The sequence below is a fragment of the Protopterus annectens genome, chromosome 3.part0 (genome assembly GCF_019279795.1).
Source record: "Protopterus annectens isolate FY-2018-M chromosome 3.part0, PAN1.0, whole genome shotgun sequence".
Classification (NCBI taxonomy): domain Eukaryota; kingdom Metazoa; phylum Chordata; order Ceratodontiformes; family Protopteridae; genus Protopterus; species Protopterus annectens.
In genome coordinates, this window is record NC_056731.1 from 497,683,054 (window position 1) to 497,827,232 (window position 144,179).

Genomic DNA, 144,179 nt, shown 5'->3' on the forward strand with positions numbered 1-144,179 from the left:
ACGCCGGAGGCTTCATGTATCATGGCCTAGTTTTGATGTGTGTATGTCTATTTGTGCTGTGTGCATGTCTCTGGGTATGTCCCACTATCATCATTTGTAAAGGTGACAGCCCTATAGGTTCTTCATGTAGACTGCTGTGTCATTTGACATGTCAGCACATACCTGCGGACAGTACTGCACATCCTACTGCAGCGCATTTTATACCTTCTGCGTTATCTTGCAGTCGATATTGCTGTTTCCTCACACATGGATCTGTTTCTGTTCATACCACTCCACCTCCTAGAGCAAGTTGCTGGACAAGGCCTTATCTGATAGTGGGACACATAGGGGCAGTATTGACATGTTGCTCTTACAAACGTAGATAGTTGACACAATAATAGGTTTTGCATTAGTATGGCTTTTCGGTTGAATTTGGTGTCTTACTCACATGTTTGTCATTATTTCGTGTCTTCAGTTATCATGAAAGTGCCAGAATGTTACTGTTGTTACATGGAACACACCAAACATATGAGGCAGTACTCTGCACATTCTGCGTAAATCTGTACAGTTGCTGAGTATGTGTCTGTAACAAAATATCAACTTTCTGACACCAATACACACACTGTATGGCGGCATCACAGGCCACATGCCATTACATTTATATTGCAGGACACACCCGAAAGGTCAAATGGAACAGTGGTTAAGGTGTATGCCTTTCAAACAGAAAGTGCACAGTTTGATTCTCACCACGGGAAAGAGTTTTGGGGTTGGGAGGGTGGCCTAATGCTTAAGGTGTTTGCCTTACAAACACAAGGTGCAGGGTTTGAGTCTCACAAGGGATAATTGGCTAGGCTTAAAAATGGCTCACAAGGGCATTTAGCCTAGTACAAATCTATGAACCTATGAACCCACCCAGACAGTTGTATTTCTCACACAGGCCAACAGCTGCTTATCCACACTAATTGGTCTATCATGTACCGTATGTGTGCGCCGGTATTTGTGCCTTCCGTCAGTGGCAGAGCTCATGTACGTGTCTGGGGGACTGTACATTGTTACGGTGACACTGCATGACACCCTGAGGGACACATTACTTTTGTGTCTATTAACCTTCCACATTGACATTCACAGGGCATACGTTGTCATTCACATTTGTCAGAGTACATGCATGTGTCTTGTACATGTTTTCTCATTTGTCCTGATGTCTTTCTTCTCACCTGTCCACCTAGTATCACTAGTTCTGTACATGTATTTTGGACAGGTTACCTTCATACCCCTAACCTGTACACATTATGGGTAAACGCCCTGACGTTTGACCTTGTTACATTTGTCATAGTGATGTGCCTTTCTGGTAAATTGCTGGCAAGGCATTACAGACTGTGCGGTAGATAATAGTGACTGACATTTCCATTACATGATTAGTAACACTCATAACATCCATATTCATGGGTACGCCAGTATTCTCACAACGTTCTGACTTTGTCTGGGGTATATCTAATATAGTCCCTATTTGTATTTCATGTACTATGCCTTAGTGCAGCTGCGTTATTCTGACAGTTTGCCAGTTATGGGTACCATCTTGGTCGTACGCATGTCCATCCATGATAATCGCCTACATGACACTGATATAGGGCCCTACATATTGCCAAAATGGTTTCCACAATATCCAGTGGATGGTTTGCCCCATTATTGAGAATATAGGCGTGTGCTATACCCACATCACTCCCACGGGGCAGGCCTACGAAATCCCTGCCAAACAACACCTAGGCCCATTTCTGCATACCCATGATTCCCATACCTGACAACCCTCTACAGTACCCATTACACATGGTTAATGTTAGCGGTACTGACGTGTAGAGACACTTATATGCACTCCCCACTCTCCGGATATCAGTTCGTATGTCATACATTCTATCGACACATGTGTCGTCACCCTTGCACCTGATACTGTTGCATGTACAGCTATTTCGTATTTGCTGCGGTCACTTCTTTTGCGCCAATGTGGGTTGACCCTACGAAAGTTCCAATTTTGGAGTCCTGCAATGGACACCTATCTGCATGTTTAAAGTGTAGAACTTGCTGGACTGTCACTTTCTGGCCAATGGTTTGGAATGCTGTGGTTTATTCACCTTTCCTGCATGTCTGTTTGTCTACCCATATTAGATATAATGTCACCTATTTATGTACATATGTCATATCTACGGGACATAAGTCTGTTGTGTATACATATATACATGTACAATCCTCATTTCATAACTTGCTTTGGTTTACGTCTGTGGATTATGTGTATACACATATATCTATATCCATACCATACCTTTCCACTATACAGATTGTCGCAGAGTGTACAGCTGCTTGCCCCTTTATCTTCGCTGTGTTTTAAATAAACCTGTGTCTATCTGGCAATGTCGTGGCATTTCATTTGAGACTTACAGTGGGGATTTCTGGCAAGCAGTTCAGGTTACGACTGCATACCCTTCAAAGAATCCATGCTACTGACACACCCGTTATTCTATCCACTTTCTATGTTTGTTCTGGCACATATCTGATGTTTGTCCCTATTTGTACCGGTAGTTTGCATGGCTTTGTCTGGTTTCATACTTTACGAGGTTAACAGGTTTGAGCCATGTATAACTAACATGGGGGAAACAGCAATCATTTACTTTGCTGTGAGTGGATCACACACGCACAGGCGCACTTGCATTTCCTTATTGTGGGTTACGCGCAGGCATGCATGCATATCCTTATTGTGGGTTACATATGTTTACTAAGTCTTTGTGCTTACGTGGGCTTTATTACTTGTGACAGTACCAGTAATTATCTGTAATACGGTTAACGGACGTTTGCGAAACACACGTTCACCTTTACATATTTAACTGTCTGTACAGCACAGACGCATTCATTACACTTTCACATTATATGTGCTGTAGTCGTTGTTCAACCGGGACTGCATTCACGTTGGCCGGATGCTGTAACCACTATACGTTTGGTGTTCTGACTCATTTATATGCATACCCATAGTACATAGCTACATTAACATATGCCTCACCACTTCACTTACGTCACAGGCATCCATTCTCCTGCTGGGAAAAATGCGGTACTATATGTCACACATTCCCTGTTCCCTACTGCTCTGGACCCACGCTGCATATTTCATCACTGCAGGGATATTCAGAACCCAAAGGCTTATAGTCCTGACACATACAGGTCTTTAATTGTCAGGGTGTTCATGTGGTGATCTGGGTTTAGGCTTGTCCGCCTGGTGAACGGAACTGCCCTGACCATGTTCAAATGTCAGACAAAGCACATGGACAGGGTTTGTCCATTTTAAACATTTAATCTGTGTTTACAGACACAGGTGTTTGGGCACCTGTCAGCAGCTTATGATGTTGGCAATACATAATATGGGTGGGGGCGGTTACGATACATAATCCAAAGTGAGTGGTGTTCCCATTCACATTTGACTATTTCCTATATTCATTCTTACGAGGGTTATTATTTTGCACATGACTTACCTATGAATTAACTACGGGTATGCAGTAGTACAGTCAACATATGTGACGGCTTGTTACAGTATATATGTACGGACCTCTGTAATACTGGGGACTACCCCACATCCTTCACAACATTTCCTGCTTATGTACATACTATTATTCCATGAACGTTTGAAGCTTGTGAGAGCAGTAATTACATCTGTCCCTATTTGTCCACCCGTCCTTTTAGGCTTTGTCCAGATTTTGTTGCTGTGATAGGTTGAGAGGTGGTGTCAGTATGTGATTGAGTTGAATATATACTGTCGATAATTCAGTGGGGAGTAGGGTTACCACTTGTTCCTCTTTGCGAGGGGAGGTCCCACTTTGGACAGTTGTGTCCTGCGACGACACCTAAGACATGGCAAATGTCCTGTGATTTTAAGACAATAATATATTTCTTCATTTCTGTACTAGTTGCATGATACAGGTATTTTGTATTTGGTACACATAACTATTATTTGGGATAGCATAAGCTATTCAAATGCTATGGCATTAGCTTTTATCTTGGCATACACATGTAATTCTGTACTTTGCACAGGCCGGGGGTATGTTTTATCCAGCAAATTCTCACATTTCTACAAGAGATGTCCCACCTTGGCCATCTGAACAGGTGGCAACCCTAGTGGGGTGACCAGCATGGTGGACAGCTGTTCCATCTTGCGTAGTATGAATTGCATGTCTGTGTAGAAACTGAACAGTACCATGACTACACATACATGTTTTGTCCAGATGTGTACAGTAATGGACACCATGGCGTGTAAACAACTCTGAGGTTTCAACAGGTTACTTATCCCACGCGGGATGTACACACATTTTGCCATAACATTAACGCGCGGGCATTTGGATTTACGTACCTGTGATGGGATGTTTACAAACGTGGGATACATATTTGCAATCCGGACACTGCCTAGGACTATACTTCCTACTACATATGGGGAATACCCGCTATGTGTAGGCGTACGGATGCGCAAGGCTGGTAGCTGGATTTGGTGGACATTCGGACATGGGTGCGGGTTATGTGCTATACAGGTGTTGTTGTGTATTGCATTTGCATGCATGGGTTCTACTTTTGGATATCTCGGTTCCGCATATAGCATCCTATGTGCATGTGACGGTTACGTTCCTGTTCATGTGTATAGCACATTTTAATATACATATGTTTATGTGTGTTTGGTATACAATATGAACTGTCAGGTTTCTTTACGGTTGTTATATAGCCACAATTGCCCTGCTGTGTACTATCACTACCACTGTGGGACTGCTGGTGACCATACCCATGGGGCTAGACGTGTGTATTGGCGGCGCGCTGACATGATGCGCTTCACTTCCACTGGGTATAACTTCTGACAGTACAGTACATTACGGACACACGATTTTAAATGTCATTTGTTCCATGGACAGAAACTCATATTATGTTGCGTGCATTTCTGCTTGGTTCTCCATTTTGTGTGGCCGGGAACTGTCTTGCATGCTTTGCATACGTTTCATTATCCACGGACACTGATAGGTGCGATTACTATTGCAGGCAGGCTATAATATTCAGCAGTTTAGGTTGCTCATCGCCAGCCGACATTGACACGCCTCCGGGTGCAGCTTAGTAACGCCCCATGCACTCGGGCACGAGTTCTATGCACGTGGATGTGGTAGCGGCGCACCTTCATTAATATGCATATGGTGCTACTACACCATTTATACGCCGCACGGCCAGCGCAGGCCTTACACCGGCCTTGCGCCGAGCTTCATGAATCCGGGGGCACATTTCCACTTGTTTACCATCTTTCCTGTAACTAACCTACTGGAAAGCACTAGAAAGCCTTAAACTGATACAAGCCTTCTAGCTTAAAAGAGAGAGTTTGGAGTGATTATCAGTTTTCTGTATTTTCTTGCTGTACTTAACAGTTTTCTGCCTAAACATTGATTTTTCCAGCACTTATTGTGATTTATAAGCTTGTTTTTTTTTTTTCACATATTGCATTTATTTGCTTGCATGTTAAAAAAGTTGTTTTTTGTTTAAATAAATTGTTTAACTGTTGTAGGCTACACACTAAAGTGTAATAGCCTTTTCTGATCTCTTGTAGTTGTTTAAGCTGTTTTAAATGTACTTTTTACTGTTTTTGCCTTATCTTTTCAAAAAAAAATTCTTTCTAAGCTAGTATAGTCCAGTTTTCAGGCTAGTGCTGAATTCAGGGCTGTGTTACAAGTTTCTGAGTTGCCCATACCTTACTTGGATAGAGGGAAGTTTCTCTGTTCACCTGTGAGACAGAGGAACTTTGAGCAGCCATCTGTCCCTGGAGGAGTGGTTCCAGCCCAGAAGTTAGTAGTTTAAAAAATGCGTTTGCACGGTTTGTGCACCAGTCAGCACTGGTTAGCTAGGGTTAAATTATTCCTGACTCCACTAAGTCTCCTCTTCAGTTTTTCACTTGAAACTAGTCTCACTCTCAACCTAAGCACTCAAAAAGCATCCTACAGTCCAGCACTTGCTCAGACCTAATAGAAAGCACTAATATACCTCGACAATTGACTGCCCAGCAGGGCAAGGCTCTTTATCCACCCCTCACCAACCAAGCGACTAAGCAGCTCACCCTACTATTCAGGCATGACCAAAGGGCAACCTCAGGTGTACTCTCCAGTCCAGCTGGTGAATCTGGGTATCCTGAGGAATGTTACAACTTTCTCATGTACAAAGACAGCCCTCTCCTCCTACCACAAAATACTAACATATGCAAGAGATGCAATTATACAGCCAAACTGGAGGCTAAGTTCTCTCCACCCAAGACTGGAACAGACAGTCATAAGGAGAAGGTTAACACTTGCACCACACCTCCAGCCTCACTTAGTCTTACTAAACCAGCACTGGCAAAAAATACACATAAATACACAAAATCATACTTGGAGGCTCTAAACAAAAACCTGCAAAAGTATCAGATATCTCCAAAGCAGACACCCACAAAACCTGCACCTCCCGTTACAAACCAGACAACTCATAAAACACAAAATCAATGTGCCACACAATCACAGCCCTTAAGGCAAAATAACATACCTAACACACTAGTAATAGGTGACTGTATAGTCAGGCACACTGAACCCACTCACTAGGCTGGACGAGGAGAAGGTTACTGTCAGCTGCCTATCAGGAGCCAGAATCTGCCACATAACACAAGCACTCAGGTCACTCCCGAACAAGTACAAATATGACTCTGTCATTGTTCATGTTGGTATGAATGACCTGAAATGTACCTCCTGGACTATATGAAAAGATACATGGAAGAACTCTCTGATCATGTAGCCCAGGCAGGTATGACCCTGACCCTGAGTAGCATCCTACCCTCACCAAGAATGATACCTCAGTATAAAGAACAAAATGATCAATTTCAACAATTGGCCAAGCTTCTGGTGTCATTCAAAGGGGATCCAGTGTCTGTCAGCCTGGGATGACATGCTCAACAAGCCACGTTGCTTCACAAGAGATGGCTTGCACCTGTCACCCCTTGGCTTTCCAATACTGGCCAAGGCTCTTGCTGCCCCCATAGTGCCTGTTTTAGGCAAGGCTCAAAATTCAAACCCACCTCTGTAAACAGCCCAAATAAAAAAAATGAGGGTTATGCTACTCAACGCCAGGAGTTTAAATCTCAAAATGCAGGCGCTCGAAGCACTCCTCAGTATGGAGAACGTCGACATCTGTGCAGTAACTGAAACCTGGTTCAAGGCTCCAGAGAGAACTCCAGCACTACTGGGCTACAACTCATACCACACATTTCGGCCACAGAACATGGACCGAAACACAAAAGGAGGGGGTGTATCCATATTCATCAAGGATACCTACACCTCCAGGTTAGTGGCACAGCATGATACCTCTGAGATCATCCATGTGCAACTAACATCGGACAAATCTGCAATGCAAATTGTGGCCTGCTACAGATCACCCTTCATGACCCAGGACCACCACTCCGCCTTTCTGGAGACACTGGAAAACATGAAGGTCCTACCGAACACCCTGATATTGGGCAATTTCAATTACCCTACCATTAACTTGGAAAACTACTTGAGTACAAACTCCCAGGCTCAGCACTTCCTGGAATTTATCAACTCAAATGCCCTGGATCAGCTGGTAAACTCCCCTACCAGAAGCCGCAACATATTGGACCTGGTCATCACTAACATGGGCGACAGGTGTTCCGTACTGGTGGTCAGCCCATCACTGGTTAGATCAAACCATAAACTTATCACCCTGGATGTCCACACCCCACCACAAACCCCAACCAAAGAAACCACAGTGAAAAACTTTTCTAGAGCAAACTTCACCTTACTTAAGGCAGAGGTGGTAAGTTTCACAGCCCCCATGCTAAAGGATAGCACTGCCCAAGATGCAGAATCCTTTACAATTGCACTCTATGAGCACCTACAAGGATGTATGGATCATGTTATCCCTAGCAAGACCAAGACTCACTCCCCTAAGAGAAGGAAACCAGTCTGGTGGACCCCTGCCATAAACAGGTTATACAACAGAAGGAGGAAACTAGTTCAGAAAAAAAGCAAATCCCAAGAAGGAAAGACATCCCTGATCAGTATCAGTAAGAAACTAAGGTCCCTCATAAAATCATCCAAGGCTAACTTTAAAAGAAAAATAGCCAAGGATTCGAAAGATAACCACAAAGCCTTCTTTAGCTATGTCAAGAATCTAAGTGGCAACTCACAGATATGCTCTGAGCTAGTGCAAAATAGCACAAAATATACTGAACCCACTGATATTGCCAACATCCTGGCAGACAGATTCAGTGCAAACTTCACCTCCCTCTCACATTCAAAAGGGGCCCACAACAATACTGGAAAAGTGTAGTGTCCCGGAAATCACAGAAGCACAGGTGAAAACAGCCCTTTCAAAAGCCAAAAACACAACATCAGTGGGGCCAGATGGTGTCCCAGGCTGTGTCTTGCATGAACTACAGAATAAACTAACCCCCCACCTAAACACACTGTTCAACCTCAACCTTTCCACAGGCTACATGCCCGTAGAATGGCACACAGCAATGGTTATTCCGCTTCACAAAGGAGGGGCCACAACTGACCCTGGTAACTATCACCCCATAAGCCTGACTAGCCTGGTCTGCAAGGCTATGGAGCACATTATCATGGAACTCATTAACAAAGACATTGGGAACCTCCAAACACTTGACCCAACCAAGTTTGGCTTTGTTAAGGGCAGATCATGCCTACTAAACCTGGTTGACTTCTTCAAGACAGTCACCAAGGCCATAGACAAGGGAAAGGTGGTTCACACAGCCTACCTTGATCTCGCCAAGGTGTTCGACACCATTCCTTACTCAGGTATTATAGAAAAACTCACCAGCCTGAACATAAACCCCTATGTCACAAGATGGGTTGCAAACTGGCTTACAGACAGAACTCACACGGTAAGAATAGCGAGCTCCAGGTCCAACTCTAAAAGTGGTGTCCCGTAAGGCTCGGTTCTGGAACCCCTACTATTCGGCATATATTTCTCAGAAGTACAGGCAAACACAGGTGGACTATGGCTAACCAAGTTCGCCGATGACTGCAAACTGGGAGCCATAAATGACTCTCTGGCTGACATGGACATCCTTCAAAAAGGCCTTACTGAGACAGACACCTGGTGTCAAAGTCATGGCCTCAAGCTAAATACAAAAAAATGCATAGTCATCCCATTTGGGAATAACAAAACACCCATGAATTACCACATAGGTGGCAGCCCCCTTAATACAGAAGAGGTAATAAGAGATCTGCGGACCCAGGTAGATAGTAATCTCTCCTTTGACAATCATATTGCCAAAGTAGTTAGGAAATCCTTCTATGTGGCCCATCTAATTACTAAGTGGTTCACATCTAGAAATAAAGAGGTTATAGTGCCCCTTTACTCTTCACTCATCAGACCCATCATAGAGTACAATGCCCCATTTGGGATGTACCTCACAAGAAACTTCCAACAGCTGGAAAGACCGCAAAAGCACCTCACCAAGAGGATTACTGTCCTCAAACATATGTCCTATGCAGCCCAACTGAAAAAACTCCAGCTGTACTCAGTGGCATATTGCTTACTCAGAGGTGATCTCTGCCTGACTTACAAAGCCATGTCCAACTCAGAATTGATGGAAGTGCTCCACCTAAAGAAATCCAAGTCACTATGAGCCATGTGTTCTAGTGAGCTAAACCTCGCCACAACAATAAATAGAACATGATGGAGGGATAGATTCCTGTCACAGAGACTCCCCATGCTTTGGAACAAAATTCCTAACTACATTAGGCAGAGCCCCTCACTAACACTCTTCAAGAGAAGCCTTGACAAGTGGATGGGTAACAGAAAATACACCCCTAGGATCACTTCATTTGCTCTGCTTGACAGAGGCTCCATTAATTAATCAATGGAGAGGCAAAAGCAGACACACTCTGGCTAGGCTTAAAAATGCCCTCAGGCAGATAGCCTAGTACCTACCTATGAACCTATGTAAATATTGACAGATGGCAGACCCGATATTTAAGACATTTTAAGATAAATGATCCTCACTGTTATGAAAGTACTAAATAAAGTGGGGTTTTGCAATTATATTTTGAAAATCCATAGGATATAATTTGAAAAATCACAAAATAATCGAAACATAAATAATTTGGTGAGAATAAGTTTGCATTCGGAAGCACCCAAGTAAAAATGTATAGCATTTACAACTTTTGGAATGTCTAAGGCAGCTAAGGCTTTTAAGGAGGTGTAACTCCCATAACTGCAGGAAAGCAAACTGAAGATTTGTGCAGTAAGTAGTGTATACTTAAATATAAATGTTAAATAAATGAGAGGAAGGGAACTTTGATGAGTGCCATTTTACTGTAAATGGGTTTGGATAAACAAACATTAATAGACAATTAACATACAAATATGTAAAAAAAGGGGTCAGGGTCAAATCATGCAACACACAGTCCAAGCGAAACTCAGTCACTAGTCAAGTCTTATTCAGACCTTGCATTGAATAAAAGCTCCAAAAAGGTAATCAGAACCAAAAAGAAACATGAAAATGTCTATTCAAACCTTTAGGCAATCTTCCAAGAAGAAAAGTAATTCCAAGTAATTCCAACTCAGAGAATAAAGTTGATAAAACCTTTATTTGAATAAGATACTGCAAGCGCTTTTGCTATACAGCTTTTTCAAACCTTAACAAACCAGTATCAAACATGCCTATTTTATAGGTCTTTCTAAATACCCTAATAAAACAATTAACTAGCTAATTAACCAGATAAAGTAATACACATACATATTGCATAAAATAGCAAAACGACTTTAAATTGATAATATTGCTTTTTTGGATGTCTCTATTCAGCACTTAGAAAATGGTAAACTCAACACAGGTGTACATAGAAAAATTTGCTATAAAAATACGCTGCTACATAGGGAGAGTATGCACCCTAGGCATGTTTTTACAAACATTGTTAAAGGACAAGCAATTAGAGCGTCAAGGCTGAATCCTATGCAAAGGAATTATGAAGCAGAATTGAGTGAATTGGGTGAAAAACTGCTTGCAAGGAAATATAAAACAATAGAAATAGAAAAAGGATTCTCTTACACCCATAATATCAGAATAGATAGAGCAAGTCCTAGTTTCTCTGAAAGAGGGAACGAGATTTATAGGACTGACAAAATTAATACTTGTGCGTCAAGGCTGAATCCTATGCAAAGGAATTATAAAGCAGAATTGTGTGAATTGGGTGAAAAACTGCTTGCAAGGAAATATAAAACAATAGAAATAGAAAAAGGATTCTCTTACACCCATAATATCAGAATAGATAGAGCAAGTCCTAGTTTCTCTGAAAGAGGGAACGAGATTTATAGGACTGACAAAATTAATACTTCTAAGATTTTAGGTAGACAACAAAAAGTCGCTATGTACTACACACAGGATGTACAATCGATTAAAGAAATAATAGCAAAACATTGGGACATACTGACAGTTGATCCAGAGATCAGGAACCTAGTAGGCAATCATCCACAGTTTGTCTTTAAAAATAAGAAGAATTTGCATAGGTTACTGTGTTTCCCAAGTCAAGTGCCCCGATCTGCAACTGTCTTTTATAATGGCACAAAGCCATGCCACAGATGCAACTTCTGTTCTTATATATCTGATACGAACATGTTTGTACATCCTGTCACTTCTCAGGTGTTCACTTTTAATGTCAATGCTAATTGCAATATGGAGCATGTTGTGTATATTGCTACCTGCATGGCCTGTAGCAAATTTTACGTCAGTAAAACTGACAGAAAATGAAAAAAAAGAATTAGAGAACACCTATATCAAATTCGTATTAAGTCCCAGATTAATGCTCTTTCTAAGCATGTTTTAGAAAACAGCGCTAGTCATTGAGCAGGATTCACGAAGGCTTGCACGGAGTGTAAGAGACGTGTAACACTCCATGCAAGCCTCGCGATCCAGGAACAGCCCGAAACTCCATGTAAAAGACCAGCTAAAACGTCTCTTACACGGACTGGGCGTGGATATGCTAAATACCTCACTTGTAGCTGAAAGGTATGCAAATGAGGTATATTAGCGATTCACGAAGCAGAAACCAGCCCATGTAAGAGACGTTTTAGCTGCAGAAATGTACTCAGTTGACAACTGAGTACGTTTCTGCAAAAATCACAACGGAGCCATGTCAGCTCCAAATAAAGGGTGCATATGTGTCAGGCAGCATGCCAATGGCCAAATATGTGGCCATTGGCAAGGTAACCCGATGCAAATATTAAAAAAATATAATTTGTTTAAACGAAGCGCAGCCCCGCGCAAATGGGCTGCGCTGTATAAAACATAAAAATGAAGGTTATAAACCCACAAATGTGGGTTTTATGCAATACATGGAATGACAATGCAGGGACCAGCAGACCAAAAACAACATGGCCACCATGTAGTGGTGGCTAAGGGGAGAAGCTGAGTCTAAGACATGTAACTAAGCATTAGTAGGCAATCTCATGTAAATGAGGGTTAGGATACTGAATCCCACAGTCACATAGCAAATGAGCACAGTCTGAGTAGTGTAAGAGTAGTGTAAGAGATACATAAGTGGGAGGAATAGAGTAGGAGATAGGTGACATCACAGGGGGGAATGGTAGAAAGAAATGCAGTTCATTGGAGGTCAGTGTAACATGACAGATGACAAACACAGATCAAGGAAAGAGGAGTGCCACAAGATAAGCATGGGAAAGTCAAGAAATGGAAGGCGTACACTGTTACTTACATCAAAGTTTCTTGCTGGTCATGCATGCGCACGTGTGCACACCATGAAACATGAGTAGGGCAGTGTGCGCGCATGTAAGGCAGACTGAGCATGTGGGAGCGTGTTGATAGACTTCGATGACTGTTTGCGCTAGTGCGCGCGCGTTTTAACTCAAATAGGCAGATCCTGAACCGTGTAAGCATGTGTGTGCAAGTGTAAGCCACTGTGAGCGCGTTTCTGCTGGTATGCACGCTGCTCCCCCCTGAGGAAACAGAACGGAAAAAGGAAGCAACAGAATTAGTAAGAAGCTAGCAGGGAATACTGCTGGAGCTAGCAGGTGAAAACAATTAGAAGCAGGCAATTACACAGGCAGAATAGTAGCCCAGCCCAGCACTTAAAACTCTGCAAACAGCAGTGCAGGATGTTTCTCTCAAGAGACACTGCAAGACAGGAGTAAGCTATTAGAAGTGAAAACTGAAAAAGCTGAACTCAGAGCAGAAATGTTAGGGGCTGCCATAGCTGTCATAATGAGACATAGGCAACTTGCTGAGGGTGGTGACAATGCAGATAGTGCCAGACAACCCACAGTGAGGAGACAGAGAAGACTGTACACGCCCAGGGTCACCTACCACGGGTTACATGAGCTGGAGATAGTAGAGCGCTATAGAGTGGACATAGAGCTCCTGCAGCAAATAGTCGAGCTGTGCAGGCCACGCCTCACACACAGAACCAACAGAGGGGAACCCATCCCAGTGGAAACCAAGGTATGTGTTGGCCTAAGAATACTAGCAACAGGTACCTTCCAAAGACCAACTGGTGATATGATGGGGATATCACAGGCATCAGCCTCCAGGGTACTGCACCAGTTCCTGGATGCCATGTCAGCACATGTCAGTGATCATGTATATTTCCCCAATGCCCGTGAGGTATTGGCCAGCAATATGTGTCTCTTCCAGCAAATAGCGGAATACCCTGAGGTAGTGGATACAATAGACTGCACGCACATATGCATCAAAGCACCAGCCGGTGAGCTGGGTAGGGCCTACATTAACCACAAGGGCTTCCCCTCCATCAACTGCCAGGTCATGTGTGATGCCCAGGGCATAATAATGAATGTGTGTGCTGGCTGCCCTGGGAGCTACCATGATTCCCACATCTGGCATTTGACACAGCTGTACCAGACATTTGCCAATGGGGACATCCCACATGGACACCTAGTGGGGGATGCAGGTTATTCACTGGAGCAGTGGCTGATGACACCCATCAGAAATGCACACACACCTGAACAGGAACGCCATAATGAGGCACATGCACAAACACGTAATGCAATAGAGCGTGTGTTTGGGCTGCTCAAGTCACGGTTCCGGTGTCTGGACACATCTGGTGGAACCTTGCAGTACTCACCAACTACATGTACCCATATTGTCATGGTATGTGCTATGCTACATAATATGATCTTGCGAAAACAGCTGCAGCAGGACCAGCATAGAGCTGGGTCAAACAGCCCCCCACCATTGCCAAGGCGATCACAGGCAGAGCGTGACTCGGAGGAGGAACAACCTGAGCCTGCCCCAGTAGGCAGAAGGAGGTGTGGCCTTGGCAAAGAGGCAACGCATAGCACATACACTGGCTCAGTAGGAACCCTGGGAATGATACCCCCTCTGACTTACTCAAATAATAACAGGGATGCCTAAAATGACATGACCTGCTCACAAACATGTACAGGGAGTGTAATATGTGCATCCGACAGAGGCAGCCCTGCAGCACCACCTGAGGCACGAATGCCATGTGTTAAGTAATGTAACACCATGTACTATATGCACACCTGAGGACCCTGACTAACATCCACCCTCACCAAGCTTGAAGCCACAAAATGACGATGGGATGATCAATTGCAATAACTGGCTGAAGTAATGCATTTAGTCAAAGGGGAGCCAATGTGTTTCAACCTGGGAAGACATGCTGAGCATGACATGATGCACCACCTGCTAGGGGTGGCATGCACCTATCAGTCCAGGCCCCATGGATACTGTCAAAGGCTGTCAGTACCCACAGCATGACCTGAATAGGTAAGTCTCAAAACACAAACCCACCTTCATAGGTACCACAAGGGATAGGAACCTAGATGTAATGCTACCCAATGCCAGAAGTCTAAACAGCAAGATGCGTGCAGTGTAAACGCACACAGTATGGAGAATGTTGATATCAGTCCTGTAATAGAAAACTGGGTCAAGGCTCACATCAGCACCCTAACACTACCAGGTTACACCTCATACTGTGCTGTACAGCTGCAAAACATGGAACAAGCTACAAAAGGAGGGTGACTAGCAATAAATGTCAAGGATAACCACACCCCCATGTTGGTACCACAACAAGAAATAGCATGGATTAGCCATGATAAAATACCAATGGCTAAAACCACCTCCCAGTATATAGCCTGCTGCAGACTACTGTCCTAATACCAGGAACTGCACCTGGCCTATGTTGGAATACATGAATATATCAAGCCCCCCAAACCACATTATATTACTTGACTGAAAATACCCAGACATACACTGGGAGCATTATACTAGCACCAACACAGTAGGAGAAAAGTTCCCAGAATCCATAAACCAAAATGCCCAGGAACAACGCACCACTCCCACAAGAGGGGTAAGCATACTGGATGTGATAATCAGCAACATGTGTACTGGATGGCAAGATGAGAAGTGTATCCCTCACTGGTAAGACCAGACCATAGAGTAATCACACTGGATATACACATCCTGACCACAGTCCCTGGCCAGAAAACCACAGTGAAAAACATGTGTAAAGCATAGGTTGCACCTCTCCAAACCGATGTGGAATACACAAAAGGCCCTGTGCAAGTGCAGAATATGGGACACACCTCAGAACATGTTATACAGGCATTCCATGAACACAGCCAGGAATGCTTGGATTATGCAATCACAAATAACAACAAGACACAAGAGAATGAGGAAGCTACTACATGATAGAGCAAACATAAAAAGGGAAGTAATCACTGATCAGTAGTATGGCAATAAAATATGTCCACACATATAATCCACTAAGGCCAGCCACAACAAGTAGAATCTGTGAATCCAGAGGCAATGTGACACTTGCCCCAAGTACACAGACAACCCACAACTCCCCCCAATAAATACAAATATATGTGAGAGATGCAACCATGTATCCAAACCAGAGGCTGAGCTCCCCCTACTCAGTACTATCAAAACTAGTCAGGAGGAGAAGGTAACCACATACACCACAAACCCAGTCCCACATAGACCTATCACAACTGTAAACCAAACAAATAAACACAGAAAAACCTTTCCGGAGGCCCTAATTACAAACACACCACACTAACAGAGGCCACCAAAGCAGATCCCAAGCAACCACAACCTCCAAACATAGCACATGCAACACATAGTACACAAAGCTGGTGTTCCAAACAGCTACAGGCCAGAAGGAGAAACAGCATGCCTGATACAGTTGTAATAGGTGTCTGTATAGGCAGACACACTGCTGTCCCACTCACCAGACTGAACAAGGGAAAGGGTACAGTAAACTGCCTGTAGGCTGCCACAATATGCCACATAACACAAGTACGCAGGTCACCCCAAAGCAAGCAGAAATATGATGCACTCATTGTCCATGCTGGTGTGAATGACCTGAGATGTACCTCCCTGGACTACATGAAAAGAGACATAGATGAGCTCTCTGAGTATGTACTCCAGGCCGGTATGACACTGGCCGTTTGCAGCGTCCAACCCTCACCAAGAATGATGCCACAGTACAAACACAGAATGATCAGCTTAAACAGGTGGCACAGTTACAGTTGTCAGTCCAAGAGGGTCTAATGTCTGTCTGCTTGAGATGTCATGCATGACAAGCCATGCTGCTGTTCCAGGGATGGCTTGCACCTGTTACCCCTGGGTGTTTGGATACTGGATAAGGCCTTTGCCACCTCCATAGAGCCGTACGTAGGCAAGGCTAAAAAGACTAACCCACCACCCTAGAAAACATGAGTGGTAAGAAACATAAGGGTAATGCTGACCAATGCCAGATGTGTAAACTGCAATATGCATGCACCTGAGGCACTTCCCAGTATGAAGAACATTGATGTCTGTGCAGTGACAGAAGCCTGCTACAAGCCTACTGATAGCACACCAGCACTACCAGGTTATACCACATATTATGCGTTATGGCCCCAACACCTGGACCAAAACATCAAAGGAGGGGGAGTATCCATATGCAGCACAGACACACATACGGCCAGGTAACTGACAATGCACGAAGCAGCGGAGACAACCCATGTGCACCTAAGTGTAGTCAAAACTGCTGTACAGTCTGTAGCATGCAACAGACCACACTCTCACACACAGGAACCCCACTCAGACATCCTGAAGACACTGGACAGTATGAATGTCCCACCAAATACCAGACAAGGTACTCACATAGGTGGTAAACCATTATGTATGCAAGGAGTAATCAGGGACCTAGGGACACAAGTCGACAGTAACCTGTCATGTGACACTCACAATGCCAATGTGGCTAGGAAGACTGTCTATAATGGACACCGTATCATGAAAGGATTCACATCTACATCAACAGAGGTCACTGTGCCCCAGACCCATAATCTAGTACAATGACCCATATGGGATGTACCGTACCTGACACCTGCAGCGGTTAGGAAGACCTCAAAGGTACCCCACCAAGAGGATAAAGGGTGTCAAATATATGTCATATGCTGCCTGGCTGTAGACACCCCATCTGAATGCAGTCACAGACTGCCTACACAGAGGCTTTGTATGTCTGTTGTACAAGGCCATGTCCAACACAGGAGTAATGGACATGCTCCACCACAGAAAATCAAAGCCATTGGAGCTGTGAGAGTGACAGATGTCATCCTCAACAAATAATGAAATAGGATGTGCTGGAGGGACAGATACATAACCCAGAGGCTCCCCACACCCAGAAACAGGATCCCAATCCATGTTAGGCAGAGCCCCTCACTGACACCCCTCAACAGGAATATTGCCAAGTGGAGTGATGATCGTACATGTACACTGGGGGTCTTCACTGTGTCATGTCCAGACAGAGGCACAGTAAAGAAAATCATAAATGGCCATAATAGTCACATAGCAAGGGGCGGCGAAAGACGCACACACTCTGGCTAGGCTTACTAATGCCCTAGGGTGGATAGCCTAGTATGATCCTATGAACCTATGAAGATACAAATTGTACAGGACACTAAGGATAATCACAAGGCTTACTTAACTGATGGTAGGAACCATGTTGGGAATTCACAGATATGCTCTGAATCACACAGATATTACAAACAACATACCAAAAGCACACACATATTGCCAACATACAACCTGACAGGTTCAGTGCAAACCCCCCCCCCCCAGAATGCAAAATATCTATCCCAGCAGACTGCTGGTCCCCTGACAGTGCAGATGCTGAGGTAACAGCCATCATCTGCAAAGCAAAACACACAGCAGCAAAGGTATGTGATGGTGTCCTGGGCTGAGGCCAACATGGACTCCAAGAATAATGGAATGCCAAATCACACTACTGCCCAATGTCAGCCTTACCACAGGATATGTACCCAAAGACCAGTGTACAACAACAGTGTTCCTTCACAACAAAGGTGTTGCCTGAATGGATACTGCAAACTACCACCCCAGGATCCTGACAAGCTTGGTCTGCACAGCTATGGAAAGGATCAGTATGTACCGCAGACATAAAGCTATCGTGGACCTACTGACACTGGACCCTACCCAGTGTGGCTGTCGTAACTGCAGATCCTGCCCCTAAACATGTTTGACCCATTTGAAACAGTCATTAATGTCATTGATGAGGGCAATGTGGTCCACACAGCGTAGCTGGACTGTGCATATGCTTCCAGACAATACCCTACGAGTTCAGTATGGATATGTTCACCAGCTTAAATATAAACCCCTATGTCAGTAGAGGGGTTGCAAACCAGACCAAGGACAGGACTGACATGGTCAGACATGCTGCATCCATGTCAGACTACAAAGCAGATATGAGTGGCATCCCACAAGGCTTGGTCCTGGGACCTCCCCCGTTCCGTATATATGTCCCATAGGTACAGGCCAAGATGGAAGGACTATGACTGAACATGTATGCAGAGGAGTACAAACTGACCATCATATCTGACCCCCAGCTGACACAAGCAACCCACAAAAGGGCCACATAGAAACAGACAACTGGAGCCATAGCCATGTCAGCAAGCTAATTGCAGAACTGTGTATAGACAACCACCATGGATATACAGTAAGTGCCCACAAATTACCACACAGGTGTTAACCCATTAAGTACCTAACATGTAATGAGAGACCTGGGGGACACAAGGTGATAGATATCCTGCATTGGACAAACATGTGGCTGTAGTGTTCGGAGAAACATACCATATACCCACCCAATCATGAAGGTTGTCAGATGTAGATAAGGGAGGTCACTGTGGCTCTGCAGTCATCCTTCATCAGTGTCACAATTGACTACAATAGCCCCTGTGGGATATACCTCAGCAGACACCGCCATCAACTGTAAAGTCCACAACAGTACCCCACCAGGAGTAGCAAAGAGCATGAACAGATGCCATGTGTTGCCTGAGTAAACAAACTGCAGCTCCACACACTGCCATACTGCCCACCCAGAGGCAAGCTGTGCCTGATGTATGAAGCCATGTCCAAGCTGGAATCAATGAACATGCTGCACCTTGTACAATCTGAATGGCAGTGAGCTATGCACATGAGAGACCTGAACCCCAGCACTGACATACATAGGACAAGCTGTACAGAATGATCCATAACACAGAAGGCACCCCACTCTTGAGTAAACTCCCAGTACAGGTTAGCCAGAGAGTCACCTATCGACACCCCTCAAGAGGAATCCTGATGAGTGGATGGGAGATGGTAGGTTAACCCTGGGTATCACTGTTATGTCAGAGGTAGACGGAGGCACAGTATACTAACCATGACATATGTCATGGAAACTCCAGTTACAATGTGTGTCGAAGGACAAACACACTCTGTGACTAGCATCAGAAATGGCCTAGGGAACATCGCTAGTGTTTGCCAATGTCCACCTATGTTGTGGAATACACTGCCAATGTTGGACAAGCCTGGTGTAGGTAGTCCATATCTGAACATAATGCAACATGGTCATATGTGCTCAACTGGCCCCTACACAGTCTGTTGTGCTCACTATGAAGATGTCAAGCAGTGATAGGACTAAAGCCCAGGATACTGTCCACCACAGTGAAAGTACTGAACCAGTACACTATACGGTACTACACTGTTAGGTCATTATGAAAGGATGTTGACAACTGTATGCAAAGTATCCCTTGCAATCCCTGCAGGCACAGTATAATCCCGGTTGTGGCAGACATGAAGCAGTTGGCCAGCTAGTACACAACATGACACCCAACACACAACCATAAACGTGAGATATTGTTGAAGTTCACACACACCCAAATATGTGGTGGACTGCAGAGTTCAACATATGGAAAGCTCACACTGGGCATGCTTGCACACTTTGATAAATGAGGCATATGTCAGACAACATGCCATGGAAAGGCTGAACTGGGCATGCTCACACACTTAGGCCATATCTCCGTTTAGCAGTTGGCCACACATATCTGGTATTTGTATGTGTCATTCCTGGAATCAACCACAACACAGCAATCTGCCCAGTGCACACAGTAAATTACTACAGAGATATAAGTGATATAGTGGATCGCCCTCATATTCAAACATCTTCCACAGATACACAAGTTGTTCATAGGAACAGGGAATGCTATGGCAATAAAGACCTGCAAACAGTCTAACAGCACAACAAATATTGTGCATCTGACAATTGAACATATGGGTGTAGAGGTCAATACTAGGCTTGTTGCCCTAGGGAATGACAGCTTAGCCAGAGTGTGCTTGGCATCTGCATCCCCAGTACAGTAGGCTACTGTGCCATGGTAAAGTAGGTCACATAAGCAATGTTTGAGGCTAGTGATCTGTGCCTCTGTCAAGCAGGGGCACAGTGGAGATCCCAGGGTTTGAATGTGCTAAGCCACAGCCATGTTGTTGGTGTGTGCTGGAAGAGGGTTGCTGAGGACCTCTAACAGAAACTGGGTGTCAATAACAGACTGAGGGGAGCCCTATCTGCATTGTCTGGACAATTCCACTGTCAACACTGTGTTGTGATGATTATGTGGGAATGAAGTGTCGTGCCGGTACTGTTCACAGATGTCCTCCCTCTGTGGGCTACAGCTCTGCAATGTATTAGCTCACTCTGTCTGTTGGACGGCTCATATATGGCTGGTGTACACCTGACAGGTGTCTTGTTGTGGAGTAGTCATGGATATATATGGGATAGCATGATCAATGCAAACCTTACACATGCTCATAGAATGCAATTGTCAAGGATTATGCAGAGTGGCCAGTATAGTCCCCCAGCATGGGTCCTTTGAAGTCGTCCACCCCAGTCTTCACAAGTGTAGAGTCTGCTTGTGCTAAATACAGTTTATTTGCAGTGACAACCTTGCCTGGGGTGGGGATGGGATATGGAAGTCCAGGGAAAGGTGGGTATGGTCAGATATCAACAATGGTGGTCTACCTCTGGTGTGGAACAGTGAGTACCCATGGTGCAGATGGACAGGTGCAATATGTATTCCCCCATGTGGCTGTGGTGAGTGGTTCTGCCATAGCACATGGACCCACAAATTGTAGTGGCTGTAGGGTAAAGTGGTAGAGGCCTGAGTAGTTCCCACACACAATATGCCTGTACCTGATGTTAACAACTGGAATGGTGTATGTGAACACCTGCATATCCCAGCACTGTTCCCAGGGAAGCAAAGTGTGTGTCCTGGATGTGGGAGTGGTGTTCTGGACTGGTTGTGTTGTGTGTTACAGGTCCTGTGGTCACGAAGCATGGTATAGAACATAACCTGCCAGTGCGATGTGCATATCTGACCCTGACGTAGGTGGCTGCAAATGCATATATATGCTATCCCCCACCTGACAGGTAGTACTAGATGTAAATACCGCTGTAGAAATAAAGATGTCAGCACCCTATAAATACTGCAGGTCCAGACCAGATGCCCAGTAATTCGGTTAGCACACTCCGCTAATGCGTCTCTCTCAAGTGTCATAATATAAATAGGTAGGAGTTCGAACCATGCAAATGTTTAGTGTGTGTGTGTGTGTGTGTGTGTGTGTGTGTGTGTGTGTGTGTGTGTGTGTGTGTGTGTGTGTGTGGGTGAGCAGGGTTGATGTGTGTGCAAGTCTGTGGGAGGGAGATGTCCCTTTTGGCAACTGTGAAAGCACTCTACAGGATGCACATTCCCCTATCTAAGCACGGATGATGTCAGCACCCTATAAGTACAGCAGGAGAAGGGAACCCTCCCAGTAATGCGAATAGCGCGCTCTGCTAATGTGTCTGTCACGAGTATCATAACATAGTTAAGTAGGGGTTTGAATCGAGCAACTGCCCAGTGTGTGTAGAGGTGGGTTAGTGTGTGTGCAAGTCTGTGTGAGGGAAATGTCCCTTTTGGCAACTGTGAAAATACTCTACAGGATGCACATTCCCCTATCTAAGCACTGATGATGTCAGCACCCTATAAGTACAGCAGGAGAAGGGAACTCTCCCAATAATGCAAATAGCACGCTCTGCTAATGCGTCTGTCACGACTGTCATAACATAGGTAGGTAGGGGTTTGAATCCTGCAACTGCCCAGTACGTATGGAGGGGGGTTAGTGTGTGTGAAAGTTTGTGTGAGAGAGAAGTCCCTTTTGGCAACTGTGAAAACACTCTACAGGATGCACATTCCCCTATCTAAGCACTGATGATGTAAGCACCCTATAAGTACAGCAGGAGAAGAAAACCCTCCCAGTAATGCGAATAGCCCGCTCTGCTAATGCGCCTGTCACGAGTGTCATAACATAGCTAGGTAGGGATTTGAATACTGCAAATACCCAGTGTGTGTGGAGGGGGGTTAGTGTGTGTGCAAGTCTGTGTGAGGGAAATGTCCCTTTTGGCAACTGTGAAAACACTCTACAGGATGCGCATTCCCCTATCTCAGCACTGATGATGTCAGCACCCTATAAGTAAAGCAGGAGAAGGAAACCTTCCCAGTAATGCGAATAGCGTGCTCCACTAATGTGTCTATCACAAGTGTCATAACATAGTTAGGTAGGGGTTTGAATCCTACAACTGTCCAGTGTGTGTAGAGGAGGGTTAGTGTGTGTGCAAGTCTGTGTGAAGAAGATGTCCCTTTTGGCAACTGTGAAAGCACTCTACAGGATGCACATTCCCCTATCTAAGCACGGATGATGGCAGCACCCTATAAGTACAGCAGGAGAAGGGAAACCTCCCAGTAATTCAAATAGCGCACTCTGCTAATGCGCCTCTCTCAAGTATCATAACATAGTTAGGTAGGAGTTTGAAACCTGCAAGTGTGTGTGTTTGGATGTGGGGAGTTTGTGTGTGTGCAATTCTGTCTGAAAAACATGTGCTTTTTGGCAATCAGGAGATCACAATACATGATGCACATTACCCTTTCCAAACACTGATGATGTCAGCACCCTATAAGTACAGCCGGAGAAGAGGAACCTCCTAGTAATCTGAATAGTGCGCTTTACTAATGCGTCTCTATCACGTGTTGTGACATACTTGAATGAATCCTGCAAATGGCAAGTGTGTGTGTGTGTGGGGATAGTAGGGTGTGTGTAATTGCAAGTGTGAAAAAACAGATCCTTTTGGCAAATACTACAATACACCAGATGCTGCATATTCCCCCAGTAAACACAGGGGATGTCACCACACTATCAGCACAGCCAAACAGGGCTACTTGGCCAGTAATGCCAATAGTGCGCTCCGCTACTGGGTCTATTACCATTGTCAGAGCACAGATAGGTATGTTTTGGAAACCCACAAATGCCACGTGTGGTTGTGTCACACAATATGACCTTGTGTGGGTCTTTGTGCATAACAATGCATGCCATTGCCTAAACCAGCAATGGCAATGCACACATGATGTATGTGTGTGACACATACACATAAATACCTGTGACCTGCTGTAGTTACCATGTCTGACATGTGCCTCGAGTGGATAAATGGTATTCGCAATGCATAACAATATGACTGTGTCTTACTGTGCAGGGGCCGCACGTGGTATGTGTCTATACAGTGTGGGTTGTATATGGTAAAATACCTACAGCAGGGGATACACATCTGGTCTGGGCCATATAGTCTACATGTAGTCGATGAACAGGTGCTGCATGTTCCCACCTGTTGTGGGAGTGGTAACATGTTATTCCACTGCAATTCAGTGACCACATGCTGGGAACCTTTCAGCTAGTGTGTTGTAGCTACAGTAATGCCCATGCACAATGTTTGGCTGGATGCAGTCCAGCCATATAAAGACATTTCATGACACTGTCATATTGCCAGTGTTGTTATGGAGGATAGGTGGGTTTCCTGTGTATGGGAGGGTTGTGTGTGCCAGGCTATGAACCAGAAGGCAGTCCAACACACTGTTAGCTGCATATGAATAGGCCCTGATGCTCTGTGCTGTGCCAACAACCTGGAGGTGTGTGTATCTGTGGTGCCTTGGGATACCACCCCCCTGTCCATGTGTGTTACATGTGAAGGGGATGACAGGCATGGTATGAGGTATAACCTGGCAGTGATGGGTTGCACCTGTAAGCCATGAATCAGGAATCTGGTACTGCACAGACATTGCAGTTCACCGTGCTGAGGACAGTGCCCAGTGCATGCATCTTGCGGTGTACACTGCTGGTGTTGTGTAGCATCACTGTTAGTGTCCTATCCTGTGTGATACCCACGGAGGTGGCTATGTAATCCGTGTCCTGCAGCAAAAGGCACTATGTGTGTATCAAGGGGCTTTGCCAATATACAATGGCCCATGGGTGTTACGTGCAAGCTGCCCCTCGCAAATCATTGTGGCTTCCCTAGCATGTAAGCACACATTGACAGCCAGTGGATACCCTATGAATGACATTGGAGATTGAGCAGAATGTAGACATAGAACACCCTTTCTACATATAGTGGTAGCATACCTGGTGAGGGTATGATGGCAACCAAGATCAGGCTCATACTGGCCGATGCCACATGCTGAGAGATCCCTTCTATGTTCCCTATCATGCAGTCCAGGGAGGTATGTCTCAGGTCATCCATAGTGGCATGGTCAATGACTGAGTCATATGTGTCCATGCCTCTGACTGACCTGTATGCATGTGTTTTGTGGTGGACCATAGTGCCCCACAGGCATATCACTGTGACCTTCACCATGTACAGCCTGTTGAGCGGGACCCCACTGCAGTGGCCAAGAGAGGTACCTGACACATCTGTAGCAGGTGTGTTGTGTAGCCCTACAGGCTGTGAGTGTGTGGCACATGGGATGTGTGTGCCATGTGCAGCATGTGCTCTGTTCCGACGTAACGTATGCCTGTGTGCCAGCTGCGGAGGTGTGTGATGCTCAGGCAGGATGCTATTCTGAGTCTCCAAGTATGCCCCAGTGTGTTCAGATTGCTGTCAGTGCGGGTCTATGTCAGACTGGTATTGTAGTCACTGTAGTATGTCATGCCACCTGACAGGGTATGGCATTACTGGGTTCAGAGTGCTCAGTCCCCAGATTGGTATGTGGTGGCATCCCACGCATGTGTTGTACGTTCCTGGCCATGGGTGAGGGTTGACTGCATACATGTGGCAGCTGTGACATTGCCACATGAGTCACATAAACCACAACTGGACCATAGAGGTGATTCACAGGTTACCTTTGCACATGCTACCATAGTAGTCTGTTGCCATGGTGATTACCAACACATAGGGCCAATGGGGAACAACATACTGAAGGTGTGTATGTGTGGGTGTACTGCTACTGATTTCATAGCACTGGCATATATGACTGCACACGTGGGTAAATGCCAGGTAAGACATGTGTAATGTGTCACAGGCAACGTACATGCGAACAGGACAGACAGTGACGTTCTGTCATGTGTAAACTTGACATACGTATAGTACGCTATGCAGATGTCACTAGGAGTCCACAGAAGCACTGTAACTCTGCATTGCAGGTGGAAGCAGTGTTCCAGGGAACCCCAAGCACATGCAAACAAAGCTACAGTAAGCAGGGCTGGAAGTAGTCCATTGTACAACAAAGAAGGGGTAACACTAACAGTAGGTAACAGTGCAAATATGTAGGCACTATCAACATGTACCCAGGAATGCACAGCTCAGATGTCCATGGTAGAACTGATATTATGTCATAGTTAATTGTGATTTAGATTACATTGGTACTGCACACATATCAACATGCGCAAACATCCACATTGCATAGTCATTGTGGGCAACTTGTCACCATTACTGTACATGTCCATCATTGCATATCACTACTTGCATTAGCTTCCCCCCTGTGATACCCATGTATGTGGCTATCTGTTGACATCCTTACCACCGGTATGCAATAATGTGCAGCTGTTACACTTTGGTACGTACTATGGGTGTAGATAACAATTCAGGACAGTCATACGGTTACTGCATCAGGCATGCTGGAATATACACAAAGTCATATCAGCACACTGTACTGTTACCAACATGATACTACTAATACACAACTATGTAGTCACCCTGTGCATCAGCAATGTGTTTACCTGTTCCTGCACTGATGTTGGAGATTGCAGGAGGTGGCACAGTTTCATCATATGCACAGGGTGTGAACTAGGTATGCCTGAGTCTGTCACTGATACCACCAATTGACATGTGTGTGTATGTGTGTTGGTGAGGGACAGCAGTACAGGGTGGGGCACTGTTGGGGCAGTGTGTGCATGTATGTGGTAGCCCTAGGTGTTAACATTTCGCATGTGTGTATGCACGCACACAGTTCCACCTCATGGCTGCCATATACAGGAGTTTGTGGACAGCCACAGACTGCACCTGGCAGGTCATACAGATCAGTGTCTGTGGGCACGGACACGGTACCTGTGCCTGGCAGGGGTGCTACGGAATGTATCTGGTACTAAGCCAGACTGGGTACTGTCATCAAAAGCGGGAGTGTGTTGACTGGACACAGGTCCCTGTTGGGACTGTCCAGAGCCATGTGCACATGGTCTCCTGGGGCATTCCGATGACAGCACAGACCCAGCATTGCTGGGGCTGCTGCTGGCACTATGGGGGCATCCGCGGGCTTGTTGTCATCCGCGCCGACTGCCAGCTGCTGATGTTGCTGGCATACGGCCACGTTGATGCCGCAACCGCCCACCATTGCCCTGGCTCATGGACATGTGGTTGTGGAACTGCTGTAATATGTCCCCACAACATCTGTCTATGACATTGGTGAAATTACGGATAGCATCCGCAATGTCACGCATAATGTCAGTCATGGCTGTGCGACATGCTCTCAGCTCCCTCAGACCCTGTCTGGTGTACCTTTCCATATGCGACTGTGACTGCATGACAGCTCGAAACATAGCTGAGGTTGACAGACCTCTTTGGGCACATCTGCCAGAGGCAATCTGCCCACGGATGCTCCCACGAGAACCCATGGCCAACTGTCTGTGTGGTACCATCGCAGGACCCTGCCCATGGCTGCTTTGTGGGGAAGCATGTGCCACAGATACCACATTACCCTGGTCAATGCCCACTGTATCCTGTCCATCACCTAGGGACAATGGTGACATAGGATGTACTGGCAGGATGACTGTGCACAATAATGGGGTTGACAGCTGACACACCTTCCTGTGCCATTACACAGATATCATCATTATCAGTACCTGTGGCACCAGATGAAGGTTTCCTGCTGCAGGACACCAGAGCAGCACCAGAACCTGTGGGAGGAAGACAGGAAACACAGTTTACAATGTCTACACAATGTTACCAGTGATGCACTTACGCACACATGCACACATACACACGTGGACACATGCACACATGCACACATGCACACATGGACACAGGCACACATGCACACATGCACACTTGCACACATGCACACATGCACATGTGGACACAGGCACACATGCACACATGCACACATGCACACGTGGACATGTGCACACATGGACATGTGTACACATGCACACATGCACACGTGGACACATGCACACATGCGCATGTGGACACAGGCACACATGCACACATGCACACATGCACACGTGGACACAGGCACACATGCACACATGCACACATGCACACGTGGACACAGGCACACATGCCCACATGCACACCCCGCAGTATACACACAGAGCACTACTGAGTTACACTAGTATTACTAGCACTATCAGGACTATTATAGGTATTGTTAAAACACACTCACCAGCATGGATGGGCTGCCTTGCTGTAACACCAGAGGGACCTGCAGAAATGAGGAGATTAATGTCAGTGGGCACAACTGTGCCATTGATATTGCATATGATACAGTGCAATAGTACACCAATAGCCTTTCACACATCAGCTGCTGATATTGGCAATATCACACCTGCACAATTACATACTATGTTGACAGCTACATACCACGGACACACCTTACACATGCATAAACTAACAGTGTACAGAACAGTCAAGTGTACATATGGCATATTACCTGCACGCTCCATGTCGTGCTGCTGTGTGGATCCAGCCTCCATCATGATGCAGGTGTATTGCTGTTGCTGTTCCGGGGCTGGAGCCACAACACTTAGGGGTAGCCCCTCCAGTCTGGTGAGGGGGGGATGTGTGGCCACCCCACCTCCTGTGGCAACCTGTTGCCTGTGGATATCCGACGCACGCTGATGGACATTTCTGATTAAATCACCGCAGTGATGTCATACCTGCTCATATGTCATATTAGGTGTGCCAGTGTCATTTACCCTATGGACAAGGTTTTGCCACAGTGCAGCCCTCTCCTGCTGATTCTGGCTGGTGCGGGAAAACAGTTTGTCATAATCCCGCAGCAGGCTCTAGTGTTCATCTTCTGCTGCAGAGTAGGCAAGATTACGCTGACGCGCCATGTCCCTGGAAGAGAACACAAACAAGATATCAGCAGACTATGTCAGCAAAATATGGCACACATACTATACATGATACTCAACTGTAGTGATATACTACTACTCCCATATGTAGCATGTGTGTGTCTCTTGGTGGATACACAAGTACATGGCCAGATATCAGTGCTCAGCCAACACCTGTGCAACAATACCTGCCACATTCCATACAACATAGTAGCATGCCCCATCGGTCAGCACACTGCGACGGGTCCAATGCACAACCTCACTCTGGGGGTTCATACCATGGTACTGTATGTGGAACGCCATCCACTAGTGTGATCTGGACACAAGTTACTCATTCTGGATATACATATCCCACCACCACCACCACCAGCACAGTAGACTACTTTGATATGTATGTGATTAGACAGTTATTCACTTGTTAGGACTGAGATGGTATCCATGCAGTCCACTGGGCAAGTGGAAGCCACAACCCACACTGCTGACCCCTTTGCGAATGCTTCCCATGGACATCCCAAAGATTGCTTGGAACATGCACACACATTTCTAACCCAGACCCTATGCACACAGGTTAGGCATCCTGTCCAGTGGACCCCAGCCAAAGGCAGATTGTATAACGATAGAAGGAGGCTACTGCAGGACAGAGCAGATTCACATTAAGGGAAGGCATCTGTGGTCAGCACTGGTAATAAGCTACGGTCTCTGATAACAACATCCACGGCCTACTCTGGGAGGGAAATGGCCACGAACACTATAGATAACCACAAGGCCTTCTTCAGTTATGTTACACATATGGACCAAACGCCTCAGATATGCTCTGAGTTACTACACACCTACTTAACATTCATCGAATACACAGATATTGGCAACATTCTTGCAGACAGGTTCGGTGCACGTATCCCCCCTCCTTCTCCCCCACACTTAGAAATACTTATCACAGCTGAATGTAACCTCCCTATCATCTCACATGTCCAGGTGAGGGCCGCCCTCAGCAAAGCAGAACACACAGCATCAATGTGACCTGATGGTATCTCTGGATGTGTGCTACGTGAACTCCAAGAGGACATAAAACCGCATATAAGTCTGATATTTAACCTTGGCTGTACTACGGGATATGTACCTGAACATTGGCATACAACAACAGTGGTCCCACTCCACTAAGGAGGCACCTCTACTGACCCTGGGAACTACCGCACCATAAGCTTAACCAGCCTGGTCTGCAAAGCGATGGAATGATTCAGTATGGGACGCATATACAGTGATATTGGGTACAAGCAGACACTTGTTCCCGGCCAGTTTGCCTTTGTGATGGGCTGATTCTGCCTGTTGATCCTGGTTGACCTTTCAAAACAGTCACTACAGCCATTGATGAGGGCAACGCAATCCATACAGCCTACCTGGACTTGCCTAAGGCCTTCAACACAGTACTCCACTCAGGCATCATAGACAAGCTCATTAGCTTACATGTTACTACATATGTCACATGATGGGTTGCACACTGGTTGACATACAGAATCCATAATATCGATATTGTAGGAGCCATATCAGACTCAATGCCAGTCACATGTGGTATCCCACAGGCCTCTGTCCTAGGACCCCTCTTGTTTGGCATTTATTTCTCAGATATAAAAGCAAACATGTGCGGGTTGTGGATGACAAAGTTCCGAGATGACTGCTAACTAAGCGCCATAGTCGTTACACCAGCTGACACACACATCCTACAGACAGGCCTCACTGCAACGGAAAACTGCTGGCAGGATCATGGCCTAACACTGAATGACATCTAATGTATAGTCATCTCCTTTGGGTGGAACTACGTGCACACAACATATCACATAGACATACCTATAGATACAGACCTATGACACATATGGAGGGTTCACAGTATGCAGACTATTAACCTGTTACTTTACATTACCTGTGTTTGTCGCAGCTGGTTGTGCATCGCTACTACAGCTTCCTGCTGCTGCTGGCATGGCTTGGTACTGTCACTGCTGACAGCTTCAACTCAGTTTGTGTACCGTGTGTTGTTGTTTGTGTTGTTATTTATTTATTTTTTTCTCTCTCTCTCTCTCTCTCTTTCTCTCTCTCTCTCTCTCTCTGTCTGCCTCCAGACAGTGCAATGAACATATGAATGAACTACCAACTAGCATGGCTGTTTCTGTTCACACACTACTATTATGGAAATCCACTAGTTTTGACAGTAAGTATGAATGACATGCTTTGTGTATATCCTATATTCCCTTTACATTCATTCCTACTATTACATGATATATTTATTTTAGCACAATGTTCTTGTATAAACATCATGGCTTAGTGGTAGGTCATACAAACTACTGTTTCTAAGGTCCTGGGTTCGGAACTGGCAGTGGGATTTTATTTTGCTTTTGAACTGACTACAGGACCTGTCAATCAGAGTGACTAAGGCACTTTTAAGCAGTTGTAACCAGGTTAGCGCTGGTTTGCACAGAGCTCCCGCATGCACACTGGCGTTCAGCTCCGCGCGCACCCGCTTACAACCGCTTAACAGTGCTTACTCTGGCGCATACCCGCACTATTTTCTTTGAAAGAAATGAAAATGTGGAGACAGGAAAGTGGTGAAAAAGGGGTCACAAAGAGGGTAAGACAGTAGGGAAACAAGCTTGGGTTTTGCAGGAGGGATGTAGGTAAGGCCCATAGCTGCCCATTTCTTCATCAGCAACAGCTGTGCATATGTATGTAATTTGGTGTGACATTTGAAACCTTCCACCCCTGAGATAGGTGTCAGGACAACAATAATACTTTTTGTACAGCCAATTGTAATTGATAGTTTCCATGTCCAGCAGACATGTGTGCAGAATGGGCAGCTATGTATGGGGCGTAATTTTTTTGTGGGTACAGAGTGCCCTTTTTTTTTTTTTTCAGGTGAGAGTGGTATGTCAGGTGAAGGAAGTCAGTATAGCTGGGGAGGTAGGTTGGGTAGGTCAACAGACAAGACAAACAAGACGCATACAGGAGCGGTGTATGACACGTGTGGGGGGTTACACAATTGACGGGGATGGATGTTTGGATATCCAGAGCCCATGAGCCCACAGATGGCAACAGTGGAACTGATATCCCCACCCATGGGCATTTGCCACTGTTCCTTCACTGCCCAGGATGGGGCTGTGCTGGGGGCTGTGTAGGCCGGGCAACAGGCATGCCCATAAGTTGTGCCACCTGTGCCTCAAGCTGGTGTAGGGGCCCAAGAACAGAGTCCCGGATCTCCCTACGCACCACAGTCCGGACGCTACGGAGGGTGAGTGGTGGTTCTCCTCCATCCACACTTGCAGAGGGGGGATGGGCCCCATCCCCTGCAGCGCTTCCACCCGCAGGTGGCACAGGGCCACCGGAGGAGGGTCCAGACTGGGCACTAGTGCCAGGTGCACTTGCCAGCTGAGGTGGGAGAGGTGGGTCTGCTGGAACCCGCCTTCCCTGTCGTCCTATGTTTTGCATTATGTCATGACAGTTTGGGTTAGTAACATACAATACCATTCGCAATTAGTTGTAACAGCATGCATTAGTATTCCCATTAACCAAACACCCAGATATTCACACCATTGAACAGCGAGCATAACACATGCATAATTTGAACAGCAATACACAGTCCAACAAAATGCAGGGTCGATTGATGGCAACAGGCCATCAGGTTTGGATGTATGAAGAGGGCAGATGCATCAACGTACATGCAAATATTTATGACCCAACAGGACAAATGTCCAGGGGTGTTAATTGTGATTGCACATACCAATTTCACGTAGAATGGATTATATGTGGTTATAGGGTGGGGTGAAGAAAATAATATTAACACCTTTGAATACCAATACATATGCTGTACATTTCTAATAGCTGCAGATATATACACACTACTGTTCTAACTACAGTTTCCTATATGATAACTACTTCAATTTGGTGATAGGACTGTTACTGCTACATCAATATACATTTTATTGTTCTTCATACACGTTCATATCTGGCTTTGTTCAGCTACATCATCCTGCTACATTTGCTTTATATGGCTATAGACAACTGTGGATGTTTGGTATTTCAGACAATCATACTATCTGCATATTGCAGACTGAGAGCAACATATCCAGATTTTGGGATACACATTCCAGCTGCAGCAACACTTTGAACACATTTCGTAGTTTGGTTCTACTTGTCACATTCATTTAATTCTGTACTGCCTGCAGTATACTTTATTCAGGGGTTATTACTACTTTATTGGTGGATTCATAACTCTTTCTCACACTCTCTCACTTGTTTTAATTTTACTATTCAGGGTGGTACTTACTTCTAGGCTTTATTGACATGTTTTACCTGTAGTTATTACAATCCTTTCCAGCAGTCTCACTTCTGTCATGTTTCAGTATTTCAACAGGGATATATTTCACACGTGATTTGCTCATCTTCTGCAGCTGTACTTTTCAGCCTGCTGCAGGTTGTGTACTATTATATTACAGGTGGGGCATCTTTATTTCAGACTTTATTTCAGACATTTTCATTTTTCTGTTTGGATTACAGACTGCAACACACTTTTGTAATCAAGCAATACTTGCAAACACTCTTACACTGTTACTTGCACATTTTATTACTTAGTGACTACACTGCACTCTTTTGCTAACTGTCATACTTTTATATTTCTTTACAGTTACTGGGAGTGGATTACTGACCTGCCTGGTGGCCCAACCGCACCAGCCTATCGCCATAGGCTCTGCAGTTCGCAGAACAGACACCTGCAGCTGCAATATAAATAAAATAGTATTGGAATACACATCTCCATAATATCAGCTAGTTTAATTTCTTACATACATAATTAAATGTAACTTACTCAGTAGTGGGGCATTGGGCATTTGCCGGGCCTCCTGGATCCAAAGGTTCAATTGGTCCTGCTTACATCTCTTCAGGTCTGCATGGTGGTGATGGACCTGCTCACCAGTCCTTGGAATCCCTGTGGCACTGGTGAGATCATGAGCCAACCGGTCCCATGCCTCAGCCCTATATGCTCCCCACAGGACCTGGCCCTGCATGAGTTGGGCCTCATGATTGTGGACCATGAGCCAGACCATGTATCTGGACTCCTCAACGCCCCACCTCTGTGCTCGAAAGCAACTACCCTCACCTACTCCTGACATTCTGGCTGCAAGTTAGTTCTACAATCGTTTCTGCTGTGTATTCCCATCTATGGGGCTTATATATGCCGTTTTTCCCGCACTTATCTGTGATTGGCCATTTTGGAATTGTATCAACTTCACAAAACCTGCTTTGTCATGCTCCACTTTGTATTCATTCCTATATATTTGCTATTACTGCATTTCTAGGTACTGCTGTCATGGCTTAGTGGTTCAGTACCTTGACTATGGTGTATGGTATCCTGGGTTCGAACCTCGCCACTGCTTTTTATATTTTTTGACTGTCTAGACAGGCTAGGGGGTGCGTCTGTGTAAAGGCAGTTTTGATACAGCTTGCTCAACGTTGCCCGTCGGTTAGCTTGTTGGCACGGTGCGCAGCTCCGCGCAAACGGGGTATGCTGGTTTACGCTTCATTTGGCTGTTAGCACGCATATTATGCTCAGCTCAGCTAGGGGCACACAGTTTCAGCGTGTTAAACCACTGCTCACCTACGGGCACTCAGTTTACACCTGTTAAACCACTGCTCACCTACTGCACTCACCTTGTTAAACTGTAGCTCAGCTATAGGCACATCTCGCATTTTTTATTGTTTTGTTATCTCACATTTCTTCAAAATATATGGAATATTTCATTACATTTTACATAAAATATAATTTTATATGTGTACATATTTGTCAGGGACTTGTTTTGTGCTTATTTTACTAAAAATAAAAATTGATGTTGTGGGGGTTCGAACCATGACTGCCTGCTCTTCAGCCGACGTCTCTACCGCTACGCTATTGCTTCTTGGCTTACTTTGCATATTTAGTTCTTATATGCTTTTCCACTGACTGCTAACTGTGGCTAAGCTACGGGCACGCCCGCACAAACGAGAGCACTCACGGGCAAACATCTTTACGATTTAAAAAAATATATAACATGTTCATTTATATATTTTATGTTCATAGTCTGTGGGGGCATGTGTTGTGTTGTGTTTATTCACATTTCCATGGCCTCTGTCGTGGGTGTTTACTTTGGGCACTTTTACTCTTCTGGGGGCGTGTCCGCTTGCAGGGCTCGGCCTAAGGACACACCCCCTACTGTCTTCCACGGACCGTGTTAGCCTTAGGTGTGATTCAGCATGCCCTCATGCATATGCATGAAATGCTGACATCACACCGTTTAACTGCAGCCTCCGTGTAAGCCTTATATCTCTTACACGGAGGCTTCGTGAATCCTGCCCATTGTTTTAAATTTTCATTTATACATATTAATATACCTAGTATTAGATGGGGTGATCTAAGAAATCAAACCGAACAAGCAGAAGTCAGTTTTATTATTAGATTGCAAGCCCATATTTTTCCTGGACTCAATGATAGAATTCCACTGAAGCCAGCACTTAAAAACAGAAGAATCAAATATTAATGATTTATCAGTACTTTTTGAATATACTGAGTAGATTGAATATTTATTTAACTCAAACAAAGATGTAGGATGTATTAAAGTTTTATATATATATATATATATATATATATATATATATATATATATATATATATATAAAATTATTATTCATTATTTTTTTATTATTATTATTTATTGTCAATTTAAAGTCGTTTTACTATTTTATGCAATATGTATGTGTATTACTTTATCTGGTTAATTAGCTAGTTAATTGTTTTATTAGGGTATTTAGAAAGACCTATAAAATAGGCATGTTTGCTACTTCTTTGTTAAGGTTTGAAAAAGCTGTATAGCGAAAGCGCTTACTGTATCTTGTTCAAATAAAGGTTTTATCAACTTTATTCTCTGATTTGGAAGTACTTGGAATTACTTTTCTTCTTGGAAGATTGCCTAAAGGTCTGAATAGACATTTTCATGTTTCTTTTTGGTTCTGATTACCTTTTTGGAGCTTTTATTCAACGCAAGGTCTGAATAAGACTTGACTAGTGACTGAGTTTCGCTTGGACTGTGTGTTGCATGATTTGACCCTGAGCGGTAACCCCTTTTTTACATATTTGTATGCTGAAATATTTTTTTTACCTACTCAGAGTCATTTATTTGCTTGTGGTACTGTGCTTTATTCAATATATTAATAGACAACTGCATAAACTGGTTTGTGTATAAAATGTTAAGTTAATGAAAAGATTGGGAAAACTATTCTTTATTCAATGCATAGTGACGAAAAGGAAATCAATCAGCATGACTGAAAGGTTTTGAAGTGTTAATACCCAATGCAAAAATGTGTGGTTTAAAGTTTAAGTAAAAGGGATGAGGCTATAACAATTGTGTGTTGACAGCTTGTGACTCTTTGCAAGCCAGACTGGAAGTGGAATATATTGAAAGATAAACAAACTACTTTTCAAAGTGGTCACAAATACAGTACCATATGATTTGCTGTCTTTGCTAAAAGGTGTTCTAGGTTTGTAATTACTTTGGTCTAAAACTTCTCTTTTCAATTTAGGAATATAGATATAGGTGTATCAAATCCCTTTAAGCTATATAAAATTGAAACTTTTCTGTATCATTTTACCTATTCGTGAATTTCATATACAATTCTCCAATGAAGCTATATGGACTGGCATCTTTATTATTTCATTTTTTTGGGGATGTAGTAGCCAGACAAAGTTAATCTAATGTAAGTGATTTTGAAATGCACTGAGCTACTTATTTGAAAGAAAGACAGCTAAGAACATTTTCAAAGTGGTGATTCTAGCTAATAGAATATGTATTACAGTATATATGTCAGGAAAGATGTTTAAAATAGTATCACTGTAATGGTTTACATTTTTGTCTGTGTTAATAGCAATAATGCATTTGATTGTTTTTGTATTTAAATAATGATGAGAAGTGGATTTGATGAAATAAGTGTCCAATCAAAGTAGGTATCTATCATTTTCACCTGAGACCAAGTCATTTGGGAGGAAAAACTGTTCTTTATTCCAGCTGTAGTCCATCAATGTGTTACTTGACATAACATGGTGCAAGTTTAGTTATAATATACTTTCCCTGTGATTGCACAAGTTATTCTAAAATGAGTCACATCAAACTTCTTCAGTTTTCCATTAATGAGAAACACAAATTAAAAATGCCTAGAAACACATGGAAATTCTGTTTTTCAAGGTCCAAGCCCCAATATGCCCCTGTATGGTGCTGGATGGACCATCATGCCTCCTTAACTTATATATACCAACTCCATAGTCAGACACTAGTGGGGGAAAAAGAAAAAAAACACAGTAGTGCAATTCCACCTTAAACAATATAAGATCATGTGGTTTCAATAAAGTTTGATTAAGACAAGGCAAAGAAAGACACTCAACAACCTTACAACCACTGAGTTGTAGATGTGTCTTTAATATATTAACATTTTCAACCAGTTCTTTTTCTTTATGTATTCTTTAACCTTAATGTTGTGTTACCCAGCTGAAAAAAAACACAATGTTGCCTTATAGACAGCTCACTGAACATCCTGTTTAATTCAGTAGTCTTAAAGTTTGTATTCTCTACAACTTGCCAGTTACAAGGCAAACTAGGATTTGGGGTTCTATTCCAGCGAATATTAGCCTTATGTCTTGGTACATTCAAACTGAATGAGAAATGGACTTTTGAGTGCACAGAAACCATATTTCAGTTCAATAACAATAAATTATAGAAATTGTAACAGGTCTTTTGAAATTCAGAACCAAGATTTGTGAAGGGATGAAAAAAGATAATTTCTTAATAGTTATAGAATGAAACTTTAAATAGTTCAACAAGGTCATAGAAACATTTGTTGTCCTAGATGAGTTATCATTGTAAAATATATATTTTTGATATTGTGTCTAGATTAAGATTGATGAATGTATTCTAGTCCCCCATGAAACAGTAGCACTTTGGAAGTAAGCATATTGGTGAGGCAGCCTAGACTGAACATGTAATAGATGTTCTAAATCAATGAAGGTAAATCTAGGTTGTTATTAGACAATGTTAAGTAACAGCATCTTTCCTGTTTAGCAATTCTAGAAAAAAACAATGGGCAGGATTCACGAAGGCTTGCACGGAGTGTAGGAGACGTGTAACACTCCATGCAAGCCTCGCAATCCAGGAACAGCCCGAAACTCCGTGTAAGAGACCAGCTAAAACGTCTCTTACATGGACTGGGTGTGGATATGCTAAATACCTCACTTGCAGCCAAAAGGTATGCAAATGAGGTATATTAGCGATCCACGAAGCAGAAACCAGCCCGTGTAAGAGACATGTTAGCTGCAGAAATGTACCCAGTTGACTGAGTACATTTCTGCAAAAAACACAATAGAGCCATGTCAGCTCCAAATAAAGGGTGCATATGTGTCAGGCAGCATGCCAATGGCCATATATGTGGCCATTGGCAAGGTACCCCAATGCAAATATTAAAAAAATATGATTTTTTTTTCGGCGATCACCGATGTTTAAACGCAGCGCAGCCCCACACAAATGGGCTGCGCTATATAAAACATAAAAATAAAGGTTATAAACCCACAAATGTGGGTTTTATGCAATACATGGAATGACAATGCAGGGACCAGCAGACCAAAAACAACATGGCCACCGTGTAGTGGTTGCTAAGGGGGGAAGCTGATTCTAAGACATGTAACTAAGCATTAGTAGGCAATCTCATGTAAATGAGGGTTAGGATACTGAATCCCACAGTCACATAGCAAATGAGCACAGTCTGAGTAGTGTAAGAGATACATAAGGGGGAGGAATAGAGTAGGAGATAGGTGACATCACAGGGGGGAATGGTAGAAAGAAATGCAGTTCATTGGAGGTCAGTGTAACATGACAGATGACAGACACAGATCAGGGAAAGAGGAGTGCCACAAGATAAGCATAGGAAAGTCAAGAAATGGAAGGTGTACACTGTTACTTACACCAAAGTTTCTTGCTGGGCGTGCATGCGCACGTGTGCATGCCATGAAGCGCGAGTAGGACAGTGTGCGCGCGTGTAAGGCAGACTGAGCATGTGGGAGCATGTTGGTAGATTTGTAACACTGTTTGCACTAGTGTGTGCACGTTTTAACCAATATAGGCAGATCCTGAACCATGTAAGCATGTGTGCGTGCATGTGTAAGCCACTGTGAGCGCGTTTCTGCTGGTATGCACGCTGCTACCCCCTGAGGAAACAGAAAGGAAAAAGGAAGCAACAGAATTAGTAGGAAGCTAGCAGGGAATACTGCTGGAGCTAGCAGGTGAAAACAATTAGAAGCAGGCAATTACACAGGTAGAATAGTAGCCCAGCCCAGCACTTAAAACTCTGCAAACAGCAGTGCAGGATGTTTCTCTTAAGAGACACTGCAAGACTGGAGTAAGCTATTAGAAGTGAAAACTGAAAAAGCTGAACTCAGAGCAGAAATGCTAGGGGCTGCCATAGCTGTCATAATGAGACATAGGCGACTAAATAGGTAAGTCTCAAAACACAAACCCACCTTCATAGGTACCACAAGGGATAGGAACCTAGATGTAATGCTACCCAATGCCAGAAGTCTAAACAGCAAGATGCGTGCAGTGTAAACGCACACAGTATGGAGAATGTTGATATCAGTCCTGTAATAGAAAACTGGGTCAAGACTCACATCAGCACCCTAACACTACCAGGTTACACCTCATACTGTGCTGTACAGCCTCAAAACATGGAACAAGCTACAAAGGGAGGGTGACTAGCAATAATTATCAAGGATAACCACACCCCCATGTTGGTACCACAACAAGAAGCAGCATGGATTAGCCATGGTCAAATACCAATGGCTAAAACAGCCTCCCAGTATATAGCCTGCTGCAGACTACTGTCCTAGTACCAGGAACTGCACCTGGCCTATGTTGGAATACAGGAATATATCAAGCCCCCCAAACCACATTATATTGGTTGACTGAAAATACCCAGACATACACTGGGAGCATTATACTAGCACCAACACAGTAGGAGAAAAGTTCCCAGAATCCATAAACCAAAATGCCCAGGAACAACGTACCACTCCCACAAGAGGGGTAAGCATACTGGATGTGATAATCAGCAACATGCGTACTGGATGGCAAGATGAGAAGTGTATCCCTTACTGGTAAGACCAGACCACAGAGTAATCACATCGGATATACACATCCTGACCACAGTCCCTGGCCAGAAAATCACAGTAAAAAACACGTGTAAAACATAAGTTGCACCCCTCCAAACCGATGTGGAATCCAGGAAAGGCCCTGTGCAGGTGCAGAATATGGGACACACCGCAGAACATGTTATACAGGCATTCCATGAACATAGCCATGAATGCTTGGATTATGCAATCACAAATAACAACAAGACACAATGCCATACACGCAGGCATCTGGCATGCTGGACTCCAGCCATTACCAAACCATGCAAGAGAATGAGGAAGCTACTACATGATAGAGCAAACATAAAAAAGGGAAGTAATCACTGATCAGTAGTATGGCAATAAAATATGTCCACACATACAATCCACTAAGGCCAGCCACAACAAGTAGAATCTGTGAATACAGAGGCACTGTGACACCTGCCCCATGTACACAGACAACCCTCAACTGCCCCCAATAAATACAAATATATGTGAGAGATGCAACCATTTATCCAAACTGGAGGCTGAGCTCCCCCAACTCAGTACTGTCAAAACCAGTCAGGAGGAGAAGGTAACCACATACACCACAAACCCAGTCCCACATAGACCTATCACAACTGTAAACCAAACACATAAACACAAAAAGAATTCCCGGAGGCCCTAATTACAAACACACCACACCAACAGAGGCTTCCAAAGCAGATCCCAAGCAACCACAACCTCCAAACATAGCACATGCAACACATAGTACACAAAGCTGGTGTGCCAAACAGTTACAGGCCAGAAGGAGAAACAACATGCCTGATACAGTTGTAATAGGTGTCTGTATAGGCAGACACACTGCTGTCCCACTCACCAGACTGAACAAGGGAAAGGGTACAGTAAGCTGCCTGTAGGCTGCCACAATATGCCACATAACACAAGTACACAGGTCACCCCAAAGCAAGCAGAAATATGATGCACTCATTGTCCATGCTGGTGTGAATGACCTGAGATGTACCTCCCTGGACTACATGAAAAGAGACATGGATGAGCTCTCTGAGTATGTACTCCAGGCCGGTATGACACTGGCCGGTTGCAGCATCCAACCCTCACCAAGAATGATGCCACAGTACAAACACAGAATGATCAGCTTTAACAGGTGGCACAGTTACAGCTGTCAGTCCAAGAGGGTCTAATGTCTGTCTGCTTGAGATGTCATGCATGACAAGCCATGCTGCTGTTCCAGGGTTGGCTTGCACCTGTTACCCCTGGGCGTCTGGATACTGGATAAGGTCTTTGCCACCTCCATAGAGCCGTACGTAGGCAAGGCCAAAAAGACTAACCCACCACCCTAGAAAACATAAGTGGTAAGAAACATAAGGGTAATGCTGACCAATGCCAGATGTGTAAACTGCAATATGCATGCTCCTGAGGCACTTCCCAGTATGGAGAACATCGATGTCTCTGCAGTGACAGAAGCCTGCTGCAAGCCTACTGACAGCACACCAGCACTACCACGTTATACTTCATATCATGCGTTATGGCCCCAACACCTGGACCAAAACATCAAAGGAGGGAGAATATCCATATGCAGCACAGACACCCATACGGCCAGGTAACTGACAATGCACGAAGCAGCGGAGACCACCCATGTGCACCTAACTGTAGTCAAAACTGCAGTACAGTCTGTAGCATGCGACAGACCACACTCTTACACACAGAAACCCCACCCAGACATCCTGAAGACACTGGACAGTATGAATGTCCCACCAAATACCAGACAAGGTACTCATAAATAACCACATAGGTGGTAAACCATTATGTATGCAAGGAGTAATCAGGGACCTAGGGACACAAGGCGAGAGTAACCTGTCATGTGACACTCACAATGCCAATGTGGCTAGGAAGACTGTTTATATTGGACACTGTATCATGAAAGGATTCACATCTACATCAACAGAGGTCACTGTGCCCCTGTACTGTTCCCTTATCAGACCCATAATCTAGTACAATGACTCATATGGGATGTACCGTACCTGATACCTGCAGCGGTTAGGAAGACCTCAAAGGTACCTCACCAAGAGGATAAAGGGTGTCAAATATATGTCATATGCTGCCTGGCTGTAGACACCCCAGCTGAATGCAGTCACAGACTGCCTACACAGAGGCATTGTATGTCTGTTGTACAAGGCCATGTCCAACACAGGAGTAATGGACATGCTCCACCCCAGGAAATCAAAGCCATTGGAGCTGTGAGAGTGACAGATGTCAGCCTCAACACATAATGAAATAGGATGTGCTGGAGGGACAGATACATAACCCAGAGGCTCCCTACACCCAGGAACAGGATCCCAATCCATGTTAGGCAGAGCAACTCACTGACACCCCTCAACAGGAATATTGCCAAGTGGATGGATGATCGTAGATGTACACTGGGGGTCTTCCCTGTGTCACGTCCAGACAGAGGCACAGTAAAGAAAATCATAACTGGCCATAATAGTCACATAGCAAGGGGTGGCGAAAGACACACACACTCTGGCTAGGCTTACTAATGCCCTAGGGTGGCTAGCCTAGTATGAACCTATAAACCTATGAAGATACAAATTGTACAGGACACTAAGGATAATCACAAGGCTTACCCAACTGATGTTAGGAACCATGTCGGGAATTCACAGATATGCTCCGAATCACACAGATATTACAAACAACATACCAAACACACACACATATTGCCAACATACAACCTGACAGGTGCAGTGCAACCCCCCCTCCCCGCCAGAATGCAAAATACCTATCCCAGCATACTGCTGGCCCCCTGACATTGCAGATGCAGAGGTAACAGCCATCATCTACAAAGCAAAACACACAGCAGCAAAGGTATGTGATGGTGTCCTGGTCTGAGGCCAACATTGACTCCAAGAATAATGGAATGCCAAATGACACTACTGCCCAATGTCAGCCTTACCACAGGATATGTACCCAAAGAGCAGTGTACAATAACAGTGGTCCTTCACAACAAAGGTGTTGCCTGAATGGATACTGCAAACTACCACCCCAGGATCCTGACAAGCTTGGTCTGCACAGCTTTGGAAAGGATCTGTATGTCCTACTGACACCGGACCCTACCCAGTGTGGCTGTCGTAAGTGCAGATCCTGGGCCCTAAACATGTTTGACCCATTTGAAACAGTCATTAAGGTCATTTATGAGGGCAATGTGGTCCACACACCGTAGCTGGACCGTGCAAATGCTTCCAGACAAAACCCTATGAGTTCAGTATGGATATGTTCACCAGCTTAAATATAAACCCCTATGTCAGTAGAGGGGTTGCAAACCAGACCAAGGACATAACTGACATGGTCAGACATACTGCATCCATGTCAGACTACAAAGCAGATATGAGTGGCATCCCACAAGGCATGGTCCTGGGAGCTCCCCCGTTCCGTATATATGTCCCATAGGTACAGGCCAACATGGAAGGACTGTGACTGAACATGTATGCAGGGGAGTACAAACTGCAGACCATATCTGACCCCCAGCTGACACAAGCAACCCACAAAAGGGTCACATAGAAACAGACAACTGGAGCCATAGCCATGTCAGCAAGCTAATTGCAGAAATGTGTATAGACAACCACCATGGATATACAGTAAGTGCCCACCAATTACCACACAGGTGTTAACTCATTATGCACCTAACATGTAATGAGAGACCTGGGGACACAAGGTGATAGATATCCTGCATTGGACAAACATGTGGCTGTAGTGTTCGCAGAAACATACCATATACCCACCCAACCATGAAGGTTGTCAGATCTAGATAAGGGGAGATCACTGTGGCTCTGCAGTCATCCTTCATCAGCGTCACAATTTACTACAATAGCCCATGTGGGATATACCTCATTAGACACCTCCATCAATTGTAAAGTCCACAACAGTACCCCACCAGGATTAGCAAAGAGCATGAACAGATGCCGTGTGTTGCCTGATTAAAGAAACTGCAGCTCCACACACTGCCATACTGCCCACCCAGAGGCAAGCTGTGCCTGATGTATGAAGCCATGTCCAAGCTGGAATCAATGAACATGCTGCACCTTGTACAATCTGAATGGCAGTGAGCTATGCACATGAGAGACCTGAACCCCAGCACTGACATACATTGGACAAGCTGCACTGAATGATCCATAACACAGAAGCAACCCCCACTCTTGAGTAAACTCCCAGTACAGGTTAGCCAGAGAGTCACCTATCGACACCCCTCAAGAGGAATCCTGATGAGTGGATGGGAGATGGTAGGTTAACCCTGGGTATCACTGTTATGTCAGAGGTAGATGGAGGCACAGTATACTAACCATGACATATGTCATGGAAACTCCAGTTACAATGTGTGTCAAAGGACAAACACACTCTGTGACTAGCATCAGAAATGGCCTAGGGAACATCGCTAGTGTTTGCCAATGTCCACCTATGTTGTGGAATACACTACCAATGTTGGACAAGCCTGGTGTAGGTAGTCCATATCTGAACATAATGCAACATGGTCATATGTGCACAACTGGCCCCTATACAGTCTGTTGTTCTCATTATGAAGATGTCAAGCAGTGATAGGACTAAAGCCCAGGATACTGTCCACCACAGTGAAAGTACTGAACCAGTACACTATACGGTACTACAGTGTTAGGTCATTATGAAAGGATGTTGACAACTGTATGCAAGGTATCCCATGCAATCCCTGCAGGCACAGTATAATCCCTGTTGTGGCAGACACGAAGCAGTTGGCCAGTAAGTACACAACATGACACCCAACACACAACCATAAACGTGAGATATTGTTGAAGTTCACACACACCCAAATATGTGGTGGACTGCAGAGTTCAACATATGGAAAGCTCACACTGGGCATGCTCGTGCACTTTGATAAATGAGGCATATGTCAGACAACATGCCATGGAAAGGCTGAACTGGGCATGCTCACACACTTAGGCCATATCTCCGTTTAGCAGTTGGCCACACATATCTGGTATTTGTACGTGTCATTCCAGGAACCAACCACAACACAGCAATCTGCCCAGTGCACACAGTAAATGACTACAGAGACATAATTGATATAGTGGATCACCCTCATATTCAAACATCTTCCACAGATACACAAGTTGTTCATAGGAACAGGGAATGCTATGGCAATAAAGACCTGCAAACAGTCTAACAGCAACAAATATTGTGCATCTGACAATTAAACATATGGGTGTAGAGGTCAATACTAGGCTGTTTGCCCTAGGGAATGACAGCTTAGCCAGAGTGTGCTTGGCATCTGCATCCCCAGTACAGTAGGCTACTGTGTCACTGTAAAGTAGGTCACATAAGGCAACGTGTGAGGCTAGTGAGCTGTGCCTCTGTCAAGCAGGGGCACAGTGGAGATCCCAGGGTTTTAATGTGCTAAGCCACATCCATGTTGTTGGTGTGTGCTGGAAGAGGGTTGCTGAGGACCTCTAACAGTAAGTGGGCATCAATAACAGACTGAGGGGAGCCCTATCTGCATTGTCTGGACAATTCCACTGTCAACACTGTGTTGTGATGATTATGTGGGTTTGAAGTGTTGTGCCAGTAGTGTTCACAGATGTCCTCCCTCTGTGGGCTACAGCTCTGAAATGTATTAGCTCACTCTGTCTGTTGGACGGCTCATATATGGCTGGTGTACACCTGGCAGGTGTCCTGTTGTGGAGCAGTCATGGGTATATGTGGGATAGCATGATCAATGCAAACCTTACACATGCTCATAGAATGCAATTGTCAAGGATTATGCAGAGTGACCAGTATAGTCCCCAGCATGGGTCCTTTGAAGTCGTCCACCCCAGTCCTCACAAGTTTAGAGTCTGCTTGTGCTAAATACAGTTTGTTTGCAGTGACAAACTTGCCTGGGGGTGGGGATGGGATATGGATGTCCAGGGAAAGGTGGGTATGGTCAGATATCAACAATGGTGGTCTACCTCTGGTGTGGAACAGTGAGTACCCATGTTGCAGATGGACAGGTGCAATATGTATTCCCCCATGTGGCTGTGGTGAGTGTTTCTGCCATAGCACATGGACCCACAAATTGTAGTGGCTGTAGGGTAAAGTTGTAGAGGCCTGAGTAGTTCCCACACACAATATGCCTGTACCTGATGTTAACAACTGGAATGGTGTATGTGAACACCTGCATATCCCAGCACTGTTCCCAGGGAAGCAAAGTGTGTGTCCTGGATGTGGGAGTGGTGTTCTGGACTGGTTGTGTTGTGTGTTACAGGTCCTGTGGTCATGAAGCATGGTGTAGAACATAACCTGCCAGTGCGATGTGCATATCTGACCCTGAAGTAGGTGGCTGCAAATGCATATATATGCTATGCCCCACCTGACAGGTAGTACTAGATATACATACCTCTGTAGAAATAAAGATGTCAGTACCCTATAAATACTGCAGGTGCAGAACAGATGCCCAGTAATTCGGATAGCGCGCTCTGCTAATGCATCTCCCTTGAGTGCCATAATATAGTTAGGTAGGTGTTTGAACCATGCAAATGCTCAGTATGTGTGTGGATGAGTGGGGTTGATGTCTGTGTAAAGGAAGTGTCCCTTTCGGCAACTGGGAAAACACTCTACAGGATGCACACTCCCCTTTCTAAGCACTGATGATGTCAGCACCCTATAAGTACAGCAGGAGAAGGGAAACCTCCCAGTAATGCGAATAACGCGCTCTGATAATGCATCTGTCACGCGTGTCATAACATAGTTAGGTAGGGGTTTGAATCCAGTAACCGCCCAGTGTGTGTGGAGGGGATGTTAGTGTGTTTGCAAGTCTGTGTGAGGGAAATGTCCCTTTTGGCAACTGGGAAAACACTCTACAGGATGCACATTCCCCTATCTAAGCACTGATGATGTCAGCACCCTATAAGTAGAGCAGGGAAGGGAAACCTCCCATTAATGTGAATAGTGCACTCTGCTAATGCGTCTGTCATAACATAGTTAGGTAGGAGTTTGAATCCTGCAACCGACCAGTGTGTGTGGAGAGGGGTTAGTGTGTGTGCAAGTCTGTGTGAGGGAAATATCCCTTTCGGCAACTGGGAAAACACTCTACAGAATGCACATTCCCCTGTCTAAGCACTGATGATGTCAGCACCCTATAAGTACTGCAGGAGAAGGAAAACCTCCCAGTAATCTGAATAGCACACTCTGCTAATGCATCTCTCTCAAGTGTCAAAACATAGGTAGGGGTTTGAAACCTGCAAGTGTGTGTGTTTGGATGAGGGGAGTTTGTGTGTGTGCAATTCTGTATGAAAGACATGTGCTTTTTGGCAATCAGGAGATCACACTACATGATGCACATTACCCTTTCCAAACACTGATGATGTCAGCACCCTATAAGTACAGCCGGAGAAGAGGAACCTCCTAGTAATCCGAATAGTGCGCTTCGCTAATGCGTTTTTTTCACTTGTCGTGACATAGTTAGGTAGGAGTATGAATCCTGCAAATGGCAAGTGTGTGTGGTGGGGTAGTAGGGTGTGTGTAATTGCAAGTGTGGGAGAACAGATCCTTTTGGCAAATACTACAATACACCAGATACTGCATATTCCCCCAGTAAACACAGGGGATGTCACCACACTATCAGTACAGTCAAACAGGGCTACTTGGCCAGTAATGCCAATAGTGCGCTCCACTACTGGGTCTATTACCATTGTCAGAGCACAGATAGGTATGTTTTGGAAACCCACAACTGCCATGCGTGGTTGTGTCACACAATATGACCTTGTGTGGGTTGTTGTGCATAACAATACATGCCATTGCCTAAGCCAGCAATGGCAGTGCACACATGATGTATGTGTGTGACACATACACATAAATACCTGTGACCTTCAGTAGTTGCCATGTCTGACACGTGCCTCAAGTGGATAAATGGTATTCGCAATGCATAACAATATGACTGTGTCTTACTGTGCAGGGGCCGCACGCGGTATGTGTCTATACAGTGTGGTTTGTATATGGTATAATACCTACAGCAGGGGATACACATCTGGTCTGGGCCATATAGTCTACATGTAGTCGATGAACAGGTGCTGCATGTTCCCACCTGTTGTGGGAGTGGTAACATGTTATTCCAGTGCAATTCAGTGACCACATGCTGGGAACCTTTCAGCTAGTATGTTGTAGCTACAGTAATGCTCACTTACAATGTTTGGCTGGATGCAGTCCAGCCATATAAAGACATTTCTTGAGACTGTCATATTGCCAGTGTTGTTAGGGAGGATAGGTGGGTTTCCTGTGTATGGGAGGGTTGTGTGTGCCAGGCTATGAAACAGGAGGCAGTCCAACACACTGTTAGCTGCTCATGGATAGGCCCTGATGCTTTGTGCTGTGCCAACAACCTGAAGGTATGTGTATCTGTGGTGCCTTGGGATACCACCCCCCTGTCCATGTGTGTTACATGTGTAGGGGACAACAGGCATGGTATGAGGTATAACCTGGCAGTGATGGGTTGCACCTGTGAGCCGTGAATCAGGAATCTGGTACTGCATAGATATTGTAGTCCACCATGCTGAGGACAGTGTCCAGTGCATGCATCTTGCGGTGTACACTGCTGGTGTTGTGTAGCATCACTGTTAGTGTCCTATCCTGTGTGATACCCACGGAGGTGGCTATGTAATTCGTGTCTTGCAGCAAAGGGCACTATGTGTGTATCAAGGGGCTTCACCAATATACAATGGCCCGTGGGTGTCACGTGCAAGCTGCCCCTCACAAATCATTATGGCTTCCCTAGCATGTAAGCACACATTGACAGCCAGTGGATACCCTATGAATGACATTGGAGATTGAGCAGAATGTAGACATAGAACACCCTTCCTACATATTGTGGTAGCATACCTGGTGAGGGTATGATGGCAACCAGGATCCGGCTCATACTGGCCTGTGCCACATGCTGAGAGATCCCTTCTATGTTCCCTATCATGTAGTCCAGGGAGGTATGTCTCAGGTCATCCATAGTGGCATGGTCAATGACTGAGTCATATGTGTCCATGCCTCTGACTGACCTGTATGCATGTGTTTTATAGTGGACCATAGTGCCCCACAGGCATATCACTGTGACCTTTACCATGTACAGCCTGTTGAGCGGGACCCCACTGCAGCGGCCAAGAGAGGTACCTGACACATCTGTAGCAGGTGTGTTGTGTAGCCCTGCAGGCTGTGAGTGTGTGGCACACGGGATGTGTGTGCCATGTGTGGCATGTGCTCTGTTCCAACGTAACGTATGCCTGTGTGCCAGTTGCGGAGGTGTGTGATGCTCAGGCAGGATGCTATTCTGAGTCTCCAAGTATGCCCTAGTGTGTTCAGATTGCTGTCAGTGCGGGTCTATGTCAGACTGGTATTGTAGTCACTGTAGTATGTCATGCCACCTGACAGGGTATGGCAATACTGGGTTCAGAGTGCTCAGTCCCCAGATTGGCTATGTGGTGGCATCCCACACATGTGTTGTATGTTCCTGGCCAGGGGAGAGGGTTGACTGCATACATGTGGCAGCTGTGGCATTGCCACATGACTCACATAAACCACAACTGGACCATAGATGTGATTCACAGGTTACCTTTGCACATGCTACCATAGTAGTGTGATTGCCATGGTGATTACCAACACATAGGGCCAAATGGGGAACAACATACTGAAGGTGTGTATGTGTGGGTGTACTGCTACTGATTTCATAGCACTGGCATATATGACTGCACACGTGGGTAAATGCCAGGTAAGTCATGTGCAATGTGTCACAGGAAACGTACATGCGAACAGGACAGACAGTGACGTTCTGTCATGTGGAAACTTGACATACGTGTAGTACACTATGCAGATGTCACTAGGAGTCCACAGAAGCACTGTAACTCTGCATTGCAGGTGGAAGCAGTGTTCCAGGGAACCCCAAGCGAACATGCATGCAAACAAAGCTACAGTAAGCAGGGCTGGAAGTAGTCCATTGTACAACAAAGAAGGGGTAACACTTACAGTAGGTAACAGTGCAAATATGTAGGCACTATCAACATGTACCCAGGAATGCACAGCTCAGATGTCCATGGTAGACCTGATATTATGTCATAGTTAATTGTGATTTGTATTACATTGGTACTGCACACATATCAACATGCGCAAACATCCACATTGCATAGTTGTTGTGGTCAACTTGCCACCATTACTGTACATGTCCATCATTGCGTATCACTACTTGCATTAGCTTCCCCCCTGTGCTACCTATGTATGTGGCTATCTGTTGACATCCTTACCACCAGTATGCAATAATGTGCAGCTGTTACACTATGGTACTTACTATGGGTGTAGATAACAATTCAGGACAGTCATACAGTTACTGCATCAGGCATGCTGGGATATACACACAGTCATATCAGCACACTGTACTGTTACCAACATGATACTAGTAATACACTTCTATGTAGTCACCCTGTGCATCAGCAACGTGTTTACCTGTTCCTGCACTGATGTTGGAGATTGCAGGAGGTGGCACAGTTTCATCATATGCACAGGGTGTGAATTAGGTATGCCTGAGTCTGCCACTGATACCACCAATTGACATGTGTGTGTATGTGTGTTGATGAGGGACAGCAGCACAGGGTGGGGCACTGTTGGTGCAGTGTGTGCATGTATGTGGTAGCCCTAGGTGTTAACATTTTGCATGTGTGTATGCATGCACACAGTTCTACCTCATGGCTGCCATATACTAAAGTTTGTGGACAGCCACAGACTGCACCTGGCAGGTCATACAGATCAATGTCTGTGGGCATGGACACGGTACCTGTGCCTGGCAGGGGTGCTACGGACTGTATCCGGTACTAAGCCAGACTGGGTACTGTCATCAGAAGCGGGAGTGTGTTGACTGGACACAGGTCCCTGTTGGGACTGTCCAGAGCCATGTGCACGTGGTCTCCTGGGGCATTCTGATGACAGCACAGACCCAGCATTGCTGGGGCTGCTGCTGGCACTATGGGGGCATCCGCGGGCCTGTTGTTGTCCACGCCGACTGCCAGCTGCTTCTGTTGCTGGCATACGGCCATATCAATGCCGCAACCTTCCACCATTGCCCTGGCTCATGGACATGTGGTTGTGGAACTGCTGTAATATGTCCCCACAATGTCTGTCTATGACATCGGTGAAATTACGGATAGCATCCGCGATGTCACGCATACTGTCAGTCATGGCTGTGCGACATGCTCTCAGCTCCCTCAGACCCTGTCTGGTGTACCTTTCCATACGCAACTGTGCCTGCATGACAGCCCAAAACATAGCTGAGATTGACAGACCTCTTTGGGCACATCTGCCAGAGGCAGTACGCCCACGGATGCTCCCACGAGAACCCATTGGCAACTGTCTGTGTGGTACCACCGCAGGACCCTGCCCATGGCTGCTGTGTGGGGAAGCATGTGCCACAGATACCACATTACCCTGGTCAATGCCTACTGTATCCTGTCCATCACCTAGGGACAATGATGACATAGGATGTACTGGCAGGATGACTGTGCGCAATGATGGGTTTGACAGCTGTGTACTGTCAATTGGATGACCAATGATGGACCCTGACACACCTTCCTGTGCCATTACACAGATATCATCATTATCAGTACCTGTGGCACCAGATTCAGGTTCCCTGCTGCAGGACACCAGAGCAACACCAGAACCTGTGGGAGGAAGACAGGAAACACAGTTTACAATGTCTACACAATGTTACCAGTGATGCACTAATGCACACATGCACACATGCACACATGCACACGTGCACACGTGGACACAGGCACACATGCACACATGCACACATGCACACATGCACACATGCACATGTGGACACGTGGACACATGGACACATGTACACATGCACACATGCACACATGCACACGTGGACACAGGCACACATGCACACATGCACATGTGGACACAGGCACACATGCACACCCCGCAGTATACACACAGAGCACTACTGAGTTACACTAGTATTACTAGCACTATCAGGACTATTATAGGTATTGTTAAAACACACTCACCAGCATGGATGGGCTGCCTTGCTGTAACACCGGAGGGACCTGCAGAAATGAGGAGATTAATGTCAGTGGGCACAACTGTGCCATTGATACTGCGTATGATACAGTGCAGTAGTACACCAGTTGCCTTTCACATGTCAGCTGCTGATATTGGCAATATTACACCTGCACAATTACATACTATGTTGACAGCTACATACCACAGACACACCTTACACATGCATAAACTAACAGCGTACTGAACAGTCAAGTGTACATATGGCATATTACCTGCACGCTCCATGTTGTGTTGCTGTGTGGATCCAGCCTCCATCATGATGCAGGTGTGTTGCTGTTGATGTTCTGGGGCTGGAGCCACAACACTTAGGAGTAGCCCCTCCAGTCTGGTGAGGGGGGGGGATGTGTGGCCACCCCGCCTCCTGTGGCGACCTGTTGCCTGTGGATATCCAATGCATGCTGACGGACATTTCTGACTAAATCACTGCAGTGATGTCGTACCTGCTCATATGTCCTATTATACGTGCCAATGTCATTTTCCCTACGGACAAGGTCTTGCCACAGTACAGCCCTCTCCTGCTGATTCTGGCTGGTGCGGGAAAACAGTATGTCATAATCCTGCACCAGGCTCTGGTGTATCTCTTCATCTTCTGCTGCATAGTAGGCAGGATTACGCTGACGCACCATGTCCCTGGAAGAGAACACAAACAGGATATCAGCAGACTATGTCAGAAATATATGGCACACATACTATACATGATACTCAACTGTAGTGATATACTACTACTCCCATATGTAGCATGTGTGTGTCTCTTGGTGGATACACAAGTACATGGCCAGATATCAGTGCTCAGCCAACACCTGTGCAACAATACCTGCCACATTCCATACAACATAGTAGCATGCCCCATCGGTCAGCACACTGAGACAGGTCCAATGCACAACCTCACTCTGGGGGTTCATACCAAGGTACTGTATGTGGAACGCCATCCACTAGTGTGATCTGGACACATATTACTCGGCCTGGATATACATATCCCACCACCAGCACCACCAGCACAGTAGACTACTTTGATATATCTGTGATTAGACAGATATTCACTTGTTAGGACTGACATGGTATCCATGCAGCCCACTGGCCCAGTGGAAGCCACAACCCACACTGCTGGCCCCTTTGCGAATGCTTCCCATGGATATCCCAAATAATGCATGGAACATGCACAAACATTTCTAACACAGACCCTATGCACAAAGGTTAGGCATCCTGTCTGGTGGACCCCAGCCAAAGGCAGATTGTATAACGATAGAAGGAGGCTACTGTAGGACAGAGCAGATTCACATTAAGGGAAGGCATCTGTGGTCAGCACTGGTAATAAGCTACGGTCTCTCATAATAACATCCACGGCCTACTCTGGGAGGGAAATGGCCACGAACACTATAGATAACAACAAGGCCTTCTTCAGTTATGTTACACATATTGACCAAATGCCTCAGATATGCTCTGAGTTACTACACACCTACTTAACATTCACCGAACACACAGATATTGGCAACATTCTTGCAGACAGGTTTGGTGCACGTATCGCCCCTCCTTCTCCCCCACACTTAGAAATACTTATCACAGCTGAATGTAACCTCCCTATCATCTCACATGTCCAGGTGAGGGCCGCCCTCAGCAAAGCAGAACACACAGCATCAATGTGACCTGATGGTATCCCTGGATGTGTGCTACGTGAACTCCAAGAGGACATACAACCACATATAAGTCTGATATTTAACCTTGGCTGTACTACGGGATATGTACCTTAACACTGGCATACAGCAATAGTGGTCCCACTCCACTAAGGAGGCACCTCTACTGACCCTGGGAACTACCGCACCATAAGCTTAACCAGCCTGGTCTGCAAAGCTATGGAATGATTCAGTATGGGACGCATATACAGCGATATTGGGTACCTGCAGACATTTGTTCCCAGCCAGTTTGCCTTTGTGATGGGCTGAACCTGCCTTTTGAACCTGGTTGACCTTTCAAAACAGTCACTACAGCCATTGATGAGGGCAATGCAATCCATACAGCCTACCTGGACTTGCCTAAGGCCTTCAACACAGTACTCCACTCAGGCATCATAGACAAGCTCATTAGCTTACATGTTACTACATATGTCACATGATGGGTTGCACACTGGTTGACGTACAGAATCCATAATATCGATCATGCAGGAGCCATGTCAGACTCAATGCCAGTCACATGTGGTATCCCACAGGCCTCTGTCCTAGGACCCCTCTTGTTTGGCATTTATTTCTCAGATGTAAAAGCAAACATGTGCGGGTTGTGGATAACAAAGTTCACAGATGACTGCAAACTAAGCGCCATAGTCGTTACACCAGCTGACACACACATCCTACAGACAGGCCTCACTGAAATGGAAAACTGGTGCCAGGATCATGGCCTAACACTGAATGACATGTAATGTATAGTCACCCCCTTTGGGTGGAACTACGTGCACACAACATATCACATGGACATACCTATAGATACAGACCTATGACACATATGGAGGGTTCACAGTATGTAGACTATTAACTTGTTACTTTACATTACCTGTGTTTGTCACAGCTGGTTGCGTTACTGCTACTATAGCTTCCTGCTGCTGCTGGCCCAGCTTGGTACTGACACTGCTGACAGCTTCAACTTAGTTTGTGTACCGTGTGTTGTTGTTTGTGTTCTTATTTCTCTCTCTCTCTCTCTCTCTCTCTCTCTCTCTCTCTCTCTCTCTCTCTCTCTGTGTCTGCCTCCAGACAGTGCAATGAAGGTATTGCATGTGTGGAGTGTGAGTACAGGATGCTTTTGTAGGTATCTGTATAAGTCCATGTGATGGCCTCTGCACCAATTGTAAGCCAGCATTTGCTAATTGCATACAGTTCTCACTGTGATTTCAGGACAGTGCTATAAAAGGGTATGTGAGATAGGCGTTGCCCTTTCAGATTGTAAGGGCGGGGACCATGCTGGTATGCTGTGGACACTGTTCTGTGAGTGTAAAGGTTAGTATCTCTCTCATGATTCAGGCTGTGTTGTAGATTCACATTTCTCCATTCCTCTCTCCTGTTTCCTGTAGTAAGTGTGTATGCACACTGACACCTACAACTATATATATATATATATATATATATATATATATATATATATATATATATATATATATATGTAAATATACATACATTTATATATGTACATTAACTGACATTATTACCTACTAGCTACGAACTAGCATGTCTGTTTCTGTTCACACACTACTATTATGGAAATCCACTAGTTTTGACAGTAAGTATAAATGACATGCTTTGTGTACTACACATCCTATATTCCCTTTACATTCATTCCTACTATTACATGATATATTTATTTTAGCACAATGTTCTTGTATAACAGTCATGGTTTAGTGGTAGGTCATGCAGACTACTGTTTCCAAGGTCCTGGGTTCAGGACTGACAGTGGGATTTTATTTTGCTTTTGAACTGACTACAGGACCTGTCAATCAGAGTGACTAAGGCACTTTTAAGCAGTTGTAACCGGGTTAGCACTGGTTTGCGCGGAGCTCCAGCATGCACACTGGCATTCAGCTCCGCGCACACCCGCTTACAACCGCTTAACAGTGCTTACTCTGGCGCACACCCGCACTATTTTCTTTGAAAGAAATTAAAATGGGGAGACAGGAAAGTGGTGAAAAAGGGGTCACAAAGAGGGTAAGACAGTAGGGAAACAAGCTTGGGTTTTGCAGGAGGGATGTAGGTAAGGCCCATAGCTGCCCATTTCTTCATCAGCAACAACTGTGCATATGTATGTAATTTGGTGTGATATTTGAAGCCTTCCACCCCTGAGAGAGGTGTCAGGACAACAATAATACTTGTTGTACAGCCAATTGTAATTGATAGTTTCCATGTCCAGCAGACATGTGTGCAGAATGGGCAGCTATGTATGGGGCATAATATTTTTGTGGGTACAGAGTGCCCTTTTTTTTTTTTTTTTCAGGTGAGAGTGGTATGTCAGGTGACGGAAGTCGGTATAGCTGGGGAGGTAGGTTGGGTAGGTCAACAGACAAGACAAACAAGACGCATACAGGGGCGGTGAATGACACGTGTGAGGGGGTTACACAATTGACGGGGATGGATGTTTGGATATCCAGAGCCCATGAGCCCACAGATGGCAACAGTGGAACTGATATCCCCACCCATGGGTAGTTGCCACTGTTCCTTCACTGCCCAGGATGGGGCTGTGCTGGGGGCTGTGTAGGCCGGGCAACAGGCATGCCCGTAAGTTGTGCCACCTGTGCCTCAATCTGGCATAGGGGCCCAAGAACAGAGTCCCGGATCTCCCTACGCACCACAGTCCGGACGCTACGGAGGGTGAGTGAAGGTTCTCCTCCAGCCACACTTGCAGAGGGGGGACAGGCCCCATCCCCTGCAGTGCTTCCACCTGCAGGTGGCACAGGGCCACTGGAGGAGGGTCCAGACTGGGCACTAGTGCCAGGTGCACTCGCCAGCTGAGGTGGGAGAGGTGGGTCTGCTGGAACCCGCCTTCCCTGTCGTCCTATGTTTTGCATTATGTCATTACAGTTTGGGTTAGTAACATACAATACCATTCGCAATTAGTTGTAACAGCATGCATTAGTATTCCCATTAACCAAACACCCAGATATTCACACCTTTGAATAGCGAGCATAACACATACATAATTTGAACAGCAATACACAGTCCAACAACATGCAGGGTTGATTGAGGGCAACAGGCCATCAGGTTTGGATTGTATGAACAGGGCAGATGCATCAACGTACATGCAAATATTTATGACCCAACAGGACAAATGTCCAGGGGTGTTAATTGTGATTGCACATACAAATTTCACGTGGAATGGATTATATGTGGTTATAGGATGGGGTGAAGAAAATATTATTAACACCTTCGAATACCAATACATATGCTGTACATTTCTACTAGCTGCAGATATATACACACTACTGTTCTAACTGCAGTTTCCTATATGATAACTACTTCAATTTGGTGATAGGACTGTTACTGCTACATCAATATACATTTTATTGTTATTCATACACGTTAATATCTGGCTTTGGTCAGCTACATCATCCTGCTACATTTGCTTTATATAGCTATAGACAACTGTGGATGTTTGGTATTTCAGACAATCATACTATCTGCATATTGCAGACTGAGAGCAACATATCCAGATTTTGGGATACACATTCCAGCTGCAGCAACACTTTGAACACATTTCACAGTTTGGTTCTACTTGTCACATTCATTTCATTCTGTACTGACTGCAGTATACTTTATTCAGGGGTTATTACTACTTTATTGGTGGATTTGTAACTCTTTCTCACACTCTCTCACTTGTTTTCATTTTACTATTCAGGATGGTACTTACTTCTAGGCTTTATTGACATGTTTTACCTGTAGTTATTACAATCCTTTCCAGCAGTCTCACTTCTGTCATGTTTCAGTATTTCAACAGGGATATATTTCACACATGTGATTTGCTCATCTTCTGCAGCTGTACTTTTCAGCCTGCTGCAGGTTGTGTACTATTATATTACAGGTGGGGCATCTTTATTTCAGACTTTATTTTAGACATTTTCATTTTTCTGTTTGGATTACAGACTGCAACACACTTTTGTAATCAAGCAATACTTGCAAACACTCTTACACTGTTATTTGCACATTTTATTACTTAGTGATTACACTGCACTCTTTTGCTTACTGTCATACTTTTATATTTCTTTACAGTTACTGGGAGTGGATTACTGACCTGCCTGGTGGCGCAACCGCACCAGCCTATCGCCATAGGCTCTGCGGTTCGCAGAACGAACACCTGCAGCTGTAATATAAATGAAGTAATATTGGAATACACATCTCCATAATATCAGCTAGTTTAAATTTTTACATACATAATTAAATGTAACTTACTCAGTAGTGGGGCATTGGGCATTTGCCGGGCATCCTGGATCCAAAGGTTCAATTGGTCCTGCTTACATCTCTTCAGGTCCGCATGGTGGTGACGGACCAGCTCACCAGTCTTTGGAATCCCTGTGGCACTGATGAGATCATGAGCCAACCGGTCCCACACCTCAGCCCTATATGCTCCCCACAGGACCTGCCCCTGCATGAGTTGGGCCTCATGATTGTGGACTAGGAGCCAGACCATGTATCTGGACTCCTCAACGCCCCACCTCTGTGCTCAAAAGCAACTACCCTCACCTACTCCTGACATTCTGGCTGAAAGTTAGTTCTACAATCGTTTATGCTGTGTATTCCCACCTATTGGGCTTATATATGCCGTTTTTCCCGCACTTATCTGTGATTGGCCATTTTGAAATTGTATCAACTTCACAAAACCTGCTTTGTCATGCTCCACTTTCTATTCATTCCTATATATTTGCTATTACTGCATTTCTAAGTACAGCTGACATGGCTTAGTGGTTCAGTACCTTGACTATGGTGCATGGTATCCTGAGTTCGAACCTGGCCACTGCTTTTTATATTTTATGACTGTCTAGACAGGCTAGGGGGTGTGTCTGTGTAAAGGCAGTTTTGATACAGCTTGCTCAACGTTGCCCGTCGGTTAGCTTGTTGGCGCTGTGCGCAGCTCCGCGCAAACGGGGTACGCTGGTTTACGCTTCATTTGGCTGTTAGCACGCATATTACACTCAGCTCAGCTAGGGGCACACAGTTTCAGCGTGTCAAACCACTGCTCACCTACGGGCACTCATTTTACACCTGGTAAACCACTGCTCACCTACAGGCAGATGCACTCACCTTATTAAACTGTAGCTCAGCTATAGGCACATCTGGCATTTTTTATTGTTTTGTTATCTCACATTTCTTCAAAATAAATGGCCTATTTCATTACATTTTACATAAAATATAATTTTATATGTGTACATATTTGTCAGAGACTTGTTTCGTGCTTATTTTACTAAAATAAATATTGATGTTGTGGGGGCTCGAACCATGACTGCCTGCTCTTCAGCCGACGTCTCTACCACTACGCTATTGCTTCTTGGCTTACTTTGCATATTTAGTTCTTATATGCTTTTCCACTGACTGCTAACTGTGGCTAAGCTACGGGCATGTCCGCGCAAACATGTGCACTCACGGGCAAACATCTTTACGATTTAAAAAATATATATAACATGTTCATTTATATATTTTATGTTCATAGTCTGTGGGGGCATGTGTTGTGTTGTGTTTATTCACATTTACATGGACTCTGTCATGGGTGTTTAGTTTGAGCACTTTTACTCTTCTGGGGGAACGTCCGCTTGCAGGGCTCGGCCTACGGACACGCCCCCTACTGTCTTCCACGGACCGTGTTAGCCTTAGGTGTGATTCAGCATGCCCTCATGCATATGCATGACATGCTGACATCACACCGTTTAACTGCAGCCTCCATGTAAGCCTTGTATCTCTTACACGGAGGCTTTGTGAATCCTGCCCAATGTTCAAAGATGAATATATTGCAGCCATTACAGCTACACTAGATTTACTCTTACAAATTCTACAGGCCATTACAACTTTAAACCAATTGTTTTTTTATAGTTTCCTACTGTTCTGCTACCAAATAGGTTACTTGCAAGATGACTATCTGAGCCCGAAATATCAATTTGCATTTATCTGGAATTTGCATCCAGTTTAGTATCTAGCTAATAAAAAGTGCAAGTTGTAGGATGCAGTGTGTACGTAATAGATCAATGCCAAAAGATCACTTTGCATTCGTATTAAGATAAAAAAACATGGTTCAAACTGGTATTACTTGTTTAATCCATGTTTTAAGTTAAAAAAAAAAGAGAGATGAGCACTTTCATCCTTGAAACAGCCTAATGAGATCCAAGTTATAAGTAACAAGTAATACATACTTTTCTATTTTCCATATAAAAAGCCATGTAAATTACAATAAAGGCTTTAATCCAAGACAACTTATACAGATCACATTCACTGACGGTGACTGGAACAAGTGGTACATACACAGTTTGCTTCTTTATTGTTACTGGCACTGTTTCCTCCTTACCTAGGTAAGTGCTAAGTAACTAAGATTAAGATTCATTGTTTTACAACAGTGTGTGTGTGTGTGTGTGTCTGTATGTGTGTGTGTGTGTGTGTGTGTGTGTGTGTGTGTGTGTGTGTGTGTGTGTGTGTGTGTGTGTGTATCTATGAGAATGTGAGTGCACAATGGAATAACAAGTAAAACATAAGTAAACAACAAAAGAAAGCACTCCAATGATTGAGCAGCACAAAAGCGGGTAGAAGGCTTTATTGAGCAAAACCTACAGCACACAACATATAAACACCCTTAACAACATAAGATTAGTATGCTATAGTGAGAAAACATGTCCTTTGCTCAGCCCTTATTAGGCCAATCAGAGAGTATAATGACCCCTTGGGCATGTATCTGTCCAGATGCATGCAACACCTGGTGACACTCACAGATATACCTTACTAAAAGGATACAAGGCCTAAACAATATGTCCTACATGGACCGACTCAAAGCCCTGTCACTATACTCTGTATCCTACAGAGTGGTAAGAGGTGACCTGTGTCTGGCATAAAAAGCATCCTCCAACCCTGTCCTGATGAATCAGTAAGTTAAATGCAAGATCAACAGAATGGTTTGTTGGGACAGGTATATCTCGCAGAGGCTGTAAGTGCTCTTGAACAGACACACTATACATGTAAACAAAGCTCAGTTCATATTCAAGCATGGCTTGGATCTATGCTTAGGAAACAGAACATTTACCCCAAGACTACCCATTGCACTACTAATGAACAGAGACAGCTCTTAAATGCATAGGCCCTCTCAAATTATCTATTGCAATATTTTATTTTTCAAGAGTAAAGCGTTTTCGCCGTAACCAATGTCACAGCTTCATCAGAAGGAAAACAGTTAACTATGCAAACAATCATAATTTATAAAAAACTAACAGGAAATGACAAACATCAATTTCCTGAACTCTACAATTAATTAACCCTAATCACTACAAAATAGGAATAATAAATTGTAGAAAATAGGCGTAAATACAATTAAAATGAATAAATAATGTAAATAAAAATGCCCAATAAAAACAGTCATAATGAATACAAAGCCAACATCTAAAATGTTAAACAAAAATGATATACTCAAAAATGTATGAAAAAATACCCAAACAGTCACCTCAAATAACTCTTCAGTTTTAAAATGCAGGATATATTACAATTTTCATTCAGACCAGGTGGTCTGAATGCATCCAGATTTAACTGCCAAGCTAATTCTATATTTTCTAGCAGAATTTAAATTTTTGAAATTTTTTTTCTGCTAGAAAATATAGAATTAACGCAGTCATCTGGATGTCAGATCACCTGGTCTGAATGAAAATTGTAAATATCCTGCATTTTAAACTGAAGATATTTGGTGACTGTTGTTTTATTTTTTTTCATACATTTTTGTATATATCATTTTTGTTTAACATTTTGTTGGTTTTGTATTCATTATTATGACTGTTTTTATTGGGCATTTTTATTTACATTATTTATTCATTTTAATTGTATTTACTATTCATTTTCTACAATTTATTATTCCTATTTTGTAGTGATTAGGTTAATGATGTGTAGAGTTCAGGAAATTGATGTTTGTCATTTCCTGTTAGTTTTTTATAAATTATGATTGTTTGCATAGTTAACTGTTTTCCTTCTGATGAAGCTGTGACATTGGTTATGGCGAAAACGCTTTACTCTTGAAAAATAAAATATTGCGTTAAAGGAGATTTGGTTTGTGCTTCCTGCCTTTAAGCCTGCTTGCCGGTCTCAAGGTTGCCTGCAGTGTGTACATTCTTTTTGGTTTATTTGTTTTTACTTGGTTTGAAATTATCTATTGCATGATCCCAAGTATTCTCATTAGGGGTTTTATATATAATTGTTTACCATAGGATGGTAAGGCCAATCTAACGCCAAATGGGATAGATTAATTTGAGCACCAAAAAGGAAATTCACTAGGCATTAAATGAATCGTGAGGACAGTTAGCCTAGTACTTACCTATTAACACCAGCCAAGACAAAAATAAAAAATAATAATAAATGCATAATTATAATACTCCCGGTATTGCATATGAGTGTTTAAGATGAGGAAAAATATTATTATAATGGCAAGGTTCATATGTAAGACTCTGTGGCAATGTCATTGCAAGATGCTTCCAGAGAGCAACCAAATGAAAACCTGCATCACAAAGCAACTCTTTCAAAAGCTATGATATGCCATGTTTTGCTACACAAATGGCATCAAAAATTCAAATTATTTCATTAAATTATGTACAACTTTGGCTCAGCTTCTACTTTTGAAAGTAGAACAGTTAAGATCATGACCTAAGTACTGATGCTGTTAATAAGTCCACAAAAACAAACTTGAAAGTAAAGCTGTCTCAGCACTTCTAGTTCCAACATGAAACTTGCAATGTGCACATAAAGCAGATTAGCATACATGATGCATTCTAATGTCACCACCCCTTTTGTATATACATGTACTGCCTTGGATCTATCCAGATCTTCCTATAGCTGACAATCACATGCTATCTGTGTGAAGAAAAGGACATCCCACAGCACATAGTGCTTACTTATTTCTCAGCTCTTAGGGGACTATTCTTGTACAATAGCTAAAAAGAGTCAGCCTTCATATCAATTATAACAACCACAAGCCAAGGATCTGCTGTTTTATGATGGCTGGGAAGTTTTTTCAATACTCACATACATAAATAGTTTCAGAGAAATAAATTGTTGGCTGTTTTAGCAGAAAACTGTCTTTATAATTATTAAATATAGCCTGTGGGTACTTCTATTAATGCTTGGGTAACGGATTCCTTCACAAAATATACTGTTTCATGCCAAAGAATTCCTTACATTCATGTACTAATTAGTTGTCTTTTTCATTAGTCTAAAATATCATTGAAGCTCCTATAAATCCTACAAAAATCAAAACATGAAGACAGACCAAATCCCTTTTTTCTATTACTGTCATACTTTTATACTAATAAGCAATAAATGTATAGAACTACAAACACAGCTATAATACATGTTTTATTTTTATTTATCTGACGGGTTATGCAGTGATTTACTCAAAACAGCTGAGAATGATTTGACTTCACCCTTTTAATAAAAGTCCTGCATAACCCATGGCTAAACTAAGTCTTCTTCTTCTTCTTTCGGCTGCTCCCATTAGGGGTCACCACAGCAGATCACCTGTTTCCATTTCTTCCTGTCCTCTGCATCTTGTTCTGTCACACCAACCACCTGCATGTCCTCTCTCACCACATCCATAAACCTTATCTTAGGCCTTCCTCTTTTCCTGTTACCTGGCAGCTTCCTACTTAGCATCTTTTTCCCAATATACTCTGCATCCCTCCTCAGCACATGTCCAAACCAACATAATCTTGCCTCTCTGGCTTTGTCTACAAACCTTCCAACCTGGGGTGACCCTCTAATATACTTATTCCTAATCCTGTCCATCCTCGTCACACCCAGTGCAAATCTTAACATCTTCAACTCTGCCACGTCAAGCTCTGACTCCTGCCTTTTTGTCAATGCCACCGTCTCCAACCCATATAACATAGCTGATCTCACTACTCTCTTGTAGACCTTCCCTTTCACTCTTACTGGTACTCGTCTGTCACAAATCACTCCTGACACTCTTCTCCACCCACTCCATCCTGCCTGTACTCTCTTCTTCACCTCTCTTCCACACTCACCATTACTCTGAACTGTTGATCCCAAGTACTTAAACTCATCCACCTTTGCCACCTCTACTCCCTGCATCCTCACCATTCCTCTATCCTCCCTCTTATTCACACACATATATTCTGTCTTAGTCCTGCTGACCTTCATTCCTCTTCTCTCTAGAGCATATCTCCACCTCTCCAGGGTCACCTCCACATGTTCCCTACTCTCACTACAGATCACAATCTCATCTGCAAACATCATAGTCCACGGGGACTCCTGTCTGATCTCATCTGTCAACCTGTCCATCACCATTGCAAATAAGAAAGGGCTCAGAGCTGATCCTTGATGTAATCCCACCTCCACCTTAAACGCATCCGTCACTCCTACCGCAGACCTCACCACTGTCACACTACCCTCGTACATATCCTGTACCACTCTTACATACTTCTCGGACAACTTTCTCATACAATACCACAACTCCTCTCTAGGCACCCTGTCATATGCTTTCTCTAAATCCACAAAGACACAATGCAACTCCTTCTGACCTTCTCTGTACTTCTCCATCAACACTCTCAGGGCAACATTGCATCTTTAGTGCTCTTTCCGGGCATGAAACCATACTGCTGATCACTAATCATCACCTCCCTTCTTAACCTAATGTCCACTACTCTTTCCCATAACTTCATGCTGTGACTGATCAGTTTAATCCCTCTGTAGTTACTACAGCTCTGCACATCACTCTTATTCTTAAAAATCGGTACCAAAACACTTTTTCTCCATTCCTCAGGCATCCTCTCACTTACCAAGATTTCATTAAACAATCTAGTTAAAAACTCCACTGCCGTTTCACCTAAACACCTCCATGCTTCCACAGGTATGTTATCTGGACCAACAGCCTTTCCATTCTTCATCTTCTTCATAGCTATCCTTACTTCCTCCTTGCTAATCCACTGCACTTCATGATTCACTATCCACACATCATCAACATTCTCTCCCTCTCATTCTCTTCATTCATCAGCCCCTCAAAGTACTCTTTCCATCTGCTCAACACACTCTCCTTGCTTTTGAGTAAGTTTCCCTCATTATCCTTTATCACCCTTATCTGCTGCACATCTTTACAAGCTCGGTCCCTCTGTCTAGCCAATCGGTACAGGTCCTTTTCTCCCTCCTTAGTGTCTAACCTTTTATACAACTCTTCATACGCCTTATCCTTAGCCTTCACCATCTCTCTCTTTGCCATGCACCGCATCTCCTTATACTCTTGTCTACTTTCTTCATCTCTTTGACAATCCCACGTCTTCTTCACCAACCTCTTTCTCTGTATACTCTCCTGTACTTCTTCATTTCACCACCAGGTCTCTTTGTCCTCCTTCCTCTTTCCAGATGTCACACCATGCACCTTTCTAGCCATCTCTCTTACTAACTCTGCTGTAGTTACCCAGCTATTCGGTAACTCTTCACTGCCACCCAGTGCCTGTCTTAAGTCTTCCCTGAACATCACCTCACAATTACCCTTTTTCAATTTCCAGCATTTGATCCTTGGTGCTACCCTCACACTCATCCTCCTCTTCTTGACCACCAATGTCATCCTACAAACCACCATCCTGTGCTGCCTAACTACACTTTCCCCTGCCACCACTTTACAGTCTCCAATCTCCTTCAGACTGGCCCTTCTACATAAGATATAAACCACCTGTGTGCATCTTCCTCCACTCTTGTATGTCACCCTATGCTCTTCCCTCTTGTTAAAATACGTATTCATCACAGCTATGTCCATCCTTTTTGCAAAATTCACTACCATCTGACCTGCATTCTTTTGCTTAACACCATACCTACCAATCACTTTCTCATCCCCTCTGTTCTCTTCACCGACATGCCCATTGAAATCAGATCCAATCACCAGTCTCTCACCCTTGGGTACAATCATCACCACTTCATCCAACTCACTCCAAAATTTTTCTTTCTCATCCATCGCACGCCCAACTTGTGGAGCATATGCACTAACAACATTCATCATTACACCATCAATTTCCAGCTTCATAAACATCACTCTATCTGACACACTTTTCACCTCCAAAACACTCTTAGCATAATGTTCCTTCAGGATAATGCCTACAGCTGTGCTGAATTCACACAATATTTAAATTAATATAAAATCTAATAAAATTAACTATATAAATACAATAATCTTTTTTAGCAGCTACTAACTAAAAAAATAATTATTTAAATACAATTAAACAGACTGTGTTGCATCATTTAATCTCAGCTGCCATAACAATTCTCTGTATTCTAAGAGATTCTTCCACTCGCAACCCCTGGGATTTTTGCCTATAATTTCAGTTATTCCAAACCAGAATCTGTTATATTCTTTACATAATTCTGCTTGCTTTACAAGGGTGTTATTAGTGTTCTTCCTTAAAATATCATAGTTGTGTTTGTATCTTGATTTTCTTAACACCCTTTCTGTCTTCCTAATGTAAAAACATCATCAACATTTGACCAAATATATTAATCCAGTTAATGCACAATTCTGACCCTTAAATCCTACTTTAGAATTGAAGTCATACTTTAAAATAATGAACTTTTCCTCTAAAATATATGGGCATCTCCTACAACATCCACATTTTGATGCAACTTTTTTCTCTCTTACCCCATCCCTTCTTGTGAGTATTTCTAATAATTTCCTAACATTAACTTAAGTCTTATTAATAAAAATGGGTTAATTTCCAAAAGTCCTATATATCTCATAATTTCCCCTTAAAAACATCAATTTCCTTATCATTATGTTTTAGTACCTTTGGAGCAGTCATTATATGCCACTACATAAGCTCTTTCAAATTTACCAATGTTAAATTTTTTCTCGGAAATGTCTTTCTTGACTACTGTGGGGCCAATCCCTAGAAGTAGCTTATATTTACTCCCCATAAATCTTTTACCTTCTTGATAACATCCCACACCATAGTCTCAGGATACCCCCTTTCAATAAACATTAGTTTTAATTTATACATTTCTATTTCCAAATCTTCATACCTAGAAGTCATTCTAGCCACCCTGATACTCTTACCTTTTATCAAATTCTTCTTAAAAGAATATGGGTAGAGACTAACATAATGCAAATAGGAGTTACTGAATGTGGGTTGTCTATAAATAAAACCCATATCTGCATGCTCTATATTAATACTCAAAAAGTTAACCATCTCCTTATTATAATTAAAAGTAAATTTAAAAAAGAAAAGATGGAATTATGCAAAAAAGCAATAAAATCATCAACCTTATCATCCTGCTTGTTTCACAGTATAAATATACCATTTAAAATTGCAAATATAATTTAATATACTTTAAAAAATTGGGAAATAAAAATCTTATTTTTCTCCCAAGCCAAAAGAACTGCATTGGCATATATGGGTGTACAACTCCTTTCACTTACCTAAAAATTTCACTTCCAAAATAGATGAAGTTATTCTGTAAAACTATAGTGGCAAAATCTAACAAACATCTAATATTTTCCCTAGATAAAAAAAATCACATTCAATCAAGGTATCAAGTAAAAAGGCCAGCCTCTCCCCCATTAGGATGGAATTAAATAAATCTGCCACATGTATTATTACGAATCTGGAGTCCAATTCCCATATGTCTGTGGTCAATCTTCCCAAAAAGTTCCAGGAGTCCTTTAATCAATAAAATTCTTGAATAAAGACAGGTTTTAATAATTTGCCAATATAAAATGCAAAGGGATGAGACATAGAACCACTAGCTGAAACAACAGGCCTGCAAGGCAGTGTATAAATATTTTTATATACTTTTCGGATACCAAAAACTGCAGGAATAATGGGTTTATCTACCTTCGAGAATTTGTAAAGAGCCATTGTTATTCTTTTATCTGACAAAAGCTCATCCAGGAAGAGATCTATTCTCCATAAACAATATTAACCTCATGCATCGACACAAAATTATAAGATATAGAATTGTGTAAAATCTTAAGCATACTACTTGTATAGTCAATGGTATTACAAATAACTATTCCCTCACCCTTACTGTCTTTCACAATCCTAATAGTTCTATCCTGCACGAAGGCATTCCAAAGTTCATACTCCTCTTTGTTCAAATAATATTTCCTCCTCCTACGTTTTCTACTGGACAATTTATAAATATCATCTGAACATGCCTTTTCAAATGCTGATAAAATTGGGCATGTCAGTCGGTTAAATACACATTTTCTTTTTGAAGTATTTACAGTCCTCTTTCCACGAGTGTTGCCTTTTTCCTCATCGAAATACATAGCTAAGTTTAACTTTCCAACATATCATTTTAATTTTAATTCTAATAAGGTATCTGCTGCATAAAATTGCCTAGTAGGAATAAAATTCAAACCTTTTTCAAATATGGGAAAATAATTTTGAGTAATAAACAAATGACTATATTTAAAAATATTGAACCCATTCTGAGTTAGTAGTATCCCATCATAGTTTTCATGTATTGCCCTGTTCAATACTTTCTTCAACTTGTTGCTTTAATTGTTCCTCTTCTTCATTCCCATATTCCCCCTTATTTTTTGTAACCCATCTTTATTAACATTGTGTGGCCCTACTCTGGAATTCCTCATCGGCCCTGTGTCCCTGAAATCCACAAGATTGGCCAACCTCTCCAATCTGCGGAAGGAGGATTAAATCCTACAAATTATCTATGTTATACATATCCTGGTGATTAGTAGTGGCATCCTTCTGCCCATGATAATCACTTTTCCCATGCTCTGTATTATCCATAGCATCCCCAAAATCACCACTTACTACCAGTTTTGTCCTGATAGGACATTCATTGTAAACTTTTACATTAAATAAACTCTTTCCCTATTGAAGTGGGTAGCCTTCCTTTGTATTATATTGGTCAGTGTCCCTATTTAAATTGTTTATATTTCCTTTTTACTATACCCTATAATTTCACATCAGTCCTGGAAAATACATTAAAAATGTTGAGCTATAATTATTAAATAAATGTGTCTAAATAAGGTTATTCAAATGTCCAACTTCTGTAAGCAAGTCTGTAATATACTTTGAATTCCACTTAATAATTAACTCTATTAATTCAAACCCATGTTAATCAAACTAATTAACAAATTCATGAAACATAAGGACATTAAATTCAGCCTGTTAGGAAAGCATAAGCCCCTAAATACTTGCATTACAATTCTGTGAGTCAAACACTCTCTCAGGTACACATTATCCAGTTGCGGCCCTCTTACTTTAAACAATTTATTCTCTAACTCGTATATCAGCTCTTTCAAAGTTTTAAAACTTTTAAAATGAATGCCCTAGTTAGAAGGTTTCTTGTGGCTTGCTGTCCACTACAGAAAATGTAAACTCATTATGTATCCAACAGTTAAAGTTAAATACATTATCATTGTCATCACAGTTAAGCAGATTATTAATTCCAGCAATACCTGTTATATCCAACACACCATAACGATAATGGCCTGAACATTCACTGTGATTCGAGGTGGAGGCATTGTTCACAATCAAATTCTTATTCACGTTAACTCCATAGTTAGTCTCTTCAGATATGGAAACCTGTTCTTGCTCATCATTCTGTATCCTATTATTTACGGGACTGCTTCCCTATCAGCACATAACCTGCAAACTGCTCTGTTTCTTTTAGTGTACCTGTGAGAGCACCTCGACCAGTTTAGTAAGCCCTCCTTTCATCATGCACACCTAAGAAATAATGAAAACCAAACTAGTTGCACTGAATAGCGCCGATGAAAGTTCTGCCTCACTCAAACATTTGTACTGCTCTATCCGGTCAATAAACCCACATGAGCCTGCTAGTGTAAAAACCCAAACCACTCACCTGCAGGCATATCACTCAAAACTCCCAAACAGCCTCAACAGAGTTGAATTAAAAACTTCAGTTCCTTAAACAATCACCCTAACTCAATGATTTAAAGACCCAAAACATGAATATTTTACACCAATAAAAATCCACATAAAAACTATAAAAATCAAAATACTAGTAAAAACGTTTTATGTTGTTATGATTTTATAATTCTTTTTGGAATCCAATGTATGGTACAAAATAAACAGAAATAAAGCTATGCATTAAAATGTAAATTACATATGCAAGCACCTTCAGTGAAAGGCCCTACATTCAGGTCTAGTTCTGCCTTGGAAAGGAACGTTACAAAGCTTCTCATTAAGAGATAGTCCAATCAAGGCTAACAAAGGAAGGAAATGAAAAGAAGCAATTCCTGATAGGAGAAAGTGGATGCTAAAATGTTCCGTCCTGTTTCTTAGGAAAATCAAATAGCACCCTGTCAGCTAAGCAGAAGAGCTTAAATGATTTATATAATAGTAGTAACTCCTTAAGGCAGACGGGACCCAGACCCTGCACAGCTAAATGCGCATGCTGTAGAGACTTATTTTCAAAGCCTAAGGCCTGCAGGCAACAAGTAAAATCTGCAGCAAGGACAAAATACACAAGCACTGAGTACCACCTACTAATAACTATAGCTCAATAATCTGAGGTACCCGTTAATATTCATAATTCAGATTCCTATACACCCTGAAGCTGTGCCAGTAGTATCAAGCTGCAGGTAAAGCATACTGCTGTAATCATAATGAGATACCGCATGCACCAAGGCAGGAAGTCTTCTGATGATAACTTCTGGATTCTGGTGATATAAAATGTCTACTACTTAGATGATGAAGTCCTCTGGTGATGAGTGCTTAATTCTACCGACATACTATTCAAGTCCATAGATGGTAATAGGTGCTAAATTATGCTGATATAACATTACTCATGCAATAACAACAGTCTTCACTTAGTCCTTAGCTATAGCTAACTACTTCCTACACAACACAGCCAAAGTCACTGGTCCCTCAAGGGTCAATAGTTGGCCCAATCTTATTCTCAGATTTTATTAATGACATTAACATAACCATACCCTCAATTGGGCATTACAATAGGAGTTATAAAAGGCTCTTGCCAGCTGAAAGCTTGAGTAATCACAAAACTTATGTTGGTCAAATAAAAGGTATTGCAACATATCTGTGCTCAGTGTCTTTGTGTTTTCTGTTAATGGACCAATACGGCATTTCTTAATTTTTTTTCTTACTCAGTACCTAATCATCTTATTTATTTATTTATTTTATTTTATATTTGTTGACCGGGCTAGTCTAGCTGGATACATATCCATTTTCAGTAGAGGCCTGGGGAGAAACGCTCCAAGTATGAGAAGATTACTACATACAATAGTTAAAAAAACAAGCTTAAGATACATTATAAGCAAAAAATGTTTGTAAAGAGAGTACAAGTTATTAGTGGGATAATGTAACAGAGTCTTGGTATAGGTTAAAGCAACAACAAGCCATGAATTATCTGGTACAATCACCGCAAGTTTATACAATATCTGAAAAACAATTTAGCAATTACTTAGTCAAGGAGGGAGAAAGAGAGTAGGCTGGAATAAATAGTTAAAGAGTTAGCTTATAATAATTAAAAACTGTTGGGCAGTATCCCAGGAGGCTGGGGAAAAGGGGAAGAGAAAGGAGGATAAGTAATGTTTAGTCAGGCTTTGAGCAGGGACAAAGCCAATGTGTTTTTAGATGAACTTTGATTTAGCTGATCTTACCCAGAAGGCAGAACAATAACAAAAAAATGTATTATCTTGGTGTTGTATTCACAGTTCACTGCAAGTATTAGTGCAAACAGCTATCAGTGCAATATGTAGGTTTAACAGCCTAGCCACTGCTCCACCCCCACCCCAATATGAGAGCCACTGTGGCTCCCTACAGAAAGCTAACTACATTCATATTGCTGCTGGATAAACTCTATTCTTGCCTTCAAAATTCTTCATGAAAACTACTGACCCTCACTTGAATCCAAGCTACAATTTAAGTACTCCCACTACTTACTTTGAAACCATGTTAAAAAAGACCTTACACTATTCAGGCTCTAATTCAACCCTGCATGAGGAAGGAGGTTTCAGCAAGGAAGAACAGAATCCCACAAGAAATTATGTATTATGAAAATTCTCTGTATGTCATACAAAACCTTATCATGTTATTGTGAAATTCAAATTTTAGCTGTGTTGTGTTTGCCATTTTTGGCCCAGCTCATGACTGTAAATGTTCCGATGGCCAGTTCACCTACTAAGTTAACAAACAATAAATATTGCATTCTTCACTCATAAAACAAAACAAACCAACAAGATCTAAATACTCCCCTTTTATCCAGTATATAATTCCTCTCTGCTAACTCATTAAGCTCAACATTTTGGCTCCATCATGTTTGAGCTCCCTGTAATCAAGATCCCTTTCTAGCACCAGCAAATGAAGATGAAAAACTAAAAGGGGGAGGGGCAGAAGAGAACTATGCAAGATGGCTGCTTAGTCTGAGAACTCTAGACAAAGACTAAGAGGAAAAAGAGAAAAAACAATACCTTCAGCACAAAAAACAACCAAAGAAGAAAGCATAGAAGATAAAGAATACCAGATTCAGCAGCTGTAGGCTTTTAATGCAGCCCTTAAGGACATCAGCTATGCAAACTGCTTCAAACTCCAGTGGGTGTAGCATTGGATGTGTGACTACTGAAGGAAACAATGAAAAGCCAACAAAAGTACATAAAAATGGCAAAAAAATAAATAAATAAAAGACTGGAGGAAGAAAGAGAAGCCTTGTCATCTGAAATCATTACTTGCATCCAAAGGATGATGAAAATAGTCTGATAAAAAATGAGCAGAGAAATTGGAGGACATGGAAAACAGATCAAGATGAAGAAATATTCACATAAAGTGGATCTTGTAACAAAACCCATGATCCAGAAATTTCAAGACTTCTTCATGAAGCTGTTACAAATAAGATTTCTCCTGCCTAAACCTTAGTAAACTAGTAGAGAAAATACACAATGTAGGAAAACCAGATGGCATTACTGGATTGTAAACAAGACAGACACTATCCTGAAATAACAACTTTAAAATACAATTAAAAAATATAAACTACCTGGCCATTTTTAAAATTCTCTAAAAGGGGGAAAGAGTCAGCTTGTCCATTAAGGAGAAGGCACAAAAATCTGTAAACCAAATAATCCAGAGTGGAAATGGCAATCCTTGATGTTTAAACAGCCTGTCAATTATGGACTGGCACTGGCAGAAGAATGACTTGTATGACCTTCAGGGATACTAATATGTTCTTTATCTAGACCTTGACAGTGGTTTGGAACAGTGCAGTATAGCAGTCTTGCCACTGATGTCGCAAAGTTGATTACCATAGACTGGTCAGTTTTGTTATTTAAGAATATGCCTGCTGACATCAATGTTTGTGTCTGAAATCCTATGGTTCAGTAGAAGTACTAAATGAAATAAAGCAAATTAGTTAACCTTACATTATCTTAGTGCATTAAATCTTTCAGAACAACATCTGCAGAGCTATGTTTAATTCTGTAAGAGATTATTTCACTTCAGTAAGACAACAATTACCATGCAGAGCACCTCTCATATTTCTTCAAAGCTACAGTTTTATTTGAGAGAGCCGTGACTGTGACCCAGATGTCCACAGTCCTAGAGGGTTTAACTTCGGAGGACAGGAAAGGCAATGGTATTTCACCAGATTGCCTATCCAGAGAGGGGGGGGAGAGATGTGTAATAAAGAGGGATGGCAGCTGTGGTGGTGATATTATGTATAAATCCCATGCTTAGAAAATACTGCGGGCAAACAACAAAAAGCATTGAAGATGATAAAGGCGTCATGTCACTGCATATTGGGTGTTGGAGCAGGGAAAATGGTAGGGCATGTAAATAAAAAAATCCCAAACAAATATCTCTACCACAAGAATGATGTTGCACTGGGATGCCTCAAACTACCCTCCAGACAATGAGAGCAGTTTAAATTAGGTCCAAGGGGTCAAGTGTGACTCTCACCATTCAAGATCAAGTAGAGGCACCTGTAACAACTGAAGGTCTGTTCCCTATGCCAAAAATTATATTAAAAAAGAATAGTCCTTTAGTCTTTATCTCAAACTTACTGTCTCTAAATCAAGAAAGTGGGTTGAAAGTAAATATAAATAAATTGATAAAAGACTATTTTCATTAGAAATGAACTGCAATAACATTTCTTGTAATTACTTCTTGACATTATATTTTGCTTTCAGTTCACTCCTATTATTTGCTCTCCTTTTGTCCTCCTTCTTCCCCTGAATTAATGTGTATTTGTTTTTTTTTTTCACAAATATTACCATTTTTCTTTATTTTTAATAGGTTCATAGGTTCATAGGTTCATACTAGGCTATCTGCCCAAGGGCATTTATAAGCCTAGCCCATAGTTATGTGGCTTTCGCCATCCCTTTAGTTTGAATAAAACTAGGCCTATTATTTTGTTGTGCCTCTGTCAAGCAGTGACACTGAAGTAATCCCTAGGGTATATCTGCGATCTCCCATCCATTGGTCAAGATTCCTCTTGAACAAGGCCAGCGAGGTGCTCTGCCTCACATGTACCGGGATTTTGTTCCACAGCATAGGGAGTCTCTGGGTGATGAATCTGTCCCTCCAGCACGTTCTATTAATAACCGTGTCAAGGTTTAAGTCTCCTGCCCTTGTGGTTCTGAGGGATCTAGATTTTTTGAGGTGAAGCATATTCATCAAATCTGGGTTTGACATGGCCTTATATGTCAGGCACAGGTCACCTCTGAGCAAGCGGTATGAGACTGAATAGAGCTGGAGTTCTTTCAGTCGGGCAGCATAAGACATATTTTTGAGACCCTTTATCCTTTTGGTGAGGAACTTTTGGGGTCTTTCCAGCTGCTGCAGGTGTTGAGTCAGATACATTCTGAATGGGGCATTGTACTCAATCATAGGTCTAATGAGTGATGAGTACAGGGGGACGATGACCTCCCTTGATCTAGATGTGAATCCCTTCATGATCAGGTGTGCAATGTAGAAGGCTTTCCTAACTACTTTAGCAACATGAGTGTCAAATGAATGGCTACTGTCAACCTGGGTCCCCAGATCCCTGATGACTTCTTCTGTGCTCAGTGGATTGCCACCTATATGGTAGCTAGGGGTAACCTTGTTTTTCCCGAAGGGTATGACTATGCATTTCTTGGCGTTTAACTTTAGGCCATGGCTCTGGCACCAGTTATCCATTTCTGTGAGGCCCTTCTGAAGGATATCTGTGTCAGATGTGTTTTCGACTATGGCGCCCAGTTTGCAGTCATCTGCAAACTTTGTCAGCCATAACCCTCCTGTGTTTGCTTGTACTTCAGAAAAGTAGATGGCGAACAAGAGTGGACCCAGGACTGAGCCCTGTGGGACACCACTTGTGACAGGCTTTGAGTCTGACATGGCTCCAGCAACTCTGACCCTGTGGGTTCTGTCACTTAGCCAGTTTGCAACCCATCTTGTGATGTATGGGTTTACATTCAAGCTGATGAGTTTTTTGATGATACCTGAGTGGGGTATTGTGTCGAAGGCCTTTGCCAGGTCGAGGTAGACTGTATGGACTGCCTTTCCGTCATCAATGGCCTTGGTGACTGTCTCGAAAAAGTCAACCAAATTTAAAAGGCATGATCTGCCTTTGACAAAGCCAAACTGGGTTGGATCCAAAGTCTGCAAGTTCCCTATGTCTTTATTTATGAGTTCCATTATGATCCTCTCCATGGCTTTGCAGATAAGGCTTGTCAAGCTAATGGGACGGTAATTTCCAGGGTTGGTGGAAGCACCGCCCTTGTGAAGTGGGACCACAGTCGCCGTGCGCCACTCCTTGGGTACGTATCCTGAGGTGAGGCTAAGATTAAACAGCTGTCCTAACTGCGGGTTTAATTCCTCATTGAGTTCATGGAGCACACAGCCGGGGACACCATCCGGTCCCATGGATGCTGTGTTTTTGCCTTGGAGAGAGCAGTTCTCACCTGGGCGTTGGAGATGTTTGGGGGGCTACAATCCTCTGGTATAGATATCTCTCCTTTTGGGGAGGGGAGAAGTTTGCACTGAACCTGTCAGCCAGTATGTTGGCAATGTGTGTAGGTTCAGTAATCTTCACATCATTTTGAACTAATTCTGAGCATATCTGGGAGTTTCCTCCTAGGTTTCTAACATAGCTAAAGAAGGCCTTATGATTGTCTTTTGAGTCCTTGGCGATTTTTCTCTCAAAATATGCCTTGGATGATTTTATGAGAGCTCTTAGTTTTTTACTTATAATGATCAAAGGTGTCTTACCTTTCAAGGATTTTGCTCTATCTTGTAGTAGCTTCCTCCTTTTGTTGTAGAGCTTGTTTATGGCTGGGGTCCACCAGACTGGATGCTTGCCTTTGGTACAAAGAATCTTAGTTTTGTTTGGGATTGCCTGATCCATGCAGTCCTGTAGGTGCTGGTAGAAGGCATTTGTAAGTGATTCGGCGGTTTGAGTAATGTTTACCACTGGCTCAGGGGCCTTAAAGGAGACCACACTAGTTTTTAGAAGTGTGAAGTCGGCTTTTGAGAAGTTTTTCACTGTGGTCTTTTTATTTCAGGTGGGGCGGGATGAGGACCTCCAGCGAGATTAGTGTATGATCTGATCTCACCAGTGAGGGTATACTTCGGTGTTGAACATTGTGATCCCATGTTCGTGATGATGAGATCAAGTATGTTTTCTCCTCTTGTGGGGATGGTGACTAGTTGTTCCATGGCATTTGAGTTTATGAACTCCAGGAACCTTTGGGCTAGAGTGTTTGGGCTTGAGTAGTGTTCCCAGTCTATATTAGGGTAGTTGAAGTCACCTAGTATGATGGTGTTTGGAGATACATTTATCCCTCCAATGTTTTCAGGAAGGCCATGTGAGGTTCCTGAGTTTGAGAGGGTGGCCTGTAACATGCTACAAATTGCAGAGCAGTCTTGCCTATGGTTAATTGCACCTGGATGGTCTCTGATGCATCGTGCGTTGCCACCAACCTTGAGGTGTGGGTGTCCTTTATGAATATGGACACCCCCCCTCCTTTCTTGGTGTTGTCCGGATTTTGGGGCCGGAACGCATGATATGAGGTGAAACCTGATAGTGCTGGGGTGCTCTCAGGAGCCTTGAACCAGGTTTCTGTCACAGCACAGACATCAATGTTCTCCATACTGAGAAGGGCCTCGAGTGCATGCATCTTGAGATTGAGACTTCTGGCATTGAGCAGCATTACTCTTAGTTTTTTTCCTTTTTTGTGTTCTAGGGTGGTAGGTTTAGAATTTGAGCCTTGCCTAAAAAAGGCACTATGGGGATGGCAAGAGCCTTTGCCAATATCCGGAAGCCTAGGGGTGACAGGTGCAAGCCGTCCCTTGCGAAGCAGCGTGGCTTGTCCAGCATGTCATTCCAGGCAGACAGACATTGGATCCCCTTTGAATGACACCAGAATTTAAGCCAATTATTAAAGCTGATCATCTTATCACTGTATTGTGGCATCATTCTAGGTGAAGGTAGGATACTGCTCAAGGTCAGGGTCATACCTGCCTGGGCTACATAATCAGAGAGCTCCTCAATGTCTCTTTTCATGTAGTCCAAGGAGGTACGTCTCTGGTCGTTGACACCAGCGTGGACAATGACTGAGTCATACTTGTACCTGCTGTTGAGAGACCTGAGTGCTTGCGTTATGTGGCGGATTCTAGCGCCCGACAGGCAGCTTACTGTGACCTTCTCCTTACTCATTCTGGTGAGCGGGACGTCAGTGTGTCTGACTATGGAGTCACCTATGACAAGTATGTTTGGTGTTGTATTTGGCCTTAAGGGCAGTGACTGCTTTACACACTGATTTTGTTGTTTATGTGCTGTTTGTGTGGTGTATTGAGTTTGCAGTTGCTTGGGTGTCTGCTTTGGAGGCCTCTGCTGTTTAGGTAAATTTTTACTCAGAGCCTCCGAGTATGTCTTAGTGTGTTTATGTGTTTGATTCAGTGGTGTGGTTGAGTTATGTGAGACTGGTATTGTGGTGTGTGTAGTTGCCTTCTCCTCCTGCCTGGTCTTGCCAGTCCTGAGTTGAGAGAGCTCAGCCTCCATTCTGGCTAAATAGCTGCATCTCTCACAAGTGTTAGTGTTACGTGGGAGGAGGAGAGGGTTGTCCGTGTACATGAGGCAATTGTAACATTGTCTCAGAATTCCCAGATTCACCAACTGGGCAGGAGAGGACGCCAGCATCTGACCCTTCGACATGCTAGAAAGAATTATGAGTTGGTATGAGACAGAAAAGTAGTGGGCTTAGCAGGGAAGTGGGCACTCCTGGGGGGTTTTGCATTTATTTATGCCTTTTCTAACTAATTGTAGTTTCTTAACTGTAACTCTGTCGTAGAATCAATCTTTGCTTATCAATAGTGTCCATTTTCTAGTTCTATTTATTTATTTATTTAAATGAAGCACAGAATGTAGCAGATATTTCCTCTGAAATCCTCCTGCAACTCTTATTAACAGCATTAGATATGAGGCATTTTACTGATTTCCATGCTATCTAGTGATTGTCCTTAAATTCTAGTGTTGACCAAACTGAAGCATTTTTCCACCATGAATTATCGTTGTTAAGAGTTATTTTAGCAATTGTCCTTCTTTTTGCAATATTACCTTATACACAGTGACAATATTGAGCACAAGTTGTTTATGCTGATGGCCTGTTTCAAAACTAAACCTGAACCAGTTAGATATCCTGTAAATCAAAATAAAAATATAAAACATGGAAACAAATATCACACTAAAATATTATGCACTTATTTCTGCTTAAAAGGGAGGCATATTTTTCTCCTTGCATCCACAATACCAGTATATATATTTGTATACCCTCTACAGCAGCTCAGTTCTAAATTAACCATTACAGAAAAGCGATATTTCACTGCTACAGCACATGTAGAAATGTTAGCTGAATCTAGCCACAGATTTTCATACATTTGCTACACATCTAGTGTTTCATTACAACTGGACAAGTGACAGTGTATTCCATTCCTTTTGTCTTCATGCCTTAATTTAATAGCATTTTTTGTTTGTTTAACAAAGAAGCTGTAAATACTGGTTCTTGAAAGTACTGAAAAACAGCATGTGTATCAAAAGAAGTCAGCTGGATATTTAATAGAATTCCCTATGACTCTACCTTAAGGGGGGTTTGGGAGTAGTTCAAATGATTTTGTTTTATTGTTTTTTACTGGGAAGAGCACACCGATAACAGGTATAGGAATTTGCCAGAGATTCTGCTGCTCTGCATGGAATCCATTCTCTTTCTTATTTTGATTCTCATCTTTTAACAGCAAATGGCTACTCAAAAGAAATCCTGAAGAGTTACGTATGTTTTGGATTGCCTGATGCAACTTCAAAGCCACTGCTAAGAATACATGCTGATTTGGAACTTTGAATCAAAATTTTCAAATACTTTGAAATATTTTTACATTTTGCAGATGCTGTTATCTCTCAGCAGTAATGCCCTTAACAGTGGGAAGCTGCTTCAGTGTATTCAACTACATCAGTTCCTTTTAACACATTTTTACCTTAGACACTTAGCTAAGTAATATGGATTAACTATTTGCTACCCACAGTAGAGAAAAAGTGGTTTGGAGTTATACATAACTACATATAATAGTTTATAATAAATAAAATACAATTGGGAACATAATTAAGGGCTGTGCTGTATACAAATTGCTAGACACTTTTAATGGAAATGAGAATAATGTTTAATTTCATTTCAGAAATTTATTTTAGTGTTGTTTGTCTTGTGCTGCTAAATTATATTAACATGCCTTAAATACTACTGATGAAAAAATGAGATCTGTAGGTCTGAATACTATTCTATAAGTTATTAGCAAATTATCAGTGATTGTACCAGGTCGGAGATCCAAACTAAAAATAATGGGCCAGATTCCAAAAGACCTGCTCAAAGTGTAAGTGGTTACTTACAGCAAGTGCAGGTCCTTTGGAATCAGGGCAAATTTATAGTCAATATACTATTTCATACACTTCATGTGAATTACATTGCATTACTTTGCTAATTATAGCTGCTTATGCTATTGCTTTGCTGTAAAACTGCTCCTACTAATGTGCTTCCATTTTGGACTGCTCATGATCCTGTATTTGCTATTGTTGTGCCTATATCCAGTGACTAGTTTACATTGTAACTGTATTGTAGTGCTGTTTGAATTATTCTGTCACACCTGTAATAGTCAGTGACCTGTTTTTAATGTAAATGAATTTGCTGATGCTGGTTGAATTACCTGCTACACACTTTTCTCTTATTCTCATTTAACAGTTTTATCCTTAACGATACAGTCTCCTATACTCCGATCACATCTTTGTCTCCATACATTCCTCTCAATCTTGCTTGCACCCACTTACTTCCCTTTTACTCACAAAGGCCTTCCCGTATCATGCAAATCTTACTCTCCATTCACACAAGGCCCTTTCTTACAAACACCTCTCTTTCTCTTTCACTCATCCTCACTTTCTGTCTACCCCCTATATACACAACCTCTCTTATCCACTGGTATACTAATGGTGGTATACCTGTTTACCTAATCCCCCCTTCACTCTCTGTCTTTTTCAGGTCAACAGCAACTACACCCTTCAAGCCCACAGACCTTCCCTGCCTGGACCTCCTTGAATATGTGCTCTCAAGTGAGCCGTCACAGCTATAGTAATTTTAACCAAAGTAGGTCCTATTTCAGTCTCTCCTGCTGAGTATACTTCTTTAACTGTCACTGCTGACTCACAGCCAGTCATAGTTTACACATCACAGCTACCCCTTTTCTACTAATCCCACTAGCCCCCACATCTTCACCTTCTCCAGTAGGACTTGCTCTCCTCTTGCTGCTCGCCCCTCACTCACCTCTGCTTCCCTCTTCCAGTCTGTTTTTCCAATCCTCTTCTACCTGCTCTTTCAACAGTCTCTGTGATCTGCAGCAGTTAGCTCCACTGCATGAGTAATACTTAGTTCACATCCCCAGCCTTATTTTCATCTTACCTGTCTGCCTTTCCTTACTGACTTTCTTGCCACTCTCACTGCTTCCATATTGGTTTTCTTGGGGATTTCTTAAGTCTCTCTGGGTGTAGCTCTGCTTGGGCTCACTCTGCTCCCATAGGGGACCCCCCATTCTCACCCACCCCCACATCAATTGCATTTATCATCTCCATGCCCTTCCCTTCCTCCCTACACAACTACTCAGACAGCACTTCCTGTCCTACCCCTCACTAACACTGTCAAATCATTCGAGCACTTCCTCTTTACCTATCCTCCTCTACCTAATGCAAAAACTATACCTTACATTTCACAAAATGCAACACCTATTCATTGTGATTCCATTACTAATACTTCTCTCACTTTCTTCCTCGTATCGCACCTTCCTCCACCTCAACCACCCCTACAACATCTAGTACATCCCACTCATTTCTAATCTCCCTCTCCCTCTTCAATTACTCTAAGATCTGCCTTCTTAAATGTACTATAATTTACCAATATCCTCTATCCTCCAAATTCAGATCTAAATCCTACCATCTCTGCACCCCTCCTATTCCACTTAAACTCTACACCAGTAACATACTCCTCTTTGGGGATATCCATCCCAACTCAGGCACTCTTCACCCTCCCCCAGCCACACACCCCTTTACATTTCTACTACCTCCCCACCTCCTCTTGAATTGCACCACTCCCTCCCCACCCCCATCCTTCCACAACAATGCCCAAACACCTTACTAGCCTCTCTATACATATTCAAAGCCTTGTTAACAAGATATCTGAACTTCATACTTGGATAGCCCATACCTCCCCCTCACATTCTAACCTTATGTGAAACCTGGTGAAAACCCCATATCACAAACACTGAAATACTTCCACCTGGCTATAATATTTACCGCTCTGACAGAGCCCATAAAAAAGGGGGTGGAGTAGCCATCCTTTACTCAAAACATCTTAACCTCTCACCCATTGCCATATCTATTCCTAGTTTTTACCCAGCTGAACTAATTATCCTAAATTGCCATCTAAACTCTCTCAAGAAATTTACCATTGTCTCCATATACATTGCCCCAGACAATAATATCCCAGTCCTTGAAAGCATCCTCTCCTGTTTTTTTCCAACATATACCCAATGAAACCATCATACTTGGAGATGTCAACATTGACTGAGCTAAGCTAACAACTGACTCCCCACAACTGCATTAACCTACACGGATTCCACCAAATAATAAATTCCCATACCTGCTTGCACAAAACCTCTTCTTCCATTTTCCCAATTGACTGGATCCTCACTAAATCCCTTAACCTCTACCACAGCCCTTGTACCCTACCTGATACCTTAAGTGATCATCTTCCCACCTCCATCCAAAGACACAATACTTAAATACCCAAATTGTACTCCTACAGAGACTGCTGTAAGCTCTCTAACTATAATGCCCACTTATTTAAAACATACTTTCTAGCATCAATTGGGCTTTCCTTAAGCAACTTTGTCTCAGTGATGCAGTCCTAAAATTTAAATACATTTTCCTGGAAAGTCTCAACTCCCTCGCCCCCTCCAGAAAAATTAGAACTAAAGCTAACTATGTCCCCTGGCTATCTAAAGAGACCAGATCACTTATGCACAGAAGGGAGAGTACTTGGAAAACATTGGTCAAAACCAAGGCACTACCCCTTTTCCAAACTTACAGGGAACTCAGGAACCTTGTGAAAAAAACAAATCAAAAAAGATAAGAAATCCTACTATAGCTCACCCCAACTAAACTCTAAATCCAATCCATGCAAATTCTGGTCTACCCTTAACAAAATTCTCCAGCCTGGTCACCCTACCACCCCGTCCCCTTTCCCAAATAACACTCCACTTCAAACTATTACCCTTCTCAACAATTACTTCATTGACACTGTCCAAAATCTCTCACACACTAGTCACAATTCTAAATCACCTCCTTCTCCTTCCTACCCCATCAATAATAACCTATTTTCCTTCCAACCTTTTTCCACTGCTTACATCAAATCACTTCTGCACAAACTCAAACCCTGCTCTCCCTCCTCTGATAACCTCCAACCTCTGTTCCTCAAACTAGCTGCTGAATCCATAGCCTCCCCCATATCCCTACTAATCAATATCTCTATCCAAGAAGCTACAGTCCCTGACATTTTGAAATCCTTCTTCACCATCCCTCTGCATAAAGGAGGAAATTCTACAGACCCATCCAACTACAGACCCAAAGCCATCCTTTCCCCTCTATCTAAAGTACTTGAAAAATGCATTCATACTCAACTACTAAACTTTCTCCTTCAGGAAAACCTTCTCACTCCCACTCAACATGGCTTTTGGCCATACTACTAGGTACTAGGCTATTGGCCCTAGGGCCTCTATAAGCCTAGCCAAAAAGGTACCCTGGCTTTCACCACCCAAGAAAAATGACTTTCCTGTTCCCCTGTCAAGCAGAGCCACAGAAGTGATCCCCGGGGTGAATTTCCTATTTCCCATCTAATCATCAAAATTTTTCTTGAAGAGTGCTAATGAGGAGCTTTGTTTGATATAGATAGGTAGTTTGGTCCAGAGTATGGGAAGACTCTGGGACAGGAATCTATCTATCCAGCATGTTCTGTTTATTGTGGTGACAAGGTTTAGGTCCCTAGAGCGTGTAGCTCGGAGATATTGGGATTTCTTTAAATGGCACCAGGCATTCTTTAAAGTATTCAATTGTATTTATTACTGCTTGGTAGTAACTTGATTAAAGTGTAGCTATCATTCTAAGTCTTTTGGATTATGCACTTGAGCTTTACACCAGTTGTTTTACATTAGGAAGGTTTGTGGCTTGCACTGTGGTGGCAGGACAGGTAGCTTACATCCTTCTAAATTGGGAACTGCTGACTGAGGGCTCAGTGTCTGTTATTCTAAAAGTGTATTAATTCTGGTTTAAGCACTTTGGCTTCAGGCCAGTTATTTTACATTAAGAGGGTTTGTGGTCTGCACTCTTGTAGGAGGAGAGGCTGGACTCTGCCCTTCTGAGCTGGGAATTTCTGGTTAAAGGCTTATAGTGCCTGCATATTTGAACTGCTTCTTACTGAAATTGGTACACCTTGTTTGCTGTAGCATAGACTAGATCAAGGCCTGCTGAATCTAGCTTTGTTTGTATGCTTGTTGTTTGTTTGCTTGTTATTTCCCTGAAATGCTAATTCCACCTAAAATGTGGCTTTTCAGCGCTTCTGTGGATCCCTGGTGATATCTGCATTGCTTACTGTACTTATTTCCTTGTTTCACTTGAATGAAAGTTACTGTTTGTCATTTTTGCATTTAAGTTACTTGTGGCACATTGCATTTAAGTTACCTGGCACTTGCTCACTAAAGCAATTATATAAGTCAGCACTAAAAAATTAAAAGCACTACACCCTCACAAACTTTCCTTGAGTACCTTGTTCCCCATTGGCCCTTTTTTTCAATTATAAAGGAATTCCCAATACTATTCTAGCATGTCCAAAGGTCAGTTGTCAATCTCCTCTCCGGTCCAGCTGGTGAATCTGGGAATCTTGAGGCAATGTTACAACTGCCTCATGTACACAGACAACCCTCTCCTCCTCCTAACAAATTCCAACACATGTGAGAGATGCAACCATATAGCAAAACTGGAGGCTAAGCTCTCTCAACTCAGTACTGGCGTAACCAGTCAGGAGGAAAAGGAAACCACACTCACTACAATTCCAGTCTCACATAGACCTACCACGACAGCAAACCAAACACATAAACACACAAAAACATACTCGGAGGCTCTAAAGAAAAATCTGCCTAAGCAGCAGAGACTTCCAAAGCAGACACCCAAGCAACCGCTACCCCAAAACAAAACACGTGCAACACATAGCTCACAAAGCCAGTGTGCCAAACAGTCACAGCCCTTAAGGCTAAACAACACACCTGATACACTTGTAATAGGTGACTCTATCATCAGGCACACTGATGTCCCGCTCACCAGGCTGAACAAGGAGAAGGTCATGGTGAGCTGCCTGTCGGGCGCTAGGATCCACCACATAACACAGGCACTCAGGTCACTCCAAGGCAAGTACAAATATGACTCATTCATTGTCCATGCTGGTGTGAATGACCTGATATGTACCTCCCTGGACTACATGAAAAGAGACATAGAGGAGCTCTCTGAGCATGTAGCCCAGGCCGGTATGACCCTGACCTTGAGTAGCATCTTACCCTCACCAAGAAAGATGCCACAATATGAAGACAAGATGATCAATTTCAACAATTGGCTTAAATATTGGTGTCATTCAAAGGGGATCCAATACCTGTCAGCCTGGGATGACATGCTCGACAAGCCACGATGCTTCGCTAGGGACGGCTTGCACCTATCACCCCTGGGCTTTCAGACATTGGTAAAGGCTCTTGCTACCCCCATAGTGCCTTTTTTAGGCAAGGCTCAAAAGACAAACCCACCTCCATAGGTATCACAAGGGATAAGAAACTAAGAGTAATGCTACTCAACGCCAGAAGTCTAAACCTCAAGATGCATACACTCGAAACTCTCCTTAGCATGGAGAACATCGATATCTGTGCAGTAACAGAAACCTGGTTCAAGGCTCCTGAGAGCACCCCAGCACTACCAGGTTATACCTCATACCATGCTTTTCGGCCCCAAAACTTGGACTGAACCACAAAAAGAGGGGGAGTATCAATATTCGTCAAAGATACCCACACCTCCAGGTTGGTGGCACAGCACAAAGCATCAGAGACTATCCATGTGCAACTAACAGTGGGTAAAACTGCCTTCCAGTTTATAGCCTGCTACAGACCACCCTCCCAAACCCAGGAACTCCACTCAGCCTTCCTGAGAACACTGGAAAATATGAAGGTCTCTCCAAACACCATCATATTGGGTGACTTCAACTACCCAAACAAAGACTGGGAGCATTATAAATCATAAAATCGTCTAAGGCCAGTTTCGAGAGAAAAATTGCACAGGTTCCCCATGTGGGGCATGTGTTGCCAACCTATTTGTTGCTTACTGGGAAAGGCATTTTCTTTTCAATAATCTGGAGTTGATGAAGTCTGTCATTTTTTACACTAGATTCTTGGATGACATCTTCATCTTATTCCGAGAAGGTTTAGAAACAGCACATGAATTTGTACAAGTTATTAATGAAACAACTGCATTTTTAAAGTTTACGTATAAATTTTCTTCAACAGTCATCGATTATTTAGATGTGAAATTAACCAAGGATTTTAGTAGGAATGTTTTCATGTCGACTATTTATAGAAAGCCGACATACTGCAATTCTTTCCTGCATTTTTCCAGTTGCCACCCATTTAAACAAAAGCGGTCCATTGTTAAGGGCCAGCTGGTTAGAGCAGGAAGAATGTGCAGTACCTTGGTAGATTTTCTTATTGAATGTGAATATTTGAAGCAGTTGTTTGGCAACCGTGGTTACCCCATTGATTTGTTGGATGAATTGATTTTGGAGGTTAATCAGAAAAGACATAATGGGTTTTATAAACCCCTTCTTGATCAGAATGAGTCTTCACTTACTGATATAGTCTCTAGTGTTGTCATTTCTGATGATATTGTGGATGCTCCTGCTGTAGTTGAGCCTGTAATTGACACATGTGGGTTCACTTTGAGTTTTATTACCACATTTAATACTAATTCTCAGGCCATTTGTTCTATTATTCGTAAGAATTGGCAGTTTATTACCAGTAATCCGGACCTTGAGGAGAAATTGGGTCCATTTCCTAACATAGTGTTTAGGAGGGGTAACAATTTAAAGGAGCTGTTACAGAGGAAAGTGACCACAGAACCTTTTAACAGACAGAAGGGTACTTTTAAGTGTGGCCTCTGTAATTATTGTAGGTACATAAAAACTGGTTATTCATTTGACATTAGGAGTAGAAAATACCAGGTTTTTCATAAATTTAATTGTCAAACTTCTTCTGTTGTCTATGGTGCTTTTTGCGATTGCTGCCCAGCCTTTTATATAGGCAAAACGGACCGGAGGGTCCGTGAGCGCATTTATGAACACCTTTATGCAATAAGGAAAAATAAGGCTGAGAACGCTTTGGCAAAGCACATTGACAAGAATCCCGGTCATTCTTTCAGTTTTATGGGCATTGACCATGTCCCGGTTAACATTAGAGGTGGTCCTTCATCTTTATTGTTGGAGACCCGTGAGCTCGAATGGCAGCTTATGTTAGACGCATTCAGAGCTCCGGGGTTAAATGATAACTGCAATATAGCAGCTGTTTTAAAACTAAGAAGTTACTTGAGATAGTAAGTAGTGTAGATACAATTTGTATGGGTAATAAGGTTTTTAACCTTTTTTAACTTTTATAATTGTGTATTTTTTATTAGGAAATATATTTATAATGTTTACATCTTATTTGAGATGAATGGTCAATTATATTGTACTGTTTTGTTTAAACATTTTCTTTAAAATCTCTGTATTTTAATTAAGTTTTGGGACAAGATGTGTTTTCAGGTCTGATGCACTCTCTGACGTTTTTTAGGTCATTTCCTTTATGTTATTTAAACTAGGGAGTTGTTACTTATTGTTTTACTTCTGATGAAGCTGCGTCTGAACTGTAGCGAAAACGCTTATTTCTTTTAATTAAAAATAGCGTTCAAGAAATTTAACGAATTTGAGTGGCTGGTGTGACTTTTTGGGCTTCCCTTTCATTTTGGATTCAGTTTTTCCACTTTTCTACTGTTTGAACACTGGAAAATATGAAGGTCTCTCCAAACACCATCATATTGGGCGACTTCAACTACCCAAACATAGACTGGGAGCATTATAAATCATAAAATCGTCTAAGGCCAGCTTCGAGAGAAAAATTGCACAGGACACTAAGGATAATCACAAGACTTTCTTTAGTTATGTTAGGAACCTGGGTGGGAATTCCCAGATATGCTCAGAATTAGTCCAAAATGACAAAAAATACACCAAACCCACAGACATTGCCAACATCCTAGCTGACAGGTTCAGCGCAAACTTCTCCCCCCCCCCCACCAAAAGGGCAAATATCTATCCCAGCAGAGTGCTGCCCCCTGACATCTCAGATGCTCAGGTAAGAGCCGCCCTCTCCAAAGCAAAAAACACAGCATCAATGGGACCAGACGGTGTCCCAGGCTGCGTCCTACATGAACTCCAAGAAGAGCTAAACCCAAACATAAAACTACTGTTCAATCTCAGCCTTACTACAGGATATGTACCCAAAGAGTGGCATACAGCAACGGTGGTCCCTCTCCACAAAGGTGGTGCCTCAACGGATCCTGGAAACTATCGCCCCATAAGCCTGACTAGCTTGGTCTGCAAAGCTATGGAAAGGATCATCATGGACCTTATAAATAAAGATATTGGGACCTACAGACACTGGATCCTACCCAATTCGGCTTTGTTAAGGGCAGATCCTGCCTCTTAAACCTGGTCAATTTCTTTGAAACAGTCATCAAGGCCATTGACAAGGGGAAGGTGGTCCACACAGCCTACCTGGACATCACAAAAGCCTTCGATACAATGCCTCACTCAGGCATTATAGACAAGCTCATCAGCTTAAATATAAACTCCTATGCCACTAGATGGGTTGCAAGCTGGCTCAAGGACAGAACCCACATGGTTAGAATTGCTGGAGCCATGTCAGACTCCAAACCAGTTACAAGTGGCATCCCACAAGGCTCAGTCCTGGGACCTCTCTTGTTCGGTATATATTTCTCAGAGGTACAGGCCAACATGGAAGGACTGTGGCTGACCAAGTTCGCAGATGACTGCAAACTGGGCACCATAATCGACTCTCCAGCCGACACAAGCATCCTGCAAAAGGGTCTCATAGAAACAGACAACTGGTGCCAGAGCCATGGCCTCAAACTAAACGCCAAAAAGTGTATAGTCATCCCCTTTGGCAAAAACAAAGTGCCCACAAATTACCACATAAGTGGTAATGCAGTAAGTACGGAAGAAGTAATTAGGGACCTGGGGACCCAAGTTGATAGCAATCTCTCATTTGACAACCACATGACCAAAGTGGTTAGAAAAACATTTTATATAGCCTACCTAATCATGAAGGGATTCATATCTAGATCAGGGGAGGTCATTGTGCCTCTTTACTCATCCCTCATCAGGCCCATAATTGAGTACAATGCCCCTTTTGGGATGTACCTTACCAGACACCTGCAGCAACTGGAAAGACCCCAAAAGTACCTCACCAAGAGGATCAAAGGGCTCAAACAGATGTCATATGCTGCCTGGTTAAAGAAACTCCAGCTCTACTCAGTGGCATACTGCCTGCTCAGAGGCGATCTGTGCCTGACGTATAAAGCCATGTCCAACCCGAAATTAATGGACATGCTGCACCTCAGAAAATCCAAATCCCATCGAGCTACGTGCTCGAGAGACTTGAACCTCAACACTGAAATAAATAGGACATGCTGGAGGGACAGATTCATAACCCAGAGGCTCCCTTCACTCTGGAATAAAATCCTAGTACAGGTTAGGCAGAGTCCCTCATTGACTCTCTTCAAGAGGAATCTTGATGAGTGGATGGGGATCGTAGGTTTACCCCGGGTATCACTTCTGTGTCACTGTTAGACCGAGGCACAGTATACTAACTTCAAAAAAGGGCATAGCAAAATTAATTTAAAATGGGTGGCGAAAGCCAAACACACACTGGCTAGGCTTATAAATGCCCTAGGGCAGATAGCCTAGTATGAACCTATGAACCTATGAACCTATGGAGCATGTCTGGGTTTGACATAGCTGTGTGTGTGTGTGTGTGTGTGTGTGTGTGTGTGTGTGTGTGTGTGTGTGTGTGTGTGTGTGTGTGTATATATATATATATATATATATATATGTGTGTGTGTATATATATATATATATATATATATATATGTGTGTGTGTGTGTGTGTGTGTGTATATATATATATATATATATATATATATATATACATATACATATACCTCCCCCCACCTAGACTCTTAACTCAACTATACTACCACCACTACTAACCGCAGTCAGAATTAGCTAGTTGTCTTTACATACTTTAAAATCTTCTCTAACAACTTTGCTACTAATATTATAAACAACAAGAAACTATCTTTACTTTCAACATTTACTGCATATACTGTTGATAATCAATATATTTTTATTGTATTAAAGCCAACAACCTGTAATGTTGTTTACTGTTGTTGCAACTTTGTGTCTCTATTTATCATGTACATGTTGTGGAGCTTTTCTCCCCATGCATCCGCTGAAAAAAGACCTGCGTCCAGTCGGAATTTCCTGGTAAACAAATGTAAATAAATAAATAAATATAAACAGAATGACAAAATAAATGCGGCTTTTGATTCATCAATTAGTACTAAGCTAACTGCCCTTGCAAGCCATTTTAAGCCTAGCCAATTATCCCTTGTGAGACTCAGACTCTGCACCTTACGTTTGTAAGACAAACACCTTAACCATTAGGCCACCCTCCTAACTCATTGATAGCATTCATTCTCTAACACCTACGTTATGCTATAGGCAGAGAGCCAGTGTTGGATGAAATGCTGGTTCAGCATCATTCCATTCTTACATTGGATAAATTTGTCTGTCATGTACTTTACTGATACATTTTCGTCATTCATTCATGTCTTGTTTAATTTGGTAACACAAAAGCGTCTTAGGCTGTACTAAATTCATGTTATATGACACTAAACAGCTAGAAAATTCTATTGAACTAACAAAGATAGGGCATACGACACTCACATCATCAGTACTGTAAATAGCAGTAACCAGCTAAAGAATTCTACAGCACTACTGTCCAGAAAAATTTTTAGATGTAACCCAGCGCTGTATGCAGACGTGATCAGTCACAAGCAGTGCTACCACACCATGGTGGTATTATGAGAACAAAAACACATTAGGAAATTACTGTCAGGTAATAGTATAGTCATATAGACATTACTATAGCAGTATTTTATTATTCCAGATCTTCCAAACTGATCCAAAGAATGACAATGAATGTCTGGAACTGCAAGAGCTAAAATTACTGCAACTATTTTTTGGTATGATTTTATTTTAGTACAATAAAAGCTACCATTTTAAAAGAACAAACCTTCACACCTTCATTTCACTAAGAATATTTATAACATACTTACACAATAATTACCTTAAAGTATTAAAAAGTAATGAAAACCTACATGACAGTGAGATGTCATGCTACCCTTTACTTTCTTTGCACCATCTTACTTTCCTCTATCTCTCACAGTAATAGGCCATGACTAACCAATCCACTGCCCTTCGAGATATCAGGTAAGTACTGAGGATATCAGTGTTTATTTGGCCTTATAGTCATTTGTATAGAGATAATTTTAGTGAGCAGACACTTAGAGATTCATGGAAAACTTTCATTTACAAGTATTAGCAAGTAAACAGTGGCAGTACAACAAATAAATTAGTGGGCAGTGCTAGCATATAAATGCCCACAGCCAGACCTAGCTTTTACATTTACAAAGGCAGCCAGTAGTTGGTGGGGATTCAGTAACAAACAACATATGCTGTTCGTAGCAGATGACCAGACATAATACAGTTCAAAAACAAGGATATTTTTTTCTCAGGGGGGAGGCAAACTGTGCTGGGAAACAAGAGAAGGTTGCTTCATCACTGGTAAATGATCATCAGTAAAACTTGGGGTTGTGTGCATATCTGTCATTAGTTAACAAACATTGTTGTGGTTATTATTTCTTTCATTATGATTACAGTTTAACTTCTGCTATGTGCAAACAGAGAATAGTTAACTGGGGAAGGGAACATGGAGAGGCAGACTGCATGTGTAAAAAGATAATTTAACTGAACATTTTAAATGATCATTGCTATGGCTTGTTAAGAAAGGCAGTACATGTTTTTGAGAGCAACAAACCAAAATAAATTTATATGGTCATTATTTTTAGTTGTTATCAAAGTCTAATAGCAGTGCACACAGTAAGAAAGTGGTTATATTTGCAGTGAAGCAGGCTGCATGTAAAGGCAAAAGAAGCTCCATTTACCTAAATTATATAAGCCAAGGTTTAACAGTGCTTATCTGAAAAGGATAATACATTTGTCTGAGAGGAAAAATACATGTGTAACCTTCATTTCTTTTACTTTGATCATAGCCAAACATCAGAAGCTTACACAACAGAAAGCAGCTACCTTTGATGAAGTGTGGAGGCAGGATGTGTGTGTGGTGGCAGTGAACATTACAGTTATGTCATCAACATTAAACTATCATTAGTACAACTTGTCACTGAGTTTAAATTTAAAAATGACAAACTGAAATACTCTACTAGGGCCAATATTTCATTCACTGTGCCCACAATCAAACATCAGAAGTATATATAATTTGAAGCTGACAATTTTAGGAGTTAGGGAGGCAGTATGTGAGAGAGCGAGAGAGAGAGAGACAGTACAGTTGTCTCTTGATAAAAGTTAATCATAGTACTGATGTGTGTGTGTGTGTGTGTGTGTGTGTGTGTGTGTGTGTGTGTGTGTGTGTGTGTGTGTGTGTATGCATGTGCATGTAGAAAAATAAACAATTTTAATTTTTGGACAAATTATATGAGCAATTCAACATATTGACCACAGTTGCAGTAGCCCTAGTTATATGGGGTTATATCCTGCCAGGGATATAACAGCTGGCCAACTTTCAAAGCTTCAGTACACCTTCCATGTGCCCAAACTGTCAGGCAGCTTGATTTAGCTGCCTAAAAGGCATGTTTGTGTGCAAAGCCCTTCACAGCTTTACTACTCTGGAGCTTCTGAGACTCAACAGTCAGCTTGTTTTGCTCCTTTGCTGGGTAGATAAGTTCCCTTTGATGAAAAAGCCTTCCATTCAATTACTTTTATTATTAATACTTTCCTCATCAGGAAAGTTATTTTAAAGCTAGATGTTTGTGTTTTAATTGACTGGCACAAGAGAGTATTGCACTTTAAAACACTTTCCCAGCCCGAAAAAGTAAAATAATTTCTCAGCAGAAAAAAAAAATGTTTTTATTTACTTTAAACTGACAAGAAAAAGAGAGTGCTCTTGTTTAAAAATGCTTTTTATTGTGTTTTGGTGGGGAAAAAGCGACATTTAAAGACTTTGGATTTTTTACCATCTTTGGCTACTTCTTTTCCCCAGGAAAGAGTAACAAACTGTTGGCCCTATGGTTGGTTCTTCTTCCAGACAGAAAAAAAAAAATAGGCAAACAGCTTTTTCCATCACAGCAGGCTAGCAATTCTCCTCAGCCACAAGTGGGTGACTGCTGTGGCCATTAGTGGTGCCTTAGACCACTAATTTTTTATCCTGTATAACTCTGGTGTAGCACCTACAGCCAACTATGGACCAAGGGTTAGCTATGACCATTGGGGTCCCCTCAGTGGTGAAGGGAGAGCCACACTTGTTGGTCTTGGAAGAGCGGGTCAGGGAAGATGTCCCTGTTTTGTCAGAATGATGTGCCTATCCCTGGGAAAGCTTCCACTGCCATTTATAATACTGTTGGTCCCATTTTTATCTGTCAAAAAGCAACAGAAAACTAAACATTTATCTATAATTCTTCAAATTTCCTTAGTTAAGAGTAGCTTATTGGGTCTGGATCAGGGTTTTATTCAGGATTTGATCTTTCTTATTTAATGCTTTATGGTAAATAAAAGATGGATACCACTTTCCTGAAGAGATTCAAGATTCTGAATCTGAAAAGGAAAATGAAGGGACAGATACAAGTTCTCTCTTTAGTTTTCCAATTTAGACTCAGAGAAGAGCTTAGTTTCTGATTCTCCTTTTGGGGGTTCCTCTCTGACTATTTTCAGAACATGCCAGTGTTTTCAGTGGTAGTACAGTGAGGTTTCTCAGTCCCTCAGAAAAATTTACAGAAGGAATTTCCTGAATATTCACCAATTCTTCCAGTTGTGTCAGTTTTGGAGGATCTGTTTGTCTGCCTGTGTTTTTTTTTTCTGATAGCCAGCTTGCTTCCCTAAAAAAGAGAGATCTAAAGAGGAACTTTACACATTCTAAGTTTTATACACTTCACAAATCAGACTCGGCCACTATAGCTTTAGTTAATCCTACTGCTGCTTAAGTTAGTTAATTCCTATCCTATTCTTTCTGATAAGGATGGGAAGATTATTACTGGGAATGGGAAAATAGGGTATGCTTTTACATCTTTGACTTTAAGAATTTATCTATGAGAAATGTCTGCAATTTCTTCTTTGTATGAAAAGTTCTACTTTACACTGTTTAGTTATATGGCACTAGTCACTGCTCTCTGTTTACAGTATGTGTATGTTGACAATTCTCCCAGGATTATGGCCTCTGGTACTATTTTGAGGAGGTTTGTCAGGTTCCATTCTCAGAACTTCCCAAGAGGATGTGGATAATGAGATTTAATTTTTTTTCTTTTGAATAGAGATTCACTTTTTGCTTTCTTTATTGCAGAGATGATAAAGTGTGATGACAAAGGTAAGATAAATCAAGGAATCTCTAAGAATGTTCTGCCCTTTTTCAAAAATTTTAAGGGATTCTCTAACTCCTCATCCAATTTTGGCATAATGGCAAGGGTGTTCCAAAAAAGGATTCAGGAACCTCAAACTCACTGACAGCCCAACTAATAATTTTGACTATTTAAGGGACTTTGTTCCCTTTTCCCACCCTGGCAGTCCAATTTCTCTTCCAGAAAGTTTGAATCTCCACTTTTTTGCTTGGTAACAGATAATTTAAGACCAATTGATTCTGAAGATTATTCATTAAGGTTACAGATGTCAGGTAGAAGATATTCCTATTTGCCAGGGTCTTATTTCCACCTGTTCTTCATTACATGCTGTCCTAGAGAGTGATAGAAACAATTCCTCCTTTCCAAGTTGTGAAAGGTTTCTGTCTAAGGATGTTTGTAGTGCCAAAGATAAATATTCTTGATGTAAGATAAAGGTTCTGGAAGTTTCTTCTTAGACCTATTTGTGATGGTGTCTAACTTCTAAATGATGTCATTTCACAATTTGTTACCTCTTCCTCCATATTCACATTTTTTGCTAACACTGCATTTAAAAGACGTTTATCATCACATTTCTTTTCATCCAGACTTCAGGCATTTAAGGTTTGTGTGTGTCTTGATCACTTTGTCAGTTCTCTACTTTAACCTTTGGACTATCCATTGCACCAAGTGTGTTCAGAAAGTGACTAGCTCCAGTTATAGGTTATTGCAGGCTACAGGGTATCCATTTTCTTTTTTTTTTTGCTCATTTAGATGAATTGCTACTCTTTGCAGAGTCTTTTGCAAAGTGTCAGGAAACTGTCATTGGATGAGAGATCTCTTTTACAAGTTTGGATGCCAAGAGAACATTCAGAAGTCCTTATTGACTCCTTCACACAGGATTGTGTTCCTAGAGTGTCAGCTGGACACATCACTTCAAATTGCTCTTCTTCCGCTGGAAAAAAATATATCTATACCTAGATCTATTTCTAAGGTTTTCCACTCAGACTTAAGTTACTGAGTTACTGTGAGGGAATACCTTAAGATTTCAGGTCTCATGGCATCTGTTTCACATGATAACCCTGGAAAGTCTCAACATGACAAAGATGCAATGGTATCTGAAGTCTCTTTGGTTCTATCATCAACATCCTTTGTCTTTTCAAATCCCACTACTGGAGATTGTCAGCAGAAAAATTACCTGGAGGAGATGGCAAATCCCTCTAAATTTGCCTGCCCCTTTTCCCTCCTTTTTCCAAAGCAGTCCATCATCTCAGATGTTTCAGACTTTGCTTGGGGAACAGTTTCAGGAGGGATAATAGTGGAAGGTGTTTGGTACACCTAGGATAGATGCAAACACACAAATATAAAAGAGATGCTTGCCCTGATTTAAATATTAAATTTTCTGAATCCTTGTTGGTCCCTCAGTACCTCTTCAAGTTGTTTCAGGTAATACCATAGTCACATGGTACATCTACAACAGGGGGGAACCAGGTAATAAGCTCTCTGTAAATTAGCCATGTTAGCTTCAGATAAAGTGTCCCAGCATAATCTCATTCTACAGGCATCCTTCATTCTGTCAGAGCAAAATTGTGTGGCAGACAAGTTGAGCAGGAAAGGGCAGAACCTCACGTATACAAACTAGATCAGGTGGTCTTCCAAGATTTGATCCATCTGTGGGGTATTCTTGAAGTAGACCATTTGTCTCCTCTCTAAATAATCAACTGGCAAGATTCTGCTCAGGGACTCCGTGCAAGAATGTCTGGAAGACACATACCTTTTCTGTTCCTTTGAGAGGAATGTTCCTATATGTTTTTCCACCCTTTCCACTGATATTCAGGGTAGTTTTGAAGATCCAGAAGGAATCCCCTCAGGATCATTGTGGTGACTCACTTTCTGGCCAATGAAACAGTGGTTCTCCCATCTTTTGCAAATGGCCAGATGCAGTTACAACAAGCTTCCTCACAAAATGGAAAATAAAGGGCTTCCTGAGAAGCCCCAGTCTCCATTTTTTATGCATATAAAATCAATTAGATATCTGACATCTCACTTTAGAATATTAATCACAAATATCTTGCGTAAATGCTTAGGATGCAGAATAATAAAAATATTGTGATTTAATAACAAAAGAACTCAAACCACTGTTACAAACAAAACAAAATAATAAAATAAATAAAACAGGAAATAATACATTATGTGGAACTGTGAACCAACTCTTGTCAAATTAACATTAAAGTTACTTTATTACCTCTGCATCTAAAATAAAACATAAATACAGTTTAAAAAAGAATATCAATATTTGCTATCTAAAATATTTATTTACTTACAATTTGATAACTTGTAGGAGAAATGGTTTGTTGACCCCTTTCAACCATGACCCAAACTCAATGAACAGCAAATCCAGTATTCTTACAGGATGGAATCAATATATAGTTTATCAAGATTTACAGTATATAAAGAGTGCACAGTTTATCATACATTTGCAAAATTCAAGAGAATAGTGTAGGTAAAGTTGCACAAGAGATTAACCATTGTCATGAGAACAGATGCATTTAGATTTTGTCTGAACGTGGTTTTGTTTTTTTAGCACTTTCTTAAAATTTTTAGTGATTTCTAGTGGGGGGCTCCAGTCTTTTGAAAGCTTTTTCTCCAACAATAGTATTAACTGGAGGGAGGATCAGCCATGGCCACCACTGTTGGAGCTTCAGTGATCATAGCTACTTTTCTGGATAATAAGCTTACATTTAAGTGACAGGCAGGGGTCCCTATCAGTTCAGTGAACAGCATTTTCGGTGTACTTACATCGAACATGCCATTCGTCAAACTGTTCATACTGAGATCGGGTACAGTGAGGATCGGGAAATTTGCCCTTTCCCCACTGTAGTGTGATCACGGAGTTGGTATATATAATTAGCAGTGGGTGTGGACGGCACATTTTCAATGGAATTCCATTCATTGAAGTGTCACAGCAATGAAGTGATATAGACCTGGCAGACCTTACTGTATTCTTTGTCTTTTTGGCACACCATCTCCTTTGGTTCTTTGATGGCAGGCAGTAACCTTGTTTTAATGTCTTGAAGATAAGGGTACCTGTCGGGCACAGATAACCAATTTGTTTTTTTCAAGCAGCTTGAAAAAAGTAAACAAAAGAAAATATAAGTCTGGTTCAGAATATGACCCATATATAAAGCTTATACTGACAAGCATCCCCAATAAGCCAACATAAACATTAGAATTTGTCAGGTTGTATTAAATATTTTTTTTTCCATAAGTGGGTCAAGTACGACTTCTCTTCAGATTAGTAAATGCAGTACATTTCCAGAATGTATCAGCACTAAGTAATAATTACATCATATATAACGTACACACACACACACACACACACACACACACACACACACACACACACACACATATATATATATATATATATATAGAGAGAGAGAGAGAGAGATTCTATACTTTTCAACAAAGACAACTCTTTTGTCACTTGAAGCACTCCATGACTAAAATGTCCTACACTTTTCCACAAAGTTAATTATTTTATTAATGAAAACATTCCATAGCCAAAGGTCCCTATACAGAGAGGCATTTGCCAAATCACACATGCACTCAGGTCTCTCAGCAACAAGTACCCTTATGACTCTGTCATAGCTCATGTTGGTGTGAATGACCAGAGATGTACCTCACTGGACTATATTGAGAGAGAACATGGTCGAGCTCTCTGAGTATGTGTCCCAGCCAGGTATGTCTCTAGTCTTAAACAGCATACTACCCTCACCTAGAGTGATGCCACAGTCCAAACAAAAAATGATAGTTTTTGGTATCATTCCAAGGGGATCCAGTTCCTGTCTGCCTGGGAAGCTGTGGTCGACAAACTTTGCTGCTTTGCCAGAGACGGTTTACACCTGGCACCCATAGGCTTTCGAATACTGGCAAAGGCTATTGCCTTCCCATAGTGCCATTTTTAGACATGGTCTCAAAAGCAACATTACCAACGTGAAATTAACCAATCAGAACAAAATAAGGATCATGTTGCTAAATGCTAGGAGCTTAAACCAAAAACTGCACCCCTTGCACTTTTATCACTAGAATACGTAGATGTCTGTGCAGTCACAGAAACCTGGTTTAAGGCCTCAAGCAGTACCCCAGCCCTGCAAGGCTACAATGCCTTTCACACCTTTACGCCACAAAATGAATGTGTGAAAACCAAAAGAGGCAGTGTTTCAAGCTATATTAGAGATAAATTCACCTCACTTCTAGTTAGACTAGACAACTGCATGAAGTTACTCCAGGTCCAGGTCACAGTGGGTAAAACCCCATTCAAGTCCTTTCCAGTTATAGATCCCCCTCCATGGATCATGACACCCACATAGCCTACTTAACCAAACGTAAGACAAACCAAATTTTATAGATCACACTGGTTATGGAGATTTCAGTTAACCCACCATCAACTGAGAAACCTACTCTAGCCCAAACTCGCTATCACAAAATTTCCTTGATTTTGTGAATTCAAATACCCTGGAGCAAATTGTCCATACCCCAACAAGAGGAACAAACATTCTATATCTGGTCCTCAACAACATGTCAAACAGATGCAGTGCTGCAACTATTGGCCCCTCATTAGTTAAAACTGACCACAAATCAGCCATCTTCAAACTGACACTAACACCAGAACTCACAAATGCTGGATCCTACCCAATTTGGCTTTGTGAAGGGCAGATCCTGCCTGTTAAATCTGATGGATTTGTTTGAAAGTTTGACCAAGGCCATTGATGAGGACAAATCTGTGCACACAGCACACCTCAGCTTGCCAAAGGCTTTCAACACAATCCCACATTCACGCATTACCAATAAACTTAGCAAACTGAATGTAAACTCCTTCACTGTAAGATGAGTTGCCAACTGGATCACAAACTGGATGCATACTATCAAAGTGGGTGACTCCACATCAGCCAGAAGACCTGTTACCAGTAGGGTTCCACGGGGGTCAGTGCTGGGCCCCCTACTGTTTGGTATATACTTCTCAGAAGTTAAGGTCAAAACTAAAGGGTTGTGGCTGACCAAGCTTGCAGACGACTGCAAACTAGGTGCAGTCTTTGAATCCCCAAATGGTCAGTATATTCCAGGATGGTCTCACACAAACCAACAAGTGGCGTTTTAGTCACAGTCTCAAAATAAATGAAAAGAAATGCATCATCATTCCCTTCAACAATGTCCCTTCACACTATCAAATCAATAACAATACCCTAAGTATCCATGAAGTAGTAAGGGACCAGGGATCACAGGTTGACCATGATCTTAATTCGACCACCACATGTCTACCATTGCAAAGAAAGCTTTCCACATAGCTCAGTTGTTTGGTAAAGGCATTGCCTTGAGAACAAAAGAAGTTATAACCCCCCCTATACTCTGCACTTATCCAGCCCATAATTGAGTATAACACCCCATTCTGTATATACCATACTAAGCATCTACAGCAATTAGAGAGACCTCAGAGGTTTCTAACAAAGATGATCAAGGGCCTCCAGCAAGTTCCTTACATGGAACGACTAAAATCATGGACACTATACTCCTTATTGTATAGACTTCTTAGGGTAAACTTATTCCTGGCCTACAGAGCAACCCAAAACCCAAACCTAATGAACTTGATGCATATGTGTAAATCAAATGAGTCCAGGGTTACCCATTCCAGGGACTTAAAATATGGCCTGCAACTTTAATATGACATGCTGGAGGGACAGATTTATCTTCAAGCGACAGCCATGTCTTTGGAACAGGCTACCAATTCATGTGAAACTGAGTACCTCTATGACACTGTTCAAGAGGAATCTGGATGAGTGGATGGGACACCATAAATTCTTACTGGGGATAGTACCCACAACCCTCCTGGACTTGGGCAGTCATCACTAAATGTAATCTTGTAAACTGACTAGTACCTCTACGGTATTGCACTGAGTTGAAATGGCTAGGCTTAAAATGACCTCCGGGTCAACAGCCTAGTAATTTCCTATGATCCTATATTGTGCAGTAAGATATTAGCCTTACATATGTTTTATACCAGAGTACCTAGGTATAATTCTTTAAAAGTTTTATTGAGAACACTCAAAGCAGGGCTAAAATGTATCTGTTTATACGGTTCCCATTCAGAAGCCTGAAACATCATAAGCCTGAAAATCAAAATCCTGAAACCAAAAGCCTGAAAATTCAGAATCCTGAAAACTCAAAATCCTGAAAGCCCAAAATCCTGAAACTCAAAATCCTGAAAACACAAATAATGCTAATATGCCACTATAAAGACACTAATATCTAACAACTGACCCTGACCCTAACCCTAACCCTAAGGTCCGTCACTATCGCACACTCACCTGACCCGTGCCCTAACCCTAACTCACTTAAACCGCCCCTAACCCCAATATTTTCACTATTGCATACATGCCTAACCTGCGCCCTAACCCTAACTCACTTAAACCGCCCCTAACCCTAACATAAAACCAACCGCACACTTACCTGACCCCAACGCATGACCTAACACCACAGGGCTAACAATAGCAAAGCCACAATGACATCAGTATGTCTATTTTGTGTTTTCAGGATTTTGAGTTTCAGGATTTTGGGCTTTCAGGATTTTGAGTTTTCAGGATTCTGAATTTTCAGGCTTTTGGTTTCAGGATTTTGATTTTCAGGCTTATGATGTTTCAGGCTTCTGAATGGGAACCGTTTATACACATATATAAAATGTAGTGTCTTCTGTGCATTTCACATCTAGCATGTTGGTTATGTTTACTTTCTTTCTTTAAAAAAAAAATATATTAATTTAACATATTTACAATATATAAACAGAAAGGAAGAAATTCAAAATCACATATTGTTATACAATGGTAGGGATACATTAAATCAAGGTAATTTTATATAATTAACACATTAAGAGCCTTAAAAACAAGATTTTCCTGAGAAGAAAAACAGTGCCAGGCTGTCCAGACAAAGCTTCTTTCTTGTGCTGTAGTTGACTAATGTTTTTCTTAGAAAAAAAAAAAACTCATGTAGGTGTTCTTTTATATAACAAAAAGGTCCCTCCGCATAATAGTGGAAATATCAAAATCCTTGTGTTTGGTTGTTACCAAAGCAGTTGCTTGAAATTAGGATACAGTGCTGAGCTCTATTCAGTATTCATATCAATGTGTGCTTCAATAAAATAAATGAAAATAAAAGAAAAGAAATAACTGGGCTCTTCTCCATATTCATACCAATAAGTGTTTTATTATTCCAGCAGAACAGTCAAGTGATCCTGATATTTCAAAAGCAACATTTCAAGGTTATCTCAACAACTAAAAGTATTACTATGTAAAACTAAACAAGACGTTATCAGAATAAGATAGACAAGGGTAAGGTGGTTCACACAGCCTATCTAGATCTTGCCAAGGCTTTCGACACCATCCCCCACTCTGGAATTATAGATAAACTCACTAAACTAGGTATAAATCCCTATGTCACAAGATGGGTTGCCAAATTGCTCACTGACAGAACCCACACTGTGAAAGTAGCAGACTCCAAATCCGACTTCAGACCAGTGACAAGTGGAGTACCACAGGGTTCCATCCTGGGTCCTCTCCTGTTTGGTATCTACTTCTCTGAAGTACAGGCTAACGTAGAAGGTCTTTGGCTAATGAAGTTCGCAGATGAATGCAAACTAGGAGCCATAATTGAAACTCCTAACAATGTGGACATCCTACAAAAGGGCCTCACTGAGACAGATGCCTGGTGTCAAAGCCATGGCCTCAAGCTCAATGCTAAAAAGTGCATTGTCATCCCCTTTGGTAAAAACTCTGTACCCATGAACTACAACATAGGTAGTATACTTAACACCGAAAGTGTGATAAGAGACCTTGGGACACAGGTGGACAGTAGTCTCTCCTTTGATAATCACATCGCCACAGTAGTCAGGAAATCCTTCTACATGGAACACCTCATCACAAAAGGTTTCTCATCCAGAAAAAAAGAGGTCATTGTTCCCCTCTACTCATCACTCATTAGACCCATTATAGAGTACAATGCCCCTTTTGGTATGTACCTCACAAAACATCTACAACAACTGGAAAGGCCGCAGAAATATCTCAAAAAGAGGATTACTGGCCTCAAACAGATGCCCTATGCAGACCGTCTCAAAAAACTCCAGCTTTACTCCATCGCATACCGCCTACTCAGAGGTGATCTCAGCCTAACATACAAAGCTATGTCAAACCCAGAGCTGTTGGACATGCTCCATTTAAAGAAATCCCAATCCCTCTGAGCTACATGCTCTAGGGACCTAAACCTTGTCACCACAATAAACAGAACATGCCGGAGGGATAGATTCCTGTCCCAGAGATTTCCCATACTCTGGAACAAACTACCTATCTATATCAAACAAAGCTCCTCATTAGCACTCTTCAAGAAAAATCTTGATGATTGGATGGGAAATAGGAAATTCACCCCGAGGATCACCTCTGTGGCTCTGCTCGACAGAGGCACAGGAAAATAATTTTCTTGGGTGGCAAAAGCCAGGGTACCTTTTTGGCTGGACTTGTATAGGCCACAGGGCCGATAGCCTAGTACCTACCTATGAACCTATAAGATCTATAAATCATACTATTACTGTTACATGTACAAAATCTTTAAATGTAGGAACTGAGTTTGATTTCCAATTTTTTGTAATAACTTTTTTAGCAAATGCCAAGACAGCCCAAAACATTTTTTGCTCTTTGGATTTTACAGACACGGGAAGAAGTGGAACATTCATTAGTATTACTGAACTAATTCCATCCATCCATCCTCAACCCCTTTTCCTATTTTTGCACATGGGGTTGGGGTGTAACTTCAACAGTCACAATCATCTCATGCCAAGGTTTACACCACCAACTCGCTTGCCCTGCCACAGTAATTCATCCATACTACTCACTCGCATGCACACTTGCTCCTAGGAGAAATTTTAGTGTGTCCAGTCCAACTGATGCATGCCTTTGGAGTGTGGGAGGAAACCCACATGACTGCAGGGAGAACAGAAAGGCACTCCAGCTGATAATCAAACCGGAGAACCTCTTGCTATGAGGCGAAAACACTAACCACTTCACCACCGCAGCCACCCAATATCAATATTACTGATCTAGTTAAAGAACAATTATCATACCATAACCCCTTAAAAAACATACTTATCTTTTTCCAATATACATTTAATTTTTCACAGTCCATAAACATGTGTCCAACCAGCTTTTACAGCTTTACTACATTTGCAACAAACTGAAGAAGCCATTTTACTAAACTTAGATATTTTATAAGGAGTAACAAACATTCTAAATATATATATATATATATATATATATATATATATATATATATATATATTTCCATAAAAAAACTTTCCAGTATAAACTTGAAGTTTGACTAACAGAATCAATAGATGCTAAGAATAAAATGTTACTTATATCACTCAATCAACTACTATTGAAAAAGCTCCAGAATTTTTCATCAAATTTATTATTGTTTATAATTAACTTATAATATTGGACAAGCTATTATCTACCTTTGACGATAGCATTCATATATTCATATAATGGGGGAAATAGTGTTCTGTTTCTCTTCACTCATATTATCTACAAATTCATTTTATTTCTTACTGATGGATAATATTAACTTGCTAGCAAATTCATCCAACTTATGTTCTTTTATTAAATATTTGGTGCACTTAGCTTTACCTTTTTTCAAAGCATAGGATTATAGGAGGTTACTAGGCTAATGGCCCTGGGGCCCTTAAAAACCTAGCCAAGAGTTTATCCCCAAAAAGAAACCTCAGTCAGCACCTGTCAATGAAGGACATAGGTGGAACCCCCGGGACAAATTTGTGGTTTCCCATCTACTCATCAAGGTTGCTCTTGAAGAGGGTCAGCGAGGTACTCTGTTTGACGTGTATGGGAAGTCTATTCCAGAGATGGGGAAGCCCCTGAGAGACAAACCTGTCTCTTCATCAGGTTTTCTTGATGTCACATATTAGATTTAGGCATTTTGAGCGGGTAATGCATGAGGAGTTAGACTTATGGATATGGAGCATCTCTAGTAGGGCAGAGTCTGAAATTGCCTACAAGGTGACACACAGATCACCTCTGAGCAATCCGTATAATACCTAGTAGAGTGATAGTGATTTCAGCCTGCCCCATAGGACAGGTGATGGAGGCCATGGATTCTCTTTGTGAGGTATTTCTGTGGTCTTTCCAGTTGGTACAGATGTTTGGAGAGGTACATGTTAAATGGGGCGTTATACTCAATTATTGGCCTAATGAGGGAGGAGTACAGAGAGGTAATAACCTCCTTTTTTCTGGATGCAATCCCTTTACTTATAAGATGAATCAAGTAAAAGGCTTTTCTGACCACTGCCGCTACATGATGGTTGAGTGTGAGACTGTTATTAACCTGCGTGCCCAGGTCTCTCACCACAGGTTGTGTGCTTAGGGGGTTGCCATTGATGTAGTAATCAGTAGGGGCTGTGTTTCTGCTGAAAGTGATAATACACTTTTTTAAGTTTAACATGAAGCCATGACTTTGGCACCAATCATTTGTTGCTGTGAGACCCTCTTGCAGTATATTAACATTATTTGGGGAGTCAATGACAGCACCCAACTTACATTTATCTGCAAACTTGGTCAGCCACAGGCCTTTTGTCTTTGCCTGGACCTCTGAGAAGTAGATGACAAACAGTAGGAGTCCCAGGACAGATTTCTGGGGAACACCACTAGTGACAAGTCTGCTATAAGATGTGGAGGCACCTATTTTGACTTGTGGGTCCTATCGGTGAGCCAATTTGCCCTCGACCTGATGAGATAGGGATTTACAACAAGTTGTGTTAGCTTTTTGATGATGCGTGAGTGGGAGATTTTGTCAAAGGTCTTGGCCAAGTCAAGTTAAGCTGTAGGTACTAACTTTCCCTCATCCAGGGCCTTGGTGACAGTCTCAAAGAAGTCATTCAGGTTCAACTGGCAAGATCTGCCCTTGACAAATCTGACTTGATGGGGTCAAGTTTTTGGAGATTGCCTATGTCCTTGTTCATGAGATCCATAATAATATGCTCCTTGGCTTTACAGATCAGACTTGTCAAGCTAATGGGACTATAGTTTCCTGGGTCAGTAGTGACACCACCTTTGTGCAAAGGGATGACAATGGTAGTTCTCCACTCTGCTGGAATGAAGTCTGTACTTATGCTGTGTTTGAATATGGTGCTCAATGCCGAAACTGGTTCTTGCTTGAGATGGTACAGAATACTGCCAGGGATACTATCCGATCCCATGGAAGCTGTGTTCTTTACCTTGAATAGGGCCTTTAACACTTGATTTATAGCAATGTGAGGTGTGGGACAAGTACTGGGGATGTTGAATGGGCCTTTGGTGGAAGGGGGTGTAGGAGTTGAAGTTGTCCCTGAACCTATTTGTTAGGTTGGCCAAGTCAACAAGATCAGTATAAGTGGTACCATTAAGTACTAATTCAGAACAAACCTGGGCTTTGCCATGGAAGTTCCTTATGTAACTGATGAAGCCTTTATGGTTTCCCTTTGTTTTAGAGGCTAGTTTCAATTCATTCATAATTGGCTTTGGAGGTTTTAACTAGTAATCTAATTTGCTTGTTGAAGCTTTGGAAAGAGTTTCTCCAATTAGGAATTTGATCCTTTTTACCCTTGGACAACAGTTTCTTCCTTTTCTTGTAAAGCCTGTTGATAGAGGATGTCCACCAGACAGGTTTGTGTTTCCTTGAGGAGCAGGTTTTAGTTTTGTTGGGTAAGGCTGAGTCCATGCAGTTGTACAGGTGCTTGTATACAGCATTGGCATAGTGTTCAGCATAGTTGTCTGCATCCGCTGATTGGGCGGTGGTGTTGAGCTACTGATACCCTCCCTTAGGAGGTTGTAATCAGCTTTTGAGAAGTTTTTTTGCCTGGTTACAGCTTGCGGGTGGGGTGGATGGGATAGAATCTTCGAATGAGACAGACTGATGATCTGATTTTACCAGATAAGAACATACTATGGGGGTGGTGGAGTGGTCACCCATGTTTGTGAGAACCAAGTCCAGAATTTTATCTCCCCTTCTTGTTGGGGATGAGACAATCTGGTCTAGTGTGTTAGAACTTATAAATTCAAGGAATCATTAGGTAAGTGCATTAGTGCAGGAATAGTTCACCCAGTCTATGGTGGGATAGTTGTAGTCACCAAGGATCAGAGTGTTGGGCGTACCTTGATGGAGTCAAGTAGGTCCAAGTAGCAGGAGTTTGTGTCCTGAGTCATGGAGATGGATCTCTAGCTGGCTATAACTTGGATGGGTGTCTTGCCAACTGTCAGTTCTACCTGGACTAATTCCAGTGTGTCATGCTGGCAAACCAGTCTGGAGGTGTGCCTAAAGATAGAGATTCCACCACCATTAGTCTTCCCGACTTCATGTTGGGGTCAGAATGTGTGAAATGAGGTATAGCCTGGTAAGGAGTACTCTTTGCAGCTCTGAACCAAGTTTCCATGACCGCATAGACGTTGGCATCTTCCAGTGTGAGGAGAGTCACCAGTGAGTGCATTTTCAGGTTAAGGCTCCTAGTGTTAAGCATCATGACCGTCAATTTGCTTTTTGACAGATCTTTTAAGTTGGAAGACTTGTCTTTGGGACATAGCCTAAAAACGGTACAATGGGTGAGGTATGATTCTTGGCCAGGATCTGAAATCCCAGGGTTGACAGGTGGAGGCTATCTCTAGCAAAGCATCAAGGCCTGTCAACCATGTCTTCCCAGGCAGATACTGGATCCCCTTGGAAAGACACCAGAAATTAAGCCAATTGTTGAAGTCAATTATTTTTTGTTGGTACTGTGGTATCATTCTTTGTGAAGGTAGGATGCTGCTTTGGGCTAGGATCATCCCTGCATGGGACACATACTTTGAGAGCTCAATTATGTCTCTCTTCATATAGTCCAGGGAGGTATGTCTCAAGTCATTCACACTAACATGGACAATGACAGAGTCATACTTGTACCTGTTGTGGAGAGACTTAAGTGCATGCATGATGTGACGGATTCTGGCACCTGAAAGACAACTGACCATGACCTCTCCTTCTCGATCCTGCTGATGGGGACATCAGTGTGTCTCACAACTGAGTCGCCAATGACCAGTATGTTTTTGGTTTACTGTTATATCTTATGGGCTTTGTGAGAAACTGGTGTGTTGTCTGCAGCGTGTGATGTGTTTGGTGTTGTGTGTGGAATGTTTGAGAGTGTGTTTTGGAGGTCTCTGTTTAGGTAAGTTTTCATTGAGGACCTCTGCATAGGTGTGTGTGTGTGTTGTGCTTGGTTATGTGATGTGGATGGTGTGGTGTTTGTGCTGGCAATCTCCACTTTGTCAGGAGTACTGACTGTGGTGCAAGAGAGCATGGATTCCAGCTTACTGATGTAGATGCATTTCTCACAAGTAGAAGAATTATATGCTAGGAGAAGAGGGCTGTCAGTGAACATGAGACAGTTGCTACACTGTCTCAGTATGCCCATGTCAACTAGGCTGGCAGGAGAAACTGATGGGAATTGTCCAGACATATTGTTTTGGATACTTGTCAGACTTATGGAGAGTGAGTTTTGATAAGGGTTTGTCCACAAGAGTGTAGACCAGGAAAACCTTTGAAAATGTAAAATAACTGGCCTGAAGTACAAGTGCTAAAACCAAAACTAAGATGATTAGAATGGCAAATGCATTTTATCAGGCTACTAACAAGCAGTAATAAATACAGCAGAATAAGAGGATATGAACACTTAATAGCATACAGCAAAGCAAAATTAAGTAATAAAGTAGGTAGAACACAGTCACAGTAAGAGCAACTAAAAGTGTAAAAACATTTTTTTTGTTAAGTGGAGAGGGAAAAAACAAGATAATTCAAGATTAAGAAACTAAGGCCTTCCCAGATGCTGTTTCTGTACACAGTAGACAGAGTTGATGAGATGGGACTGGTAGAGTGTCCAAAATCAAAGAAGCAAGGGGGTGATTATTCCTTCCCAGATGATCTCTCTGTACACAGTGGAGTGAGCAAATGAGCTGAGTCTGGGCGGAGTGTCCAAAGACAAATTTACAGCCGGGGCAGACAATTCCAAAGCCACCAAGTTTAAGAATACAGCAACACTTTGATGGGAGGGTGGGAGCAAGAAATTGCAGAGAGAGAGAGAGAGAGAGACCACCGATATTCAATTAATATTCAATGAAACAAATAAATAAATGCAGTACACTTTTGTTAACTATCACTGAAACAGAACAAGTGCAAAAAGTATACTTATATCAGCTTTGTATGACCAGATGGTTGTAGAATCAGTCACAGCCAGCTAAACAGCTTTGTTACTGAGCACAGATACACGGAAATGTAACTATACCAGTAGTATAAAACAAAAGATAGAGCCCTAGGCAATCAGATAAACACAGAACTTCACAGAATGTAAAACAGCTCCCAATAGTGCTGAACAAGCCCTGAGAAACAAACTGCAGAGAGAGAGAGAGACCACCAGTAATCAATAGTCAATGAAACAAATAAATAAATGCAGTACAGTTTTAACTATCACTGAAACAGAACAACTGCAAAAAAAGTATACTTATATCAGCTTTACATGTCCAAATAGTTGTAGAATCGGTCACAGCCAGCTAAGCAGCTCCACTACTTTTTATTGGATGCTGGCAGTAGGTTGATAGATAACACTTATTATTTTCACTTGTTTTTTCTTATAAATAATACCTGAATATATTTGTTCAGGGAGACATAACTGACTTTGGTTCTGTCTCCCACATGTGTGATTTCTAATAAAATTTGCAACTCTATCAAGATTGTTTATATATTAAATTAACTTTGATTTCCTTAACAACTCCATATAGCAGAAAAAAATACTTGTAATATTTATTTTTTTATAGATTATGGGTAACATATAGATACTAGCTAAATATGCAGTCTTTCCTAGTATAGCTGAATTAATCAAATAAACCATTTTGTTAAATAATAGTTTGTATGCTTTTCAAAAACAACAAAGGTCCTTTATTTTATGTAGTATCCTATTCTATTGTTCCTCACTGACATTTTTACCCCCAAATCTTACTCCTAACATGGATTTATTTCATCAAGAAAGATACTCCTACTACCTTTACTATATCACTCAGTCCTTTAGTTTTTTTATTTAAAGCCATGCCTATTATATTTAAGGATAACATATTGGGCTGGATTCACGAAACCTCCGTGTAAGACTTAATATGTCTTACTCGGACGCTGCAGTTGAACGGTATGACGTCAGCATGCCATGCATATTCATGAGGGCATGCTGAATCATACCCTAGTCTAACACGGTCCGTGTAGGGAAGTAGGGGGCGTGTCCGATTGCCGAGTACAGCAAAGGGACACACCCCCAGAAGAGTCAGAGTCCTGAAAGTAAACACTCACGAGTGAGTCCGTTGAAATGTCAAGGAAGACAACACCACACATCCCCACAGACTAAACCCTACTGAAAATGTGTAAAATGTAAAAATAGCAGTTTCCTTTTTTTTTTTATAATTTCCAAAATGTTTGCCCGCTTTTGCGCTCATTTGCGCGGTTATGCCCTTCGGTCAGCCACAGTTAGCAGACATTGAAAAGTATATAAGATCTACATATGCAAATTAAGCCAAGTAGCAATAGCATAGCGGTAGAGACATCGGCCAAAGAGGAGGTAGTCACGGTTTGAGCACCCACAATATCCTTCTCCATTTTTATTTAAATAAGTATGAAACAATCCCCTGACATATATAACTATAATTTAAGTAAAATGTAATGAAATGGCCCATGTATTTGTGAACAAAACCGATGTAATATATAAAAAAAGGATCATAATTGCCCATAGCTTAGCAACGCTTTAACAAGCTTAATATGAGTGTCCATAGCTGAGCAGCGCTTTAACAAGCTTAATATGAGTGCCAGTAGCTGAGCAGCACTTTAACAAGCTTAATATGAGTGCCCATAGCTGAGCAGCACTTTAACAAGCTTAATATGAGTGCCCGTAGCTGAGCAGCACTTCACCCAGCTTAATATGAGTGCGTATAGCTAAATAACGCATTACCCAGTGTAAGCCGTTTGTGTGGAGCTGCGCAGTGTGCCAACCAGCTTACCATCGGGCAACGTTGGGCAAGCTGTAGCAAAGTCGCCTTTACACAAACACACCTCCTAGCCTGTCTAGACAGTAGTAAAATAAAAAAGCAATGACAAGGGTCGAACCCGGGATACTGTGCACCGTAGTCAAAGTACTGAACCACTAAGCCATGACAGTTGTACTTAGAAATACAGTATTACCATACATATAGGAATGAATGAAAATATAACCATGACAAAGCAGGTTTGCTGTAAGCTGAGAAATATCCAAAATGGCCAATCACAGATAAGTGTGGGAAAACCGGCATATATAAGCCCCATAGGCGGGAATACACACCATAACTTATTGTGGTACCCATTTTCAGTCAGGATGGCAGGTGCAGGAGAGGGAAATCACTTTAGAGCACAAAGGTGGGGTGTTGAGGAGTCAAAATATATGGTTTGGCTCCTAGTCCACCATCATGAAGGCCAACTCATGCAGGGCCAGGTTCAATGGGGAGCGTACAAGGCAGAGGTGTGGAACCGGTGGGCACATGATCTCACCAGTGCCACAGGCATTCCAAGGACTGGTGAACATGTCCATCACCACCATGCGGACCTGAAGCGATGAAAGGAGGACCAACTGAACCAATGGATCCAGGAGACCCGTCAAATGCCCAATGCCCCACTACTAAGTATCCATGTAACTAAGTATGTAAGAAATGCTATCCTAGCCTATAGTATGGATAGGTATGTTCCAATATTCCTTCATTTATATTATAGCTGCAGGTGTTCGTTCCGCGAATCGGCAAGCCTATGCTGATAGGCTGGCAAGGTTGCGCCACCAGGCAGGTTAGTAATTATTCTGCTGGTATTGTTATAGAATATAAGTGAGACAGCCTGTAAAAGAGTTCAGTGTTGTAACCCAGTAATAAAGGTCAAATAAGCCTAGAAGAAGGATTCTGCTAGTATTGTAAGATTAGATAAGAGATGCAGCCTGGAAAGGAGTATTGCAATCCAGTAATAAAGATTAAACAAGTCTCAAATAGAGTTTCCACCTGTATTGTAATATCAGATAACTGCTTCAGCCTGAAAATGAGTGTTGTAATCAATCAACAAAGGATAGACAAGTGTCAAATACATCCTTGTAAATTCTGCCATATGAAATAAGTGAGTCAGCTGGAAAGGATTGTTGTAACCCAGTAATAAATGTTAATAAAGCCTAGAATTAAGTACCGTTCTGAAAAGTAAATATAAAATAAGTGAAAGAGTGTGAGAAAGACAGTTTGAAGCTACCAAGAAAGCTGTAATAATTCTGGAATAAAGGTATACTGCATTCACTACATAATGAAATGAATGAGACAGCCACAACCAAAGAGTGTAATGTCTTTAATAAAGTACAGAACCTGGACTGTGTCCGTCCCACAATTTGGATATGTTGCTGTACCCTTGCATTATGGAGATAGTATGGTTGTATGAAATGCTGAACATCCACAGTTGTCTAGACCCATATAAATCAAATGTTGCAGGATGCTTTACCTGAACACAGCCAGATATGAACATATATGAATAAAAATGGAATGTAAATTAATGTAGCAGTAACATCCCCATCACCAACATTCCTAAGGTTACATACAGGAAACTGTACTAATACATGTAGGGGATATATATCTGCATCTACTAGGAATGTACAGTATATGTATAGGTAGTTTAAGTTGTTAATGTAATATTTCTCCACCCTACCCTATTCTCACAAATTATGCCATTCCACACCAAACTGGGTATGTGTATTCACAATTAATTCCCATGGACATTTGTCCTGTTGGTTTATACATATCTGCATGTACGTTGATGCATGTGCCCTGTTCACATATCCAAACCTGATGGCCTGTTGCCACCAATGAACCCTGCATGCTGTTGGAATGTCCACTGTTGTTCTAATATGCATGTGTTATGCCTGCTGCTCAATGTTCGGAATTCATGTGTGTTTGGTTAATGGGAATACTGATGCATGCTGTAACAACTAATTTTGAATGATGTTGTTTGTTACTAACCCAAAATGCCATATAATACTGCTAAACATAGGACAACAGGGAAGGCGGGTTCCAGCGGACCCACCTCTCCCACCTCATCTGGCGAGTGCACTTGGCACCAGTGCCCAGGATGGGACCTCCTCCTCCGGTGGCCTTGTACCACCTTTGGGTGGAAGCACTGTAGAGGATGGGGCTCATCCCCCCTCTGCAAGCGTGGCCAGAGGAGATCCTCCACTCACCCTCCATAGAGTCCGGTCTGTAGTGCGTAGTGAGATCAGGCATTCCGTGACTGATCCCCTATGCCAGCTTGAGGCAAGAGTGGCGCAACTCATGGGTGTGCCTGCCCGTCCTATCCAGCCCCCAGCACAGCCCCGGCCTGGGCTGTGAAGGCACAGTGGTAACTGGCCATGGGTGGGGATCGCAGTTCCACTGTTGCCATCTGTGGGCTCATGGGCTTGCGATATCCAAATATCCATCCTCGTCATTTGTGTTTACCCCCCACATGTGTCATACTCCGCCCCTGTATGCATCTTGTTTGTCTTGTCTGTTAACCTCCCCAACCTACCTCCCCAAATATACCTACTTCCTGTACCTCACATTCCACTCTCACCTGAAAAAAAAAATAAAAAAGGGCACTCTGTTCCCACAAAAAAATTACGCCCCATACATAGCTGCCCATTTCGCATACATGTCTGCTGGACATGTAAAGTGATAATTACAACTGGCTGTACAACATATTTAGTTGCCCTCACCCCTCTCTCAGGGGTGGAAGCTGTCAAATCTCACTCTAAATTTCTAACATATGCACAGCTGTTGCTGGTAAAGAATTGGACAGCTATGGGCCTTCCCTACATCCTTCCTGCACATCCCGAGCTTGTTTTCCTACTATCCTACCCTCTTTGTGCCCCCTTTTTCACCTCTGTCCTATTTCCTCATTTTCTTTTCTTTAAAAGAAATAGCGCGGGTGTTAGCAGGAGTAAGCACTTTTAAGTAGTAGTCAGTGGGTGTGCGCTTATGTGCGCTTAGCTAAGCGTAGATAAGCATGGCTAAGTGTCACGCAAACTCGCACAAACCCGCTTACAACTGCTTAAAAGTGCCTTAGTCACTCTGTATGACAAGGCCTGTAGTCTGCTCATCAGCAAAATAAAATACCCCTGTCAGTCTTGAGCACCAGACCATGGAAACACTAGACTGCATGAATTACCACTGAGCCACAGCAGATATACAAGATCTTGGTGCTGAAAGAAATATATCATGAAATACAATGAGTGAATGTAAAGGGAAAATAGGAAGGCCATTACACAAAGCTTGTTCTGTGCATCTTTACTGGCAATTCTTGTGGAATTGCATTACATGAGTGTGATAAGAGAAACAGCCATGTTAGTAGGTAATAATGTTACAGTAGCACCTTAAAAACCTGACACAGTATCAGAGCAGGATAAACACCACCATATTTGAATAGGTAAGAGGCCAGACCTCCCAACTGTGACTGATTTACAGGGATGTCTCTGATTTGCAAACAAATGTTACCTGTGCCCCACTGACTCCCTGTGAAATGTACTAACAGTAGGCAGAAACGTGGGGAATCCCACGTAATGGTAACTGTCAATAAGTTACAGTAGACACTACTTGCATGTCAGAAATGGTGTAGTAATACATATGCTCAAAATACCCCACAGTCACAACTGCAGAATATCTGAAATATAGCACGGGTATATCCCACTGATATGTTCCTTTCCCTGAGGCTGGTCAAATATATATACCTGAAAGTATCTCAGGCCTGGAAGTATCAGAAACACACAGACATATCAGCCTGTCTGCTGTTACACACTCTGTGAATAGCTGTAGCATTACTTCCATAAGCATTCCCTTATGTAGGAGTACAACACAGAAATATCAAAGGATGTAGCCATCTAACATACTAATGACAGTATAGCAGTTCACAAGCACTGCATGTGCCTGATAACCATAATTGTTAGTACAATATACGTAGTTGTCCTCACCCCTCTCTCAGGGGTGGAAGGTTTCAAATGTCACACCAAATGTCAAACATATGTACAGCTATTGCAGTTGAAGAAATGTGCAGCTATGGACCTTTCCTGCACATCCCTAGCTGGTGTCCCCACTGACTTCCTGCTTCCCACTTACAACTATTTAAAAGTGCCTTATTCACTCTGTATGACAAGGCCCTAGTACTGCTCAGCAGCAAAATAAAATACCTTTGTAAGTGTCAAACCCCAGACCTTGGGCTCACCAGACTGCATGAAGTACCACCAAGCGACAGCAGACATATAAGAACTTAGTGCTGAAAGAAATATATCATGCATTACAAGGAGTGAATGTAAATGGAAAATAGGAAAGCCATAGCAACACATTCCAGTAAAGACAAATATCAGGCATTCAAGGAGTGAATGTAAAGAGAAAATAGAAAAGCCATAGCAACACATTGCAGAAACTACTGTTGTATGCCAGTTAATCCACAAATCCCACAGGAAAGTACATACTCCCATGTAAACAGTGTTAGCATTAGCAGGTGTGAGTTAATATACACACTGAGAAGAGTGAACTGGAAGAAGCAACAGCCAGGTTTCAGTACAACATGCATTTCAGTGGCTACAACACAGCCTCAGATATGAGAGATATACCAACCTTCTGACTGACACAACAGTGTCCACAGCAAACCAGCATGGTCCCCACCTTGCAAAACTGAAAGGCCTACGCCTACCTAACCTATCATTTTATAGCAGTGTCCCGAAATCACAGTGAGAACTGCAATCACCACACAGCAGGCTGCATGCAATTACTAAATGCTGGCCACCAATTGGTGCAGAGGCCATCACATGCACATGTGCAGACACTTACAAAAGCAGCCTGTACTGCCAGTCCACACATGCAATAATATCATTCAAGCAAATGGAGGGAGAGAGATACAGAGACAGAGACAGAGACCAAAAAAAAAAGCAAGCAAGCAAGCCAGCCAGCAAGCCAAAAGAAAAAAACTGTCAGAGACACCAATCCACAAAATACAGAAATACAACACATCAACAGGTACAACTGACAGAGGTGAGAAATACGTAACAGACAAATATGTAACAGATATGTATTTGCTGGCATCTGAATGATGTGTCTGAAAGGTAATCTACATACTGTGAACCCTCCATATGTGTTAGCAGTCTGTATCTATATGTATATGCAGATGTGCATAGGGCAAGGGACATACTGCAACTGTTAGTGAAGGCTGGACATAAATATGTAGTTGAAGGTTGCTATGTGCATATATCAATGTAGGTTGTAGTGTGTGGCATTGAAAACAGCATGCAGTGCAGGTATATGTCATGTGGTGGTGAATGTCTGTGGGACTGAGCCAGTGAGGCCTGATACAGCTATACAGCCTGAGGACAGCATAATGCATTCTGCACAACACTGTGCAATATCATTACAGAATGGTATGTCTCACAACTGTTTCAGAAGTGATATTTCCACCATGAAAGGTGGGCAGTCTATGTGCCTAGATGTGCATGTATATGTACAGCAATGGATGTTTAGAAGTGTGTGTGTATATATATATATATATATATATATATATATATATATATATATATATATATATATATATATATATATATATATATATATATATATATATATATATATATATATATATATATATATAGATAGATAGATAGATAGATAGATAGATAGATAGATAGATAGATAGATAGATAGATAGATAGATAGATAGATAGAATATGTATATACATATAGATATAATAGATACATACATATATAGATATATATGTAGATACATACATATATACAGATAGATATGAATGTCTATAGATATGTATATATATATATATATATATATATATATATATATATATATATATATATAGATATATATATATATATATATATATATATATATATATATATATATATATATATACATATATGTAGATATGTATATATATATATATATATATATATATATATATATATATATATATATATATATATATATATTGATATATATTCATATATATATAGCCTGCCTACCACTGGAGGTGTCAGAAGGGAACATGGGACACAGGTGTACAATAGCCTCCCCTTTGATATCCACAGTGGCACACTAGTCTTGTAATCCCTGTACATGGTATGTGTCATCACAAAAGGTGTGTCAGCTAGGGAAATGTAAGTCAGTATACCCCTCTACACCTCACAATATCCTATGCAGTATGTACCTCCCATGAGAACTACAGCAAGTGGAAAGGCCACAGACATACCTAACAAAGACTGATAATGCCCTCAAACACATTCCCTCTGCAGACTGACTCACAAAACCACAGCTAGAGTGCCTTGTATACTTCCTACACAGAGGTTACCACTGCTGGACATACAGAGTTATATCACACCCATACCAGTCAGCCAACCACCATGGCAACACCTCACAATCCATCCAGCCTACATGACCTAGGGCCCTAATCCTTGTCACTGCACTAAACAGCACATGCTGGAGCTACAGGTTCCTATACACAAATATGCCATACCCTGGACTAAACCACCCAGCATTAACAAACAAGGCTCCTTATTAGTAGATGTCATACATACCCCTGATGAATGTTATAGAGATAGGTAATATGCCCTGTGAGTTACCTCTGTGTAACCGTTTTACAGGAGCAAGTAAAATCACATTACATGTGTCCCAAAGGGCAGGGTAACATATGGCTAGGCTGCCCTAGGCCCAGGGCCAATAGCATAGTACCTACCTATGACACAATGCACACACACATGTGCTCAGTGCAATACCAGCTATGTGACATTGAATGAGTGTGACACTGATTGTGTGTGCAAGGTCTGTAAAGGTGTGATAGCTTAGCATGAGTTTATGTCTGTCATGGTAGTTTGTGCCCTAGGTGTGAGGCCAGAGAAAGATGTGTCAGTTATCGGGATGCAAACATAGTAGATTGGCATATGTTGTGCCGTAGTTCCCTGTGTACGACTGCGGTGTCCCATTGTAGGCAGAAGCAATACATGTATGCTCAGTAAGTGGTACTGCTGTTGAATCCAGCTCACATATGAACTGTTGTACTACCTGAAGTTGTAGGCCTAAACACTACAGTATGGTGTATGTTCACATTCCCTGGTAACACTGTCTGGTGTGTTTCCTGTAGTCTGCACAGATTACATACCTCATGCATAGGTATCTTTAAGTAGGGTCACACAATACTATAAGGTACACAGTTAATGCTCATCTGTGTCATCATACATTTGTGTGTTGTATGTATGTGTAATGTGGGTGTAATGATGCCTGTACCATGGCCGCAGTCACATGTGTGTTACAGGGTATGTGTGTGTACCTGGCAGCATGTATACTCTGTGACAGCAGTATGCTGGCTATATTAACAACTGTGTACATATGTCAGGTAGGGGTATGGCATCAAAGACTAGGGTGGATTACCGTCGAAACTGTAAATGTGCATTGCATTCATTGCATGGGATGACAATATTCTTAATCCATTAGCTTGATACATACCCCCACTGTGAGGTTGTGTATTGTATCCCAAACAGTGTGTCGAGTTCTGGTGTATACTAGTTTGTTGTATGGAGTGTGGCAGGCACTGTCAGACAGTTGTGGGCTGAGCACTGATATGTGGTATTGAACATGTGTATCCCCTGACAGACAGACAGATGCTATATATGGCAGTTAAGTGATATCAGTACATTAGAATATTGTGTGCCACATGACTTGCTCACATATTTTTCTTTTCCTTCCAGGGTGATGGTGCATCAGCGTAACCCACCTTATACAGCAGCAGGGGATCAGGAGATCCACCAGAGCCTGGTGCAGAATTTCTCTGTGCTGTTTTCCAGGACCAGCCAGAGCCAGCATGAGAGGGCTGCACTGTGGCAAGATCTTGTCCATCGGGTAAATGACATAGGCATGCAAAACCGGACATATGAGCAGGTACGCCATCACTGCAGTGATTTAATTAGACATGTCCGGCAGTGTGCATCTGATATCCACAGACAACAGCTTGCCACAGGTAGTGGGGTTCCTATCCACCCCCCTCACCAGTGTGGAGGAGCACCTTCTAAGTGTTGTGGCTCCAGGCCAACATCAACAACATCCACAAACATGTGTCATCTTGGAGGCCGGAGCCACCCAGCATTTTGAAATGGAGTGTGCAGGTAACATGCCATATCTGTAGTTGACTGTTCTCTGTACTGGTAGTTTATGCATGTGTGAGATGTGTACTGTGTGTGTAGCTGTTAACCTGCTGATTTTTCTGCAAGATTGATATTCTGAGTATAATCTGTACATCTGTGAAAGCCAACTGTTGTACTACTGTACTTTATCATACTCACAGTATCAATGGCACAGTTGTGGCCACTGGCAATCACTCTCATATTTTTGCAGGTCCCTCTGGAGTGACAGCAAGGCAGCCAATCCATGCTGGTGAGTGTGTAATAACAATACTATTGCTAATGACATGTGCATGTCATATGGAGGTGTAGTGTGTGCACATGTAACACACCTACGCATAATGCATGCTGTGCATGTTTGCTGTGAGACTATGCACATCCCATTATTCTCAGTAGCTGCCTCACTCACATGCAATACACAGAGCATGACACATATGTGTGGCAACACAGTACTGGACATTGGATAGGCACACCTGATACACATGTACACAACACACACATGTTTGGCATAGAACCTACACCTTAGCCTGCTACACATGTCCAATTATGACACCTGATGTATGCACACCCTTCAGTATCTCACTTATCATCTACACAGCACACATAATATACCTGAGGGGTAGAGGCCTATCATGTCTTTGTGCAACAGTCTTGAACAAATAATACATTCATGTTAGGCAATGCTCACTATTGGCCACCTTACACACCCATGTAACAAGTGGCTGTGTAATTGTGGATGTAGTCATGTTACTGCACTTCAGGTACAGCATGCTAGCTGCCTGTCTGGCACACATTATTATTGTTGACTGACCACAAGAAGCATGTTGATCATGGCTCACGTTACTACACCACATCCAGTTCCACTGACCACAAAAGTACACATAGCAGTTATTGCGTAGCACCATTATGTGTTGTGTGTGTGTGCAAATATATGCACCCACAGCTTGTAACACTTGCACAACATTGTTCTGTCCTTGTACACATTGTGTCCCAGGGTGGAGACAATCACTGAACAACTACACACAAGCATCAAGTACACGTATACTGTTATTAACAAGGGCTGTCTACACTTGCACTGCATGTTCCTGTGCAACACATAATCTACATGCTGACACGTGTACAGTGATGTTTTTCCTTGTGATACTGTCACCCACACTCAAACAGTATTGTGTATGTGTTGGATTGCAGGTGTGTCTGTGTTTGTATCTTCTGTACTGAGGAGTGTGCCTGTGTGCTTGTGTGCCTGTGTGCCTGTGTGCATGTGTGCTAAGATCGTGTACTTATTTGTAAACTGTGTTTCCTATCTTCCTCTCACAGGTTCTGATGTTGCTCTGGTGGAGTGCAGCAGGGAACCTGAAGCCACTGCTGGGGATAGTGATAATGATGATACATGTGTCATGGCACAGGGAGGTGTGACAGGGTCTGTCGTTGGTCAGCCAATCGACACTGCACAGCAGTCAACCCCATCAATGCGCACAGTCATCCTGCCGATGCATCCATTGTCACCAATGTCCTTAGCTGAGGGACAGTATACAGTGGGCATTGACCAGGGTAGTGTGGTATCATTGGCACATGCATCCCCTCACAGCAGTCATGGCCAGATTCCTGACATGGTACCACACAGGCAGATGTCCAGGGGTTCTCGTGGGAGCATCCATGGTCGTACTACCCCTGTCAGACGTGCCCACAGAGGTCTTTCAACCTCAGCTATGTTCCGAGCTGTAATGCAGGCACAGGCACATATGGAACGGTACACCAGACAGGGTCTGAGGGAGCTTAGAGCACATTGCACTGCTATGAATGACACTATGCGTGATGTTGCAGCTGCCATCCATAATATCAGCGAGGTCATTGATAGACATTGGGGGGACACATTAGATCTCTTCCGTAACTACATATCCAGGAGCCAGGACAGTGCAGGACGGTTGAGGCATCAACGTGGACGTATGCCAGCAACATCATCAGCTGACAGTCATCGCGGATGAGAACAAACCCGCAGCTGCTCCCATACTGCCAGTACCAGCCCCAGCAATGCTGGGCCTGTGCTGTCATTAGACCATCCTAGAAGACCACGTGCATGTGGCTCTGGATAGTCCCAGCAGGGACATGTGTCCAGTCAACAACCCACTGCCTCTGATGACAGTACCCAGTCTGGCTTAGTACCTGATACTGTCCGTGGCACCCCTGCCAGGCTCAGGTACCGTGTCCATGGCCAGAGAAAGTGATCTGTATGACCTGGCAGGTACAGTATGTGGCTGTCCACAAACACCCATATATGGCAGCCACATGGTGGAACTGTGTGCATGTATACACACGCACATAATGCTAACACCTAGGGCTAACACATACACACATACACATCGCATCAACATTGCCCCATGTTGTACTGTTGTCCCTCACTAACACACACACACACACACACACACACACACACACACACACTACATGTTGATTGGATGTGTCAATGGCAGACTCTGGCAAACCAAGTACACACTCTGTGCATATGATGAAACTGTGCCACCTCCTGCCATCTGTAACATTGATGCAGGAACAGGATAGCATGGTGCTGATGCACAGGGTGACTACATAGCACTGTAGTAATATTATCATGTTGTTAACAGTACAGTGTAATGATATCGTTGTGGGTATATCCGAACATGCATGATGTATTAACACTATGATTGTCATTGTAGTTTTGTATACACCAGTGCTAATTCCCAAAGTGTACTGTCTGCACATGTGCCACATGGCTGTTGTGTGTATCTGTGCCAGCATGTGTTGGGGTGTGGACAGTACATGTGTGATGTTTGCAGCACAGAGTTGCAGGTGTACATTTGTGAACATGGTTAGCATGGAACATGACATGGTTTGACAGTATGCTGTGGGTGATAGGGTTTCCGAATGTCAATGGTCTGCATTCTGGTAGTATACACAGCCTACATAGCCTGACATTCAGTTGTCATTACATGGTGTCTCCTCAACTGATACACAGATGTAGGAACCCGGTGTCAGTGATATCCCTGCAGTACTACACTATACAAGTAGCCATTCTTACTAAGCCCCACACATCCCTGGGAACAATACTCTTTGGCATATAGCAGTCTCACGTACATGCCAACACACTACGGATATGTCCATCCACGACTGCAAATGCATACAGTGGCCTACAATGCATTCTACACATGACACACCTAACCACCACAAGGGTTTCATACAGACAGATACCTGTTGTCCAAGCCATGCTGTATTGCTGTAACGCAACTGCAGCATTGTCATCGGCATGTACTTAACATAGTATTCCAACAGTACCCTGTAGGTGGTAGCACCCATCATGTAGAACGGGTAATGGTGTGTACATGTGGACAAGTGTTATCTTGTCTATCCTGTAATATTCACATTTACAAAGGTATTCTGCAGTCCCTCAGTGTATCACCTAAGCAAGAAGGTGTCTATATGCATATCGGCAACAGTTGCCATACACCTACACTGGATGTCCATCACTCACAGACTTTGCTGTGTTTTAACGTCTGACATATACTCCAGACATGAACCCTCACCCACATTAATCTATCAAAGCTTTCATGGGTGTGTGTCACATAGTTGGCCTAGGACACAGATCACTGCAGTAGCCTGCATTGTCACCAACATACATGTATGGCCTAAGGTCTGGGAAACTGCGGCACATGCTGGCACAGGTAACAACTGTATTCATATGAGACAGGCTTCACACATAGGAACTATTAAAGGTCACAGGTACATATCTGTATGTGGCACACACATACCTGATGTGTGCATTGAAATTACTGTTATAATAATATGAAATAAAGAAGCCAGGAAGAATAAGGATCAAACGTATCCAATTGTCAGTCTGGCTTCTTTAGTTCTTGCTTTTGGTGATATCAAGGGAAGCTGACCGTTGTTTTACATTGTTATAATAATATGTCATACAATAATAAAAGCAAAACACACAACACATTGACAAAGTGCGTGACAAACACACACATCGCATTTGTAGGATTCAAACCCCTACCTAACTATGTTATGATACTTGAGAGAGATGCATCAGCGCAGCATGCTATTCGCATTACTGGATGATTTCTCTTCTCCTGCTGTATTTATAGGGTGCTGACATCATCAGTCTTTCCAGAGGGGAATGTACATCTTTTAGTGTGTTATCCCAGTCTTCAAAAAGGACACTCCTTTCACAGAGAATCGCATATATACACACCCCCTGCCACCCCACACACAGGGTTTGCAGGATTCAAACCCCCACCTAGCTATGTTATGATACTTGAGAGAGACGCATTAGCATGGTGCACAATTCGCATTACTGGATGATTGCCCTTCTCCTGCTGTATTTATAGGGTGCTGACATCATCAGTCTTTCCAAAGAGGAATGTACATCTTTTACTATCCCTCAGTATGGGGGATAACAATATCTGTGCATTAACAGACGCCTAGCTCAGGGTCACATATGCAGACTGGCACTGCCAGGTTATGTTCTATACCATGCTTCATGACCACAGGACTTGTAACACACAACACAACTAGGGGGTGTATCCATATACATCACAGATACACACACCTCTGGGTTGGTACCACTGCACTAAGCATGACAGGCCATTCATATATAGCTACCATTGTGCAAAACTGCCTTTTGGTTTGGTGTGTAGTTCAGACCACCCCCCCCCCATACCCAGGAACTGCACTCGGCTTTCCTGGGAACAGTGTAGGATAAGAAGGTCTTCACACACACCATTATTGTGGTTGACTTCAGGTACACGAATATTGACTGGGGATGCTACTCAGGCCTCAACAACATCACCCTACAGCCACTACAATTTGTGAATCCATGTGCTATGGCACAACCAGTCACCACAGCCACAAGGGGGAATACATATTGGACCTGATCATCACCAACATGGGGACGCTATGTTTCACACCAGAGGTAGAACCCTCATTGTTAAGATCAGACCATAAACAACTTTCCCTGGACATCCATATCCCATCCCCACCACCAGCCAAGGAAATCACTGTAAAGAATATCTCAAAAGCAGACCTTGCACTTGTGAAGACTGGGGTGGAATACTTCAAAGGCCCCGTGCTGGAGGATAATACAGCCCAATCTGCAGAATCCTTTACAAACGCATTCTATGAGCACCTGCAGGTATGCATTGATCATGCTATCCCAAATAAAACCATGACTCCTCCAAAACAGGAGACCTGTCTGGTTGACCCCGGCCATATATAAGCTGTACAACAGAAGGAGGAAGCTACTACATAACAGAGCAATATCCCACAGAGGGAGGACATCTCTGAACAGTATTGGCAAGACACTTCAATCCTTCATATAATCATCACTTGCAAGTTTTGACAGTGAAATTGACCAGACACTACAGATAACCACAAGACCTTCTTTAGTTATGTCAGGAATATGTGTGGAAACACAAACACTATTAAAGACAAGCTTCAATACTTAGAAACTGCAATACACCAACAAATTCAGAGGAAGACACAGGAGTAGTTGATATCCATTTTTATTCCTTCTGTCCTGGTACCTCAGCTATTCGCCTTCAATGGGACATATATTTGCATTTTCAGTATCCTTTTATATATGCTTTAATTAATTAATTAAACATCAATCAATCAATTAAACATCATTATATCAAACAATTTAACTCATTCACCACTGAAATATATTTCAAGGAAGGAAACATTTCTATTGAACTTTTTACAAACACATTTTTCCTCTTTACTTGATTTACAAATTTTATAAATATTAATTACAAAATATGAACTATAAACTAAACACTCCAAATATAATTAATTAATAAATTTCATTGTGCAATAAATTCTTTTCAGATGTGCATACATATAACAACTAGTCACTATGAAATATCAATATTACAAAACTTCAATTTTAATACATAATGAATCATTTAGTAAAAGCTAAATGTCATTAATACCCATTAAATTTCCAAGTTCATTCCCTTGGGGAATAAAGTATGATACTCAATAATAAACCTTTGTTCTAACTTACTCAAAACTACTTTGTAATTTCCTCTATTTGAATGAGGCCTGGCTAACACACTGAACTTAAAGCTGTCATTCTCACCATTGTGTATGCTGCAAAAATGTGCAGCCACAGGGCTCTCTAGGTTTCCCCTCCTTATGTCACCTAGATGTTCCAAAATACGAATCTTAACTTGTCTAGTGGTTTGTCCAATGTACCACTTGGCTGGAATACAATCACAACCTAAAATGTAAATGACCCCTGTTGACCTACAATCAAACCTTTCGAAAGCAGTGTACATCTTTCCATTGATCTTCAAACCATGCATGTTTTTAGTTTTGCTACAGACAGAGCATTTCCCACATTTATACATCCCAACCATACCATCTCTTCTTACGACTTTTCTGTTTAAGATCTCTTTCAAATTTGGATACCTTTTATAAGAAAAAGTAATATGTTTGGGAAAGAGGTGACCTATTATAGGATCTTCACATACGACCGGCCACAAATCCCTGATAACTTTTTCCATAACACATGAAAAATCAGAGTACTTGGATACAAAAAACAGCTTATCTAAGTCTAGTGCATTTTCAAACTCAAATATATGTTTATACCCTCGTATCCCAAATACTCTATTTTCACACAATCTTTGTTTTATAGATTCAAGCCTATCCTGCTCATATCCACGAGAATATAATCTATCGAAATTTCATCACACACCTCTTCCCAGAGGTTTTTGTCTGAAGTATTTCTTAGATTCCTTTTAAATTCTCCTTCCGGTATGGCTTTAATCAAATGTGCAGGGTGCATGCTGCTAGCATGTAGAAAATTATTCACTGAAGTGGGTTTCCTATAGGTTTTATGCTCAACCAAACCATTTGCCCCCACATAAAATTCTACATCAAGAAAGGAATTTGAAATTCAGAAATGTGTGCCACAAACTTTAAACCATGGTGATTGCTGTTTAAACTCACCATGAATTCATCAAAAAGAGTCGACTCCTTTACACACAAAAATCAGATCATCAATATAACGCTTTGAAAAAACCACATTATTAACAAAAAATGTGTTTTGAAACATAAATTCCCTTTCAAATTCCCCCATGTAGATCACAGCATAACTAGGGGCAAAAGCTGCACCCATAGCTGTTCCTTTTTCTGCAAAAATAATCCTTCTTCCACAAAAATAATTGTGTGTTAAGCTAAACTCAAGCAAACTTAACAGAAATCTAGTATATGGTCCTTCCCCCATCATTTTGTACACTGCTTCCAAACCCCACCTAGTTTTAATGTTGGTGTAGAGTGATACAACATCAACACTAGCCCAATAATAATTCTCTTCCCATTTCAGTCCTTTTAAAGCCACACATACATCCTGTGTATTCTTGACGTGAGATTGAACCTTTGACAAAAATTTCTTTAAATGATGGTCCAAGAAAATATTAACTCTCTCAACAAAAGACCCAATCCCCGAAATAATGGGTCTACCTGGAGGATTGGTAACATTTTTATGAATCTTAGGAATTATATACATATAGGGGTGTTGGGGTTCCTTCATGGTTAAACTTTTTACATCCTTACTAGTGAAAAATCCCAATCTTTCACCTCGCTCCAGTAATTCATAAAGTTCACCAGAATAAGACTCAAGGGGTTACTTTCTAGCTTTTGATAAATATCATCCACCAGTAAATTATTAATTATGTTCTCATATTTATCTTTGTTCATAATCACCCAATTGCCCCCTTTATCCGCCGGTTTGACAGTTACTTTATCCAATTCCATCCTAAATGTTTTTAGGGCCAGCCATTCATTTTTAGTTAAATTAAACATCTTTTTCGTATACAAAAGCTTTATGTTCCGATTCCAGCTTGGCCATAATAACATGTTCAAAGGCATTTATTGCCAAAGATTTCTTAGGAGGCATAAAAGTACTGTCACCTGGAAAATGGGGAACTTTTAAGTGACCATAACCACCTCCAAAAACCCCTTCCAAGTCAGATTCCATAAGAGACTCATGAAAGTTTTCATTCTCATTTTCATCCCCAATTGCATCCAATTCCATGCCTTCATAATCATATATACTTAAATTTAAGAGAGTTTCATCAAAAACATCACTTTTTTCTTTAATTTTACTTTTTTCTTTTTCATGAAAATAAACCTTTAAATTTAATTTTCGAATAAAGGTTTTCACATCAAAAATAATGTCTGAAATGGACGGTATCCTGGTGGGTACAAATTTTGTCCCTTTTGAAGCATATATAAAAGGATACTGAAAATGCAAATATATGTCCCATTGAAGGCGAATAGCTGAGGTACCAGGACAGAAGGAATAAAAATGGATATCAACTACTCCTGTGTCTTCCTCTGAATTTGTTGGTGTATTGCAGTTTCTAAGTATATGTGTGGAAACACCCAGATATGCTCTGAATTGTTGCATAACAGCACAAAATATGCCAAACCTATGGACATAGCCTATACCCTGGCAGACAGAGTCTGCACAAACTTCCCCCCCTTACCCCCAAGGGTACAGATGCCCATCCCAAATGAACATAACCTCCCTGACATCACAGATGCACAGGTGAAAGGTGCCCTCTCCACAGCAAATTACACAGCATATGTATGGGACTGGAAGGTGTCCCAGGCTGTGTCCTACACGAGCTCTGAGTAGAACTGAACACTAACATCAAGTCACTGTTCCAACTTAGCCTTACTACAGGATATGTACCCTGAAAATGGTATACAGATACAGTGCTCCCACTCCACAAAGGTGGTGCCACAATGGACCACAGGAACTATCACCCCATAAGCCTGACTAGTGTGGTAGAAACAGCTATGGAGCGTATTATCATGGAAGTCATAATCAAAAACATTGTGAGCCTCCAGACAGTGGATCATACACAATTCGGCTTTGGTAAGGGCAGATCTTGCCTCTTACACATAGTTCATATCTTTGACACGGTTACTGAAGCCATGGATGAGGGCAAGGTAGTTCACACAATGTACCTGTACCTTGCAGAAGCCTGCAACACAATACCCCACTCAGGCATCATACATATGCTTACCAGCTTAAATATCAACTCCTATGTCACTAGATGTGTTGCTATCTGCCTCAGGGATGGAACCCACATGGTCAGAATTGCAGGTGCTATGTCCAATTCCAGACCAGTTACAACTGGTGTCTCACTGGTCTCAGTTGTGGGACCTGTCCTGTTCAGTATGTACTTCTCTGAGGTTCAGACTAACATGGGGGGATTAGTCTAACAAATGTCACAGATGACTGCTAACCGGGGGCCATAAGCGACACTGCAGCTGACACATGCTTCCTCCATAAGGGTCTCACAGAGATGGATGCTTGTTGCCAGAGCCATGGCCTCGTGCTAAATGCTAAGACATGCATAGTCATCCCCTTTGGGGAAAACAAGGTGCACACAAATTACCACATAAGTGGTAATCCATTAAGTACAGAAGATGTATTTACAGATTTGGGGACCAACATAGATCGTAATCTCTCCTTTGCTAATCACATTGACAGAGTCATTGAAAAGACCTTTATATAGCCCTCCTTATCACATGGGGGTTTGCATGTAGATCATGGGAGGTCATTGTGGCCCTAAACTAGTCACTCATCAGGCCCGTGTTTGACTACAATGCCCCTTTTGGGGTGTACCTTACCCAACACCTGCAGCAACTACAGTGACCACAACAGTACCTCCCCAAGAGGATCATGGGCTACACACAGATGTCCTATGCAGCTCAACTAAAGGATCTCCAGCTCTACTCAGTTGCTTAATGCCCTGGGGAGGCAGACGCCAAATACACTCTGCCTAGGCTTATGAATTCCCTAGGGCAGACAGCCTAGTATTGACCTCTGCACCTATGTTTATATTCAGGATGCACAATATTTGTTGCTGATACTGTTTGTAGGTCTTTATTGCCATAGCTTTCCCAGTTTCTATGAACAACTTGTGTATCTACGTAACATGTTTGATCATGACAGGGTTCCAGTATATTAATATATGTGTCTGCTGTCATTTAACTGTGTGAACAGGGGGGATTGCTGGATAGTGGGAGGTTCCTGGCTTAACACATACAACTGCCAGATATGTGTGGCCGACTGCTATACTCAAACATGGAATAAGTGTGTGAGCATGCCCAGTTCAGGCTTTTCATGGTTTGTTGCCTGACATATGTCTCATTTATCCAAGTGTGTGAGCATGCCCAGTGTGACCTTTCCATATGTTGTGATCTGAAGCCCACTACATTTGTGGTTGTGTGTGAACATGACCAATATTGACATTTATACTGTGTGTGTTGGAAGTCATGTTGTGTACTTACTGCCAGACTCCTTTGTGTCATAACTCAACAGGGATTATGCTGTGCCTGCATGGTTTCCATGGGATAGTTTGCAAAGACTTGTCAACATTCTTTCATACTAGCTGAACACTGCGATACTGTAATGGTGTAGTGGTTCAGTACTTTCACTATGATGCACAGTATTATGGATTTGAGTCCCATCACTGCTTTAAATGTTCATACAGAGCAGACTGGTTAAGGGCCAGTTGGGCAACTATGAGCATGTTGCATTTTGTTCAGCTATGGCCTACTTAAACCAGGCTTGTCCAACATTGCTGTGTATTCACCAACTTGGGTGGACATTGCCAAACATTACTCCACATTGACCACAGTTGTACTAGTTGGTGTGTGTGATTCTGTTCATAGGTTCATACTAGGCTATCTGCCCTAGGGCATTTATAATCCTAGCCAGAGTGTGTTTTGCTTTCAACACACATTTTAAGTGGAGTTTGCCATGACATTTTACAAGGTTAGTATTCTGTGCCTCTGTCTAACAGTGACATAGAAGTGATACCCAGGGTAAACCTACAATCTCCCATCCACTCATCAAGATTCCTTTTGAAGAGAGTCAATGAGGGACACTGGCTAACCTGGAGTGGGAGTTTACTCAAGAGTTGAGGGAGCCTCTGGGTTATGATTCTGTCACTCCAGCATGTCCTATTTATTTCAATCCTGAGGTTCAGGTCTCTTGAGCACATAGCTTGATGGGATTCGGATTTTCCGAGGTGCAGTATGTCCATTGATTCCAGGTTGGACATGGCTTTATACATCAGGCACAGATCGCCTCTGGGCAGGCGGTATGCCACTGAGTGGAGCTGCAGTTTCTTTAACCGGGCAGCAAATGGCATCTGTTTGACCCTTTGATCCTCCTGGTGAGGTACTTTTGTGGTCTTTCCAGCTGCTGCAGGTGTCTGATAAGGTACATCCCACAAGGGGAATTGTACTCAATTATGGGCCTGATGAGGGATGAGTAAAGAGGCACAATGACCTCCCCTGATCTAGATGTGAATACATTCATGATTAGGTGGGCTATATGAAATGTTTTTCTAAACACTTTGGCCATGCGGTTGTCGAATGGGAGATTGCTATCAACTTGGTTCCCCAGGTCCCTTATCACTTCTTCCATACTTAATGGGTTACCACCTATGTGGTAATTTGTGGGCACTTAGTTTTTGCCAAAGGGGATGACTATACACTTTTTTTGCGTTTAGCTTGAGGACATGTCTCTGGCACCAATTGTCTGTTTCTATGATGCCCTTTTGTAGGATGCTTGTGTCAGCTGGAGGGTCAATTATGGCACCCAGTTTGCAGTCATCTGCAAACTTGTTCAGCCACAGTCCTTCTGTGTTGGCCTGTACCTCCGAGAAATATATACCAAACAAGGAACGTCCCAGGACTGAGCCTTGTGGGATGCCATTTGTAACTGGTTTGGGGTCTGACATGGTTCCAGCATTTCTGACCATGTGGGTTCTGTCCTTGAGCCAGTTTGCAACCCATCTAGTGACATAGGGGTTTATATTGAAGCTGGTGAGCTTATCTATAATGACTAAGTGGGGTATTGTATGGAAGGCTTTTGCGAGGTCCATGTAGGCTGTGTGGACCACCTTCCCCTCGTCAATGGCCTTGGTGACTGTTTCAAATGACTCAACTAGGTTTAAGAGGCAGGATCTGCCCTTAACAAAGCCAAACTGGGTAGGATCCAGTGTCTGTAGGTCTCTAATATCTTTATTTCTGAGGTCCATGATGATCCTTTCCATAGCTTTGCAGACCAAGCTAGTCAGGCTTCTGGGGCAATAGTTTGCAGTATCCATTAAGGCACCACCTTTGTGGAGAGGGACTACTGTAGCTATACACTGCTCTTTGGGTACATATCCTGTGGTAAGGCTGAGATTGAACAGTGGTTTTATGTTTGTGTTCAATTCTTCTTGGGGTTCATGTTGGACACAGCCCAGGACACCGTCTGGTCCCATTGATGCTGTGTGTTTTGCTTTGGAGAGGCTGGCTGTTACCTGAGTATCTGAGATGTCAGGCGGCCAGCACTCTGATGGGATAGATATTTGCCCTTTTGGTGGAGAGGGGGGGAGAAGTTTGCACTGAACCTGTCAGCTCGGATGTTGGCAATGTCTGCGGGTTTGGTGTATTGTTTGTCATTTTGGACTAATTCTGAGCATATCTGGGAATTCCCACCCAGGTTCCTACCATAACTAAAGAAAGCCTTTTGATTATCCTTAGTGTCCTATACAATTTTTATCTCAAAGATGGCCTTAGACGATTTTATGCGTGGCAGTAGTTTTTTAATAATACTGATCAGAGATGCCTTCCCTTTTTGGGATTTTGCTCTATCATATAGTAGCTTCCTCCTTGTATTGTATGGTTTGTTTATGGCTGGGGTCCACCAGACAGGATGCCTGCCTTTGGATGATTGGGTCTTGGTTTTATTTGGGATTGCATGATCAATGCATTCCTAAAGGTGTTCATATAATGAGTTTATAAAGGGTTCTGAGGTCTGGGCCATATTTTCCACAGGCACAGGGGCTGTGAAGGATTCCACCTCGGTTTGGAGGAGTGCAACATTTGCTTTAGTGAAAATTTTTCACTGTGGTTTTCTGGTCATGGGCTGGGGTCGGGATGTGAATATCCAGTGAGATTACTCTATGGTCTGATCTTACCAGTGAGGGATACACTTCTGGTCTTGGGCATAGAGTCCCCATGTTGGTGATGATCAGGTCCAGTATGTTTTCCCCTCTGGTGGGAGTGGTAGCAAGTTGTTCCATAGCATTTGAGTTTATAAATTCTAGGAACATTTGGGCTAGGGTGTTGGAGCTAGGGTAATGCTCCCAGTCTATGTTTGGGTAGTTGAAGTCGCCCAATATAATGGTGTTTGGGGAGACCTTCATATTTTCATGTGTTCTCCAGTCAGCCAAGTGTGGTTCCTGGGTTTAGGAGGGTGGTCTGTAGCAGGCTATGAACTGTAAGGCAGTTTTACCCACTGTTAGTTGCACATGGATAGTCTCTGATGCTTCATACTGTGCCACCAACCTGGGGGTGTGGGTATCTTTGACAAATATTGATACTCACCTTCCTTTTGTAGTTTGTTCCATGTTTTGTGGCTGTAAAGCATGGTATGAGGTGTAACCTGTTAGTGCTAGGGTGCTCTTGGGAGTCTTGAACCAGGTTTCTGTTACTGCACAGATATCAACATTCTCCATGCTGAGGAGAGTTTGGAGTGCATGCATCTTGCGGTTTAGACTTCTGGCATTGAGTAGCATTACTTCTAGTTTCTTATCCTTTGTGATACCTATGGAGGTGGGTTTGTCTTTTGAGCCTTACCTAAAAAAGGCACTATGGGGGTGACAAGAGCCTTTGGCAATATCCAAAAGGCCACAGGTGACAGGTGAAAGCCATCCCTAGCGAAGCATCATGTCTTGTCGAGCATGTCATCCCAGGCTGACAGGCATTGGATCCCCTTTCACTGACACCAATACTTAAGCCAATTGTTGTAATTGATCATCTTGTCTTCATATTGTGGCATCATTCTTGGTGAGGGTAGGATGATACTCAAGGTCATCACGTTTGCATATACTACATGGTGGTAAATGCTGTTTAGCACTACCTTACATTGCTTAACACATGGCAATCATGCCTCAGGTGGCGCTGCTGGGCTGCCTATGTCAGATGCACATACTACACTCCCTGCACATGTTTGAAAGCAGGTTGTGTCAACTTAGGCATCCCTTTCACTATATGTGGGAGTCAGAGAGAGGTATTATTTCCAGGGTTCCTACTGAGCCAGTGTATGTGCTATGTGTTGCCTCTTTGCCAAGGCATACTGGGCACACCTCCTTCTGCTACTGGGGCAGGCTCAGGTTGTTCCTCCTCCGAGTCACGCTCTGCCTGTGATGGCCTTGGCAATGGTGGGGGGCTGTTTGGCCCAGGCCTATGCTGGTCCTGCTGCAGCTGTTTTCACAGAATCATATTATGTAGCATGGCACATACCATGACAATTTGGGTACATGTAGTTGGTGAGTATTGCAAGGCTCCACCAGATGTGTCCAGGCACCAGAACCATGACTTGAGAAACCCAAACACATGTTCGATTACATTTCGTGTTTGTGCGTTTGCCTCATTATGGTGTTCCTGTTCAGGTGTGTGTGCGTTTCTGATGGGTGTCATCAGCCACGGTTCCAGTGCATAGCCAGCATCCCCCACTAGGGACCATGTGGGATGTCCCCATTGGCAAATGTCTGGTACAGCTGCGTCAGATGCCAGATATGGGAATCATGGTAGCTTCCAGGGCAGCCAGCACACACATTCATTATTATGCCCTGGGCATCACACATGACCTGGCAGTTGATGGAGGGGAAGCCCTTCGTTTAATGTAGGCCCTACTCCGCTCACCGGCTGGTGCTTTGATGCATATATGCGTGCAGTCTATTGCACCCACTACCTCAGGGTATTCTGCTATGTGCTGGAAGAGATGCATATTGCTGGCCAATACCTCACGGGAATTGGGGAAATATACATGATCACCGACATGTGCTGACATGGCATCCAGGAACTGGTGCAGTATCCTGGATGCTGATGCCTGTGATATCCGCATCATATCACCAGTTGGTCTCTGGAAGGTACCTGTTGCTAGTATTCTTAGGCCAACACATACCTTGGTTTCCACTGGGATGGGTTCCCCTCTGTTGGTTCTGTGTGTGAGGTGTGGCCTGCACAGCTCAACAATTTGCTGCAGGAGGTCTCTGTCCACTCTGTAGCCCTCCACTATCTCCAGCTCATGTAACCCCTGGTAGGTGACCCTGGGCCTGTACACTCTTCTCCGTCTCCTCACTATGGGTTGTCCGGCAGCATTTGCATTGTCACCACCCTCAGCATGTTGCATATGTTGCCTTATAACAGCAATGGCAGCCCCTAGCATTTTTTGTCTGAGTGAAGCTTTTTCAGTTTTCACTTCTAGTAGCTTACTCCAGTGTTGCAGTGTCTCTTGAGAGAAACAAACTGCACTGTTGTTTGTAGAGTTTTAAGTGCTGGGCTGGGGTAGTGTTCTGCCTGTGTAATTGCCTGATTCCAATTGTTTGCACCTGCTAGCTCTACTAGTATTCCCTGGTAGCTTCCTACTATTTGTTGTGCTTCCTTTTTCCTTTCTGTTTCCTCAGGGGGGAGCGACGCGCATGCAAGCACAAACATGCTCACAGCAGCTCACACGCACGCACACATGCTTAGATGGACAAATACTTGATTATTCGTGTTAAAACGCGTGCACGCCAGTGCAAACGCTCTTACAGGTCTTTAAACAGCCTTATACATGCTTACTCCGGCTTAAACTTGCGCACTCATGCTTCCACATGCTCACTCTGTCTTACTCGAGTTTACAGGCAAACCCGCTCAGCAAGAAACTTTGGTGTTATACACAGAATACACCTTCCATTTCTTGGCTTTCCCTGGCCTACCTGTTGACACACCGCTTTCCATGATGTCTAACTGACAGCTAACACATGCCACTCTGCTCCAATGAGCTTCACTACTTTCATACATACCCCCCTTGTGATGTCACCTATCTCCTACTCTGTTACTCCCCATATCCTACTCCTACACTCCACTGATTGTGCCCATTTGCTATGTAAAAGTGAGATTCACTATCCTAACACTCATTTACATAGGATTGCCTACTAATGCTTGGTTACATGTCTTAGACTGGGCTTCTCCCCTTAGCAACCCCTACTCGGTGGCCATGTTGTCTTCAGCCTGCTATTCCCTTACATTGTAATTTAACAATTTTCATAAGTTCCACATTTGTGGCTTTTATTTTCTTATTTTATGGTCTTTTATAGCGCAACCTGTTTGCGTGGCGCTGCGCTATGCTTAAACATCGGAAATCGCCGAAAAAAAAAAAGTATTTTTATTTTAATTTTGCATCTGGGAACATTTCCAGTGGCTGTATATTTGGCCATTGGTATGCTTCCTCAACCATATGCAACCTTTATTTGGAGCTGACAAGGCTCCATTGTGCTATTTGCAGAATGGTACTCAGTTGTCAACTGAGTACATTTCTGCAACTAACACGGCTCCTACTCGGACAGGTTTGTGCTTCCTGGATCGCAAATTTACCTCATTTGCATGCCTTTCGGCTGCAAGTGAGGTAATTTGCATATCCCAGCCCTGTCCGTGTAGGAGACATTTTAGGAGCTCTCCTACACGCCCCTACAGGCTGTTCCTGGATCACTCGTCAGACATGATGGCTGCATGGAGTCTTATTCTACTCGTACACTCCGTGCAAGCCATCGTGAATCTGGCCCATAGTTTATTTCATCCATCTTTGTTTCTCATAATTAATATATCATCTGCATAAGTAAACATAACTGGAATTTTTATCCTTTCATTAGTAATATAAGCAGCACGTCTTATGTACAAATTTACATCTCTAGATAATATATTCATAACCAATGCAAATAATATGCTAATTTTAGGACATCCCTGATGTATGCCATTCTTTATATCTATTTCTTTGCTTAACTATCCATTCACTAAAATTATTACTTTATTTTTATTATATGCAGAACATACATTTGTAATTATTTTACTAATGTTATACTCTTTCATAACTGTCCACAAAAGTTTGTGTCAACTGAGTACATTTCTGCAACTAACACGGCTCCTACTCGGACAGGTTTGTGCTTCCTGGATCGCAAATTTACCTCATTTGCATGCCTTTCGGCTGCAAGTGAGGTAATTTGCATATCCCAGCCCTGTCCGTGTAGGAGACATTTTAGGAGCTCTCCTACACGCCCCTACAGGCTGTTCCTGGATCACTCGTCAGACATGATGGCTGCATGGAGTCTTATTCTACTCGTACACTCCGTGCAAGCCATCGTGAATCCGGCCCATAGTTTATTTCATCCATCTTTGTTTCTCATAATTAATATATCATCTGCATAAGTAAACATAACTGGAATTTTTATCCTTTCATTAGTAATATAAGCAGCACGTCTTATGTACAAATTTACATCTCTAGCTAATATATTCATAACCAATGCAAATAATATGCTAATTTTAGGACATCCCTGATGTATGCCATTCTTTATATCTATTTCTTTGCTTAACTATCCATTCACTAAAATTATTACTTTATTTTTATTATATGCAGAACATACATTTGTAATTATTTTACTAATGTTATACTCTTCCATAACTGTCCACAAAAGTTTGTGTTGTACTGTAGCAAAAGCTTTATTTAAATCTACTATAATGATCTTGGTCTCATCATTGCATCCTGTTTATAACATCATCCACAGTTTCCCTTACTACAAATAATAATCCCTCACATGTTTTCCCTTTAAACTATATATGCTGTTTCCATAATAATTTTCATTTTACTTTCCATTTTGTTCTGAATTATTTTCATAAAAAAACTTATGCATATTGTTCAATGCTATAGGTCTCAATTTTTAATTTTTTTAACTTAGTTTTTTCATGCAAATGTAAGTATACCACTGCATAAAACTTTGTACATGAAACCTTCCTTTAACCACTCAATCATAACTTTTAAGAATTTTTTTTCTGGCGATATGTAAAATGCTTATAAAATTGATATTCTATTCTCTGTGAGCCTAAAACTGACTACATTAACTTGTCTAAGCTCCTTATCTAATTCATATAAGGAAATCTTTTCCAATTCTTTATTTTCTTGTAATGTCATTTTTTTTAACATGCCATTCATTTTTGTCCTATTGTGAAACATTTTATTTACATAATTTCTGACAGTATTCATGATCTGTTGCTGAGATCTTCCTACCTGTCCTCTATCATCTTTCATTTCTCTCATTGTACTAATATCATCTAACTATGCTACTCAAATAAGCTGCACCCTCTCCTTTTTCATTTTGTAAATATTTTTGCTGAAATATTTTTAAATTTCTCAATCATTTCATAAAGTCCTTGTTCTATCATTCCTTTCCAAATCCTTTAAAGCATCTGTACACATTGTTTTATAATGTTTTTTATCTGACTGCCATCTAAAAAACTTATTTTTTTTTTCTTTCAAAGCTAGCCACCACTCAGACCAGTTTTTATAATATACTCTAGTGGAAATGTGATCTTTCCATTAATGAACACTTTATGCCATTGGAGACCTACAGCAATTAATTTTCCCATCATTGCCAATGTTATGTCAATATTTTCACTGACTTTCTACAGACTAAAACTATGACTGAACATATCACCTTTCCTAGTTTCTATATTGTATCTCGTCCGCCAAAGTTTCTTTCTAATCTCTCTTTTTGCATCAAAAATCTTACATTTTCCAATATTATTACATCAATATCACACTTAAGACACCAATTTAGGATTACTATTCCACTACTTATATATTTGGTACTAGTTACACTTCCTTTACTGAAAGTACTCAATCCATTATCTGCACAACAAATCATGCTCACTTCTAAAAACTCCTTAAGAACCATCTAATTAACCATTGCCTTTGGTCTTCCCATACTGCATTCCATCTCACACTCCTATAACATCCTTCAACTAGTAAAAAGCTGTTTTTGTTATGTGTGATTTTGAATCTTAGGCATGCCAGGGTGCCAGAGCTGTATTGTGAGTTTTTCATAGGAACAGTCATTAATAGAAAGATTTGATGTTAGAGGAGGGCAGTAGCCTTGTTTTAGCAATTTGCACATTAGTATGCTTAAAAGATAGGTTAGCCTATCTGTCACTTAGAGCCATTTGACATTTTTAATCACAGCACAGTAGTAGAGCAAAGGGTCAGCCAACAGAACACATTTACAGAGTTTGTTCTCTAGTATTTATATTTTGTTGGTATTGTATGCTGAATGTAAGACAAGGAAGGGGAGTCCATAGTCATGCCTGAGGATTATTATATTCTTAGCAATAGCGTGCTTTTGGGGAGTGCAGTGGTAAGATTTTATAGCAAAGTTTGCATTATGTTAATAGTTTGCTAGTTATGAGCAGTAAATGTCACCAAAGGCTGAAGTATATTTTTGCTCAGTAATTTTAGGAATAGTGTTATTTTTATTAAAAAGTTATTTGAATAGAAAGAATATTGGGTATTTTCTTTGAAGATGAGAAGATCATTACACTAGTTTTCTTGTGGTTGACTGTAAAAGTCCAATTGCACAATTTAGTAAAGTCTTGTTAGAGCATTTTTCCCTCTGAAGGTTTACTAGATTGTAAAAGTAGTATACCATCTGTGTACATAACTAATTTGAGATTATGAATCTCACGTGGTAGGCCATTGATAAAGAGGGAGAATAGTAGTGCTTCTACACTAGTGCCCTGGGGTACTGTGTTTTGAAGGTCAATGGAAGAGAAAGCGTTATTTAGTTTATGAACTAATAACTGGAATGCATTCAGAAGTGGCATCTCTTAACTGATAAATAGCATAACTTCGACCCTAAATATAGTACATAAACTGCCATCTCTACACTCACTTCACTGGAGCTGTGATTCCTAACATGAAAAGAGCCCCTGAAACTGTTGATCATTCACTACTACTGAATCTTGCTGAGTTAAGGTTTCTCTCCTGAAGTCACTGGTTGGTTTATGAGATATGCAACCAACAGATTCTTTTCTATTCCACACTAAAATGGCCTCACCCCCACAGGTTGCTTTTTAATGGGATCCTCCAAGAGTCAAGTTTCAACTCCTTTATTCTTTTCTTTCAACATTAATAATGTACCATGGGATATTGCTTATCTAAACTGTGTGTGCAAATGATACTGCCTTTACTGTTGGACTCAAGAAACATGATTTTGCACTAATCTGGACATGACTGTGTGCAAGTAATCTCACTATCAACACAAACAAATCAATAGCTATATTATTTTGTACACAAAAAGGCTTGTAAATATTAGTCCTCAGATTATCTACCCCTTTGGATCTCTATTTCCCTATGCTACAGTTTGTCTTTCAAAGCCACAATGACAAACTCCCTCTAAAGTACTTCAACAACTTAAAATTCCTTATATTTCCAGCTTACTATCCATTACTATATGCTGATCTTTAGGCTTGTCTATGGATTGCCCATTGTCACTTCACTCAAATGTTATAATATTGCAGCAATTTAGACCACAATACATAGCATCTTCAGATTCATATGTCTTGTAATTTTACATCTAAGGAAATAACAGTTTTATTTAACATTGCACCAGTTACAGAAAAAGGTTATCTTAAAAAGGTATCTTCTTTTGAGATGCAGGATTACAGATGTTCTTCATGTTTCTCTGTTACAGTCATCACCTGTGGGTTATCCCTGCTGTGGTAGCCCTCAGCCAGAAGGAGTACCAGAGTCAATGGTTTTCTGCATCAGCCGCTGTAGCCTGTAGACTGATGTCAGGTTGTCAGTGCTATAAAGCAAGGCAGCTGATGCCATTACATCAGTCTTTCTTGCCATGGAGCCCGTAGCAGAAACAGTTCACAAGTGCGCTGGTCGGTCGCTACCAGAGCTCAGATCACAGCTGAAGAGCTCAGATCACAGCTGAAAATGTCTAAAGCTAAGTACCCCATTGGGGATCTCTTTTTCTTGCACTAACCGACGTCCGAAAAAGCTAACAATTGTCTCACCTGTGGAAAGCCGATCCCACATTGAGACTTTCATTCATACTGCATCACTTGTTTAGGCCCAGATCATGAAGTCGCACATTGTCAGGTCTGTGCCCTCTTTATTGCAAGAGCAATTCATCGTAGAGCTCTTTTTCTAGACAGATATTTTTGTCCTCCATCTTCACAAATGGCGTTAGTCATCCAACAATCCATAGAGCCTCCAAAAAAGCGTAGGGATAAAGATAGAGACAGACCACACAAGGCTAAGCCTTCCGACAGCTATTCCGCTAAGCAAGTCATCAGATCTCCGGATTTCAGTGAGGAGCTTTCTCAGCCCCTGATGCCCAATGCGATTGCTACACAGGCCTCTACCAAGACCCTTTCAGAGTCCGGTATGCTGTAGAAATCTTCTTCATCTTCAGAGGTTTTGGTTGTCTCTGCCACGGTTAGGTCCGGAGCCGCAGTGCAGGCACCGGCTTCCAAGGAGGTCTTTCACACTACCGATTCCAGTCAGAAACCGATGTCTTCACACCCAACTGCCAATTCTCTCAGACTGATGAGTACTCTTAGGCCTAGAAGACAGGCCACCCATAGAAAATCTACCTTTGGCCACCATCTTACTCCCACCCCTCCACCCCAGGCCCAGATGCTTAAGATGCTGGAGGATCTTATTTCCTTTATCAGGGGCAGTCAAGCCACAACTTCTAAAAGGAAAAGACACCCTTCTCCTGAACTATTGACAGAGCAAGATACAGAGGAATCAGACTATTCAGATTTTGAACAGGAACAATAACCTCTTACTACTTATGAGGATTCAGATGCAGAGGAATTCATCCCTTCTGCCTCCCCACCAGAAGACTTCTCCTTTGTGGAAACCCACCACACCCTCAGGAAACATTTCCAATGGGAATATCAGGATTTCCCTCAGTCTAAGAAAAGGCTAAGAGAATTTCTAGACCTACCCCATCACAGACCCCTTGCCATTCCTCCTATTTTAGAAGTGGTGGATAATGTTTTCCATGAATCCAGTTTAGCCCCGACGCCCTCCCACCTACCCCCAGTAAACCAGAGGTATTACAGAGTACCAGACATTCACAAATACCTGTGCAGAAATCTTGCTGCAGACCCGAGGTCATCACACAGGGTCCCAAGGGAACCAGGGCTAGTTCTGCAAAGAACCCTACTCCTTCTGATAAGGATGCCAGAGCTCTGGACAGATGGGGTAAAAAAGTTTACACTTCTGTCTTAACTGTCAGTTCCATATTATTAAAATATCAACAGCACACTTTGGAACTATTAAACCAAAAGATTTCTACCTTTCCTGACTGTTCCAATTCTAAGGAGTTAGCAGATTTATTGCACTCTACTTGTTAAGTGACAAAGGCACTCTTTACACTGTGGATATGACACACTAGAAGCCTCTTACAGGGCAGCAGTGTCTGGATCTGTCATTAGGAGACATGCATGGTTGAAGGAACAACCTCTAACAGATCATGTCAAGTCTAAATTAATTGATCCACCTTTGGATAAAGACCGCTTGTTTGGAGAAAAAGCAGAAGTGGTGCTTAAAAAGATGGAAGACAAAGCAAAATCTATGCAAACAGTAAAAGATTTCTTTCAGGTTCACCCTCCTAGATTCAGCAGGAATTGTCCCTCTAAGCACTGGTCCTTTCCTGCTCCTAGCAGACAGGGGCAAGCTAAGCCCTGCAGGACAGGTCACCCAGGTCCCTACAACAGGGGCAACAGAGAACCAAACAGTGGACCACATCTGCCTCTAAGGCAGGAAGTTCTAAGCCATCCCTCTATGGCAAAAACTCTCAATGACTCTCACACCCCCCTCTGCCCTCCTTTCACCCAAAAGCTCGGAGGATGGCTGTCCCTCTGCAAAGAAAATTGTCTGTCTGTAACCAAAGACCAATGGGTCTTAAAGATAATTTTTCAGGGATACAAATTCACTTTCAACAAACTCCCAATTCCCAGATGGTATCCAGACTTACCTCCCAATCAGTGGGCAGAGGCATTAAAACAAGTCCAAACTCTCATAGCCCAGGGGGCAGTAGAACCTGTCCGCTCAGCTCAAGCAGGCAAAGGCTTTTATTTCAGGCTTTTCCTTGTTCCCAGAAAGGAGGGAAATTGGCATCACATTCTGGGTCTGTCCATTCTGAAAACATCCCTGGTGGTCCCCAAATTCAAACTGCTAACCCTGCAGCAGCTGCTGCCTATGCTGACCAAAAATGCCTGGTTAGTGACCCTGAACCTAAAAGATGCGTACCTCCATATCCACATAAGGGAGTCCTGCAGGAAATTCCTGTGTTTCAGAGCAGGTTCACAGCACTTTCAGTTCTCTGCTATTCCCTTTGGCTTATCTACTGCTCCCAGGGTTTTCACCAAATGTTTGGCCCTGGCCATAGCTTTTTGCAGACAGAAAAATATACAGATTTACCCTTATCTGGATGACTGCCTCATTCAGGCAGAGTGTAAAGAAAAGTTTATCCAGGACCTACACTTTGTCAAAACCCTCCTAACCTCCTTGGGGTTCACCATCAATGAGAAGAAATTAAAGCCAATGCCCTCCGGAGGATCATTTTCCTGGGAGCACTGGTGGACAGACCATTCCAAATGGCCTTCCTATCTCCAGAAAAGCAGAGCTTCCTGCCTCTCTACTTTACCCAGCCAGATCCAAAAGTCACCTCACAGCGAGGAAGTTCCTGCAAGTCTTGGGGTACATAGCTTCTTGCATCCTTCTAATTCCTCTGGACAGGCTTCACATGAGGAAACCTCAGTGGTATCTAAAGAACTTTTGGTGTCAACAATCACAGCCTCTAGAGACCTCTCTCACACTGATCCCTGTATAAGGGCCGAGTTTCTCTGGTAGGCAGGGGTCTGTGCCAAGAACCAGGGTCTCCCCTTCATCCACCTCCCTACCGGGCAAACCATCACCACCAATGCCTCAGACATTGCTTGGGGCACCCACCTAGCAGGCAGGTACACCTAAGGTCTTTGGGATGCCAAACACCTTCCCTTGCATATCAACCAGAAGGAAATGATGACAGTGCAAACGGCTCTGACATTCTTCCAACCCCATCTTAGGCCACGGGTTCTCCTTATCAAAACAGACAACACTACAGTAATGTAGTACATCAACAAACAGGGAGGGACACAATCATACCCTCTGTGCAGGCTAGCCATGAACCTCTGGCTGACTGCCTCCTCCATGGGATTACACCTAATAGCCCAATATCTACCAGGGATCAACAACACCCTGGCAGACCATTTAAGCAGACACTTACTGGACCTGCACAAATGGCAGCTCCACTAAAAGATCATTTTTTAGGGCACTCAAGTGTGGGGAAATCCAGAAATTGATCTCTTTGCCTTGCACCTCAACCATCAGCTAAAGAAATTCTGCACCAGGGAGTATCACCACCTGGCATGGAAGGTAGATGCCTTGACCTTCCCCTGGAACTCCCTCTTCATGTACGCATTTCCCCCTCTGCATCTTATTCCCAAGGTACTCATCAGGATAAGGGTTGAGGGGCCCAAGGCAATCCTCATTGCACCAGATTGGTCCAGACAACACTGGTACCCCTTGCTGTGCAGCCTGACATCGCAGCCTCCCAGCAGCTTCCCCAGATACCAAACCTCTTGACTCAAGCAGGGGGAGAAATGCTGTACCCAGATTTGCAGACTCTCAAGCTATCAGCATGGCTGATACTCCCAAGTTAAGCAACGGGCTTCTTTTAAGCAAGCAGGTCCTAGACATTATCACAGAGGCCAAAAGGCTTAGCACCAGAAAATCTTATGCAGGGAAATTGAAAGATTCTGCTCCTGGTGCTACTCCAGAGGGGCCTATTCCTCACAACCTTCTGTCCCTCTTATCCTGGACTAGCTAGTGAAATTACTCAATAGTGGCCTCTCCTTCTCTTCTGTTAAAATCCACACTTCGGACATTTCAGCTCATTTTAATACAGACCAGCCCCTGTTCTCTCATTCTTTGATTAAACAATTTCTCAGAGGGGCTTCTAATATCAGATCTCCCAGAAGACCTCCCACTCCAGCCTGGGATCTTAATTATGTTTTAGAAAAACTAACCTTACCACCCTTTGAAGCTGCTGCTTCAGCAGAACTGAAATTCCTCTCCTGGAAGACTGCTTTTTTCTAGCTATCACCTCAACCAGAAGGGTTTCTGAACTTCAGGTACTAATGGCCATTGAGCCCTTCATCATTTTCCATGCAGACAGGGTTTCCCTTAGGACTAACCCCTCCTTTATGCCCAAGGTGGTATCTAATGTGACTCTCAACCAGGCTATTCATCTGCCCACCTTCTTCCCTAACCCTCAAAACAAGGGGGACAGAATTCTGTACTCTCTAGATGTGCACAGACAGCTCAGATACTACCTGGACTGAACTAAGCCCTTCAGAAAAACAGACCGACTTCTTTTCAGATTTTCCCTAGGGGCAGAGGGAAAGCCCATTTCCAAGCAGACTATTTTCAAATGGATTTCACACTGTATCCATTTCTGCTACAGATTTCATGGGAAACCTCTCCCTAAGTCTATTTGTACCCATTCTACTAGGGCAGCCTCCACTTCCACAGCATTCCTCAGAGGAGTTCCCACCAGGGACATCATGGAAGCTGCCACCTGGACCTTGGTCCATACCTTTACAAAGCATTACCACCTTCCTCTTTTCTCTAAGGCTAGGGTGGGGTTTGCCTCTGCAGTGCTGCAGGGCTTGCTTACCCATGTC